Source organism: Heterodontus francisci, chromosome 39 (genome assembly GCF_036365525.1).
Source record: "Heterodontus francisci isolate sHetFra1 chromosome 39, sHetFra1.hap1, whole genome shotgun sequence".
In the NCBI taxonomy this organism is placed as follows: domain Eukaryota; kingdom Metazoa; phylum Chordata; class Chondrichthyes; order Heterodontiformes; family Heterodontidae; genus Heterodontus; species Heterodontus francisci.
This window is the reverse complement of record NC_090409.1, coordinates 19,429,678-19,573,856: the sequence shown is the minus strand read 5'-3', so window position 1 is coordinate 19,573,856 and position 144,179 is coordinate 19,429,678. Positions and strand designations below refer to the sequence as shown.

General features: G+C 43.2%; 6 protein-coding genes and 1 long non-coding RNA gene across 17 annotated transcripts in view; 5 read left to right on the top strand and 2 right to left on the bottom strand.

Annotated features, from left to right (window-relative positions):
- Positions 1–9,877, top strand: part of LOC137352850 (uncharacterized) — a 13,179-nt gene extending 3,302 nt beyond the window's left edge. Inside the window, 10 exon segments of the mRNA XM_068018704.1 lie at positions 1–22; positions 418–437; positions 610–697; positions 699–958; positions 3,207–3,518; positions 5,741–6,028; positions 7,784–7,877; positions 8,932–9,058; positions 9,363–9,602; positions 9,749–9,877. The exon segment at positions 1–22 is cut by the window's left edge and continues 146 nt beyond it. Coding sequence (XP_067874805.1) covers positions 1–22; positions 418–437; positions 610–697; positions 699–958; positions 3,207–3,518; positions 5,741–6,028; positions 7,784–7,877; positions 8,932–9,058; positions 9,363–9,602; positions 9,749–9,877 — 1,580 coding nt within the window.
- Positions 9,878–28,149: 18,272 nt separating this feature from the next.
- On the top strand, positions 28,150–48,064 carry LOC137352697 (myelin-associated glycoprotein-like). 2 transcript variants are annotated; one of them, XR_010969761.1, is made up of 8 exons: positions 28,150–28,381; positions 29,283–29,639; positions 31,883–32,206; positions 34,209–34,469; positions 35,510–35,770; positions 44,818–44,911; positions 45,700–45,745; positions 47,076–48,064. XR_010969761.1 is itself a non-coding variant. In XM_068018425.1 (6 exons), coding segments are annotated over exons 1-6 (1,254 nt in total). In that variant the 5' UTR covers positions 28,150–28,332; the 3' UTR covers positions 44,820–44,912. The 2 variants fall into 2 exon arrangements, 1 of the variants encoding a protein (XP_067874526.1); XM_068018425.1 differs by lacking the exons at positions 45,700–45,745; positions 47,076–48,064 and having other exon boundaries at positions 44,818–44,912.
- An 11,324-nt stretch (positions 48,065–59,388) lies between these two features.
- On the top strand, positions 59,389–69,239 carry LOC137352696 (myelin-associated glycoprotein-like). The gene is made up of 7 exons (XM_068018424.1): positions 59,389–59,645; positions 60,284–60,664; positions 61,354–61,611; positions 63,757–64,044; positions 64,856–64,949; positions 65,718–65,805; positions 68,874–69,239. Exons 1-7 carry the CDS (start codon positions 59,603–59,605, stop codon positions 68,988–68,990), a joined length of 1,269 nt encoding a protein of 422 aa, XP_067874525.1. The 5' UTR covers positions 59,389–59,602; the 3' UTR covers positions 68,991–69,239.
- Positions 69,240–75,739: 6,500 nt separating this feature from the next.
- Positions 75,740–91,099, top strand: LOC137352914 (uncharacterized). Of its 6 annotated transcripts, none has more exons than XM_068018764.1 (6): positions 75,740–75,824; positions 78,111–78,467; positions 79,650–79,958; positions 84,808–84,927; positions 87,245–87,261; positions 90,239–91,099. In XM_068018764.1, exons 1-6 carry the CDS (start codon positions 75,773–75,775, stop codon positions 90,284–90,286), a joined length of 903 nt encoding a protein of 300 aa, XP_067874865.1. In that variant the 5' UTR covers positions 75,740–75,772; the 3' UTR covers positions 90,287–91,099. The 6 variants fall into 6 exon arrangements, with proteins under 6 accessions (XP_067874865.1, XP_067874864.1, XP_067874863.1 ...); XM_068018763.1 differs by having other exon boundaries at positions 87,242–87,261; XM_068018762.1 differs by lacking the exon at positions 90,239–91,099 and adding an exon at positions 89,487–89,781.
- Positions 91,100–104,109: 13,010 nt separating this feature from the next.
- LOC137352694 (nectin-1-like) lies at positions 104,110–127,137 on the bottom strand. Of its 5 annotated transcripts, none has more exons than XM_068018420.1 (8): positions 126,986–127,137; positions 114,803–115,144; positions 113,083–113,376; positions 111,584–111,701; positions 110,174–110,325; positions 109,252–109,365; positions 106,432–106,472; positions 104,110–104,712 (listed from the first exon to the last, which is right to left on the bottom strand). In XM_068018420.1, the coding sequence occupies exons 2-8, from the start codon at positions 114,999–115,001 to the stop codon at positions 104,596–104,598; spliced, it is 1,035 nt and encodes a 344-aa protein (XP_067874521.1). In that variant the 5' UTR covers positions 115,002–115,144; positions 126,986–127,137; the 3' UTR covers positions 104,110–104,595. The 5 variants fall into 5 exon arrangements, with proteins under 5 accessions (XP_067874521.1, XP_067874520.1, XP_067874518.1 ...); XM_068018419.1 differs by lacking the exon at positions 126,986–127,137 and adding an exon at positions 122,019–122,276 and having other exon boundaries at positions 113,158–113,376; positions 114,803–115,216; XM_068018417.1 differs by lacking the exon at positions 126,986–127,137 and adding an exon at positions 122,019–122,274 and having other exon boundaries at positions 114,803–115,216.
- Positions 127,138–129,459: 2,322 nt separating this feature from the next.
- On the top strand, positions 129,460–134,705 carry LOC137352695 (uncharacterized). The gene is made up of 2 exons (XM_068018423.1): positions 129,460–130,126; positions 132,837–134,705. Exon 2 carries the CDS (start codon positions 133,664–133,666, stop codon positions 134,381–134,383), a length of 720 nt encoding a protein of 239 aa, XP_067874524.1. The 5' UTR covers positions 129,460–130,126; positions 132,837–133,663; the 3' UTR covers positions 134,384–134,705.
- Positions 134,706–137,237: 2,532 nt separating this feature from the next.
- On the bottom strand, positions 137,238–142,676 carry LOC137352913 (uncharacterized). Its single transcript, XR_010969792.1, has 3 exons — positions 142,472–142,676; positions 141,348–141,480; positions 137,238–138,474 (listed from the first exon to the last, which is right to left on the bottom strand). It is a non-coding gene; the product is annotated as an uncharacterized lncRNA (long non-coding RNA).
- Between the last annotated feature and the right edge of the window lie 1,503 nt (positions 142,677–144,179).

Sequence of the window (144,179 nt, the reverse complement as noted above, 5' to 3'; positions counted from 1 at the left end):
TCTCTCATGACCTTGACACAAGGTACATTTCTGATGTTTTCACAATTCTTACAGCAGGTCATTTATGTTTTATTGGAAAAGAATAGGAAGCACAGAATGTAAATGATTTCTGGTTATTGATTTTAAAACTAGTGGAATGGTAATTTCTTGAATGATTGATTTTTGCCTTTTCAAATAACATTGAAGTCCAGGGCTTTTCAATTGTATTAAATGAGTATTGTGGTGCTCAACTAAAAGCATTTTAGTTCATATTTATTGCGCAATTCAAAGCAATTTAATGCAGGTTGTGATCAATGCTTAAATGAATATTTAAGGAGCATTTTGGAGCATTCAATTCCTCGTTAGTGCACACATATTCGGTTTTAAGAAGAATATTGTATCTGCATATTATTAATTCATAAATCTCCTATCCAACAGGTATTTCATCCTGCAATTTAGTAGGTGTCGTGATTGGTGTTTTATAAGTATTTTGCCTTGATTTGAAAAATGCCGTAACTGATATTTAAATTGTTGTAGAGATTTGATCTGTCAATTAAGAAATATGTTAAAGTTTAAGATGTTGCAATCGATTTTGAATGGATGATTAAAGGGAGTCTATTTTTTTCTCAGTTATTTGTGTTGCTCAATGCTCTGTCGCGATGCCAAAAGTTGTCCCAGCGGTGTTGGGTTCATGTGCAGAGATCCAGACTAAACGGGATGTGGATGAAGTTGGGCACTGGTGCTGGTGAACAAAGCATATCCATTATCTATGATTCAAAACATTCACGCAGTCAGCATTCTAACTATGTTAGGAGAGCTGAGTTCAAGGGAAACCTTGCAACAAATCAATGCTCCCTCCTGATAAAGAATATTAAGAAAAGCGATCATGGCACATATCAGTTCATCCTGGAAATATCTTCCGGCTGGAATATTTTGCAATATCACGAGGAGCAGTCCCATGTCTTTCTTTCTGTTTCAGGTGAATGTTCTCTTTGTTCCTTTTGCACATTTTCTCTCCATTGGTTCAATATAAATTAAATGACGTGAAAAGTGGGCAGATATTGCAATGTCTGTGGTCAAACTCAGAAGGATCTTGAAACACAGGATGACTTTTCTGAATGGAGGGATGTGACTAGTGGTGTTCCGCAGGGATCAGTGCTGGGACCTTTGCTCTTTGTAGTATATATAAATGATTTGGAGGAAAATGTAGCTGGTCTGATCAATAAGTTTGCGGACGACACAAAGGTTCGTGGTGTTGTGGACAGTGATGAGGATTGTCAGAATATACAGCAGAATATAGATCGGTTGGAGACTTGGGCGGAGAAATGGCAGATGGAGTTTGATCTGGACAAATGTGAGGTAATGTATTTTGGAAGGTCTAATGCAGGTGGGAAGTATACAGTATATGGCAGAATCCTTAGCAGTATTGACAAGCAGGGAGATCTGGGCATACAGGTCCACAGGTCACTGAAAGTGGCAACGCAGGTGGATAAGGTAGTCAAGAAGGCATACGGCATGCTTGCCTTCATTGGTTGGGGAATAGAGTATAAAAAATGGCAAGTCATGCTGCAGCTGTAAAGAACTTTAGTTAGGGCACACTTAGAATATTGCGTGCAATTCTGGTCGCCACACTACCAGAAGGACGTGGAGGTTTTGGAGAGGGTACAGAAGAGGTTTACCAGGATGTTGCCTGGTCTGGATGGCATTAGCTATGAGGAGTGGTTGGATAAACTCGGATTGTTTTCACTGGAACGACGGAGGTGGAGGGGCGACATGATAAGGTTTACAAAGTTATGAGTGGCATAGACTGAGTGGATAGTCAGAAGCTTTTTCCCAGGGTGGAAGAGTCAGTTACTAGGGGACATAGGTTTAAGGTGAGAGGGGCAAAGTTTTGAGAGGATGTGCGAGGTAAGTTCTTTGCACAAAGGGTGGTGAGTGCGTGGAACTTGCTACCGAGGGAGGTGGTGGAAGCAGGTACGATAATGACGTTTAAGAGACATCTTGACAAATACATGAATAGGATGGGAATAGAGGGATACGGTCCCTGGAAGTTTAGGCAGGCATCAAGATCGGCGCAGGCTTAGAGGGCCGAATGGTCTGTTCCTCTGCTGTACTGTTCTTTGTTCTTTGTTCTTTGACTGGGTAGCGATAACAGGCGCAGTGCTCCATATCCTAAAGACATAAATATAGAGAAATGACAGCAGTAAAACTGACGTTTCCACTCAGCCAGTCCGTGTTGTTGTTTATCCTCCACATGAACAACATTCCTAATCGCATGTGCGTGCTCATTTCACATAGAAATTTCAATTCCCATTTAACTTTCTAACCTATTCCTAAATGTCCAATTGAGAATTTATTTGCAACGTGTTGACCGAACGTGAAACCCGGGTTGTAGGGCTAATGTACAAAACAAAAGTCAGCAGGTTATTATTGTCATTGAAATCGGGGATTGCGCGAATGGGCGGCTGATTGGGAATGCCAGTTTTCATTGGCAATTCAAATCCTACCACAGGCTGATTCTATTTCCGTTGACCCAGCTACTTCATAAGTTTAAGGACTTTTATTAAATTATCCCCAAATCTATTTTACTCTCACATCTGCCCCAGTTTTGGGGCTTTGTATGTATTTATACTCCCTCATACCAGCCAGACCCACACCAAACCGCCCTGTGGCCTTCCTTTCGAGTGGAGCGAGAAGGACCAGGTATAGATTTCTGGCACAAGACGATGTTTCCCGTCCTTTATCTGGTCTATTCATTTCTTCAGTATCATCTTTGTATAGTGATTGTTCTTTGCAACAGATTCTGGGGTTTGTCTGAATCTGCATTAGCAAGCATGAGACTGGTAAAAGCTGGTCAAAAAGTCAAAAGGAAGCACATGAGTAGATTAAATATTCGTGATATTAATGGAAATAATGCTGATTCAACCTGCAGTTTGCAAAGCTGTTCCACTTGTCTCCACCTATCAGCTCCACCACCTGAATAATGCAGGTGTTGAAACAAGCAATGATTCATTAAGTGGAGCTATGTATTCCTGGATGAGGCATTGACTAATTTATTACTCAAAGGAATAATTCAGAACAATGAACTCACTCGTAAGACATAACTGACAGAAAATAATGAAGTATGATTTTTAAAATATTGTTTTTCAGATTTACTTGGTGCAGATCACTTCCCAGTTTTAAGATTGAAATGAACCTGATATACACCTTCTCTCCTGCTCTTATAGAAACGCCAGGTATTTCAGGTTACGACGACCTGATTGCTGCACGAACTGCACGACTGACCTGTTCAATCACCGACAGCTGCCCGAATAGCAACCTGAAAGTGAAGTGGATTCATCACAGTGCGCCCCTTCCTCTTGCATGGGATACTAAAGAAGGTGCAGAAATAATCAACAATTGGTCATATTCTCGGAGAGTTTTATCCGTGCTCACCTTCACTCCATCATTTACTCATCACGGAAGCATTCTGGGATGCACACTTATAATTGATGTCTTCCAAACCTCTTCAACACAAAAGCTTAACTTGCAGATTAAATGTAAGTGTTTGTTACAAAATTCATAGACATAATTTGATGTCCAACCAGTTCAATATTTGTATTTCCATCACAATCATTGTGTTACGGATTTGGTAACATATTAAAGAATGAATCGAGGTACCATTCGCCCCTGTACTGTGAGAGTTTAATCTGATAATCAATGAAGAGGAATGGAGCTCAGTCGCACTCTGTGAGGAAGAGACAGACCCGTCGAACAATTCTGGAGCTTTAACAATTTGGATTATTAATTTATTAATTCTTAAACCAAGGCCTTTTTGTGTCATTCTGAGTTTAGTCAGTCAGAAAGTGACACAAATAAACGGCCATGCTGAGTCATGGCCTGAAGCTGGTCTCTGATTTGAAGCCCGATTTCAGCTCTCGTTGGCCATCAGAATTGGGGTGAATAAGGTACCAGTGTCACTGTATGTACAACGCCAAACAGACAAAACGGAGAGGAGAGGAGGAACTTCTCAGGAAAAAAAAAAGAAATTTTTATAACTTTAAACTGATTTATACTCGTCCTCTTACCCAGTAAAATGAAGAATGGTTGAGCAGGTTGAGTCGATACCCATTGGATTTTAGAAGAATGGGAGGTGATCTTATTGAAACACATGGATCCTGAGGGGACTTCACAGGGTGCATGCTGAGAAGATGATTCCCCTTGTGAGGGAGTCGAGATCTAGGGGATGCAGTTTAACTGTTAGGGGCCTCTCGTTTAAGACTAATAAAAGGAGAAATCCTTTCAGAGGATCGTTAGACTGTGGAATTCTTTTCCCCGGAGAGAGGTGGAGGCTGCCTCATTGAATATATTCAAGGCTGACTTAGTTAACTGCTTTATCCACAAGGGTTAGAGGGAGCAGGCAAGAAAGTGGAGTTGAGGCCACAATCAGATCAGCCATGATCTTATTGAATGGCGGAGCAGGCTCTCGGGGCCGAATGGCCTACTGCTGCTCCTAATTCGTGTGCGTTCTTGTAATATAACGATTTACATTCATGCCTGTTTCAGATGGACTGGAAAACCCAAAAGTCAATTCGTCTGCAGTAGCGGTGGAAGGTAACTCACTATTATTATATTGCATGGCAAGGTGGAAACCTCCGTTCAATTTAACGTGGGTGAAAAATGGTAAGGAGATCAGCAGATCTTCCATTGGTGAACTAAAACAGCTAATCCACAGCATCAGTTCTGAAGATGACGGTGAATATTGGTGCGTGGCTGAAAATGAACAATGCAGCGCGAACAGCTCCACACAGATTTCTGTACAATGTAAGTGTGTATGACTTCCTGAATTTCCATTTCATGAACGCTCAATTAAAACCCAACTTTTTGTCACCTGCTTGCTCGAAAGAACCGATGTGATGTGCGTTTGGTAAACATCCTCTCTTCTTTGCGCATTTATGTAAAAAATAAATCCATGGGAAATGCAGGAGAAAAAAATGACCCTCTGGGTTAGGATGGCAAGATTTGCCGATGGCATAGTGTGATATAAATGCAGCCTTTTGCACTATTCTAATTAGGAGAGAGGCAGATTTACTGGGTGTTTTTAGCTTTGGTCTCCTTGTCTCAGGAGACATTGGGTAAGTGCCTGGAGGTGGTCAGTGGTTTGTGAAGTGGTTTGTGTGCTTTACCCTGCATCTAATTGTTCAGAAGTATATTGTAGCCTGGATTAAACAGTTTACACCCTTTAGAACTGGCATTGCGCACTTTGATGTGCACTAATACTCCAAAATTAAAATCAAATGAAAAGTTGCTAACTCAGACTCTGTTCGTTGAACGAATGTTGAGCTAACAACGTCATATTTCAAGAAGTTTAAATAAAATGTTGTCATGTCAACTGAGCCTCTAGAGAAGAATAGTTCAAAGTTCCCAACAAAGGAAGAACATAGTAAAGAAAGTAGCAATAGAAATAAAATGGATTGACATTTAAAACACTGACACGTCAGACATATTTTGGATGCGTTATACACAATAACACCCAGATCCCCTCCATCTGAGGAAAAGCCCACAACATTTGTTTGTGAAAGCATTGTTGCACTGAACACTCACTGGATTCAACATGAAGCTGTAACTAACGTGCTACCCTGTTTTAAGTGTAAATGTCATAAGCTATCTTAACTTATTTCATGTTAAAATAGAAGCTGCTGGCACCATTATGGTCAGTTCAAAAACTGAATGTATTTGTCTTTGGAGACTATGGCTGTTAAGGTAATCATTTATTTTTCAGATAAACCCACAATAATAGCAGGCCCGACCTGCACTTGGTCTGAGAATGAGACAATTTGTAGCTGCCAGATCAGAGGCAATCCACCAGCTAATATTACATGGGACCTCAATGGGAAAATTATCACTGGGAACACGTCATATATGGAAGTGTTCTCCTGGGCGATGAATACTTACCACATGCAGAGCTCCCTGAGACTGATTCACTCAACTGGAACTGGAAACACGATTTCATGTGCTGCAGCAAACAGGCACGGTGATTGTGTCAGCACATACCAGCTCCACTCTGAGGGTAGGTGTTTAATTTCTCTGCAATTTGAACACTATACGGGAGCTGGTCATCACTGGTCAGTCATTAACTGAACGGTGTTAGAGTCAGCAGGTTAATACTGAATTTGTCTCTAATTAGTGTCAAGAGTTCATTTTATCACTGTTCAGTCTCCAACTGAATGGTCAAGCAGTAAACTGCATTCTAGCCTTTTGTATGTGCATGCTTATTATATCTTGTTCAGATTAATTTGAGTACATATAACAGATATTTGTTCATCTAAGCAAAATTCAATTATTTTCATATATTACAGACCTTTCATCTGTAACTGATAGTTTTGGCGGGTCTGCATTCCAATTAAAGTATGTCCATAGTTTTTCAAAAGTGTAAGTTTGCAGACCCTTAATTTGTCAGTTGTGATTGGTACATCATGAACATTTAATTATCTATTGTAAACCGGGATCAGAGGGGAGCTGGCAAGATGGATACAGAATTGGCTCGCCCATAGAAGACAGAGGGTAGCAGTGGAAGGGTGCATTTCTGAAAGGAGGGATGTGACTAGTGGTGTTCCGCAGGGATCAGTGCTGGGACCTTTGCTGTTTGTAGTATCTATGAATGATTTGAAGGAAAATGTAGCTGGTCTGATTAGTAAGTTTGCGAATGACACACAGGTTCCTGGTGTTGCGGACAGTGATGAGGATTGTCAGAATATACAGCAGGATATAGATTGGTTGGAGACTTGGGCAGAGAAATGGCAGATGGAGTGTAAACGGGACAAATGTGAGGTAATGTATTTTGGAAGGTCTAATGCAGGTGGGAAGTATACAGTAAATGGCAGAATCCTTAGGAGTATTGACAGGCAGAGAGATCTGGGCGTACAGGTCAACAGTTCACTGAAAGTGGCAACGCAGGTGGATAAGGTAGTCAAGGTGGCATACGGCATGCTTGCCTTCATTGGTCAGGGCATAGAGTATAAAAATTCGCAAGTCATGCTGCAGCTGTACAGAACTTTAGTTAGGCCACACTTAGAATATTGTGTGCAATTCTGGTTGCCACACTACCAGAAGGACGTGGAGGCTTTGGAGAGGGTACAGAGGAGGTTTACCAAGATTTTGCCTGGTCTGGAGGGCAGGAGCTATGAGGAGTGGTTGGATAAACTCGGATTGTTTTCACTGGAATGACGGAGGTGGAGGGGCGACATGATAGAGGTTTACAAAGTTACAAGTGGCATGGACAGAGTGGATAGTCAGAAGCTTTCTCCCAGGGTGGAAGAGTCAGTTACTAGTGGTCATAGGATTAAGGTGAGAGGGGCAACGTTTAGAGGGGATGTGCGAGGCAAGTTCTTTACACAGATGGTGGTGAGTGCCTGGAACCTGTTGCTGGGGGAGGTGGTGGAAGCAGGTACCATGGAGACGTTTAAGAGGTATCTTGACAAATACATGAATAGGATGGGAATAGAGCGATACTGACCCCGGAAGTGCAGAAGGTTTTAGTTTAGGCAGGAATCAAGATCGGCGCAGGCTTGGAGGTACGAATGGCCTGTTCCTGTGCTGTACTGTTCTTTGTTCTTTTTGTTATTTGATGACTGTGAGCAAGTTAGAAATATATAGTTTTTAAAGAAGAATCAGCAGACAGGGACAAATGGAGTACCTCAGTTTCCATTAGCTTTATGATCCAAATATAAAGGAAACTTCCTTCTTTGGACTCAAATATGTTTCCACAGTTGATATTTTGAACCCAATATGCGAATATACATCAACGTGTTTTCCAATATTTTAGGTCTAATCTCTTGGACAAACATCTGCATAACAGGAGGAGGGGCCTCTGGACTTGTTATTTTAACTGCAATCGTGCTCATGGTGAAGATGCAAATGTATGTGTGTTTCTAAATAGCATAAACTTGAGTTTTAAAGTGGATTTCCACATAGAGTCATAGAGTTATAAAGCACTGACACAGGCCTTTCGGTCCATCGTGTCTGTGCCGGCCATCAAGCTCCTATCTATTCTAATCCCATTTTCCAGCACTCAGCCTGTAGTATTGCATGCTATGGTGTTCTAGGTGAACATCTAAATACTTCTTAAATGTTGTGAGGGTTCCTGCCTCTACCTCCCCTTCAGGTAGTATGTTCCAGATTTCAAACTCCTACTGGGTGAAACATATCGTCAAATCCCCTGTAAACGTCCTGTCCCTTACCTTAAATCGATGCCCCATGGTTATTGATCCCGCCATTAAGGGAAAATGTTTATTCCTATCGATTCTATCAATGCCCCTCATAATTTAGTGCACAACAATCAGGTCCTCCCTCAGCCATCTCTGCTCTAAGGAAAACAACCTTCGCCTATCCAATCTCTCCTCATAGCTGAAATCCTCCAGCCCAGGCAACATTCTGATGACTCTCCTTTACACCCTCTCCAGTGCAATCACATCCTTCTTATAGTCTGGTGAACAGAACTGGACACAGTACTCCAGCTGTGGCCGAACTAGCGTTTTATCCAGCTCCATCATTACCTCCATGCTCTTATATACTATGGCTCAGCCAATAAAGGCCGTTTAAATAACAACCCCCTGATAAAAGTGACCATCTGTGGGAACTGGAGCAGTGTTGTGAAAGTAGAGGACGGTGGGCGGGAAGTGGAAGTGTGGCCATTGCACACTATCGATGTTCTCGCATCTCCCAGCATCGATTACAGTGTTCTGTTAGTAAATGCCAGGATCAGACTGTCTTTGCATTCTTCCTGAAGGAAAGCTTTCACTGGCAGCACATTGTAAACTGAGCAAACAGTAATTTCAGCCTGACCATTTCAAAGCAGGGAGTCTGTCTGGAGCTTTTAAGGAGAAGGGAGTTCGTCAAGCCAAATAGCTGAAATTGTCCTGTGTTTTTTTTAATACCTGTTTAAAGAGGCCATTTTTGAACTTGTGATGACAGCGACTTCTGTCCCGGCGAGTGTTGTCACCACCCCTGCATTCTACAGAAAATGTGTAGCATTCCCGAAGAACGAGCACAGAATGCTGTTCAGTTTGTTTCAGCTGCTGCTTTTCTCGGGCACCCCCGTGTAAGTCTCCTTGACATGTTAAGGTCTCAGCATAACAATATACTAGAATGACACTCAACCTCTAACGATCAAGCGATTCCATCAGACAGTGAAATAATAAGAAATTAGTAGAAGTAACGAGAGACAGATGTTTGCCGTAGTTGTTAAGTGTGTTTGACTCCAGGAGCAGAAGATTATATTTCAAAATTGGGTGCGACTGATATGCGAAAGTATGAGGAAACAATCAATTCTGTTGGGTTTGCTAACCTATTCTTAAAAGTGAATGAAACTATTTGGCCTGACTAGCTCTCTTTGAATACTCTAGGCAGACTCCCTGCTTTTACATTGCCACACTGAAAATGACCTTCAAAAAGGTGACTGGCTCCAAGTTTATTCAAATTACTCTGTTTGGTTTACAATGTGCTGCCAATCAAATGTATCCTTCGACAAACCACACTCAATGTTTGCTATTGAAATCAATGACGTGACTCCTCATGTCGGCAGTTTTGAGGTTGTGCAAAAACAGAGTGAACTGGTGGTGTTTGTGCACAGATCTTCTAATGTGGTAGGATAGGTTTACAAAGCCCTTAATGAAGAGGGATCCTGCCTGGGCTTTATAAATAGAGGCACAGAGTACAAAATCAAGGATGTTATGCTAAACCCAAGGAAAAACAGTGTCGACCCTAACTACAGTATTCTGACCAATTGTAGAAAACACACTTGCAGAAGTACGGGAATGTTTTGGACATGGTACTAAAACGATTTACTGGAATGGTTCCAGGGATGAGTGCTTCCCATGACAATGATAGTTTGGAAATACTCGGGTTCATGTCTTTATAGCAGAGAAGCTTGAGAAGAGATTTGATTTATTTGTTTCAAATCATTACAGGTTTTGTTACAATAAATAAAGATAAACTGTTTCCAATGATTGAAACGTCGTTCATGAGAGGGTGCAGATTTAAGGTGAGTGGGAAAGAGTCAGAGACAAGAAGAGGAAAGAATTGTAAGGTAACCGGTGCTTACAATTTGGAATGCAATGCCCGATAGGGTGGTGGATATAGATTCAGTAGTAGCCTTTGAAAAGGAGTGGGATAAATTCTTGAAAGAAAAAGGTGCAGGGATTCGGGTCAAGAGTTCCGAGTGGGATCAAGAGAGCTGGCTCATTACGCAGTGGGCCGAATGGCTTCCATCTCTGCTGCTTCTCGATGATTCTCTATGTGTATATTTCTTACTTAGAGCGGGGAATGTGTTTTCTCGCTGAAACATTTCCACCTGCTATTTAGCAAGATTTGCATTTATTTTATTATTGTATTTATTTGGAGATACATTACTGAAACAGGCCATTCGGCCCACCGAGTATGTGCCGACCAAGAACCACCAATTCTTCTAACCCTGCAGTCATCCCATATTCCTCCCATGTTCTCGACCACCCAGCTACACTAGGGGTAATTTACAATAGCCAATTTACCTATCACCTGCAAGTGTTTTGGTAGTGGGAGGAAACCGGAGCACCCGGTGAAAACCCACACAGTCACAGAGGGAGCAAGCTTCGCACAGGCAGTACCCAGAATTGAACCCGGGTCCCTGGAGCTGTGTGCCTACGGTGCTAACCACTGCGCCACTGTGCCACCCTGTGCGTCACTGTGACGATGTTAAATTATTGGATGAGCCTCCTATACCCGTTCGTTAGCACAATTTATTTCATCTGCAGCAGACAGCACCTCGCCTTTCGCGGGCTTCATTGGAAAAGTAGACAGATCGCTTTTGAAATCTGGGCAGGTATTCATTGAAAAGAATCCGGTATTGGAGCTGGTCGGTGCTAGTTAGGAAATGCAAAAGGCACAAGTCTGTCCTGATTTACTGATGTTCTTCTTCGTACAGTTACAGTATACATTAAATAAATATCCAAGTTAATAATAGGAAGCCCATCATTTTTATGTTTTATTATTTAGGAAGAAGCGTACTGATACTGCATGTGTCTCAGAAAGGGATAGTGATGCGGTGATTTACAGTACAGTGCAGATCGTGTTAAACGCTGGGGTAAGTGATGCAGAGCTGCAATGACAATTATGGGATATTTGGTCTCTTTTCAACCAGCAAGTGACACATGAAAGACAAAACACAACAGATGAATGGGAGTTTCAGAAACGTGGTCGCTGCTATTCTGAAGAGAAGAGTAGTCACTAAGTGTGAAGTATTTCTATGGCCTCTGTAGTTAGTGACCTGTTAAATTCAATTAACGAGTATTACTCACGTGGGCGATTCTACGCTAAACAAACTGGTTCAAACAGAATGTTAGCCCGCAACTCATTTTACTCCCTTCCCTTTGACAATATGCCTCAAGATTAAATGCTCAACGTGGTCTCAGAAGGTTTCAGATGTCCCAGAAGGGATGCACATTACTCTCAATTATATGCAATTTCCACTGGCATCTTCGTGTCTATATGGCTAAGTTATCCCTCAACTTCCAGTCTGCAGAATTTGCCTTCAAGCGTCGCTCCAGCTTTGAAACATAAAATCGAGGCTGAAAATTCAATGCAGCATTGAGTGAGTGCTGCATTGCTGGAGATCCCGTCCTTTGGATAAGCCTCAAAATGCTGCTCCTTTTGCTTCTTTCTGAGGAGCCAAGCATAAGAAAAAAACAAGAGAAGCAGGAGTAGACCGTTCGGCGCCTCGAAGCTGAACCACCATTCAAAATGTCATGGCTGACCTGACTGTGACCTTAACCCCACTTTTCTGCCTGCCCCATAACCTTAGATTTCCTTGTAAACCAAAAATCTGTCTAACTCAGCCTTGAATATATTCAATGACCCAGCCTCCAGTGCTCTCTGGGGAAGAGAATTCCAAAGATTAACAACCCTCTGAGAGAAGGAATTCCTCCTCATTTCCGTCATAAATGTAAGATACTTGAAACTGCACTCCCGAGTTCTCGATTCCCCCATGAAGGGAAATATCACCTCAGTATCTATCCTGTCACGCATGCTCAGAATCCTGTACGTTTTAATAAGATCACCTCTCATTCTTCTAAACTCCAATGAGTATAGGTCCAATCTGATCAATCTTTCCTCATAAGACAACATCTTATTTCTTGGAAACAGCCTCGTGAACCTTCCCTGAACAGCTTACTCATGAGGGAAGAAGACCAAATTTGTACGCAGTACTCTAGGTGCAGTCTCACCAATGCCTAAACAGTTGTAGCAAAACATTCCTACTTTTATACTCATCACCCTTGCAATAAATGCTAGTTAATTGCTATACCTGCATGCTAACATTTTGTGATTCAGGTACAAGGACACCCAGATCCCTCTGCACTGCAGCTTTCTATAATCTCTCTCCATGTAAATAATATTCCTTTTTTCTATTCTTGCCTTCAAAGTGGGCAACCTTACACTTTCCCACATTATCCTCCATCTGCCAAAGTTTTGCCCACTCAATTAACCGATCTATATCTATTTGCAGGCACTTTTTGTCTTCCTAACAACTGGCCATCCTACCTATCTTTGTATCATCCGCAAATTTGGCTGCAGTACACTCGGTCCCTTCATCCAAATCATTAATATAGATCAAAAATATTTGAGGGCCCTGCACAGATCGCTGTGACACCCCACTAGTTACAGTTGGCCAAACTGAAAATGCCCCATTTATCCCTACTCTTTGTTTCCTGTTACTTAGCCAATCCTCTATCCATGCGAATATATTACCCCCAAACTATGAGCTTCTTTCTTATGTTTTAACGTTTTATATGCCACTTCATCAAATTCTTGTTGGAAATCCAAATACACTACATCTACCAGCTTCCTGTTATCCACCCAACTTGTTCTCTCCTCAAAAACCGTTAATAATTTTTCAAGCAGAATTTTTCTTTCATAGACCCATGTTGACTCTTCCAGACTGCATTATGTTTTTCTAAATGTCCTTTTTTTATTCTTTCATGGGATGGGGATGTTGCTGGCATAGCCAGCATGTGTTGCCCGTCCCAAATTTCCCTTGACAATTGAATGGCTTGCTTGGCCATTTCAGAGTGCAGTTAAGAGTCAACCACATTGCTGTGGGAGTGCAGTCCCATGTAAGCCAGACCAGGTGAGGACGGCAGATTTCCTTCCCTAAAGGACATTAGTGAACCAGATGTGTTTTTCAACAATCGATGATAGATTCATGGCACCATTACTGAGACGAGCTTTCGATTCCAGATTGATTATTGAATTTAAATTCCAACAGCAGTCGCGGTGGGATTTGAACCCGTGTCCCCAGGGCATTAACCTGGGCCTCTGGCTTATTAGTGCAGTGCCTTTATCACCCTGCCACCGTCTCCCCTCCATTCTTAACACTGGCACCTGGCAGACAATACAGCCTTTGGGACTCACGATCATGGCTGCAGAGAACAGTTTCTATCCCCCGAAATAATTTTCCGCTACAACTGCTACATTCCTTTTTATTCACCTCACTTGAATGGCCTCCAGCACCACGATAAGGTGGTCAGTTTGCTCATCTTCCCTGCAGTCCCTGCTATAGTCCACGCAAGCTGCAAGAACCTCAACCCTGTTGGAAAAGTGCAAGGTCTGAGGCTACTCCATTGCTCCCTTCTGGATCCCATACCTACCTCACTCACAATCGCACCCTCCTGTGACTGGCCACGGACCGAATCTTAAGTAAGTAACCTAAGGGGTGTGACTGCCTCCTGGAACAAAGTGTCCAGGTAACTTTCGCCCTCCCTGATGCATCTCTGTATCCGAAGCACAACTCCAGTTCCACAACTCTGACCCAAAGTTCCTTGAGCGGGACACTTACTGCAGACGTGGCTGCTGCAGCTCACACTGGTGTCCACCAGCTCCCACGTGCTCCTGCCTTGCATGTTTATTCTGTTTTATTTAAATAGTTAGGTTTCAAGTTTAGAAACATCACTCAATATTAATTTGTAGCTAGATTAAGTAGTTTAACGAGTTAAGTTGTAAATTATAATATAATACTTATATCGTCCCGGCACCAGTTTAAACTACTGTCCCAGATTCCTGAGTTAAGCACTTCATCTCGCAGGAATCAGTGGAGCTGAACTTCGGGCTGCTTCCTTCTTGCATTGGCAAAACCTTTTGTACTTGCACTGGTTGGAATTCTAGCAACCTGAGTCAGCCCCTGCTGACTGGGGAACCAGTTCTCACTAGCTACCTAATTATCTAACTATGTGGCTGGCACTAACAGGCAGCTTCTTTATTACAGACTAAAACTGAAAGAACTACAATGTAACGTTTAAGTTAAGTTAAATTATAAATACAAACAGGACTATATTAGGGAAATAGATCAACCATTGAAATTCCCAAACTTACCATATTCCCGAGTTAAGCACTCTGTTTCGCAGAACTCAGTCAAGCTGGCCTTCTGGCTACTAACCTCATTGTTCAGTTCCGCAGAGAGAAGCAATTGCTGCCTCTGCCCTTGCAAACATTTCTCTCCCAATGAACACGATCTAAAACAGATGAACTCTCCATTCTTCAAATGTACTGCTTGCTGCATTTTTACAGAACGTTCGGTATACATTAATAGTTATCCATTGCATTGCAATGTTGAGTCTCTTTAAAACGAAAAATCATACATCACAGATGGAGGGAATTCAGTCTATCATGTCGGTGTTGGATCTTTGACAGAGCTATCCAATTGGCCCCAGTGTCCACAACTCTGTTTGCACAACCCAGTAAATGATCTCTATTTCAAATGTTCCCCTTATCTGTTTGCTCCAAGGACAACAATCGCTGCTTCTACCGTATCACCACTGAACTGAAGTCCTGTACCCCTGGTACCATTCGTGTTAATCTAATCAGCACCTCTCCGAGGTTTTGGCATCTTTATTTAACCGTGAGATCCTGCAACACTGCAACTGAGAGCTAATCACTGATTTATAAAGGTTTAGCAACATTTCTTTACTTTCGTATTCTCTTAAGTTACTCATAAAGCCAGCAATCCCATATGCTTTATAATAGCTTTATCTGCTTGTCCTGATATATCGTGGCATCAAAAGTCACCTCCCCCATCTCATGGATCAGTGATATTGGAAAACTGAGCTGAGATTAAATCGTTAGATTTCTTCTGGTGCAAACAACATACTCAAATCACGTTCAGCTCACTATCTGCAAAAACTAACAAAAACACCTTCCCTTGCAGAGTCAGGATCAATATACAGACGCGGGTTCAGGTGCCTCACACCCGAGAAAGACAGCTCAGAATAATGTGTCCGCAACTATCAATATTTCAGACTTCCATAAAAATCAACGACACATCAAAAATGAGGAGACCTGCGAATATGCTGCAATCTCTTATAAATGAAAGCCTACAGAAGTTGTACCATAAAGTCCGATGGTCTTGAAATTGGCAATACCTTAATACACCTGATGTTATGAAGTAAAACAGACATTGCAATGAGGCACATGAAAGTGAACTTCTTGCAAAAAATATATGGAATATACTTTGATTGACATTCACAAATTTAGTTATGCAATTAAAATGCAATTCTTTAACATTGTTCTTTATTCTGTGTTAATAACTGTTTTACAAACAAGTTCTAACATGACCTTGTCTGAAAACCTGCTGCAATGAAATGCCCACAATATGAACCCTCACAACTGGGGACTAGGTTGCAAATAAAAAAAAAACTTGCACTAAAGCACCAAAAAAACAATTGTATTTGCAGCTGCGCCTCAAAATGTCGTCCCAATTTATCGGAATTATGCACGGCGACAAATTACACTTCGAGAGTCAGACAAGTTACCAATTATTTGGGCGCAGTTGATTTGAACCCGATTGTGTGTGTGGGCCACAATTCGCAGGGCGTATTAGTCTTTTGCTGGCTGAGTCAGAAGAACATACAACTTTCTGCTTGTTTCTGTAAGTTATAACAGTGAAATCTGGGATGAATCGGCCGCACCAGAGCAAGCGATGCTAACATTTTAAAACACATTTAGCTACATCCAGAGTAATGCTCAAGTTTCCCGTGATCGTTTAAGCTTGTTCAAGATGTAATTCGGCCCAATAAGGCTTCATGCAGAAAACTGAACCTGTCCCCTCCGATATTGCATGATTGTGCTTGTTCTGGAGGCTGTTCCGTGTATGTATATTGTGTTCAGTGCACAGTAACTAGCAGACGCATTTTAAAAGTTTCCTCATATCAATCAATGTGTAACTTCTAAGAAGCAGACTATTGGTGCAACAATTACATTTGAGCCCTAACTGAAAGCCTAACCCAACCAGCGCAGCTGTCAAGTGCAAAGTTCCCTCTTTGGAGGGTATTCGGGAAATTGTGAATGAATACGCTTCATGTTGTATTGGTTATGTTAGCGATTTCTATATTTCAGTAATAAATTCATATTTCCGTCTTTTTGTGGAGCTACAGTGCGTCAACATCCGGGAGGGCGGAATTACATTTTGATCAGTTTGCACAGACAGTTTCCATTGGAAATCAAGGCACAGCAATTTATTGTGAGAATGATTGACTGGAATTGCATCAAATGCATGTTATACTATTTACTGATTCAACATTTATGTCACACCACGTGTGGTCAATCAAAGAGCATGACCGCTCTTACCTTCCTCAACACGCATCCGCTTTCCATTTTGCTCTGTCCATTCATTTTCCACTTCTCTCTCTCTCGTTCTCTGATCTTTTGTGCTTATCACCATTAAGTTTTCCACTTTCTTCTCGCCCCTGCTGATTTGCTATATTTTTGTTATTTTTCTTCTGCTGTTTCAATACGCTTTGTATTGCATGAGTTGATGTGGGAAAACAGTCACTAATCTCTTTATCTTGATTTGAAAATTGTAGGAAAATGTCTCCACAGCAGTTCTTGTCCCATCTGTTCCTCAACAGTTAAGCGACCTCAGTTCCCCAATCCAGTCTCATCGCCTATTTCTTCAACTTCCGAATGCCCTCTTCCTGTCCTATTAGGGCTGCACTGCCATAATGCTGCAATCTCTGCCACCTAACACGATCTTCTTAACCGTTGTACGCTTACCTTATTTTCTGCAGTATAATTCATCCAACCCTTAACCACCCCTTCAGCACCATACCATCTCATAATAGAGATGGTGAAAAATGATAATAATGGATTTTAAAAATTGAGCTGTCTGTATCCTGCAGCCTGTTTTCCAGAATGAGTTTTCCTCTCGGTTTCTATTCCCCTTTCCAACTTGTTGCTCTTAGAATCGTGAATGGTGGAGGACAATTAAACGGCTAACAGGAGAAGGTGGCTCCACAATTCTCCGCATCCACAATGATGAGGGAGCCTATCACAACAGTGCAACGTAAAGGCTGAAGCAATTGCAACCATCTTCAGCCAGAATTGGCAAGAGAATTATCCAGCTCGGCCTCCTCCAGAGGACCCCAGCATCACAGATGCCAGTCTTCAGCCAATTTGATTCACTCCATGTGATATCAAGAAATTGCTGAAGGCACTGGATACTGAAAAGGCGAAAGGCCCTCACAACATTATGCCAATAGTACTGAAGAAGTGTTCTCCAGAACTAGTCACAATCCTAAACCAAGTTGTTCCAACACTGGCATCTACCTTGCAAAGTGGAAAATTGCCCAGGTATGTACTGTGCACAAAAAGCGGGACAAATCCAACTCGGCCAATTACCGCCATATCAGTCTACTCTCAATCATCAGTAAAGTGATGGAAGAGGTCATCGACAGTGCTGTCAAGCGGAAATTGCTCAGCAATAACCTGCTCACTGACGCTCAATTTGGGTTCCGCCAGGGCCACTCAGTTCCTGACGTCATTACAGCCTTGGTCCAAATATGGGCAAACGAATTGAACTCGAGAGCTGAGGTGAGAGTGACTGTCCTTGACGTCAAGGCAGCATTTGGCCGAGTATGGCATCAAAGAGCTCAAGCAAAACTGGGGTCAATGGGAACCAGGGCGATAACTCTTCACTGGTTAGAGACATACCTCAAGCAAAGGAAGATGGTTGTGGTTGTTGAAGGTCCATCATCTCAGTCCCAGGACATTACTGCAGGAGTCTCTCAGGATAGTGTCCTCGGCCCAAATTTCTTCAGTTGCTTCATTAATGACCTTCCCTCGGTTATAAGTTCAGAAGTGGGAATGATTGCTGATGATTGCACAATGTTCATCACCATTCATGACTCCTCAGATACTGATACAGTCCGTGTCCAGATTCAGCAAGACCTGCACAGCATACGGACTTAAGCTGAGAAGTGGCAAGTAACGTTTGTACCACCAAAGTGTCAGGCGATGACCATTTCAAACAAGAGAGAATCTAACCATCTCCCCATGATATTCTACGGCATTACTATCGCTGAATCACCCGCTATCAACATCTTGGGGGTTACCATTAACCAGAAACTGAACTGGAATCGCAACGTAAATACTGTGGCAAAATCAGTCCAGAGGCTGGGAATTCCATGGCGAGTAACTCACCTCCTGACTTCCCAATACCTGTCCACCATCTGCAAGGCACAAGTCAGGATGTGATGGAATACTCTCCACTTGCCTGGATGGGTGCAGCTCCAACAACACTCGAGAAGCTTGACACCATCCAGGACAAAGCAACCCACTTGATCGGCACTCTACTCACAACTTTAAACATTCACTCTCTTTACCACAGATCATAGTGGCAGCAGTGTGTACCATCTACAAGATGCACTGCAGCAATGCAACAAGGCTTCTTAGAGACCACCTTCCCAACCCACGACCTCTATCACCTAGAAGGACAAGAGCAGCAGATACATGGAACACCACCACCTGCAAGTTCCCCTCCAAGCCACACACCGTCCTGACATGGAACTACATCGCTGTTCTTTCATTGTCGCTGGGTCAAAATCCTGGAACACCCTTCCTCACAGCAATGTTTGTGTACCTACACCAAATGGACTGCAGGCTCAAGACGACAGCACACCACCATCTTCTCGAGGACAATTAGGGATGAGAATGTCATGCTGGCCTAGCCAGCGACGCTCACAACCCACGAACGGAAAATACATTAAAAAAAATTAGGTGCATTGACACTTAATCTGTACTAATGCATTGTCTTTCAACACACCATTAACATATTGTTTGCTTTTGCTCCGTGACCTTTTGGTCAGCTATGTGGCCTGGTCCAATCTGGACCTCCTTTGTTATCTCTTGCCCCACCCCCACCTCACTTGCTTATAACCTGTGACTTTTCTTATATTTGTCAGTTCCGAAGAAGGGTCACTGACCCGAAACGTTAACTCTGCTTCTCTTTTCACAGATGCTGCCAGACCTGCTGAGCGGTTCCAGCATTTCTTGTTTTTATTTCAGATTTCCAGCATCTGCAGTATTTTGCTTTTATTTTAAAAAAGGATGTTGTTCTCTCGAGCTAGCTGACTGTTTGTCGGCAGATTGTTTTCGAGGTCAATGGCGAGCTCAGTTCCTTCCCTGTTGACTGGAACATTCTGACACAATTACGTTTCTAGCCTCTTGTTTGCACTGACTATCAGATTGCCATTTCATGCTGTGGAATAATGACAGACAGTGTCATTTCAAGGCCAGTTTAGCATTTGTATGTTATCGCGCAGTGTTATTCTAAGGTAAGCAAATTATTCATGCAATAGTGCCATTTCAAATCCAATCCTGTATTTGTAAACTGCTGTCATGCAATGCCTATCAAAGCTGGTATATTTTTTTATCATGCAAAAAAAAAACCTCAGTGAACCAAAGAGAAGAACTTTGTCTGGGTGACGGTAACGAAACTGCAAGCTCACCGATTCTAATTTTGGTGATACAGGAAATTCTGGACAGCTGCACGTTGGAAATGCGGAACCAGCAACAAACTATTCCAAAACTTGTGGCTTATTATTAACCCATTAATAAACTATTTTCAGGGAAAAGACTGAATGGAATCTACTATTGTGTCAGATGGGCACTGGAACTTCAAAATGAGATAACAGATGCCGGCCTCACCTGCATACACCAATTAGAAACTAATTCATTGTTATGCGCTGGAGCCTCGTCCTGTTCAAAGCTGTAAGATGTTGATATGGAGAGTCAGAACAGTGCATGCAGGTTAGTGTAGGCAGCGAGTGAAAATATCAGAATGGGGCATATTAAATACAACACTAACCTGACAGTACTTCGGAGAGAGATCAAAAAGGCGTGAAGCATTTCAAAGATCAACTATGTGCAGAAGAGCTATTGTACTTGGACTGTTGTAGGAGTAAATAAGACCAATGATGCCCTGAGTGCTGTGTGCATTGACAGCATCAATGAATATTGAGTATTATCTCTAATTTGTATTCCCAGTTAAATAGAAAATAGATTCCAGCAGATCACATATTAAATCAATTCGCTAATGCATCCAGTCCAGGAGTTTGCATTGTTTATGTGTGGAGAATTGATAGGTAAGTGTAGGTCATAGCTGAAATGTAAAGAAGAAGTAACTACTAACATAAACTCGATCAAGTAATTGCTCAAATAACGTAAATAACTTTAAAACTAAATACATGACCTTCAATTAACTAAATTAAGGCTTGACAGGGGTGGTAGTGCAGGATTGGAACTACAGCATATGGCAGTCTGCAGACTACATCTCAATCCCAAACAACCACACCTGCTGCATGTGTTGTTGAGCTGAAGTCTGAGGTGCAGGAATTTTTGGGGCATCAGGGAGGGGCAGAGTCCCCTGGACAAGGTGATCCAGAGGCTGTCACACAACTTATGAGACTTGGCATTTGCCTTAATGCAAGAGATACAAGATTATTGCTGCCTGTACGGACGAGTGTAAATGCTGCACGGTGAATAAACAAACTGATCACGGCACCACGGCCATTAAAGTGGCGGGTCTGAAAAGCATTGCGGTCGCGGTAGGGGACAGTATGGTCAGGAGATAGATACTGTTCTCTGTAACTCAGACCATGACTTCCAAAGATTTTGTTACCTTCTTGATGCCAGGGTGAAGTATACCTTCTTGCTATTGGAGAGGAACTTGGAGTATGGTGGGGTAGAGATGGGTGATGATGATGTGGTAAAGAATCCAGTTGTCTTGCTCCACCTATGAACCAACGCCGGGAAAACGAGGAATGACGTTCCGCTGAGAATGCTTTTTTGGAGTTTGGGGTCCATATGAAAATGCAAAACCTCACAGGTAATAATCTCTGGGTTACTATTTCCTGAAATTGCTTTCAGGCAACAAGATTAGAAGTCTACATGCATGGCAGAATGAGCGGTGTTGGTGGCAGGGGTTTTGATTCATGGAGCCCTGGCACCAGGTCGGGGAAGAGAGAGCTATTTTGTTGGAATTGGCATCACTTACACAGCCTGCTATCAGTATCCCAGTAAATCAAATAACTAGGGCTGTAGTTCGGTCATCAAATTAATGAAAGGAGTGGTTGGGCGATTCAGGAAACGGTCAATTCAAAAGCAGTAAGAGAAAGGTTATGGCTGTAGAGCAGGACGATCTTTCGGGTAAAAATAAACAGAGTGGTTGAGAAAGGAATAGAGAAGAAAATGGAAAAGGGTGGGCTGGAGTAAAGACTGTCCCGGTATAAAATTAAAACACGACCTGGGCCAGACCCCACAACAGCCAACCCGAATTCGACCCAGGCCCGAGTCCTTTAATTTCTTTCCATGCCCGACCTACCAGAAATATACTATTTAACAGGAAAAAAACATTGTAAATGAAAAAGAAAACAATACCAGCAGCTAATGGGAAGGGCAATTAGTATTGTAATTGGGAAATCTGCATCAACAGTGCTGTGTCACAGAGTCCCCAAACTCTCCTGGGGTTCCTAAGGTAGACAAGATAATTCAACAAACGTGAGGATGAGCCATGCACACTACTCTTGCAGACAGTTCAGGAACCCAGACATGTGCAATCAGAATGCATAACCAAAGTTTGTCTGTTTTAGATCCTCTGCTACTTACTTCTTCGTCTACAATATTGAGGAAGGAGGTACTTGAAGCAATTGTTGCATTCTGGTCCCTGTCCAATTTGACGAGACATAGAGGGAAATTTCTAGCTTACAAACTTACGTAAATGACACAGGAAGGCTGGCTGGTCCATCAAGACCACACCAAGATGGCTGGTCCATCGTGGCTAAAGACTTCTTCCCCCTCCCTAAATCGCATATAAATCTACTAGGAGTGGCAAAAAACATAAAAACCCTGGGTCAATGTAAATTTCTTCTCCAATGCCCTGCTGCCCGGGCAGTGGAACACCTGTCCAGGCGATGACATGGACCACATGTTACCTATGAAGAAACTTACCTTCTATACCTTTCTCTCTGAAATGTTACTTGTCTGCTACTGTGAAACAATCAGTTGGCAAGTAATGGGGCAAAAATTGCTTTTGAAAATCAATGATACTTCTGTAGCCATTGCTTGAAATTATTTATATTTGATGGGAAAATAATGCATTAATAATGCTACGCTGTTTAATGCCTTCAAAATGTTTTTGACATGAACCGACGTTTGTAGAAATACCCAAGCGGCACAGTGGCGCAGTGGTTCGCACCGCAGCCTCACAGCTCCAGCGACCCGGTTTCAATTCTGGGTGCTGCTTGTGTGGAGTTTGCAAGTTCTCCCTGTGTCTGCGTGGATTTTTTCCGGGTGCTCCGGTTTCCTCCCACAAGCCAAGACTTGTAGTTAGGTAGGTAAATTGGCCATTATAAATTGCCCCTAGTATAGGTAGGTGGTAGGGAAAATATAGGGACAGGTGGGGATGTGGTAGGAGTGTAGGATTAGTATCAATGGGTGGTTGATGGTCGGCACAGATTCGGTAGGCCGAAGGGCCTGTTTCAGTGCTGTATCTCTAAACTAAACCCAGTTCTCTATTGATCCTATGGAACAGAACACCAGCCCTTTGAGATCAGAGATATACTGGAACACAAGCTATTAAGTTGACTAATAGCACAGTGGTTAACACTGCAATAGCAGATTAATATGCTCATATGTTTTAATTCATTACTATGGAAGATTTAGAATTTATACTTGGATGGCTCGTGGTTATTATTCACCGCCTCCCCTCTCCACCACCCCCCCACGATCCACATATATGAAGATAAAAACAGTGTGCACAATGGCAATTAACGTCTAGACTAGATACAATAAATGTTGGTTCTTTGCATTTTCATTTTTAATGTTTGCATTTGAAACACTGCATTATCAAAACTAGGATAATCTGAGTATCAGTCAGAATCTCACACATTCAATAATGACAATTAACTAAGTTGGCTCCTGCGTTTTGGCTTATCTCATAAGTCCTAGTAGATCATGCGCACAAGATCCATTGATGTGGTCAATGGCACTCACTTTCAACCATAATTTTGGAGCTTTCATAATGTACATCTACAGCTACAGCTACAGCATGACTTTCTGCAAAAACAATCCCATCATGGAATTCCAGGGTAGATGTTTATTTCTCTTTCAATAACCGGGCAGATCTACTTCTTTTTTTTTTAAAGTTAAGACAAATCATCAACATGCTTACAACCAAGGTGGTTGGAGAAGGGCACTGCAGCTATTATTCCAAGTGTGCACTTGCAAAGTTGAAACAAACAAGTTCATAAATTATATTTTAAGCATGTGTTATGTATAAAATGAGACTTTAGTATTCCTTTACAGCTTAATTTTAATTCGCATAACTGTTACTCAAATCATAGAATTGGGTGGCACAGTAGCACAGTGGTTAACACTGCAACCTCATATATCCAGCGACCCGGCTTCAGTCCTCAGTACTGCGTGTGCGGAGTTTGCAAGTTCTCCCTGTGATGGCGTGGGCTTTTGACGGGTGCTCTGGTTTCCTCCCACAGCCAAAAACTTACAGGTTGATAAGTAAATTGGCCATTGTAAATTGCCCCTAATGTAGGTAACTGGTGGGGATGTGGCCGGGAATATGGGATTAATGTAGTATTAGTATAAATGGGTGGTTGTTGGTCAGCACAGACTCGGTGGGCCGAAGGGCCTATTTCAGTGCTGTATCTCTAAATAAATATACATTTCAAACCACTTTGGCAACCACCACAACTGAAATATGAATGGACTTTACCATCTACTCCTGGGTTTCCTTTGGGCAGAGAATTAAGTCTTTAATTTGTGTTATTGAATGTCATACTCTAAAGTCATTTTAAATACAATTGTCTGAGAAATGCAATTCACAAAGATTTCCAGACTTAAAACCAGTCTGGAAAAATATATATATAACTATAGTACCAGGGGTTTTAGAATGGTCATCGCGGATTAGAGGGCGACAAATGTTAACCCACTATTCAAAAAACGAGGGAGAGAGAAATCAGGGAACGATAATCCAGTTGGCCTGACATTAGCAGTAGGGAAATGCTAGAATCTATTATTAAGGATATAGTAACAGGGAACTCGGAAAATCATAACATGATTGGTTAGAGTCAACAGGGAGTTATCAAAGAGAAATTAGAATTAGAACATTACAGCGCAGTACAGGCCCTTCGGCCCTCGATGTTACGCTGACCTGTGAAACCATCTGACCTACACTATTCCATTTTCATCCATATGTCTATCCAATGACCACTTAAATGCCCTTAAATTTGGCGAGTCTACTACTGTTGCAGGCAGGGCGTTCCACGCCCCTACTACTCTCTGAGTAAAGAAACTACCTCTGACATCTGTCCTATATCTATCACCCCTCAACTTAAAGCTATGTTCCCTCGTGTTTGCCATCACCATCCGAGGAAAAAGACTCTCACTATCCACCCTATCTAACCCTCTGATTATCTTGTATGTCTCTATTAAGTCACCTCTCCTCCTCTTTCTCTCCAACGAAAACAACCTCAAGTCCCTCAGCCATTCCTCGTAAGACCTTCCCTCCATACCAGGTAACATCCTAGTAAATCACCTCTGCACCCTTTCCAAAGCTTCCACATCCTTCCTATAATGCGGTGACCAGAACTGCATGCAATACTCCAGGTGCAGTCTCACCAGAGATTTGTACAGCTGCAGGATGACCTCGTGACTCCGAAACTCGATCCCCCTACTATTAAAAGCTAGCACACCATATGCCTTCTTAACAGCCCTATTAACCTGGATAGCAACTTTCAGGGATTTATGTACCTGGACACCAAGATCTCTCTGTTCATCTACACTACCAAGAATGTTCCCATTAGCCCAGTACTCTGCATTCCTGTTATTCCTTCCAAAGTGAATCACCTCACACTTTTCCGCATTAAACTCCATTTGCCATCTCTCAGCCCAGCTCTGCTGATGTGTTGGACATATCAGTTCCGGTTTATTAAGTTCTGACAAGACGAACTGATAAGTGGGCTGTGGATATTGTTTAGTTCTATTTTCAAAAAGATTTCGATAACGTGAAACACAAAACCTTATAACACAAAATTAGGGCCCACGGAATTCGGAGCAAAATATTACTGTGGATTGAGAATTAGTTGACGTACAGAAAGTTAAGAGTAGAAATAAATAGGTCTTTTTGGGTTGCCAGGCCGTAACTAGTAGTGTACCGTAAAGATCATTGCTTGGTCCTCAGCTATTTTAAATCTATATCTTTGACATATGTGAGGGAACCATGAGTATGGTACCAATATTGCAGATGATACGAAGTTGGGAAAGTAAGCTATGAGAAAGAAGCAAAGAAGAAAATACTAATAACCAGATTATGTGAATGGGCAAGAACGTGACAGATGGAAAATAATGTGAAGTCATTCACTTCGGTTGAAACAATAGAAAAGGAGGTAATTTTAAGCCACTGCGACATTCTGCTATTGACAGGACGCAGGCTGTCCCTGTACACCAGGATTGTCCAGCATATGGCCCATGGGCCGGGATTCTGCGACACAAAGGTTTCCATCCGGCCCGTGGATGTATATCAGAGATGAGAGACTTCCAGACAGGCTTTTCAAGAGTAGGCTATTACAAAAACAAGTCAGAACCCATCGGAAAGCCCCGTAACTGTCGAAGTTGGGAAAGCACTGTTCCTGCTGTCAACTTATAAAAAGAACTGACCAAGCACAAACCCAGATAGTTTTTCCAGTTGCACTCTTAAGCTTCTGTGCTAAGCGCCCCCTCTCCCTGCAATTGTCAGAGAGAGAGAGAGAGAGATCGAGAGAGACAGGGGGAGAGAGAGAGGGGGCAAGAGAGAGGTAGAGAGGGTAGAGAAAGTGATGGGGGGAGAGAGCGGGTAAAGCGAGAGGGGAAATAGAGGGGGAGAAAGAGAAAGGTGGAGACAGAGGTGGTGGAGAGAGAATGGGAAGAGAGAGGAGGGAGAGAAAGAGGGCAGAGAGAGGGGGAGAGAAAGAGGTGGGAGGAGAGAGAGAGGGAGAGAGAGAGGTGGTGGAGAGGAGTGAGAGGGAACGCCCTGCCTGCAACAGTAGTAGACTCGCCAACTTTAAGGGCATTTAAGTGGTCATTGGATAGACATATGGATGAAAATGGAATAGTGTAGGTCAGATGGTCGGCGCAACATCGAGGGCCGAAGGGCCTGTACTGCGCTGTAATGTTCTAATGTTCTAATATACTCTGGAGTATATCCAGTATACTCTGCATCGCGACATCAAGCATGCAGACAAACATGGACTACTTGTGCAAGCAAAAAAATGTGCCAGGTGTCTCAGCAAATCAGTATCCAATATAGTGACGAGAAAGTAAATCTATGAATTAATATTCTCATTTAAAGCTTCTTCACAAAAGTACACATTTGTAGTTGCTTTGATTCTTAGTAAGATACGTTTTTAATGCCTTTATCTTACCGAAATTGTCGCACCAGCCCCCGATGTAAAACAAAAATTGTAATGTGCCCCACGAGTAAACCCAACCCCCATCCCAGCCAACATAGAAAGGTTGGAATCACAGAAAGTTACCATGTAGGTACAGCAAGCATTTAGGAAGGCCAATGACACCTTAGCCTTTATTACAAATGGATTGGAATATGAGAGTAAAGAAGTCTAACAGCAAGTGTAAAGAGCTTTAGTGAGAGTACACCAAGGGTACTGTATACAGCTCTGATTTTCTTAGCGAAGGCAAGATCAAGGTGGCTTTGAGGGAGTGGATCAGATGTTCACTATACTGATTCTTGTGATGAGTGGAGTGACCTGTTAGGAGAGAATAGAAGGCCTCTATTTAAAAGATTTCATTGTAACATAAAATGCTTAAGGGGCTTGCTAGTGTACATACTGGGAGGATGATTCTCCTGGCCAGTGAGTCTGGAACTTGGGGTTACAGTTTCAGAATAGGGGATCAGCCATTTCAGAGTGAGCTGAGGTGAGAATTACTTTTCAGTATGAGTTGTGAAACTTTGCAACTCTCTATCCCAGATTCTCAGTCGTTGAGTATATTCAAGGCAGGGATCGACATATTTTTGAATGCTAGAGATAAAAGGATATGGGGGTAGTGCAGAATGGTGCAGTTGAGGCAAACGATCAGCCGATCTCAGTGAATGACCGAGCAGATTCGAAGGACCAAATGGTCGAGGCCTTCTCCTATTTCTTATGATCTTAGTAACAGATACTGGAAGCCATCGACAGGCTAGGATCTACTCGAGGGTACAGGTGGATTATATACAGTGTGACAGATATCCCGGAGTGAATTACAGGCAGAAGTGTAATCTCAGAGTTGGAGTGGTTTATTTATAGAATAACGTATTTGCAGGAGTGAATTACAGGCCTAATACGCCGTTTCGGTGGTCATCTGTGGAATAACAAATACCCGGAAGTATGTTGTGAGATGGAATCTAATCGAACAGTTGGTGTGTGTCATGTCAGCAATATTGCTTGCACAGAGTTATTGCGAGACGCTGAGATGCAGCGGTTGGCAATTTGAATATTGGTGGTTTCACAACAAAGAGCACAACTAGAAATAGAGACTTGGCGTGCTTGTGAAAGCGAGTGTACCAGAGGGAAATGAAGCTGATTTGTTGCATGTTTTCTAAACTCGGCTTTCAGAATCCCTGACATATCTTTCATAAATCATTTTGAAGATTAATGTAGAAAGAGGATATTCCCTGAGATTTACACCGCGCATGTGGCACATGACTCAGTGAAAAAGGAAGTCAGAACTGCTTTCTCAGCACTTCGACTGCCAGAACAACAGTAGAAGGGGAATTGCAGGCACACTTCTGCATTTCAATCCCCCCTTGGCACATTTCCTCAATAGACGCTGTTGTATGTATGGGGGAGGTTTTGCGGCATTTAGAGGAGGCACCATCAGTTCACGGTCCATAGAGAGTGAACTGACATTGTACAAACTGGTTGACCGTCTGTCACCTCGGACACGTTGGTCATCTCCCCAGCCTGACCCCGTGATATCAAAATCAGGGGAAAGAGAACAAACTCTTGTCGGATTCTGAAATTCATGAACTTCTTGGGAATTGGTTTCTTCGCCGTCCTGCAGTTTGCTGAAGGTAAATTACTGATATTTTCTTCCGAAAAACCAACCGAGCAGAAGTAATGGCGGGGGTGAGGGTGGTGGGGGTGGGGGTTGCGGGGGCAGTGGTACTATATCAACAGTCCGGTTACAGTTTCATGGTTGGGGTCATTTATCAATTCCCCGCCGTTTATTCGGTGGATTATGGGATGAAAGCCGGTGAAAACTCTCTGGCCTTTGGGAGAAAGTTGCTAGAGACTCTCTGTGCCGGATAGGGCCTCGCTATTCTCCCTCTCCCAGGTGTGTGTTTCCAAGGTGGATTAAACAACCGCCTCGGACGAATTTCCCGTTACTTTGTCGATAATCTTTACCCGATTTGGCTGCTTGTTAGACCGCAGTGAATAGTGTTTAATGTGTGTCAGAGGTGGCAGAGCTTGTCGATAGGGTTTAGGTGGAGGTTTTATTGACAGTAGCAATTATTCTTGTCATGCTTTGTAGGATCACCAATATCTGTCTTTTCCAAAACTCACTTGGAGCAAGAGCAAGTTAAAAATAGAACCCCAGGTCTGCGATGTGGGATAAGTCGTTTTAGACTGCACAGTTCCTGTGTAAATTCAAGTTGTTGTTAAAACCGCCATATTTCTTGAAAAATTACTTCCGAACCTTTTTGCACGGTGATTGTCCACCTTTTACTAACATGCATCCAGGATTCTTTTAACAGTTACATTTAACATAAAGACAAGGGCGGTCAAATTTCAACTTGCACCTCGACATAAAAGTGGCACATTGGCCACCTGTGAAAGAAACCACAGGAATGGTATTTGTAATGGAAGTTAAAATCGGGCGAGTTGTACGCTCGATGCACAAGTCCAATTTTACACTGGAGTGACAAGTTTCTGTCCTTTAAAGCTTTTCATGGTTCAAATTTATTTCTTCAGCTGCTCTTGACAGAAAATGGTCTGTGCAGATGCCTCAAAGACTGTCGGTGTTGATTGGTTCCTGTGTGATAATTCCATGTAATTTTCATCATCCATTGGTTGGCAAGAATTGGATGTGGTTAAAGGGAGGGTCTAATCCCAATGATCCAGGTGTCACCATCATCTACAATGCAAAAGATATACTATCGGTTGACGTTGCTTATCAAACTCGCAGTGGAATGATGTCATCTGAAAATCCAAATGATTGCTCCTTGTGGATATCTGCCATCAGGAATGAAGATCAAGGTGAATATTACATCACAGCAACAGTTGATGGAAAAAGAAGTCCCACTGACCCAGTGTTTCTTTCCGTTGTTGGTGAGTGTTCATTTCTCACGTTTTATTCGGTGATGTTTTCCAATTGAGAAAGTGTAATTTTCAAGATTCGTGCGCCAGTAGCAGGGCCGCTATGTATTTCCCGTTTCTACCTATGCATTGATACTGGTAGGCTTTCTTCCACACTTGCTACAAGATATTGTTTTATGAATCTGAATTCTCTAAATTTCATTCTGAATTACTAATCCTATAACAAAGATACGACACTACCGCGTGCACTTATTTTCATTCGTTCAGGGAATGTGGGCGTCGCTGGCCAGGCCAGCATTTATTATCCATCCCTAAGTGCCCTTGAGAAGGTTGTGGTGAGCTGCCTTCTTGAACCGCTGCAGTCCGTGTGGTGTAGGTACATCCACAGTGCTGTTCGGAAGGGAGTTCCAGGATTTTGATACAGGGGCAGTGAAGGAACGGTGATATAGTTCCAAGTCAGGATGGTGTGTGGCTTGAAGGGGAACTTGCAGGTGGTGGTGTTCCCCTGCATCTGCTGCTCTTGTCCTTCCAGGTGGCAGAGGTCACGGGTATGGATGGTGCTGACTAAGAAGACTTGGCGAGTTGATTTAAGTGGCTTCTGCTCACCAAATCAAAGCTTGGTTAGATTGGACAGCAGCGAGAATAAAAAAGAGACTATAACTAATAAAGAAAATAGCAATTGATAGACGTTCAGTTCACATGATATAGCTATTGTAGTGCTGCTACACTTAACGCTCAGACTTTAGATATGCAAAATCGCAATTATACTGACTACGATATAACCACTCTCACCATTTAAGGTTTTCAATTCGAATCATTTCAAAGCTTGAGAATAAGGGTTTAATTGATTCTGTTGCCCCGAATTCCAACAACGTGGCAGTAAGCAGTTAGGAGGATTGGCCTTCTCATCTGATGGCGGATGTCTATGTTGTGCAAAGCAATACGTTCGATTTCAGTCACAAAGTGTTAACGAGAAATATTGCCGATCAGTTGTAGCAATGATGAGACACAGATTAGTTGGTTCTCTTCACCAACACAGCTATGTGTGCATCCAAGCTAAAATGCGAATCGCCTAAATTGAAATTAGATCGCCATTCCATTACTGTCACTGGGTTAAATACCTGTAACTCCCCCCGAACAGTACTGTAGGTGTATCTACACCACATGGACTGTAGCGGTTCAAGAAGGCAGCTCATAACCACTTTTGTAAGGGCAATTGGGGATGAACAACCAATGCTGGCCTAGCCAACGATACTCACATCACATGAGAATACAAAAAATGCAATAATTTCCCTCTGTCATCGCACCAACCGAGTGATCTTCACAATTTAGCTCAAGTTAAGGCAGCTTTGTGAGGTGAGTCCCTCCAATGTAAAAAGGACTCAAATAGCCTTCCTACATTTCACTTATAGCTGCGGAAGGATGGAGTCTTTCCCCCCCCCCCCCTGAGGTTCCGGGGGTTCGAATGGGCTTGAAGGGTGGACTGGCCTAATAACATTCTTATGTCTCTCTGTTAATCCTTACACTGAATTAATCATCATTTTGAATTCATTGCACTACGACCTCACCCAATCCCCAGGAATGAAGTCAACAAAATATTGGAGATGTGATATTCCAATGGCGGTATTGTGTGGGTGAGTTTAGAAAGAGAACAGTAAGAGTTGCTGCCACAGCCATGTTGTCACTAAGTTCAGAAACATTGCAGTAACATTACTTCTGATTATCGTGTGTCCATGACCTTCCAAGCAAAGCAGAAATAAAAACAGAAAGTGCTGGAAAATTCCAGCAGGTCTGGCAGCATCTGTGGAGAGAGAAGCAGAGTTAACGTTACAGGTCAGTGACCCTTCTTCAGCACTCAGAGTTCTCCCGCTGCAGATTCTGCCAGCCCTGCTCAGTTTTTCCAACCCTTTCTGTTTTGATTTCAGATTTCCAGAATCCGCAGTATTTTGCATTTCTTTATGCAAAGCAGAACGTTTTCCTCGAGTAACTGCGCCTAAGGTTGGCACAATATCTTGTTTAGGATTTTTGGTGGGAGTAGAAATCTGCAGCACGCGCCCCACCCCCACTCCAATACACTACCCCTCCCCCTCCCATCCCCATGCCCCATCCCCTCCTCCGACACACGCACACACAATCCTTGCTCATTGATAAAGTGGATCAAGGCGCTATTTCCCCACATGTCCTATTCATTATTATAGATTAGTACAATTCCATGAAAAGAAACGGTAACATGTATTTTACTTCTCATCTTTTAGAGAAGCCCAATATATCAGTATCAGAACAAATCACTGCTGGAAATTTAGTGACTGTAACATGCTCACTCGTTCAGAGCTGTCCTGATGCCAAAATTGATTTAAAGTGGATTAACGGCACCAATTTTGGCGCTGCACTTTCGGACAGTAAATCGAAAGACATCGACACGGGTTTTGATCATCCGGATTGGAAAGGATCACAGGAAGTTTCCGCTGTGCTGACATTCACAGCCTTGCGTCACCATGACGGGAAAATGCTTGGCTGTGAGATTCTGTTGAACGAACACTCACACGGGATTCGGCAAATGGTTACTTTGGACATTCAGTGTAAGTATTGGCTGTCTGCTTGGACGGTGAAAGGCATTTCAGCTTGGGAATGCAAGTACTTTAGCAGGACATTGAAATTCATCCGCTGCATCTGTAGGCAGGAGGAAATAAATAGGAACAAAATAATCTTATTATTGAAAATGCAGCTGCTTGCCCTTCCCTGTACTTTGTGTCATTTGGAGCTGTATTCAGGATTCTGCAACCTGACACTAATATATGTGGAGTGCCAATTGCAGTCAGCAGATAGCAATTGCATTACCAGCTGAGTTTTCCTGCCAAGTCCACTAAGAATAACGACAAAGGAGCTCTATGAGTAAGTATTCCGATGGATTAATTCAGATGATGATAAGTGCCTAGTGAGAGCAGGAAAAATATGCTTCTCCAACACTGGCTGCAGTCTACAACATAATGGAAGAGCTAGCAGTTTAGCGGCAAATAGTTTAGCACATTGCCTTCAAGGAAACTAACAAAGGCAACATAGCCATAGGCAGCCAAACATGAGTGTTGAAAACGGCAGCCATGGATGGAGCAGTTGCTTGCAAGCAGTAGTTGATGGTATCATCATGTTATTACCAGAACATTCGTTCCTGTTATTGCAATCAAACTGGCAGGTTCTACTACTCACTAGCACTGTTTGAGAATAGGCATACTTCCAGATTGTTAGGTGCCCTTACCCTGTTGCTAAATTTGAAACAGATAGAATCTAATATTCTATGGCTATATTGTATTCGATCTGCTAACTTTTTTTTAAGGATGCAACAGAGTTGCGGGAAGAAAGAAAGGAGAGAAGGAGGAAAGTAATAATGATGAACGCAAACTGAATAAACAGTTTGCATTTACATACCACTTTCTGAAGCTTTACAGGACAATATTGAAGTGCCGCACCTATAATGAGTTAAAATGGAAAGAAGATTTATTCTGTTTCTTAGCGCTGCGTAATATGCAATACAATCTTAGTTTGACATCCATTGCAGGTTAACTTGTAATTCAAGGTTCACAAACTATCAGAGTCCTTCAACTTTCAGACTAAAGATGCTTGAGTATTCTGATTTCAGAGTTTGAAAGCTCGCTTCTCTGACCTCTGCTCACATTTAGGAGAAAACTAAGGACATAAGAAAGAAGAGCCATATTGCCCTTCGAACCTACTCCGTCATTTAATCAAGTCATTGATGAACTTCTAAATCAAATCCACTTTCCCGCCTTATCTCAATAACCCTTGTGTCACATTGAGTCAAATCTCTATCGATTTCAGTCTTGAATATATTCAATGACTGAGCCTTCACAGCCCTTGAGGATAGAGAATTCTTAGGAGTCATAACCCTTTGAGTGAAGAAATCTCCCCTCATCTCATTCCTAAATGGCCGGTCCCTTATATTGATGCTATGCTGCCCAGTTCTAGACATTCCAGCCAGGCGAAACAACCTCTCAGCTTCTGCCGTGTCAAGTCATGTAAGAATTGTATACGTTTCACCAAGAACACTTCCTATTTTTCTTAACTCGAGAATATAGGCTCATTCTTAATTTACTCACTCTTTCATCACTGGACAGCCTCTCACCCCAGGAACCAATCCACTGAACCTTTGTTGCACCCCATCTAAGGCACATATATGCAGTACAGTAGATGCGACCTCACCAAAACCCTAGATCATTATCAGAAGACTTCATTGCTCTTATGCGGCCACCCCTTGCAATATAGACTAATGCAAAATTTTCCTTCCTAACTGTTTGTTGTACCTGCATTGTAATTTCCTGTGATTCGTGTACAAAGACACCAAATCACTTTGAATCCCAACAGTTCCTCGTCTCTCACCTATAAAAAAAAGATTTATTTTTCCATTCTTCCTACCAAAGTAGAAATTTTCTCACTACTTCATTTATTGCTGAATATCACGCGGCAGCTAATGACAGCTTTAAAAAATGTGTTCATCAAAGCAGTGCAAATGAACGTGCCCATAACCGTCCAAATATATGAACCTTGATCTGCTACACTCCTCTTTTGCAGATCCACCAACGGAGCCTGTACCCACTTCGACATCTGTGATATTGTTGGGTAGATCTGCATTCATTCGCTGTTCAACAAACAGTAACCCCGAGTCCTGGTTAGAATTGGTAAAGCACGGTATCATTCTTAGCAACTCGTCCTCAAACAATGTTTTGACGGCAGAATTTTCCAGCATTACTTTTGAGGATGAAGGGCAATATTTCTGTTATGCTGCAAATAAACACGGGACATCAGTGAACTCCATAAACATTACTGTAGAATGTGAGTATAGCATTCTATCAATACTTGGAAAGAAATATTGCGTTGGTTTTCATATTTTTTTTCAGAAGTGAATGAAAATATATATTGCGAATTACAATATTGCGTCTTATACCAAATGAATTATCAAACGCATGGGTGAAAAAAGAGCGCAGCAGACGCCCATTTTGCACCCGCCTGATTTTGGTTTCTGTTGACTATAATGGAAGGCATGTTCAGAGTGGTGTCCCCTTGCTGGAGTCCCGAAGTAGCTACCTCAAGTTTCACTTTCACCCCCTATAATTTTAATGAATCCTTATTTTCGACTGAGAAGAAAACTAGTAATGTATGCTAGTAGCAGCATGGCAACATAAGCGGCTGCAGCTTTTGGTGTGGTGGTACCTTTTAGTGTAGAGCTGGAACTTGCTCCTGATAGCTTCAGAGAGTTGTAACCGGAGGCCTGAATTCTGAGATGACAGACGGCATGATACTTCAGTTTTATGGAAGTGCGTGTACCCTCTGCACCATGGGGTTTGGGAGCCCAATTGACCCTTCAGCCCTTCATGGCTACTTGCCATATTTATTCACACACAGACATATAATTACCAGTCTTCACATTGCCTGTCAAATTGTTAAGTAGATAACAGGCTCCCTACAACAGAAAGGGCATGTAATGCCATGGGGAAGGTAGCGTTGAATATGTCTGAACAATAGAAATGTCTAAGACTGACAGGAATTAGGACATGATGTCATTCAGAGATCCTCGCTGGGGACACTGCGATTTATCACATGTACAAATAAGGAACTGGGGGAAAAGGGGGAAAATTGCACTTCACCTATGACACAGAGCAAGTAAAATTGAATGGGCGTTCCATTTCGCACTCTTGAATGGAACGGAAATCGAGCAGTTGTCAAATGGGGTCCAATTCACGATCACTCATTTTGCACTATCACAAAAGTTCCCGTATTTGCAGATGAAACCAAACTGTGATATATAATTTGAAGGAATACACCGAAATACCATAAGCATAGTTCTTCTTCAAGATTTTATTTCCCTTTGACAGATTCACCTTCAAAACCACAGATCAATTCCTCGTTGACAGTAAGAGAGGGCAGTTCCCTCCTGATATACTGCATCACGCAGAGTAAACCAGAATCTCGATTACAATGGATGAAAGATGGTGCGCCCATTAGCAACTCCTATTCAGGAAACGTTGTGACAAAGATGTTTGCTGACATCAAATATGCGGATGATGGAGATTACCAGTGCGAGGCAAGAAATAAACATGGTACTGTGAGCAGTTGGATGAACATCACTGTGGAATGTAAGTCTGAAACCCTATTTTTCTTCTTTGTAACCACGCACGATGACTAATAAGTATCTTTTCACGATATTCATCTCTGAATCCTTAAGTTCCAATTCATCCATTAAAATATCTGCTCAAAATATTCGTACTAACGATTCAAGCACTCGTGTACTATTAGAACAAACAGCAATTTCTTGGACATATTATCTTTACGAGTCATTGGATTTTCCTTGAAAGAGGAATTATTTCAATAATTACTTGCATTTCTGTTCAATTCCCAACAAAACTTTAGCATTCAGATCTACAAATTAATTTGTCGATTTAACTGACTGAAGGGGGAGAGGGTGAGAAATTAACTCGGTCCAGACATAGAATATTTGCTTCCAGAGAGAGTAGTTACAAGGAGATCATAACAATCTTTGGCAGCGATGTCGGACATCCTCTAGATTGCAACTGATTCAAGAAAGGATAGGAAAGACAGGCAAACAGGGAGGCAACTTATACAAATGCATGGACAATGCATGAGTAAGAATGAACTGTTACTTCAGATGTTTCCAACAGCACGGTGTGCTGAAAGGCATCACAGTGAGGCAGATGTGAATGCGATGTGGAACTCTGCTCCCTTGCACATGAACAGTAACTTTCCCTGCAACGCTTCACAGTGGGTACAGATCTGAATGTAGTGCCGTGGAACAAATCTTTCAACTGGAATACAATGCTCTGTAGGAGGTCATTGAACTATAAGCGCTATACGATACAGAAAACTGAATGACACGACTTTGATGCGGAAGAGTAATTATAAGTTTTTAAATATTCGTTCCTGGGATGTGGGCATCGCTGGCAAGGCCAGCATATATTGCCCATCCCTAATTGCCATTGAGAGAGTGGTGGTGAGCTGCCTTCTTGAATCGGTGTAGTCCATGTTGGCTAGGTACAGCTACAGTGCTGTTAGGAAGGGAGTTGCAGGATTTTGACCCAGCAACAGTGAACGAACGGAGATATAGTTCGAAATCAAGATGGTGTGTGGCTTGGAGGGGAAATTGCAGGTGGTGAAGTTCCCAGGCATCTGCTGCCCTTGTCCTTCTAGCTGGTAGAGGTCGCGGGTTTGGAAGGTGCTGTCGAAGGAGACTAGGTGCGTTGCTGCAGTACGTCTTGTAAATGGCACACGATGCTGCCACTGTGCGTCGGTGGTGGAGGGAGTGAATGTTTGTAAATGGAGTGCCAAACAAGTGGGCTCCTTTGTCCTGGATGGTGTCGAGCTTCGTGCGTGTTGTTGGAGCTGCACCCATCCAGACAAGTGGAAAGTATTCCATCACACCACTGACTAGTGCCTTGTAGATGGTGGACAGGCTTTGGGGAGTGAGGAGGTGAGTTACCCGCCGCCGTATTCCTTGCCTCTTACCTGCTCTTGTAAACACGGTATTTATATGGCTATTCCAGTTCAGTTTCTGGTCAATGGTAACCCCCAGGATGTTGATAGTGGGGATTCAGTGATCATAAAGTCATTGAATGTCAAGGGGATATATTTAGATTCTCTCTTGTTGGAGATGGTCATTGCTTGCCACTTGTGTGGCGTGAATGTTACGTTCCACTTATCAGCCCAAGCCTGGATATTGTCCAGGTTTTGTTGCATTTCTACATGGACTGCTTCAGTATATGAGGAATTGCGAATGGTGCTGAACACTATGCAATCATCTGTGACCATCCCCACTTCTGTCCTTATGATTGAAAGAAGGTCATGATGAAGCAGCTGAAGGTGGTTGGCCCTAGGACACTACCCTGTGAGATTCCTGCGGTGATAACCTGGGACTGAGATTATTGATCTCCAACAACCACAGCCATCTTCCTTATCGCTTGGTAAGACTCCAAGCAGCAGAGATTTTCCCCACAGATTCCCATTGACGTCAGTTTTGCTCGGGCTCCTTGATGTCATACTCGGTCAAATGCTGCCTTGATGTCAAGGGCAGTCACTCTCACCTCACGTCTTGAGTTCAGCTCTTTTGTCCATGTTTGAACCAAGGCTGTAAAGAGTACAGGAGCTGAGTGGCACTGGCTGAACACAATCTAAGCATCTCTGAGCAGGTTATTGTTGAGCAAGTGCCATTTGATAGCATTGTCGACACCTTCCATCACTTCACTGATAATTGAGAGTAGACTGATGGGCTGGCACTTGGATGGGTTGGACATGTCCTGTGTTTTGTGTACAGGATGTTGATCCTCAAACTAGGGTGTCAGCTGACCTGGCGGACAAAAGACACCTGCACGAGATACTTCGTAGAAACACTTTCATTGATACTTAAATCGCTTAGGTACTCGTTATTTCACTTGTGAAACTACCTGTTACTTGTTACAATAAATCACAAGACTCACGGCTTGGACTTAAATACTATCCATTGCGTGGCGAGGTGATCAGTCTCCCTTTGATGGGTTCTCTTCACTGACTCCTGACCTGGTTACCCTCCACGATGGTCCTGCAGTCTTCTTCTTTTCGGGGCTCCTAGCCTCCTCTTTTTATCCAGATGTTCCCAGCCCCGAGAATGTCCTTAGTCATGTACATCCATGACCTGGAGTTAGTGTTAGTTGCAAATCAAACCAAAATACATGTGCTCTCCTTATACTTGCTTTCTGTCCTCGTCCAGCAGTCTCATCTGCAGCACATCTTATCTCACACACAGCTTATTCAGCGGGGTTCGTTTCTCACAGTTCTCGTGCTTGTGCAAGGCTGGCTATTTTTCCCTTCATGCTCTGCAGATGCTTAGCTGTTAGCCATCCAGCTACAGTCCACCCTTTGATCCATTAAGCATTAGCGAATTGGATCATAAATGCGCCCAGATCATACCCCACCTCGCAACAGCAGATATTCAAGTCCAGGCCGTGTTACATTTACTCATATCTATCATTCGTTCACGTTTTCACACATGCCAGTCTATTTCAACTTCCCTTCCATTTCAACTTTCCAACGTTTCAACATTATCATATTATATATTTGATCCACCAACATCACAATCATACCAATAATTACCATGTAGGAAGCAATTCGTATCCATGGATGTATCTCTATGTTGGTATCCCAATTCAAAATATCGTCCCAACTGTTGGTTACTTTAATCATTTCAATCTTTTGCCCAGTTTCCTCGGCTTTCTGAATGTCTTTGACAAATGTCTGGTGGGTTTTAGCTAACTGTTTCTTGATCCGTTGCAAATCCTGAGGTAAAAGTCTACTGTTCGTTTTGCAATTTTCAAAATACCTTTCTAAACTCTGTTTAATTTCTTCCGTGACATTAATCATAGTTTCTTCCCTCTTACGTTTACCGACCAGCTCGATTTGGCCTATCCTGGCTGGTATTTGGCCTTTAAAGCAAAGGGTGGTGCAAGCAGGCAAGTCTGGATGCCATATTTGTATTCCTTTAATGAGGTGGTAACACAATACTCCCCTTTTCCCTTTTAAGTGACCACTTAAAATCAATCTTGTGGGCTCTGGCTTCCAGGGTACAATTCAGATCTCTGTCTGGTCTGAATCCACATAGGGCTTACTCACTGAGGTATATGAGGTAGGTGCAGACAACTATCTTGTCTATTTGGTGGCATTTGGTCAGTGTGGTACCCATCATTTTCCCTTCCTTTTCCACAGTGTAAGGCAGGACATCCTTGTAACTCATCCAGATTCCTAGTTTAATGATACCTATATTTTCCACCTGAGAGACGTTTAGCCCTATCCCACACGTAGCGACTATTGGGAGTCCTAGTACCATGCCCAAAGCCTTGCCCATGGTTCCTCCACAATTCGTATTGAGCCATACCCTGGTCAGATGTCGAAGCTGACAGCCTGATATCACTGAGTGCATTTCCCTAATGGTCAAGCTTTTTTTTAATTGCTTGTCACTTATCAAAGAGGGAACTGTCCCTTGGTTTGCCTACTCAAGGTTTTCCCATAGCTGTTCTAACATCCAACTGCCATAGATACTACACAGAGTTCTATATTGCTGTCTGGCATTGTCGTCCGATTTTCCCCTAAGAATTTGTTTAATAGCTTTAGCCTGCTTCTCCAATATTTTAACTATTTGGATTTCAGCCAGCTTTTCAGCCAACCCATCTTCAGCATCTCGGTTATCATTATCATTCAACTCACATGGGACTTGCTTAATTTTCTGGGTCAAGATTTTGAGTTTACTATCCAAACTTTCTAAATCGAGGATGTTAATAGTGGACATTCCATTCCCACAGGCTGCTGCAACATCATTGACTATACTCCTTTTCCTTCAGCTTTTGATTTCAGGTTCTGACGTCTTCTCATTCCATACCTCACATTCGGCTAATCTTTGGGTTAATTGGGTGCAAAAATTCTTAATCTGGGTTGGACACCATTCTGCCACTTGGGTCCATGTTATATTCACTCTGTCCACCAGATGGGGACACGTTTCAGGGTTTCTTGGTGTTTCTATGTTGATTGTATTCATCATTTGGAATATGGCCAGAATGGTAGTGGCAGCGGCTATGGTCGTCAGGGAGGCTGGTTCCAGTAACCATTCCGACTGGATTTTTGTTATTGTGCTTTCACACTTAGACTGTTGAGATGAGTTCAAGGTTTGATCCTGTTTCTTCTGATCTGACGTGGGGTCAGCACATCCGCATTTGGTAAACACTACCCCACCCCCCCCCCACCCCCTAGACGCATACAACTAGTTGAGGTGTTGGCAATTGACAAGGTATTATGGTTCCCAGGCTCATCCTGAATCTGGTCGCCCTGAGCCGACACTTCAATGAACATCAGACTGGGAAATGCTGAGAGATAGTTAATACACACTTGTCTGTTCAATGGGACACTAATGGCTAGTTCAAATTAAATGCCAACACACCTGTTGAATACTGAACCAGGTGCCTCACCATCCAGTTATGGCCCCAGGATTGGCCCATGATATGGATGCTCCTTACTTTCCAATGCATAATTTTCTATAGGGATCAAAGAATATGGGGCAGAAGCGGGAACAGGTTACTGAGTTGGATGATCAGCTATTATCATAATGAATGGCGAAGCAGACTCGAAGGGCCGAATGGCCTGCTCCTGCTTCTAATTTCTATGTTTCTATCACGAGTTGGTACCACTTTGTGTTCTCCGAATTTTACGACCTTTCCATATAGCTTTTCTCTGAAAGTGCGGGCCGTGTCAGACCTTGGTTCGTTGGTATTTAGCAGTCCACACATCACAAACACGATTAACAGCTTCATTTCGAATCACTTGTAATCTGTAAAACACAAAGTAATTTCAGCTCTTATTTACAGTTTCTTATTATAGCCAAATAACCTGGCTAATTTCAATTTCATCACCCAGGCGATTTAAACGCCTGTTCCCCCATAAGCGAGTCCAGGTCGGGGAGATCGGTATCTGGATAGGCCTTGTTCACCTGTGGACCCGATTCAGGGGTGGTTGTTGTTGTTGGGTCCCTTGAACGTTCCCTATAGCTTGCTCCACTTGCGGCACTTGTGGCAATGGCAGAGGGATAGGGACCGGAGATGATGCTTCGCAAGCGTCCAGCAATACATGTTGCTGGTGGTTATTCTGTTTGCTGACCAATTTTAATTGGTTTACACGATAACATCCGGTCTTCCCAGAGTTCATTAGGACTTTGTACAGCGAGGGACTTGCTTTGCCCACGATGGAGTGGGGGCCGAAATACTTAGGGGACAGAAATGTGCCCGGCTGGTGGACCTGGAGCATAACTTTCTCTCCTATTTCATATTCGACAGGCTTCACCTTGCCGTCGAAATATGCCTCAGTACATTTCTTCTTCCATCCCATTTTGACCGTGGTGGCCGTTTGTGCAGCCTAGACATTGTCCAATAACTGTTGCATGGCTTTCTCATGACTGAGAGCTGTTAGTACAGGATGGGACAGGTCGAGTCCCAGGAGGGTTTCAATTCCTCTCATGGGACGGCCTACCATCAGAACATGGGGGAAAAGCTGTTGAGCTTGATCTCAGCATTACGGCAAAGGGTAGGACCACATTCCATGTTGAATTTTTCTGTTGGACGGTCTTCTGGATCATGCCTTTCAAGGTTCTATTTATCTTTTCTACTATACCACTAGATTGCAGATGTTAAGCTATGTGGAATTTCTCATTTATGCCCAAAAGGGCCATTACATTTTGCATGACCTGGGCGGTAAAATGGGTACCCTGGTCGGACTCAACACTGCGCGGGAGTCCCCTTCTGGTAAATACTTGCTGCACCAGTATGTCGGCCGTTATTTTAGCCGCATTAGTTCTAGTGGGGAAGGCTTTGACCCACTTACTGAAAGTGTCAATGATGGCCAGGATGTACTTATATCCCCCCTTGCGTGGTGGCATAGGGCCTATATAATCTATTTGTAAGTTTGCCCAAGATCCATTTACTGTTCTCGTGTGTCGAAGATTTCCCTTGTTGGCATAATGATCAGGATTATTTTGGGCACACACCGAACAATTGTCCACATAGTGATTTACATCCCTGTCAATGTTAGGCCACCAACGCAAGCTTTTAATTCGCTCCATTGTAGTTTCTACTCCTTGGTGCCCCTGGATATCATGGCATTGGTATATTACCTGATTGCGGTCTTGGGTTGGCACCATGTACCGCCCGTCCATAAGGACCAGTATGTCCTAAATGTGTATCTTAGCTCTCCATTTGTTACATAATGCAGGGAATGATCCATCTCGGATTTGTTTTCAATCATTATCCATACCTTGGGCCTGTAAAAGGTCCTCAGCCCTAGTCTGATTGACAGTGACTGTGTTTACTTGCTCATCCACTGGGAGTTGGCTCCCCGTCTCGGGCGCCTTGCTTTACCAATTCGTCTGCTCGTATGTTCCCAGTTGGGGAAGATTTATGGTGTGCTTTCACTTTTATTATACCATATTCTTGTCCTTGGGCTGAATGTATAATGTGTTTTAAGAGGGGCGCAGATGGTAGAGATTTGCCGTCCGCTGATACAAATCCTCTTGCTTCCCACAAGGGCAGGAAATTAGTCAAACTGTTGCATTCATGCATGCTGTCCGAATATAAATCTACTGGTGGGGGAAATCTGCCGTGGTGGCTGACCACATACACTGCCGCTGCTAACTCGGCAGTCTGAGCTCACATTTTAGCTGGCTGTTTTAAAACTATCTCTGCTAGCGGTGTACCTTGATACTCTTCTGAATAGATGCCACATCCTGTTTTGCTCTGTCCATCCTCTACTATGGAGGACCCATAAAGAATTTAGTTTAGCGCCTGATTGCCAGGTTCACATCCCACTCTTTTTTATTTGGCAAATATGGTCCCTTGGGATCATGCACTGTCAATACCTGTTATTCATTTGGCTTACCGCTATAACTGAGATTGTCAGTGAGAAAAGTGGGTGCTTTGATCCGCTTGACGACAATATGCCGACCCTGCAACATCAGAGTCCGTCGGGCTATACCATTTTGTCTAATGTTACCGTCCATGATCTGTCCATCCAGCAACAGCTGAATGGGTGTCTGCTGTGTGAGGACCATTAAGGGGTCTGTCCAATTATGTACCCAAAATACTGTACCGCCCAGAAAACCGCCAGAAGATGTCACTCACAGGCATAAAACCCTTGCTCTACAGAGGTTTGAAGTCAGGATGCATACGCGACTGGTCTGAGTCTCCCTGGCACTCCTGCAAGAGGACCGCTGAGATGGTAGAATCCGTTTTGGCAACCTCCAGAGCACAGGGGCTGGCTGGATTTGACACTTTCAAGGCCAGAGCCTTGGTTCGGGCTTGCTTCAGTTCCAGAATAGCCTGAGTGCGTTGTTCATTCCACAGTCATGGGGCATCTTTCTTTCGGAGCTCTGACAGTGGGGAGGCTTTGGTGGCAAAGCCATCGATATGGTTCCACCAATATCTGACAAGTCCTAAAAAAGATCTGAGGGATTTCACGTTCCTGGGCAGGGGTAATTGCAATATTGCCTCAATACGTTTAGTCTCAATTTCCCGCTTACCATAGTTTACGTAGTTCTTAAGTATGCAACTTGGGATTTCATAATCTGGGCCTTTTAGGGTTAACCTTGAGTACCAAGGAAGTAAGGAGGGCTAACAATTCACTGAGGAGCTGGGGATGTTCCCCTTTAGTGTCTGTTTGGAGGAGGAGATCATCAACCTATTGAATTAAACATTCAGCTCGAGAAAAACTGATGAGTCCCTGCGCTGAGCAAGGAGCTGGGACTTGACCACAATGTATCTTGTTATGGAGCAAACAAACACGGTGTCACTTTCTCCAGCTTGCAACTCGATTTACCAGGTAACTACTGCTTGTATTTCAGTGAGTAAACTTACAAAGGGATAGATGACATACCGTCTTTTTCACTGATAATCGTCTGCTTTTTGCCTTAAAAATGAAACAACCAAGGCAATAATAATAACTTTGACCAACAGTGTAAAATGCACAAGTCGACGTAGCCAGCCTTTAAAAAGCTCCCTAGAATTTCCTCCTGGAATTTCACACTGTGTGCATGTGACAGGCCAAGCTCCACGGCAGTAACGTGTGTTCAGAAAATATGTCCAGAGATGGCATAAGTGATCCCCAAAAGGAGAGTCAGGTTTATATTTTCATTTAAACTATGGAGCTGAGCGTCACAGGAAAGACCGGCATTTATTGTTCAGCCCTACTTGCCCTTGAGAAGGTGATGCTGGGCCTTCTTCTAGAATGGCTGTAGTTCAGTGTGCTGAAGGTGCTCCCATCGTGCTGTTCGATCAAGAATGAAGGAGCGGAGCGATGTGCCCAATCAGGGTGGTGAACAGAAACTTGGAGGTGATGTTCACATGCAGCTGGAAAACCTTGTCCTTCGCGGTGGCTGGAGGTTGGGGTTTTGGCAGGTCCTGTCGTTATATATGGTATTTAGAAATATTATAGGACATAATACTAAAGCAACAGAATGCTATATATAATCTTACATGATTGTATACAGTTTACAAACTTTAGAGATATTTTTAAATATAGTAAAGTTGCTCTCAAAATGGGAATTACTACTTATTATTGCCAGCTGCAGTTCGATGTTTTCTGTCTAACATCATGTTCTGATATTTAGGAAGACCAGACTATAAATTGATTGTAGGAATCGGAGCAGCAGGTCTGATCACTATTGTTTTGGTTGTCATCTGTGTGGCCATGAAGTTCAGAAAGTAAGTGACGTTTCTCAATTGTAGTTGTTGTTGTAACTTACCTGCAATCAATTAATTCAATGCCTGTTAGTGGGATTCAATTGGGGAAATGCTATGTTAAATTGTCAATAATTAACAGATGATCGATATTTTTCGACCTCCTGCACGCTACAGAGAGGGATGTACCTTTGAGGCAGAATGTAACACAGAACGGATAAAACCTCTTTGTTTTATCTATTACCTGTGCCCTTGCTCAACTGTTTGGTCAGCTGTACAGATGAGAATTGACCTTTGCCCACAGGCCTTTTTAAGTCATTGGTCCAAAGGGAAACAGTGTGAATATTCGCTCACAAATGCTTAACACATTGGTGTGAAATTTTCATTCTGGGCTGGTAGTCATGTTGATTTCACTCAAGTTGCACGTTGCTTCCAATGGTAGAAAAGTCGCTATAAAGCGATTTCGAGTGGTAGCACAAAACGGGCGATAGCCAATAGGCAGCTTTAAATGAAAAAAGAAAGTCGAGTGCAACACGAACTAGTGATTGGCTATCGCCCACTTGAAACTACCGCACAGACACTTTGTACCCCAGTGGAAAGTTAGAAGTTTTCTGCTCGTTTTCGTTTCCAGCGAAATTGTTACTGGGCCAATAGAGCAGATTCAGTTTTCAATGCAAACAATGAAAGAGGAAATCAATCTTCTCTTTGTGCTTTTAACAAAAATGCTATCATTAAGTTTACAGGGAGTGTTAATCAGCAACCAACTCAATGAATACATGCAATTTAAATTTATTTCACTCTGTCTTTATCAGGAGAAAACGCTGTAACGATGTGCTACGATACTCGAGAACAGAGAAGGTAATTAATGAATGGAGCTTCAGTGAAACAGGTCTCACTGATGTGTCCGTGTGAAATTAGTACATTTATGTAGCGCCTTTCGCATCAGCAAGACTTCTCAAAGTGATGTGCAACAAATGGATTGACTAGGACTTTTAAAATTCCTGCTCTGTTTTTTTCAGAGAGAACTCCTTGTGGTCTGAGCTTACACCTGGTCTAAGAGGCTCAATCACAGGTCTTTGCCAAACTAGCAGTGGCTGCTCTATGAATAGCATCGAGACTAAATTGAATAAAACTGCCAGTGCTCCGGTGCCTAATCCCTGTCGAGTGATCCCTTCCCAACTGTTCAACATCCTCGTTTCAGGCACACTTTGAGCATGTAGCCCACTGGCACCCAGTGTGCATGCATTAGCAATATCCACTGGATTCCAGGGAACAATTGAAAACAGTTGGGCGGCATAGTGGTGCAGTGGTTAGCACCGCAGCCTCACAGCTCCAGGGACCCGGGTTCAATTCTGGGTACTGCCTGTGCGGAGTTTGCAAGTTCTCCCTGTGTCTGCGTGGGTTTTCGCCGGGTGCTCCGGTTTCCTCTCACATCCAAAGACTTGCAGGTGATAGGTAAATTGGCCGTTGAAAATTGCCCCTAGTGTAGGGAGGTGATAGGAAATATGGGATTACTGTAGTGTTAGCATAAATGGGTGGTTGTTGGTTGGCACAGACTCGGTGGGCCGAAGGGCCTGTTTCAATGCTGTATCTCTAAATAAATAAATAAAACCCGAGAGCAGAACTGAGGCGGTCGTGTAAAACTGGTCATATCGCATTGCAATGGAATTGAATATGAAGAGGGGTGATGAAGAATATGAACAATCTATCCATTCCTGATAGATTTCTACTCCAATATGTTCTGAACTCTAAGGCTACATTGAAGACCAGTCAGTTTAGTGATGCATCGCAATAGATCTCCTGTGTGAGGATTGTTTGATCGCGTCAAGTCCAGTGGAGCCGCCGTGCCACCTACTGGCAGTAGCCAGAAAATATACCTGCATCTGCACTCGCCAGGATAACGATAATGACATGTAGCTAACACAAAGTGTGCAGACGTAAGGAAGACTTTCCCTCTGTGAATTTTATGTTTCGCAACACTGGTTCTATTCCAATAGAGGCGGAAATTCATCTTGCTCTCTCAGTACTGCGTGTTCTTTATGCATCGCACTACGTGTCATTCAGGCATTTGTGCAACGTGCCCTGTGTATCGACATCAAGTTCAAGTTGTGTAGCTCTAGTATGTGTTCCTTGTGAATGTGTACCGCCTTTTCTGGTGCATCTGTCCCATTTGTTCTTTCTGTTGCAGGCGGAACACGTTGAGAATGAGCCAGACAATGAGGGCAGAGAAGTGATATCCAACTCGACTGAGCAGAACGAAGAAATTCATTACGCCAGTGTGAACTTTGCAGCTATTCATTCAGGGGATGGATATGTGCGTTGCAAGGACATGAGTGAATATGCAAATCTTAAATTTAGCTCAAAAGGACCAGAACATACAGAGACAGCCTTTTCTGAATCGTAATGCTTCGGTTTCTTTCTCGAAAAGAAGGAACTATTAAAAGCAGGAATAACTTGAATCCTTAACTGAGGACGGGTTCCTCCACTGCTTGTCTGGATCTTCAACTTTGTCGATGCGAATCTTCATCGTGAGGTTAAGCACGAGGCCAGTTTGCCCCTAACCTGGTCCTCTCCGCTTTGGATGTTCACATGGCCGCTTTCAGGGAGTAGTGAATAGTGATAAGAAACGATTGATACTTTGGATCAAACCCTGTTCATCACATGGCTCCGTATCTGATCAAACCATCTCATTGACCCAATTCTGTATGGGGCAATTTGAATTATTGCTGATCTCACTTAAAGCTGTGGTAGGATTGTTATACTTGACGCTGCAGGGCAGGGAAAAGCCAAGAGCCCCATTCTGTTATGTATCCAGTGGCAACATTGGTTTAGATGAAAACAACTAACTCATCACAACCTTCTATTGACTGTGAATATTGATTGTCAAAGCTCAAAGCAGAAGGCGTGAAAAATGATCCAACACGTTTCAGCGTCTTCTGAAGAGAAAGAGAGTAAATAAATCTGGGTAAAGGCGGAAAGCATTCACGCTCTATGGGTGGGTTGTGGGTCAGTGCATCCGTCCTTCTTCCATTGGAAAACAGTTTCCTTCTTGGTAATCTCCGAAGTAAAGGTTGAAGATAAGACTATAAAACAAGGATCTGATACAATGTTAGTCTTTGAACACCCATTAACATATTCCATGGTATATCTAAATAAACTGGCGAAATGTTCACTAAACCTCTTTAAATTCCTTTAAAAATTCAAACAAAGCCTGTTAAAGAACAGTAAATATAAAACCAGCCTTTTAACATAGATCAGGAAATAAAATATACACTTCACGAATGTACAAAGAACTAAACGTGTACATTTTCTGGAACTGATTGCCTCGTTTTTTGGCAGAAGATCGAAATCGCTCTTAACAGAAATTGTTGGTGAATATTTCAACTCCTGCTAAATATCATATGGAAATAAGTGTAGTCCATTACATGCTGGGAGGCTTTTCACAGCGTCAAAGCGACAAACAAAATCCCTGATGTATCACCTTTCTGGTTTATACTGTTGGGCGATATACTGGATTTTGGAGCTCATTAAATCAGGATATGGGGATGTTGCTGTCCATTTGTGCAGGAAGTGCCTCCAATTCCTCGTTCGAGCTCAGGCTATCCCACCTTGAAGAGTGGCTGGAGTAATTGCAAGACATATGGGAGTTTTAGAATTGTTTTGAGCAGATGGGCCAGTCTGTAGTCATCCTGCATTTGCAGACAGCTAGGGAAAACAGTAAGTCTGTGGCTATCAGTAAGGGTAATAAGAATCAACGCTACAGGAACCTTGAAGGAATGAGGCCCTCTCAAACCGGTTTTCAGGACTGAATGGTGGTGAGGGTGACAAAACCTTGGATAAATTCTGTCTAAAGTATGTCCATAGCGCTGTGGGGCAAATAACGTACTGGGGTGGGGGGGGGGGGGGTGGAGGGTACACACAAAAGTGCAGAAATGCTGTTTGGGTTGGGGGGGTCAGATTCCTGGGTCATTGGGACCGGTCCTGCGGCAGGAGGGACATTTTCAAGGTGGACGAGTTGTACCTCAAAGGAGCTGGTACCGATGACCTGGCGGGAAATTAACCAGGACTATGGAAGAGGGTATGAACTCATTTAGATAGGAGAAACAAGGTACACAGACAGAGAATTGGAAGTGACACATAGCACGAGAATAAAGAATAGTTCAGAAATAGGACGCACCAGACAGGAGGCGGGAATGAAGCAGTCGGCAATGGGTTCAGGGTGCACATACGAAATTGTGTGTAGTGGGGTCAATAGAATTGGTGAGCTGCAAGCATCAGTTAAGGGGAGGCGGTGGCGTAGTGGTATTGTCAATGGACCAGTAACCCAAAGATCCAGGGTATGGCTCAGGAGACGTGGGTTCAAATCCCACCACAGCAAAAGGTGGTATTTGAATTCAATTAATAAATATCGAATTAGAAAGCTAGTCTAATGATCGCCATCAAACCACTGTTGATTGTTGTAAAAACCCATCTGGATCACTAATGTCCTTTAGGGAAGGAAATCTGCTGTCCTTACCTGGTCTTACCTTACCTGGTGTGACTCCAGACCCACGCCAATGTGGTTGACTCTTACATGCACTCTGAAATGGCCTCGCAAGCCACTCAGTTGTATCTAACCACTACAAAGTCAATAAAAAGGAATGAAACCGAACGTACCACCCGGTATCGGCCTAGGCACTGTCGCTGGGTCAAAATCCTAGAACTCCCTTCTCAACAACACTGTGGGTGTACACACCCCACATGGACTGCAGTGGTTCAAGAAGGCAGCTTGCCATCTCAAGGGCAATTAGATATGGGCAATAAATGCGGATCTGGCCAGCGACGCCCACATCACATGAATGCATTAAAAAAAAATCGCCACATGGGATTCTGATATCGTGGCGGTAACAGAAAATTGGCTGAAAGAGATGGAGGCATAAAACAGAATATTTCCGACTGCAATGCTTTCAGGAAAGATAGAGAATGATGAAAGGAGGTTGGGGTGCCAGTACTGATCAAAGAAACTATGATCGAACTGGAGAGAGATCAAGCACTTCAGTGACCAAAAATGGTCGATTCGGTTAGAACTCAGGAAAAATAGAGGTGTTCTGACGCCACTGGGTGTGTACCATAGTCCACCAACAATTGGGAAGGTGATAGAGAAGTGGATGTGCAGAATTACAGAACAATGCAGGAAATACAGAATAATGTTCATGGGGAACTTCAATATCCCCATTATAAGCTGGGTTAGTAGCAGTGGAAAGGGCAAAGTGGGACATCAATTTCTGAAATGTGTACAAGAGAAAATCCTTGACCATTACATTTCCAATGCGACGAGTACGTGGTCAGTGCTGTATCTTTCTGGGGCATGAGTAGGGGTCGGGGAACATCTTGCAGTGGGAGCCCCTTGGGGAAACATTACTCATAACATTAGAAAATTCATAATAGTTGTGGGAAAGTGAAGTCAACAATAAGAACACTTAACAAGAGGAGGGTTCATTTAATTAATGAAAAATGGATCTGACCCAGCTGGACTGGAATCAAAAAATCAATAGGCAATTCAGTATTTAAACAATGTAATTCCTCCAAAGAGGAGATGGTACCGATGAAAAGTAGGCACATTCACACGAGAGGGAGAGTAAGGGTATTAGATCTGGATCTCCCTGGACGGCTAAAGATATCGAGGTTTAAGTGAGATGGAAAGGTGAGGCATATGACAATATTAATTTTAATAATACAGTGCAGAATCATGCTGAATATAGAAAGTACAGGAGATGTCGAAGCACAGAATAAGAGAGACAAAGATACAGTAGGAGAATAGATTAACATCTCGCATAAAATGAAACCCAAACGTCCTTTATATCACATAAAGAAGACAAGGGTAGTCAAAAGAAGGGTGGGCCAATAGGGATCAGAAAAGAGATGGTGTGGAGGCTGAGAGCATGGCTGGGGTATTAATTGGTACCATGCATCTGTCGTCATTGGGGAAGAGGATGCTACGAATGTCACAGTAAAGGAGGAGACATCAGCAATATCGGACAGGATGAAAAAGATAAAGAGGACGTTGTGAGAGGTTGTCGGTCTATAAAGTAGATGCATCCCAGGTTTCTAAGGGAAGTAAGGGTGGAAATTGCAGAGGCTCCCGTCACAATTTTACCAAACTTCCTTGGATATGGGGCTGATGTCGGAGGACTTGAGGACTGCAAATGTTACATAACTGTTTAAAGAGGGGCGCGAGATAAACTCAACAACTACAGGCCAGTCAGCCTAACATCAGTGGTGGGGGGACTTTTAAAGACAATAATCTGGCAAAGTTAATTTACATTTGGCAGAGTGTTATTTTGTAAATGAAAGTCAACACGGAATTGTTAAAACCAAATCCTATTTGTTTAACTTGGCAGAGCTCTTTGATGAAGTAAAGGACAGAGATGATGACGGCAGTGTGGTTAATATTATGAATATGGACTACACAATGTTTTTTTATTCGTTTTGTGGGATCTAGGCATCCCTGGCTAGGCCAGCATTTGTAGCCCATCCCTGATTACCCTTGAACTGACTGGCTGGCTAGATAATATTAGAGTCAACTACATTACCGTGGCTTTGGAGTCACATGTAGCCCAGACCAGATATGAACAGCAGATTTCCTTCCCTAGAGGACATTGGAGAACCAGATAGGTTTTGAGCAGCAGTTGACAATGGTTACCACTATACTAGCTTTTAATTCCAGATTTATTAATTGAATTCAAATTTCACCATCTGCCGTGGTGGGATTCGAACCAATGTTACATGGGAGACTGGGTTACGGAATACTAGTTCAATGACATTATTACTACGCCAGTGCGTTTGAAAAAGTACCTACATAATATACATGCTAGCAAAATTAAAGACCATGGGGTTAAAGTGTAAGTGATATTATGGATGCAAAATTGCCAAAGGGACAGAAAAAACGGTGTTAGCGAACTGAAAACTATACAAGGCATATTTTAAGAAGTTTGACGGTGATACGAAACTCTTACATGCAGTAAACAATGAGAAGGCTGGTAACAGATTTCATGAGGATCTAGAGAGACTGGTAAAATGAGCAGACATGATGACATTTAACACAGGGAAATGTGTAGTGGTCCATTTTGCAAGGAAGAATAAGCAGATGTAAATGGAACAAATTGAAAGGGAGTGCAGGAACAGAGCGACTGGGGGTGGGGGACGAAAGAACGCACATTCTTGAAGGTTGCATGACACGTTGAGAATGCTGTTACAATGGGTCTGGGATTCTTGGATTTATTAATAGGGTAATACATTATGAAAGCAAGGACGTTTACCAAACTTTTATAAATCACCAGTTTGGCCTCAGCTGCAGTCTTGTGCTCAATTTTCACCACACACTATATTAAGGACCTCAAAACATTGGAGGGTTACAGCAGAAATTTACCATCATTATCGCACTGATCAGGAACTTCAGTTATGTGGAAAGACTCGAGATGTTCAGATTATTCTCCTTGGAGCAGGGAAGTTTAAGAATGGTTTTGATACAGTAACCAAGGAAAAGTATTTTCACTGACAGAAGGGACAGTAGCTAGAGGACTTGGTTTTAAATTGATTGGCAAAAGAGCTGGAGGTGACATAAGGAACCATTTTGTACACAGCAAGTTGTTATAATCTAGAATGCACTACCAGAAAGGGTGGTGGACGCGGATTTATTGTTAACATTCAAAACTGAATTGGATGAATACTTGAAGGCGAGATAAAATTACAGGACTGTGGGAAAGGAACAAGAAAGTGGGATTAATTCGAGATCTACTGAAGCCTGGCACAGGCGAGAAGGATCGAATGGCCCCCTTCTGTGCTTCATCATTCAACGATTTAATGGACCGTGATAGTTCATACAGTTTTCGGCATTCCTCAGCTGTCAATGACCAATCTGGGATAGTTCAAATATGACAATGTACATCAGTGTGTGGCCCACAGTTAAAGGCTAACAATTATGACTAAACACGCCCGACCAGCGATATGGGCAGTCCCCTTCACTATTTATATAGTTGCAGGACAGGCGCTGGCATTTTAAATTGCAATCTCTAAAAATAAACTTCTACATCAATTTTAGACACCTCCACTCAAAACTCCCACATATGTAGCTATTTATCAACAATTAAACTATGAATGTTTGTGCTGTACAGCTGTGGTTAGTTCAGTAGCCTCTGTCTGCAGACATGTGGGTTTATCACCTTCAGTAAGGAGGGGCACAACACGTATCTGAAATGTCAAAGATAAAAAAAGAATTTGTCAGTTAACATTTTCACAGGGCTGATCCTCCGTTTTCAGAAATTACTTTAACTGGTTATATTGAAGCTCCAGCGATATGAGATCTGCTGAAATTAACTCAGTTATAACTGAGTTGCTGTAATCACCCGTTTCTGATTTTTTTCTGATTGCATTGCTGGATCTGGGAGTCGTGAACGTATCTTTGGGTTTTAGATCAGAGTGCCAGGAAACAATATGGATATTTTTACCTGCAATAGCAAATCCCCTCAAATTGATCAGTGTACACAAATCCGGGATCCATCCAGACTCTCAGTCGTCATTGTCCACCTTCAATTAGACACATTTACGACGATATTAAGTTCAGACCAGTTGGAAGAATAGCAGCCAATGTCACTTCTACCATTGAGCCAAGGTCGATCAATCGATACCTTAATTTATAGATCATATTAAAGCGTTACCTTACATTATTCGCCAGAGTGAAGGACCACAAATGAGCCCCTTCCGCTTTGTAGAACTCAATCCCCCTTTTTCTGTTTCACAAATCTACACCTGACCTCCGTTCCACTTTCATGAGGAAATCTATGGTAATGTCCAGATGTAATAGCCTCACATTACCTTCTTTTGGACATTCTATTCATACTTGTGCTTTTCAACGAAGCAAAAAGAATTCATTGTCCCAGTTAACTCCATACGAACATGGAGAGGGGTATGGTGGCTATGCGAGAGAGATGAAGAGCTTGGACATCCCCGGTATCGAAACCCGTGTTGAAAACCAAAGAGTGCTGCAAAGACAGTACAGCTCAGTTTCTTTCTTTGAGGAAAATATATTCAAATATATTAGTGAATATTTTGGCTAAATAGGTCATCAGAATTGAAAACGAACGATAAGCAAACAAGAAAAAGGCTTGACGGGACTACAAAGCTGCACATTACCGAATGGGGATCAATCCCTTATGAACTGCTTCCCAGAAGACTATTAGAAAATATGATATCAACCGGAGCCCTATTGTCTTTTAGTCAGAAGGTTGTGAGTGCAAGTCCCACCAGAAAGACACAAGTGCAAAATCTGGTCGGACACACCCAATGTCGTACTTAGGGAGTGCTGCACTGTTGGAGGTGCCGTTTAGAAATGAAAGATTAAACCGAAACCCTGCCTCATTTCTCAGGTGGGCCCAAACTATCTCTTGGCTGCTATTTTGGAGAAGAACAGAGGTTCTCTCTCGAGTGGCCTGGTCAATGTTTGCATCTCCAGCAACATCACTAAAAATCTGGATATTATCACATTGCTGTTTGTGGGAGCATGCTGTGCGTATGGTGGCTGCCATATTTTCTACATTACAACAGCCATTCCATTTGAGTAAGTACGTGTATGGCTGTGGAGCGCCCAAAAGTCTCGAAAAGAGCTAAATAAATGCAAGTTCTTACTTTATTTCTTCGGGTTCTCCACATAGATGTTGCTGTTTGCGAGGATATTAACAAACCTTTATCATTTTATCCCAAATGTTCCCTCTCTCCTTTTTAAAACATGGTATAAATATATTGAAATAAATGGATCACAAACTCTCTGTTTACTTTCAAATGCTGACCGACTGGTGGTGCATTTCATTTTATGTAGCATTTTCACACAATGGGTGTGTGTATGTGTGTTTTATATATATATATATATGTATATATAAACATATATTTCGAAAAGGATTGCCTATGTTGGGTTGTATTAGTTATTTTCAAACATATCAAAACACATTTGGTTCTTTTTACAGACTCTATGCATTGGGAAAAGGTCTATTCCCACACATAACATATTCCAGCAGTCAACTGCAGCCCAAACCACAATGAGATCAGATATTCTAGTGTGCAATGGACTGGGCCTACAGTATAACCGCTAATGCAGGGTATTTCTGAATGATTCAGAATATGTTGCAGAAACGGGCAGTTGAGCCACCTTAGTTAGTAAATGATTCTTTTACAGGTCTCTCTCACTCCCTATATCCTCATTACGTTCAATTCAACATTTTTCATATAATCTCCCGCTCTAGTTCGATCTTTGCACATGATCTCAAACCAGTGAAGCCCTTCCATACTGCCTTCCCTCAATTCCCTTCCTCTTCTACTCTACAGATATTCAAAGCCCTAGTCTGTCCTCACCTAACGGCTTGATTTGTCTTAGCTTCATCCCTATGCATCCCTTCTTCGCTGAGTTTCTCTATGAAATAATAAAACTTCTGCTTACCTACCCTCATGACAGGCTTTGTTTTCGCAAGTTAATTTATTATTACCTTTTCTTTATCCACTTGCATTTTACCACTTGCTGTTCACTGTAACTTCTCTTTACTCTCTCTCGTTGCCTTCTCCCATTCTCTCTCTCTCTCTCCTTATCTCACTCAATTTACAAATGATGTTTACACAAGGCCGCAATCGGCAAAACACACCCAGCTTGTGTTGGACACTGGGTCAGTATTGAAGAGTTGAAGGTATGTTCAGCTTTCAGCGCAAGCCTTTCAAAGGCGCGAACGTAAATTAGTGCGACTGAGCTGCCTAATGGATCAGAATCGATTTGTAAGTGGAACAGAGGCATATCCGCAGTATCCCAAAAAGGGGTAGTTTTCCAAGGAAATGGGACATTCCTTCTCTTCTGATTGGTCAGTAAGGGTGATGCGTCACCACTCACATTCACATCGAAACATAGGAACATAGAAAATAGAAGCAGAAGTAGGCCATTCGGCCCCTCGAGCCTGTTTCGCCAGTTAACTGCACCATGACTGAGCGTCTACCTCAAAGCTGTTTTCCCGCACTATCCCCATATCCTTTGATACCTTTAATTTGTGGAAATCTAATGATCTCTATCTTGAAAAGACTCAATGACTGAGTCTCCACAGCCCTCTGTGCTGGATAATTCTAAAGATTCACAACCCTCTGAGTGAAGAAATTCATCCTGTTCTCAGTCCTAAATGGCCTACTCTTTATTCTGGGACTGTGTCTCCTGGTTCTAGACTCCCCAGCCAGGGGAAACGTCATTTCTCCATCAACCCTGCTGAACCCTGTAAGAATTTTGTATGTTTCAACGAGATCATCTCTCGTTCTTCCACACTTTAGAGAATACAAGCCCAATCTCTGCAATGTCTCCTCGTAGGACAATCCCGCCATCCCAGTCTGGTGAAGAAATTTGTTACTTTTTTTTGAAAGGTGCATGCACAATCAATCACAAGTTGCAGTAAAGAAAAAAAAATGTTGCTCAATGATAACCTTATTGGCCGGGTTGACTGTGTGTTCCAGTCCTTTTAGTGCCCACTGGTGTTGGAAAGCCTCAATATACCTGTAGATGCCACACGTTCCACCTCTCTGGGCACTCGGGTGTTGATATGGGCGCAGCGAAGGGGCATATAGACCAACTGAGTGGTGCCCTTGACGGCTAGTTGTCTGGACTTGTTAATGAACATCTTGGCAAGGCCCAGGAGCAGACCCCTGAGGAGTTCCTTGACTTTCCGCCTCCATACTACAGCAGGCGGCCATGAAGTGTAGCCAGAAATTGTGGAGCTGTTCCTTCAAATAATGGAAGAAGGGTTGCCAGTATTCTCACTCCAGAAAGCTGTGAAACACAGATTCTTCCAGAGCAGCGTGGCAAACCACGAAACTGTTTAAAACTCTGTTCCACATGATTATTCCGTGCAACCCTCTCCACATCTAGTGAGACCTCACCGGGCGACACTTACCTCCGTCGCACTGCAGTATAAACCACTCTTTATATGATTTGAATTGAAAGTTTTGATCTCCACGTGGAACCTGAGACCTGCGACCAGTAGTTAATAGAAGGTGGACACTGTTTCAAATGAATAAAATGAGATGATGTGGAATTTAAAGTATTTACAGCAGCCAAGAGAGAGGCACAACAACGTCAGGTGTCATTGTTTAGCTGGTCGTTGTAGACATTGATGAATAAGGTTGGAATTCTGTGACAACGAGGTGACGGTGCGCCCCCGGATTCTGGGCTCAATATGATGTACACATCGAGATGGACGCATTCTGCTGAAGCATGGAATTGTGACCTGCAGGCAGGGCCAATTATGTGAGCGGGGGCTCCTTTGGTCGAATGGCGAATGGAGAGGAGGTGAGGGGTATGAGGAGCAGGTAGAGTAGGATGGAAAAGGGGAAGGTTACTGGGATATTTGGACGTGGGGAAGCCCACATACAGAATATTTGTCCTATAAGGTGATCCGATGCAAAACAGGTACTGATTTAATTCCAGAAATTGTTCTAGCATAAAAGACACAAGAGCCCCAACTTGTCCAGTATTACCTCAGACCTATAACCTTTCAAATCCGCACAGTTGGGTTTATATCCGTGCTTAAATAATTCAGAATGGGGCTGGGGGGGGGGGAAGAGAAAGTTGGGAGGAGTGGGTAGCAAGCGAAGGAGATGGGGAGGGGACTGGATGTGCTAGGAAATGGAAGAATGGAGCGAGGGAAGAAGGGAAGGGTAGGTGAGGAAGTGGAGCAGAGGAAGGGAGGAAAAAATGAGATGGTGCTGAGGGGCGTGGGCTGGAAAAGGAAAAAGATTTAATAAAGATGGAATAGGCTGTGACTGATCAGGTGGAGAGCACGAGCAGATCACATGACAGAAGTGTAATAGCGTAAAGCAAAAGTAGAAATGATGAGACCACTGGGAATATTCACAACAAATATTCCCTGTGTCAACTTCTTTCCCCAGAGAGTTGTGACAATGTGAAACTCGTTGGCACAAATAGTACTTGAGGCGTAGCGTATCGATGCATTTAAAGGGAAGCTACGTAAGTAAATGGTAGAGAAAGGAATCTAAGGTTATGCTGATCTGCTGAAATGAAAAGGAGCAGGAAGAGGCTCATGGGGAGAATAAACACCGGTAAAGGCCAGTTGATCAGAATGGCCAGTTTCAGTGTCACAAATTCAATGTAATTGTACATCGTCACTAACACAAAGAGGGAACCTTCCCACTATAGTATACAGACATCCTGCATTCAGTATGGACTGCAATAGTTGCCAATGACCTTGCTGGTTTGGTCCAGATGAGAACAGCGGGTCTGGTATCACACCAGGATGCAGGTCACGAGGTAGATTTCATTCATTACGCACTGGATTTATCCATTCAATTGAAATGGAAGTGACAAACCAATGCAACCGGGTCTGAGGAGCTTCTGGTTTGAGAACTGAGGCATTTCGACTCCTGACAACGTACAAGATGTCAATGTTTCATTCAGTCAATTTCTTTATAAAATGCAAATAGAATACAAGTTCTCCATGACACGGATGATTTCTGTTCTTGCCCTTGCTAGCTTCAAAATTGAAATATAGTTCATTGGGGTTTTTGAAATCTCTCCCCACGGGCTATTGCAGCTTGCATACCTAGTTCTGTCTCAACATCAGTTGTATTTGATATTTCTGTCCTTTTCACCATTAATAACTGGAGATCACATTTGAAATGACACTGATATTCTTTCTAATGAAATCGCACATGTTTTCCATTTTGGACATTCAAATAACCTTTAGTGCAAAAGATGACGACCAACGGGCCAAATGGAATTTGTGTAGAATGTACCTTTTCTCATTGGTCTTTGGTTTCTACTCCACGAGAAAAGGAATGCAATGACTATTTGTTCTGAGACTGATATATGGTGTGGAATGTGCACAATTCAGCACAAAAGGGATAGGAGACAGCCTGTCCAAACTTTCCTCAGAAGACAACCCGCCCATTCCAGGTATTAGCCCAGTAAACCATTTTGTACATGCCTGACCTCAAACCGAGACTTGAAAGAGAAGCCCTGTAACAAATAGAGTAAAATTTCGGTTAATTTCGCAAAATTTGGTGAGCTCAATTGTGAATATACTGAGTTATATTAATGAGAAAACAGGCCGTTTACCACAATGAATACTGTTAATGTCAAACATCTCCTATCTCTGACGTCATAAATGGGTACCAGAGCACAAATTAACCAAGGTCTCGAAACCACACGGCTACCAACTGCACAAAATTAACTGTGGTCACAAGTCTACAACTTTCATCTAGGATTAGCTGCCAGAAAGCTAAAAGTGAGCAAAATGGGAGTTAGAGCTGTCTGCAAGCGTGGGCGGTGCCCTACTAATGCAGATTCCAATTTGCAATGTTCGTATATAACGGCACATTTTGAATGTTTGTGTTTGACATAGACAGATATATGCTATTTCTGTATTAAATATTATTTTGCAACTGTTAGATAAAGCGTGCCATCACATTCAATAAGAGTCGGTGACAGACGTTGCATGTGTAAAATATGCTGCAGTCCACCTCACCAGCCAGACAAGCTGCATGGGTAAGCACAGTACTGAATCCCTGACTTCTCCCAGACTCTGATGATGACTAACAAAGGAATACACGAAGTGACTGGAAAGGAGAATGCGGAAATTGAATGAACTTCATTACAAAACTGGTTCGTCATTTTGACAGGGAAATCGACAATTGTTTCCAGCCATGTGGATTTGCGTGTTTGTTTCCCTCATGACACTAGCAGAAGGTAACTTTCTTATGGTTGTAGTAATTTCCACAACACTTTATTTATATCTTTTGGTAAGTGAACAGGACAGTGCATAATAGAATTGATTTGTGGTAACTGATTTAAAACTGGTGAGCAGGAATTACATGAGTGATTAACGCATGATTTACACATGTTTTATTGCCGTTTGTTACCTATTCAAACAATATTTGAATATTGATCTTTTAAATTAAATTTAATTAGTATTGCAGTGCACATTTATAAAATGCCAATACATATTTATTGAGTAATTCAAGTGAGCAGCAATGGATATTGAACGTTCATTTTAATTAACTGTAATTTTAATGTATATATAAGAAGGATTTGAATTGGACATTCACGTGCTTTTCAGTGAACATGAATTCAGTTTCTAGATGAGAATTAGATTTGCATATGATTAGCCCATAAAGAGTGATCGAATAGGTCTTCCAATAAACATTTCTATAGGTGCGGTTGGTATTTAATTAGTATTTAACTTGATGTGAAAATGCATTGAATGAGACATGAATTACAATTGCGATGGGTGATTATTTCTCAATTAAAAAATGTTTTTATAGCTATTAAAGATGTTGCAGAGGATTTTGAATGCATTTTTAAAAGTTGTGTATTTTTGTTCTCAGTTATTTGCAGGGTTCAGTTCTCTGTGGTGATGCCAGAAGTTGTGTCGGCAGCGTTGGGTTCAGATGCAGAGATCCCGTGTACATTTAATAATATAGACTATATCACCAACCTGCACGGCAGGTGGTTAAAGAAGGGCCCTGGTCCTGATAATCCCCGTGGCATCACCATCTATGATTCGAAAAACTCATCCAGGCAGCACTCTAACTATCGTGGGCGAGCTGAGCTCAAGGGCAACCTTGCAAAAGGGCAATGCTCCCTCCAGATAAAGGATATTAGGAAGAGTGATGTGGGTACCTATCAATTCATCGTGGAAATTTTCTCCAGCTGGATTTATTCTACGTATCGCACTCACTGTTATGAAGTCCGTCTTTCTGTTTTAAGTGAGTTTTGATTTTGTTTCTTTGGTACATTGTCTTCCCAATGCTTCAATCTGAATGAACCAAGCATAAAGTGGACAAATGTTGTTATTTCCTCGGCTGAACTTTTAAGGGCAGTTGAAACTGAGGGTAGCGAGTTTCTGATGACAAACGCAATGGGTCATATTCTAAACACAGAGATATATCGGAATTCCAGCAGTAAAACAGGTCATTCGGCCCAACCACTCCGTGATGCTGTTTATCCTCCATATGAGCAAGACTCCGAATCTCACTGGCTGTCCTGTTCCCACGTCAGTGCTGCCGAGTCCAGGAGATTGGTTTGTGTGATTGTTATTTTCATTCTAAGAACGTGCAGCAACGCTTTGAGTTTAGTTGGTAATCAATGGTTATAGCAAATGATATGGCGAAATATGATCTAAAGCTAGTCACTTCGATAACATCAGATCTCATCTCTGGTTGGGCTTCAGAACTGGCCTGAATTTGTGACTAGTATTAATGTACCGATCCCAATAAGCAGAAAAACAGGGGCAAATGCCCAAACAAACTACGTTTTAATTGTACATTTAAACTCTGAGACAGTAAACAATTGAAGATTGTAATTCAGACACGACCTGCTACCCAATATAATGACTACATTAGGAGTTAAATCATGCTGAATCGTCATTCATATTTTACCTTTATGCCTGTTTTAGGTGGACTGGAAAAACCAAGCGTTAATTCCTCTATAGTAGTGGTGGAAGGCAGCTCCTCATTATTATACTGCACGGCCAGGGCAAAACCACCGCTCAGTTTAAGATGGGTGAAAAATGGTGAAGAGTTGAGCAGATCTTCCACTGGCGAACTAAAGCAGTTTATCCACAACATCAGTTCTGAAGATGATGGTGAATATTGGTGTGTGGCTAAAAATAACCAGGGCACAGTAAACAGCTCCACACAGATTTCTGTGCAGTGTAAGTCTGCATGCATTTCTGAATTGGATATTTGCCTTACATTTCATGAGTTCTGCTTTAATTTACAGCTTCCATGTGCACACTTGCTGGAAGGCTCCAATGAGAATAAGGCGAGGACAGTGAAAATTTCGGGACCCTTCCTGCAGACAGAGCGCAAACCAACCTGTATGGCTTCAATAATGGAAATTGACCTGGCCATCTCAGTGAGAAAGCTAGGAGTGGAACATAGCTCAATATCTAATACATTCACCGGGCAGTACCTTTATGAGGTTGGGACAGAAGCATATTTACTCCGCATTGAATAGTTCACAAGTAATGCTGGTGGTCTGAAGTAAACAATCATCCATTCCTCAGAATTTACCTCCTGCATTTTGATGAGCATAAATTTTCCGAATACTATCTGATGAAGTGGTGAAAACCCAACCTCTGGTATATGTCATTGAGTTATTAGAGCACGAAGGGAGGAAATTCGGCCCATCGAGTCCATGCCGGCTCTTTGTAGAGCAATCTTGTCAGCCCCATTCCTCTAATCTATCCCTGTAGCTCTGCAAGTTTATTTCTTTCAAGTGTCTATCCAATTTTGAATCCATTCATCTTCTCCTCTTCCCTCACCCTGTAGGCAGCGAGTTCCAGGTCATTACCACTCGCTACGTAAATCGTTCTTCCTCACCCCCATGCACCTCGCCCAAAATTTTAAATATGCTTCCTCTAGTCCTTGTACCATCAACTAATGGGCACAGCTTTAGTTTGTCTACTGTATCTAAACCTCTCACCATCTTGTACACATCTATTAAATCTCCTCTCAATCACCTTTGCTCCAAGGAGAACAACCCCAGCTTCTCCAAACTAACATTGTACCTAAAATCCCCCATCCCTGGAGCCATTCCAGTAAATCTCCTCTGCAGACTCCGAAGGATCCTCACATCCTTCCTAAAGTGTACTGACCAGAAGTGGATGCAAACTCTAGTCCTGGGCTAATCTGAGCTTTATAAAGGTTTGGCATAATTTCCCTACTTTTGTACTCAATACCAGAGTTTAGAAAGCCCAAGATCCTTTATGCTCTGTTAAATACTCTCTCAATATGTTCTGCCACTTTTAAAGATCGATGCACATGAATCCCCAGGTCACGCGATCGCTGTACACAATTGAGAACTGTTCCATTTCGTCCATATCGCCACTCCCTATCCCTTCTGCCAAAGTGCACTGCCTCACACTTCTCTGTGTTAAATTCCATCTGCCACTTGTCTATCCATTCTGCTCGCCTATCTGCGTCCTATTGCAGATGACTGGTATCATCCTCACTGTCTGCCATACCTTCCAATTTGGTATCATTGGCAAATTTTGAAATTTCACTCTATATTACAATATCAAAGTCATATGTATATAGAATAAAGCGGTTGTCCGCGCATTGAACCTGGGGATCATCACTGTCTACCATCCTCCAGTCTGAAAAACAACCATTTACCACGACTCGCTGTTTTCTGTGCTTCAGCTCTTTTTTTTAAATCCAGGCTGACACTGGCCCTCCTATTCCATGAGCCTCAATTTTGTTAACCAGCCTTTTATGTGGCACTTTGTTGAACACTTTCTTGATATCCAAAAAGACAACATCTGTTGCTTACCCCTCAACAATCTTGTCTGCTCCCTTTACAAATCCGTGCTGGCTGTTCTTTATGAACTCAAAACATCCACAAGATATGTGTCAATGTTGAGTTAGTCATGTAATATTCAGAGTGTCGACTTTTTGAACTGGAGTCTGTTAGCTGACAAAGGAATATGCTTAAAAGACCAAACCTAGGGAAGCTATAAAATTAATTGACCTTTTAAAACACTGGCAGGTAAGACACATTGGTGGGCATATTATAGATAATTAGCATTCTGCAATTCGCCCATCTGATGAATCTGATAACATCTGTCAAGAGAAGGGTGGGACGAACATTCATTGCATTCGATATGAAATGGTGTCTAAGTGCTAGCCTCTTAGAAGTGAAAATATAATAAGCCATTACTGTTGCAGTATCGGCTGTTTCCTATTTAAAAGAAAAATCTACCAGGACCATTATGGATAGTTCAACAACTAAGTTAATTGTACTTAGACACTGCAACTGTTAGATGTAATCATTTCTTCTTGCTTTTTTTTTACAGATAAACCCATAATTATAGCCGGTCCAAACTGCACCAGCTCTGCATATTGGACTAATTGTACCTGCAGGATCAGAGCTAATCCACCTGCAAACATTACGTGGGGCCTCAACGGGAGAATCATCACTAAAATGAGATCAGATGTGGAAATCAGCTCCTGGGTCATGAACAGGTACCTGCTACAGAGCTCCCTGAGACTGGATCAACCAACTGAAACTGGAAACCTCATTTCATGTGTTGCAACCAACAAGCACGGAGATTGTGTCAGCAAATACCAGCTCCACTCTGAGGGTACATGTTTAATTCTATTGAATACTATGAAGCCGTTGTCAATTACTATGCAGTCACTAACTCAACAGTATGCGTGTCAGAAAAAAAAACAGCTCTATTCAAGGGGTCAATTCTGAATCTATCTCTAATTAATACAAGATGCATTTTTCACCAATGGACAATGACCAACTGAATGGAGTGATCAGCATTACCCATGTTAAATTTCAGTCTTCTGAAAGGTGCTGAATTTATATTTGTCAAGTAAGATGAAGTTATCTGGACACAAGACATAACCAATCATCTATATATATATATATATATATATATATATATATAGAATGAAAATAAACCCTTTCAAAGGTCTGATTTCTTTTCGCAATCTGATACCGCATTGTGTACAAACTACATGCTCACTTCCACCTTGTTCAGGCCCATCTGACTATGTAAAACTCGTTTCTATTAATCTAAATAAATTGACTTATCTGCATAGATTATAGCTTTTTCGGGTGCATCTGTTATGTTCGCTGGCATGTATTCTGATGTGATAATACTCGCTCATTTGCCAAATATACAACGTCAGTGTGCACTCAATTTTCCTGATGTGAATTGTACACCAGGACTTATATTGAATCTTCTATTCTTTAATTCATATTTGCCCCAAGGCACAACACAGAATACATTCACTCAATGCAAGATTCGGCACTGAGGTTTGAAAGGAGCTCGGTGGTTCCAAGATCAAGGAAATTTGCTTTCCATGCTCAGGAATGTTATTACAAGATGAATGTTTTAACTCCAATGTCCTAAAATGCAACAATATTTCCCAACATTTTAGGAAAGAAGTCCTGGACACCTGTATTCGTAACAGGGGGAGCAGCCGCTGGGCTTATTGTTCTAATCGCAGTCGTGGTGAAGGTGATGAGACAAAGGTATGTGAGTTTCCTGACTGCATACAATGGTGCTTTAAAGATGACCCTACATCAGAAAGGCTGTAAATCAAAAACTAATGTAACTAACCATCCATGTGAACAGCGAGCATCTGCCTGAACTAGTGAGGAATGCAGAAGGGACAGCTGCCCCCTGACCAGTGACTTCTATCCTTCAGCAACAATCACAGAATAATATTATTTGGTGATTAAATGGACTGATTGTACATTCTTCCTCTTCCGTTATTGGGGTTTGTTTCCCTGTGTACAAAGTGGATATTTTAAGTCTCATGTAGCACGAGACGACAGAAGAAGCAAATTACAGGATAAATAATATTATAATACATCTTTCAGAGATACAAAATAAGGGATTTATTCCGCATTTCAAATCCAATGGATTGAAGGCATCTACGTAGTAATAGGGAGGAATGTATTTGCACGGTGAAACTCGGCCATCTGCTATTTAAAAAGGTATTCGGATATTATTGAACCTCCCATGTCCTTTCGTTAGCATAATCAAATTTCACCTAGACCAAACAGCACCACACCATGAGCAAGTGCCATTGATATAGCAGCAAGGTCCATTTGAACTGTTAGCAGTTGAAATTGTAAATATTTGCTTTCGAATCTGGTCTTTGCTAATAATGAGAAGTAAGAAGCACAAGAATTTCGTGACCTCCTGTTGCCCTTCATCTAACAGGCATGTTATGCATGAAGCAAACATGCCATCTAATTATGAGCAACATGTCATTTGTATTTGCTATTCTCCAGGAAGAAAGTCAGAGAGGCGACATCTGTCATGGACTGGTCCGGTGATGCGGTGATTTACAGTACGGTGCTGAATGCATTAAACACTGAGGTAAGTGATGCCGAGAAGCAGTGACAATTGCAGAATAATTGACATGTTTTCAAGCAGCAACTGAAATATCAGGCAAAACCCAGCAGATAAATTATAGTTTCAGAATTTTGGTGGCCTTTCTAAGCAGGAGTAGCCTCAAGTTGATCGTCTGACTGTGGATGTATGGTAATACAGTGGTTATGTTATTAGCTTGATAATCCGTAAGCCTCAACTAATGAATCATCTGTAAGGGTTCAAATCCCACTACTTAGGAACTTTCAATGCCATTCATTTAATAAATCTCCAGTAAAAAGCTAACATCAGTAACGCTGACCACAAAACGATCAGAATGTCGTAAAAACTCATCTGGCTCATGAATGGCCTGAAGGGAAGGAAATCCTTAGCCAGTCTGACCTATAACTGAATCCAGATCTACTGCAATGCAGCTGATTGCTCTCTGAAATGTTAAAGCAATCCATTAAGTTATATTGAAGTCGGCCGCTCAGCGCTATCTCCGCCAGGGCAAATGCCAATTGGCAATAAACAGTTGCTTGTCTTGCCAATGACGCCCACCTGTTATGAAAATGTAAAAAAACAGTTGACAGATTCTGCATGTAGTGGGCTGGGGAATGGTCTTCGGAAGTAGTTTCCAGTTCACGTTCCTTCTGAAACCATACTTATTCAATAAGAGCAAAAGCAAAATCCGGCGAGTGCTTGAAATCTGAAATGAAAGCGGGGAATATTCAGCAGGTCACACAGCGTCTGAGGAGAGAGGGACAAAGTTAATGGTTCATGTCGATCACCTTTCGTCAGAACTGAAAACAGTGGGAGACATAACAGGTTTTAAGCAAGTATAGTGGAATTGGAGGACGGAACAGAAAGGAAGCAGTGTAATAGGGTGGAAGACAGCAGAGATTACCGGACAAAATGGATGATGCTGCAATGGGACAATTAAAAAAAGCAAACGATCAGTTTGAGGACGTGTAAATGGCAATAGCAGAATCCTCACCAACTGCAGCTGTCCGAAAAGAAAATTATCAGATCACACTCACTGCTCCCATTTTTTCAGGCACCAGCTGTTGGTAATGTTTCTGCTTATTGTCATTTCCAAATCCTCTCGAGCCATCTTTTGTTGTTGTCCCATTACCATTCGCTTTTACCTTGCACCATCATCCTTTTTGCCATTTAACCTGCCCTTCCTTCCACACTATCACAAACCTTCCCTTTTGTTCTTTCCTACGCTCTGTCCCGTTCCCTGCCTCTGTACTGACTTTATATTGTTCCATTTCGTTCCCACATGCTCAGTTTCCGTTTCACCTTGGCTACTTGCTCTTTTCAGGTATTAGCACAGCCCCAGCCCCTCCGAACCATAGTCCCAGCACCTTCAGGCAGTCTGACCTGACGGTAAAGGGGACAAAGGATCGGTCAGCCCAGTTCCCAAAGAACATGGCCTCGCTCTTGCCGTGGCTAACTTTGGTTCCCGAGGCCAGTTCGATATGGCCACAGATGCTCATCAATCTGCGAACAGACAGCGGATCCAAGCACAAAGCGGTGACATTGTCCATGTGCAGGGAGGCTTTGACCTGAATACCTCTGTTGCATGGGATTGTTGTCCCTCTTATGCCCGCATCCTTCCTGATGGACTCAGCAAAATGTTTGATGCAGCAAACAAATAACACGAGGCAGAGAGGACAGAGAGGATCGTTCCCTCCGCGACACCCTGGTCCACTCCTCCATTACCCCCACCACCTCGTCCCCGTCCCAGGGCACCTTCCCTTGCAATCGCAGGAGGTGTAATACCTGCCCATTTACCTCCTCTCTCCTCACTATCCCAGGCCCCAAACACTCCTTTCAGGTGAAGCAGCGATTTACTTGTACTTCTTTCAATGTAGTATACTGTATTCGCTGCTCACAGTGTGGTCTCCTCTACATTGGGGAGATCAAGCGCAGACTGGGTGACCGCTTTGCGGAACATCTCCGCTCAGTCCACAAGCAGGACCCTGAGCTTCCGGTTGCTTGCCATTTCAACACTCCCCCCTGCTCTCATGCTCACATCTCTGTCCTGGGATTGCTGCAGTGTTCCAGTGAACATCAACGCAAGCTCGAGGGACAGCATCTCATCTACCGATTAGGCACACTACAGCCTGCCGGACTGAACATTGAGTTCAATAATTTCAGAGCATGACAGCCCCCCACTTTACTTTCATTTTTAGTCATTTTTAGTTATTTTTTCTTCTTTTTTTTTCTTCCTTTTTTTTTGCATTCCTTTTTCCATTTTTTACAATGTTTTTTTTGCATTTATTTCATTTCATCTTAGTTTGTTCAGTTTGCTTACCCAATGTTTTTTTCAGGTTGTTTTTCTTCAGGTTTGCACTTGCTGATGTTCAATATTCAGTATATTCACACCTAATCTGTACTAATGCTTTGTCTTTCAACACACCATTAACATATTGTTTGCCTTTGCTCCGTGACCTTTTGGTCAGCTATGTGGCCTGGTCCAATCTGCACCTTCTCCTTCGTTATCTCTTGCCCAACCCCCACCTCACTTGTTTATAATCTGTGACTTTTCTAATATTTGTCAGTTCCGAAGAAGGGTCACTGACCCGAAACGTTAACTCTGCTTCTCTTTCCACAGATGCTGCCAGACCTGCTGAGTGAATCCAGCATTTCTTGTTTTTGTTGCAGAGAGGACAGCCCTGTCTGACTTCAGCTTCGATCGGGAAACTTTCCGATTCTCATCCAATAATTGAGATGACACTATATATGTTTGTGTAGAGCAGTTTGATCCAATTGCGGATTCCATCCCCAAACCCTATATTGGAAAGCACGTCCAGCATGTAGGTGTACGATATCCTGTCAAAGCCCTTCTCCTCGTCCAAGCCGATGATGCAGGTGTCCACCTACCGCATTGCACCAACCCCCCCCCCCCCCCGCACCACACCCCATTTCGTGCACAGGCGATCGTATCCCTGAGAATTTAACACAGAGTAAATTCTTACTTTTGCTATGGTGTAGCGAGCATAATCACATGGCGTTTAGCTCCATGTCTGCAAAAGTTCCACATCTAACACAAGTTCCTTTCATTGCAGAGTGACGAACAGTACACAGACGCTCGTCTTGTCACCCCACAATCGGTAAAACCAGCTCAAAGTGAAGAGATAGTGTACACAACTGTCACTATCTCAAACTTGCGCAAGCATAAATGATATGTTCAAAATGAGGAATTGTGTGAACATACAGCAGATAAACCTGCAAATGCTAACAGAAGTAATACTTTCAGCATGGATGGTCTTGACACTGACAAAACCTGAGGACACCTGATAATATGAAGTAAAACAGACGCCATTGCACTGTATTTTGGACTATGAACATTTATATTCCAAAAATATGCTCTATTCATAATTGTTTTCAACAATTACGGAACAGTTTGTACAAATACATTAAAAAAAATTCAAATTGGCCATTTCATAAAGTGCAATAAAGATCAGTTTCTTTCAATACGGTACATGAGGTGCCTCACTACTCTTGCCATTCCAGGTTATATTTACAATGTACATATGCAGAAATCCTGATGCCAAAACTAATTTCAAATCTGTAACCAACACATGATTTTCAGTACTTATGAACCACACATACATCTGTACCTTCATTGTGATCAGAATCCAAATCATAAGCACCAACGCTGTTACTACTGAGAGTACAATTGTCCAGGAAAATGCCCCTAAAATATTCAAAAAGATCTTGCTGTTCATTATTGTTCTAAGATTACAACATGGGGGTAATATCAATCTTATCCGTGCGTATAGGCACCTTTCCTACCTTTTGACATCATAAAAGTAGGAGTCTGAATTGCTCCATCTGTTCTTCAAACCTCGGGTCTCTGACCCACGTGCAGCACCTTATCAAATGTGTTTTGGAAGTATATAGAGATAACGCTTATAGACATTCCCTGACCTTTTTGTCAGTCACAGTTTCAAAATAAAATCTTAGTCAGACATGGGCAGCACTTCCATCCATACTGACTCTCATTATCAGCCTGTACTTGTTCAGATGCTCATCCACTCTGTCCCTGATGATAAATTCCAGTAACTTCCCTCCAATTGAAATTAACCTGACAGATCAGGAGTTTTCTGGCATCTTCGTTCTTGCTGTCTTCAAAATGGAATTACATGTGAAATTATCCAGGGGGTATGGGGCCGAATTCGCGAACCTTAAATCCCTGCTGGTGTCCCTGTCTCGCTCAGTTACTGCCCCTCTCACCATCTGCACCTGCTGGTGTCCCTGTCTCACTGCAGTTCTTGCCCCTCTCACCATCTCCATCTGCTCATGTCCTGGTCTCAGTGTACTCAGTTACTGTCCCTCTCGCCATCTCCATCTGTTGGTGTCCCTGTCTCACTGCAGTTTCTGCCGCGATCACCATCTGCACCTGCTGGTGTCCCTGTCTCACTGCAGTTATGCCCATCTCACCATCTCCATCTGCTCGTGTCCCTGTCTCACTGAAACCAGGGAAGTGTCATCTCAGCATGTTAATCAGGAGGACTTGGTGAACTGGCTATGCATTTGTTGTGGTCTCTGATGCCTCGGTCGATGCCAGGCGCTCCTCCTGGCTTTATTCGTTGAGGGTGTTTTTTTTCTGCAGTGGCTTCATACGACTGAGTGGTTTTCTAGGCCATTAGGTCGACAATGTTCTGGAGGATACCTTGCATAAGGGCCGCAGGAGGAGATATTAATGAACAAGACGGAATTGTAATGAGACTCCAGCAGCTTTATGGTCAACATTACTGGTATTAATTTATATAAATATTTAATTCATTTAGTTAAACTCCTCAACTGCCACGGTGGGGTTCGAACTGAATCTTTGGATCAGTAGTGTAGGCCTCCAGCTAATTAATACAGCAACATAATCACTCGGCTGCCATAGACCTGCCTATCGTTCAAGGCAATTCTCTAGTTTGTCTACTTTAGTCTCATTCTCAGTTCTTTGTCACATTCGTTCTTCTCAGTCCTTTCACCCTATCCAGTAATATGCAAGGAGAGATGAAGACAGAATTTGAATTAATGAAGGGCTTTTCATGTCTTCCGCACTTTTCAGTCAATGAAAGAACTTGTGATGTGCAGTCACTGTTGTGAGTGAGGGAGTTGGCCCGAAAGGGTCATGTTGAGAGAAAGTGATTTTCACCTGTGTTGAAGTGCAAGGGAACTGAATAAAATGGACTCTTTTCACACCTATCATACAACATTAAACGCGGGATCGGTCCATATTTCCCTTGCCCTTAGTGTAAAGATGCTCTCTCAGATTTCCCAAGTTGTGTGCTCTGTTTAGTAAATGGCAGCCTTGTATCTTCCTGATATATCAGCTCTGAGGAACTATAAAGTGGTCTGATAACTGTCGTTTCCTAATTCGTGGATGATGTCGCAATTGCATGCAGGCAGCATTCCAAAAAAAACGGAAGATTACTTGCATGTACTGGAAGGAATTGACATCTTGAGTCATTGTATTTTTCCAAGCACATTTACCGCAATGCTTCTCTTATAAATAACATACTTTAACTGAATCTCAGGATAATAGTAATTTTAAGCTTCAGAATGAAGTTTACACGGTAGCATAATAAAAGGCTTTCTTAAATCCCAACTCCAGACAATGACCTTCATTGAGGTCACCAACCTATATTCAGTGTAATAGTGTTAAACAGCCAGTGTTAAAACTGTCTAGTATTGAGCTGTACAACAATTAGACAAGGTCTCCCGAGTGTTAGGCCGGAGTTACGGCCCCACAGGGCTGCTCCTGTTGGTGACTCTCTGCCCATCTCTGCAATAACTCATCACGGCAATTTTCTTGAGTCGTGGCCATCGTAATGTAGAGAATTGGACACATACTCCAATTTCCTCCACTGACTGCTGTGTGGTATTTGTGATAGAGCATAAAACATAGGCGATCAACACTTGGCTTTGGCCGGCATCCAGCCAGATAGGTGGCAAAAATGGAGGCAGACCTCTGGTTCAGACTCATGCTAGACATATACCAGTGGAGCCCTATCTAATTTACCCTGGGTGACCATATTTCAGAAGCAATGACTGATATCCTTCTACTAACATGGGCCATGTTCTGGAACTTGTCAAGTAATTGTTTTCAAAATTGCCCTGAGTATATGTGACATGAATCCTTGTTTATGCTACAAGGTCTCTCTGTTTTCCAGTCAAAATAGTTTCCATTGGTTGATTAATGAAATGTATAATCAAGCCCGGATTTGCATACCTGACAAAGAAATAAATCATTTGTATTTACTTAGCGTGCTTCACGTTCACCTGATGTCCTGTGTCGGAACGGCTGGCGTCGTGATAATATTACTGGGCTAGCAATTCAGAGGCCCCAAATAATGCTCGGTGGACCCGAGTTCTAAGCCCACGAAGCAGCTAGAATCATAGAGTCGTACAGCATAGAAACAGGCCCTTCGGCCCACCACGTCCATGCCGACCATAATGCCTATCTAAACTAATCCCACCTGCCTGCATTAATTCCATATCCCTCTATGCCTTGCTCATTCAAGTACCTGTCCAGATGCCTCTTAAATGTTGCTACTATTCCTGCCTCCACCATCTCCTCAGGCAGCTCATTCCAGATACCCACGACTCTTTGTCTGAAAAATGTACCCATTTGATCCCCTTGAAACATTCTCCCTCTCACCTTAAATCTATGCTCTCTAGTTTTAGTCACCCCTACCATGGGAAACAGACTCTGGCTATCTACTCTATCTATCCCTCTCATAATTTTATACACCTCTATCATGTCCCCTCTCAGCCTCCTTCGCTCCAGGGAAAACAGACCCAGCCTACCCATTCTCTCTTTATAACTCAAGCCATCCAAACCAGGCAACATCCTTGTGATTTGGGTGAATTTAATTAAATTAATCAATAAATATGTTGATTGTGAAACTCCGAATTGTTGCAACAACGCATGTCGTTCACTAATGCCCTTTAGGGAAGGAAATCCACTGATCTGGCCAACATGTGACTTCAGACCCACAGCAATGTGTTTGCCTCTCAGCTGCCCTGTGACATGGCCTAGGAGCCCATTCGGTTATAGATAACTGCGACATAAACGTTGTAAAAGAATAAAACCGGATGGAACACACGACATTGACCTGGGCACCGAAACGATAACTACATACCCCACACACGACCCTGCAAAGCCCTGCAAAGGGACTTGTGCCAAAATTGGGAGAGCTGTCTAGTCAAACAACAGCCTGCAATAGTTATACTTACAAACTCAGAGCCAACAGCTACAGCACTGACATCCAACCTACAATGTGGAAAATTGCTCAGGTGAGTCCAGTCCATAAAAAGCTGGATAAATTCATTGAGGTCAATTACTGTCCCACCAGTTTACAAAGTGTTGGAAGCTGTTGTCGACAGTGCTATCAAGCGACACTTACTCAGCAATAAACTGCTCACTGATGCTCACTTTGGATTCCGCAAGTGTCACTCCGCTTTTGGTCTCAGTACAATTTCGGACAAAAATCATCAAAAGAGGCGAGGTAAGAGTGACTGCCCTTGACATCAAGGCAGCACCTTCAACATTCACTCTCTCCACCACCGGCACACAGTTGCAGCAGTGTGCACCATCTACAAGATACACTGCAGCAACTCGCCAACGCTCTGTCAGCAGCATCTTACAAATCCACGATCTCTATCACCTAGAAGGACAAGGGCAACAGTTGCATGGGAACACCACTACCAGGAAGTTCCCCTCCAAGCCAAACATCATCCTGATGTGGAACTCTATTGTCGTTCCTTCACCATTGCTGGGTCAACACACGGAACTCCCTCCTGAACAGCACGGTGAGTTGAACTACGCCACATGGACTGCAGCTTTTCAACATGGACTGCAGCTCACTACTGCCTTCTCAAAGGCAGTTATGGATGGGTAACAAATGTTGGCATTGCCAGCGATGCCCACATCCCTCGAAAGTTTTAAAAAATCGCTTTTGGAAGTGCAGTTGCTGTTGTAATGCAGGAAACACGGCAGCCAATTTATGCACAGCAAGCGCCCACAAACAGCATGTGATAATGTCTAAATAATCTGTTTTAGTGACGTTCAGTGACAGATAAAATAAAATGTTGATCTAGAAGAACTCGTCTGTTCTTCTTCGAAATCATGCCATGGGATATTTTATGTCAATCTGTGAGCACAGATGGGGCCTCAGTTTAAAGTTTCATCTGTAAGATAGCTCTTCGACATTGCAGCACATCCTCAATCTTAAACTCAGGTTGTTCTTTCCTTAACTGAAGTCTCTGGACTGAGACTTGAATCCACCAACTTCTGGCACAGAGATAAGAGTGTTACTCATTGCTCCATGGGTGACATTACCCTGTGACCTTTGAACATCTTTGTGGAAGAGGTTGGGTCGCTAGAAGATGATGCCAAGAAAGTTGGGTGAGTTTCTCCATTCCATGAATTACGTAGTTCATATTTCAACCACGGTGCTTAGGTGGTAACATATTGGCATGGTTAGATAATTAGTTAGTTAACAGAAAACAGCGAGTAGGGATAAATGTGTCATTTTATGGTTGGCCAGTTTTTAGTTGTGGAGTTCCACAATGATCAGTGCTGTGGCCTCAACTGTTTAAAATCTATATCAATGACTTGGATGAAAGAACCGAATGTACGGTAGCTAAAGTTGCTGATGACGCAAAGGTAGGTAGGAAAGTAAGCTGTCAAAGGGGCATAAAGAGTCGACAAAGGGATTTGGATAAGTGAGTGCAAAGTTTGTCAGGTGGAGTACAATGTGGGAACATGTGAACTTGTCCACTTTGGCAGGAACAATAGAAAAGCAGCATATGACTTGAATGGAGGGAGACTGCAGAACTGTACGTTACAGAGGGATCCTCATATATGAATTACAAAATATTAGTATGCAGGTACAGAAAGTGATTCGGAAGGCAAATGGAATGTGAGCAATTATTCCAAGGGGATGGAGTATAAAAGTGGGGAAGTGTTGCTGCAGCTGTACAGGGCATTGGTTAGACTGCAGCTGGAGTACTGTGTACCATTTTAGTCTCCTTACTTAAGAAAGGATATCACTGCATTAGAAGCAGTTCAGAGACGGTTCAGTCGACTGATTCCTGGGATGAAGCGGTGATCTTATGAAGAAAGGCTAAGCAGCTTGGTCCTTTACCCATTGTAATTTAGAAGAATGAGTGGTGATCTTATTGAAACATATGAGTTCCTGAGGGACGTGACAGAGTGGATGTGAGAGGATGTTTCCCCTTGTGGGGGAGTCTATAACTAGGGGATGCAGTTTAAAATTAGGGGTCTTCCATTCAAGACTTAAATGAGGATTTTTGTTTTTTAGGGTCGTTAATCTTTGCAATTCTCTTCCCCAGAGAGCAGTGAAGGCTGACTCATTGAATACATTCAAGGCTGAATTAGATAGAGTTTTAATCGGAAAGGGAGTCAAGGGTCCTGGGGAGCAGACAGGAAAGTGGATTTCAGGCCGCAACCAGATCAGCCATTACCTTATTCAATGGTGGAGCAGGCTCGAGTGGCCGAATGACCTACTCCTGTTCTTAATTCTTGTGTTCTTATGGTAGAGAACAAAGGCTCCAGCCGCAGGTTCTCGGATAAAACGGCCTTTTTGAGTTTATTCTTCTTATTCCTGTTGAAGATTGTCATAGCCGAGGAATTATTCGGTGTGAATTTTTCCCACACCATGTGATGCCAAAGCTAAGTGTTGGGAAGTAAATATCGGCTCAGGTGGGAATGCAAAATGCGTGACATCGCACCGGGTACCCCAGTTAAATTTCAGCCTTTGGATGTGGAAATTACTGCCTCTGGATTTTACCTAGTCACTGAGGAAATTCTAACCAATAATCACATGGTCAAGTCTGTTTAATTTCCCAGAAACGGAAACGAGAACAGCTTCTTGTTTTGCTAACTGATACACTTGGCTATTTTTCTGCGTTTAGTCCACACTCAACAGCCAACAGTATGAAGAGTCTTATTCTTGGCCTTTCCGTTTTTCTCCACGTTCTAAATTCAGGTAACCTTTACAACTAATTTGACATTTATTTTTATTTTTGTTGTGGCACCCAATGGGGGCGAAATTCGATTTGAGCGACTAATTTCTATTGAAATCAGAGGGTGCAATACTGGACAGGAGAACGGGTGCCGAATACAATACCGCCCGTTTTGCCTCACCGCCTCTGTCAAATTTCATCCCCATCATGTTCGGTATTAACCAACATGTAATACAATGGATGGAATTCCTCTCTTTGCGACTTCAAACTCAAGTAAGAGTGAAAATGTGAGTTTGATAATACTGTGGGGCTATGTAGATGGTGTCCTTTAATACACCGAGAGGCAAATACCTTTCAACACCCCACACTCACCTAGACCCCTTGATTACTAGTTTTATTTCATTAAGTATATTATCAACGGCTGCTAACTAATATGTGGATGCATTGAATCAAAGGGAACTGGATAAATATTTGAAGAGAATAAATTTGCAGCGCTAAAGGGAAAAGGCAGGAAAGTGAAACTAGATCAGTCGCTCTTGTACAGAGCTGGCATAGACACAACGGGTTGAATGGCCTCCTTCTGTGCTGAAATCATTCTATGATTCTATTCCCCCTAGTCATGGCCATCCGTTCCCATCATGGATTTCACAAGCAGCACACTGGGCTAAGTGACTCAAGTCCGGGAGGCTCTGCAATATTTACTGAAAAAGAAACTGATTGTGTCAAGGAAGTGGAAGGTCTGGGAGTTGCTTTAATTTCATTGTAAGTTTTAGGTCAATCAGAATTACACTTTAAGTTGGGAAATCAGATCTAAATGGGACTTACCGTTCAGATGAGCTACAAACCGACACGGCTCCGAGGGTGCTTTCACAGGCTTCACAGGCTTTATTGCGTTTTCCACAATAAGCACAAAATCGTGATACTTAACAAAGGGCAGTTGTCAGCATTTGTATTCACGATGGAATACCGGTCCTCAACCTTTGGCTAACTTTGGCGCCTTGCCTTTTGATTGAAGTCTACCTTCTGTCTTATTCTGGATGATGCTGCACACTTTTGGGGTCTTACAATTTCTAAATTTATGTACCTTTCCCCGCTTAGTTCTGTGCCATATTTGGTGAAACCTGTTTCTGTTCATCTGATTAGTCAGTCATTACCTAAATTCCCTTCCATGATGGTTCTTTAAGCCATGTTTAGGTCATTGTCATTGTCATTCAAGGGCTGCAACTTGGTGTGTCCTTGCTGTGTATTCATCCACAGTGACCACTCCATGAGATTGATATGTGCTTGCCCTGCTTCACAGCTATTTCGCTGGACATGTTTACAGTCTTTTCTGATTAAAACGCTAACAGGATCCCTGGGGTAATCCACAGTCTAACGACGTTTAAATAAACGGTCTTTGCATGGTCTGGATTAACACTTCCCATTGCTTCTCCGCATGTCATGAATTGTACGGAACTTTAGCTCACATCATGCTTTGTCGTAATGTTACATATGAAATACAATTTTAACTGTTATACTTAAGGATAAGACAACAAGGTCTAACAGTGCTATAATAAAATCAACTCAATCCTACAGCAGTTTTACGGAAGTGACATTTTCAGCCAATGTCAAATTTGCTCTGGGAATTTGGATCTTTCCACAAAAAGGGCAGCACTTTGCAGGCGGGCCGGCGCATTGATCCAAATATGTGAGAACAAAAAAAAAATCAAAGGCCTCTCCCTGGAAGGCAGAGTCGGTGTCAGGCCTACTGTGAAAAATTTGAAAGCTGGGAATTATTGTGTCAAGTTTAACCAGTCACGTTTACTCCTGTTTGTTCGACATTAATTCACTCACTATTTTAACTAAACGTTCAACTGTTTTCTAAGTTTTTAATAGTTTAATGATTCAGTTTAGTTGTTGGACAGAGTAATGCCATATCAATGGGCTTAGCGCAGCTGCTACAACATAGATTGCTGTAAAAAAAAATGAGAGTTGCAGGCAGGCCAGGGGAGCATTGGAATTGTCCAGTATGGAGAGAACAGATGCATGGTTGAGTTTTTTAGTAGCTGTTAAGCTAAGGCTGGAGCAGGGTCAGGCGATGTTGCTGTGGTGGACGTTATGGTAGACTTGTTGATGGTGATGATATTGACTCGGAAGCTCGGCTTGGAGTTAAGTAGGGCGCCATGATTGTGAATGTTCTGATTCAGCCTTTGACGGTGGCGGGGGACAGAGATAGAGCCGTTCGTTTGGGAATGGATTTAAGGAGTAAAGCTGAATACTTATCCAGACGTGTCCCGTCCTGTTTAGTAACATATTTTGTTCCGACATAGGTACCACTGAGGATGGACGTGGTGTAGATAGTACAGAACTGGCTCTTTCCAACGGATCAAGCCTGGTTTTACTGCCTTGTTCCTCCTCGCTTCCCCATGGAGTTAAAGAGATCCAGTGGATATTTGAACCTGCCTCGGGAAACCATGGGACTAGACTTTGCACAATCGATAAGAAGAAGCATCAGTGTAACTCCACGACATACTCGAATATAAAACTGGCAGAGCCAAAGGATTTCACCATGGGGAATTATTCTCTTTACTTTAACGCGACAATGGAATATACTGGAAATTATTACTGTTTCTTGTATCCAGAAGACCTAATTCAGAGGATGGAAATTCGTCTGATAGTGATTAATGGTAAGTTACTGAAACCATGTCATTGTCCAGTTATATCTCTGACACAAACTGCTCCATCATTTTTCCTATTTGTACCAATGTTCTGTTAGACTCTAATTTATTAAATACCAGATGTTTGTTCATTAGTTTCGTGGAAAAGAGTAGCATTAAAACAGTGCCACTGGCCAGAGTTATTGCACACATCTAAAACCCTTTCTAAACCCTAAATGTAAACACTAAATTTTGTGGAAATATATTTACAAAGCTTTGGTTAGTCGCCAACTGGAGTATTGTGTCCAGTTCTGTTCATTACACTTCAAGAAGGATGTGTGGGCTCTTGAGAGGGTGAAGAGGAGATTTATCAGAATGATTCCAGCGATGAGGGATTTTCTGCAAGGTTAAGTTGAAAAAGTTGAGTTTGTTCTCCTTAGAACAAAGCAGATTGAAGGGAGATTTAATAGAACTGTATACGATGATGACAGGCTTAGATATGCTCGATGAGAAAAAAACTGCCCCCATTAACTCATGGTACAAGGACTAGGGGACACAGATTGAATGTTTTGGGCAAGAGATGCAGGGCGAATATGAGAAAGCACTTTATTACACAACATGTGGTAATGACCTGGAACTGACTGCCCACAAGGGTGGTGGAAGTAGGGACAATCAATGATTTCAATAGGATGTTGGATGGTCACCTGAGAGAAATAGTCTTGCAGGGCTACTGGGATCCAAACGGGGAATAGGACTAACAGCAGAGATTCGTGGAGAGACTGCATGGACTGTATGGGCGAATGACCTCCTTCCGTTCTCGAAATGACTCTGTGCTCCCATGGGAAATCAGTTGCATTTCTGGAACCTTCCCCTCAGCACTTCTGCTCGAAACTCACTGGGGTAGAAATTGACTTCGAGGGGATTGACTCTTGGCTGGCGAGCATGTGAGCAGGCCACAAAACACATCCCATTGAAGAGATGCAAATGCTCTTTAAGGTCGTCAGTGATTTGGTTTCTCTCTCCAACTAAAAACACAGGCAATACCGCTGAACAGTGCATGCACGTGAATCATTCGAATGAGGTTGGGCTTTGGACCATAAGGTGTGGCAGGCCCAGCAGCTGCACTGGCCCACTGTGCGTGACCGAATTTCCAGGCCACAGTATAATCCATGGCGCATTCTATCAGTTTAACTGGTTCTCCTCTTCCCACAGTGTCTGTGACTCCGGCCCGTGCGATTCCCCTGGAGAGCTCCGTGTTCCTGACCTGTGAGATTTCTGACCTGTCTTATTTTAACAGCATTGATTGGAGCACTGACAGCAACGTAATAACTGGGAAAGAGATTGAAATTCAGTGGAAGTTGAACAACGAGCTGATTCATCAAGACCAGCGGCGGAAGTTTGATTTCAGGAGTTTGAATATCAGCAATGTTCAACGAGGTGATGCCGGACGTTACACGTATACTGTCAGATACAAGAATGGAAAGTCATTTTGCTCTTATAACTCTCTCTTGGAGATATCAGGTTAGCCAGAATCTTAAACTTCCATTTGCGTGTGATGTTTGACATCAATTTGGTCCCAAAATCAAAGAATCATAGAAATGTTATATATAGCACAGGAGACCATTGGGCACATCGTGTGTGTGCCAGCTCTCAGCAAGATCAACTCAATTCGACCCATTTCCCCACTTTTTTTTGTTCCTATCCTCCTGCGTTTTCTAGTCTCCTTTCATAGGATGGAGGCTTCGTTGGCTAGGCCAGCATTTATTGCCCATCCATATTTGCCCTTGAGAATGTGGTGATGAGCTGCCTTACTGAACCACTGCAGTCCATGTAGTGTAGGTACACCCACAGTTCTATAAGGAAGAGAGATCCAGGATATTGACACAGTAATGGAGAAGGAAGGCCGTTAGAGTTCCAAGGCAGGATGGTGTGTGGCTTGTAACGGAACTTGCAAGTGGTGGTGTTCGCACTAAAGGCCTGGTAAGGTCAGGAAAGAAAGACGACTGAACCGGACTCGTCCCGTCTCCTACCATTTTTATCCCGCGCCTGATCCAACCTAACCCGACTCGATCATTTGAATGTTCACTTTACCTACCTTTCGATTTTCACTTTTTCAGTTTGTGCAGATAAGCAACAAAATCTGTAACTGGACTTGAAAGGTTGTTTAAAAAGATGAAGATTGGAGCCACAAAGTCAGTGATTGTTTGGTCACTAGTTAAACAGAAACTCTTGGAGTTGTGCCCAGACAGGTTGTGCCACACAGTACCAGTATTGCTTACAATAAACACAATTGCCCGAAGGCTCAGTACTGTATGTGTGTCGACTAGAGTCCTGACAGTGATCATTGTATTTTTTTTCATATGAATGTGTTATATGCTATAATCATTATTCACTCTGGACCTTCCTGGTCTATGCATCTCAGCTGCTCACTGGATAAACTCGCAGTAAGTATTTCAACCTGTAAAGCAGGAGTCTAGGTAATGTATAATTATATATTCTGAGCCTTCGGGCAATTGCTGTGTTTATTTTAAGCAATACTGGGTACAGTGTGACACAACCTGTCTGGGCACAACTCCATGAGTTTCTGTTTCAGACGTGATCAAACAATCACTGACTTCGTGGCTCCGATCTTCATCTTTTTTAAACAGCCTTTTAAGTCCAAATGCAGGTTTTGTTGCTTTTCTGCACAAACTGAAAACGTGAAAAAAAGAAAGTAGGGCAAAGTGAACATTCTGGTTTTCGGGTCGGGCACGGAAAGAAAAGTGAAAAAACTCGGGCCGGGTCAGGCTTGGGTCAGGTCGGGTTCAGGTTAAAAATGAATTGACTTGGGCCGGGTCGGGTTTCAGTCGGATGTAGTTCTGTCGGGGTCGGGTCGGGTTTCCTTTGCAGACCCGAGCAAGCCTTTACTGCAAGTGCAGATCTGCAGTACTGTTTGTTTAAAGACTTCTGCTGGTTGACCAGCATACACACCACCAGCAGCTCGCACGCATCTGCTTCCCTCCTCCTTCTAGGTGATGGAGGTCACAAGTTCAGAAGGTGCTGCCGAAGCTGGCTTGGTGAGTAGCTGCAGTGCATCTTGTAGATGGTACACACTGCTGCAATTGTGTGTCAGTGGTTGTAGAGGGAGTGAATGTTAAAGGTGGTAGGTGGGGTGTCGATCAATTATCTCTTCAGATAATGATCCAATATCCTTTTGAAAGCAGGATGGAATCTGCCTCCAGCGGACTCTGGTTCAGTGCATTCCATATCCTAACCAGTCATTGCATAAAACAGCCGATTGTTGCCATTTTTTTCTGTCATTGGACTTAAATCTGTGTCCTCTGATTGTTGACCATTCTGCCAATGGGAACAGTTCCTCCTGATCGACTCTGTCCAGACTCCTCATAAGTCTAATCACTTCTTTCGGGCGGCACAGTGGGGGCAGTGGTTAGCACGGAAGCTTCACAGCTCCAATGACCCGAGTTCGGTTCTGTGTACTGCCTGTGTGAAGTTTGCCAGTTCTCCCTGTGACCTCGTGGGTTTCTACCAGGTGTTTTGATTTCCTCCCACAGCCTGAAACTTGCAGGTTGATAGGTAAAGTGGCCATTATAAAATCCCCTTAATGCAGGGAGGAGAATTGCATGGATGTGATAGGGAATATGGGATTAATGCAGTTAAAATGGGTGGTTGATGGTAAGCGCAGACACTTTGGGCTGAAGGGCCTGTTTCAGTGCTCTCTGACTTGTATCAAATCTGCTCTCAACTTTCTTTGTTCAGAATAGCCTCCAGTTCTCTGTAAAATCTTCTCGGTTTGTATGACTAACCACCCCGATGGAAGTTTGTAAAAAGACAAATATAATAATTTGTGACTCCCAAATTTCCATGGGGCTGCCCTTTTTAGGTAACATCTGACACAGGTCAGTCTAGTAAAGCGGTCGGCAAAATTGATGGAAACCTTGGAGATAAGTTTCAAGGACAACTACAAAAAATTATTCTCTATTGTCACCCGCAAAAATCATTTTGAGAAACCTGCTCTTGCTGGTCCAGGCGTGGTAAACCCGAGGAAGTGCATTTGCAGTGAACAATTTGATCTTACTGTGGTCAATAAATGGATTTGGGAGGAGGGATAGAGTTATGCCCCGCTTTGTACAACTACATGGTCAAAGCTTTGAAATCAACCTGTTTATCACAAAACGCCAAGGCGATTATAGATGAGAAAAAATCATTCTGATTTAAACTATTAAAAATTCTACAAAGCCCCACTCACGTCCCATTCAGCTTATTTAAATGAATCTCAATTTTAAAAAGTTTGCACTGTCTTTCTGTTGTGACCATAGACTTCATAGCACCAGCCTAGTTCTGCTTCCAGGTAAATGTGATCCACGAGTTGTGAGTTGTCGGAAGGATTAGGATAAATGGGTGGTTGATGGTCAGCACAGACCCTTTGCGCCGAACGGCCTCATTGCCGAATGGCAATGATGTCGCCAATTAAAGATCAAGGGTAGATGGATGGTCTTCTTGGAGTATATGATGTAAACGCTATGTTGCATTTGTCTGATCAAGTCCTGATGTTGTTCAGACTGTTGCAGGCAGACATGGATTGTTTCATTATTGGAACTAAATACTGTAAAATCGACAGTGAAAACGCCCACTCCTGACTTCATTACAGAGTGAAAATAATTAATGAAGTGGCTGAAAATAGACCACGGAGGTTGCTTTGAGAAATCCCCGCACTGATATCCCGGGCTGTGATGATTGACCTTTGACAGATTCCATCAACCTGCTGTGTGTCTGGTGGAATTCCAACAACTGGACCAATTCCTTTTGATTCCCATTGGGATTCTTTTTGCAGGATACTTTTGTGCCATTCTCGGTCCAATGTTGCCTGTTCTAAAAGGCAGGTCATGTCACCAGTTTCAGCGTGCTCACCATAACCAGTCTGTAGGTAACATTGGTAACATCAGATCTTCTGTCCCACAGCTGTGAAATCCGTTTCCTGGGAGACATTGAAAACACCAACAGGAAGATAAATTGATATAAATTGCAACCCACAATGACCACAGCAGATTGCAGTTTCTCATCCCATCAGACCCCACAATTGTCCACCTTTCTGTGGTACGGCCTGTCTTGGAACCAGATAGTGAGATTCGGGTTCACCCTTTCAAAGCAAAATGGAGCAATAGCAAATAGATTCATCTTTCGATTCTTCAGATGTAGAATGCACAATTACCGCCTATCCACAGTCATCCAGAGAGTAATAATAGACAGCCACGTACTTTAGCACTGGAAGCTAATCTGGGCAAAGTCCTCCCTGAATGACACGCTTCAACCATGTTGCCGGTTATGCCACACAGATAGCTTCAATCAGTATAGTGCCAATTTTCATCACGGGTGTCTATTTCCTTGAAATTCCTTTCCTCCTCTTAATGTTTCCTGCAGAACTTACACCGACGTCCATCATTACAGGGAATTCACCAACTGGAACATTAGGTGAAATCCTCGTTTTCTCTTTGCTTTATGTTGCCTTTTGCTAATTGTACCTGGCAGTGAAAATCCTGACGGTCTTTGAGGTGGGGGACATTACCCGTGATAAATGATGCAGAACGAACAATATTGAATTCACTTCTATTTTGCAACCAGCCAGGTGTCCCCTTTTATTGACTTTAATGGTAAAGAAAATCAAGAGTTGTGTGCAATGGGCAGCTAATTCCATGTAGACCGTTTTACACCCTATCCCACACGGAAAGCTATCTCCAACATGCCTTGAATAATTATATGACTGAGGCCCAATTCAAACTGACAGCAGGCCGCTCTCTTTGTGTATGTGCCACTCATCCAGAGCTAGATCTGGGCCCAGAAATGGCGGAGACTAAACTGTACCCCAGTGACTTCTCATTTAACCGGTCACAAAGACATCTTCAATCTTCAATTTGAACGTAAAAAGCAGAACCAAAACCCTGACAAAACAATAAAGTTAACAGTTATGAAATGTGCTTACATACCTGCAAAAATTAACTAGTACACGCATTATATCCATTTAACGACTGCCTGTGTGGAGTTTGCAAGTTCTCCCTGTGTCTGCGTGGGTTTTCTCCGGGTGCTCCGGTTTCCTCCCACAAGCCAAAAGCCTTGCAGGTTGATAGGTAAATTGGCCATTAAAAATTGTCACTAGTATAGGTAGGTGGTAGGGAAATATAAGGACAGGTGGGGATGTTTGGTAGGCATATGGGATAAGTGTAGGATTAATATGAATGGGAGGTTGATGTTCAGCACAGACTCGGTGGGTCGAAGGGCCTGTTTCAGTGCTGTATCTCTAATCTAATAAACATTAGATAGGAACAGTTAGTTGAAACTTCTGCTTTACTTTATCACTGAGTGTGTATTTTCGCAGTTCCACCTGAGAATATGAAGAGGAACATAGCCATCACAGGTGCGGCAGTTGGAGTTACAGTGTTTGTTCTTGCCATGGTTCTAATAGGTTTGCTGATCAAGAATAAATGCAAATCAACAGGTAAATGTTGCAAAACACACATACAGATACAATAGCTGCATAACTTTAAAGGTATTGCAACTCAGTGCTGGAACTCAAGCTTCTGGCTGTTCACACTTCTGGACTTCCCGTTCACTTGGATCAATCATTTCCTATAAGGTGAAAAGCTTTCTCTTTCCTGTCAACCATTTGCGTTGTCACTCATCCCAGCTCTCCGCGGAGCTCAGAAAATCCAGCTGCTAAATAAGTGTCTCAATTCAGAGGAGCGTCTTCTGTTAGTTAAGTGGGTGTCCTGGACATTATGTCAGTTTCTATCAACCCGAAGGAAAGTTTGTTCTGTGTCAATCTTTTGAAATGGTCTGGTAGAGTATCGGCAGACACTTTCACAGTCCGACTATTTTCTTTTACCTGTCACTTCAATTCTGTAAGGGGCTTGCACCCTGCACCCTCTCCAAGGCCTTAACATCCTTACTATAGTTGTGGTCCCCGATATTGGACACAGTTCTCCAGCTGTGGCTTAACCAGTGTTTTTTTTTTAAATAAAGGTTTATCAGAACGTGCTTCATTTGTCAGTCTAGTCTTCTATGCATAAAGGCAAGACTGCATCTGCTTTTTAAACATTTTTTCTCAGCTTGACCTGCCATTTAAAAGAATTGTGTACATATACTCCCAGGTCTCCCTGTGCATGCACCTCCTTTATAATTTTGCACATCTTGGCTGTCCTCATTCTTCCTACCAAAAGGCATCTCTCACATGTCTCGACCCTAAATTTCATCTGCCATCTGACTGCCCATTTTATCTCCTCTCTCTTCCATATTTCAAACTTACTGTTAGTTTTTGCCAGATTCCGGAGCGTTTATGGTGGGGTTCTGTAAAATAAAGAAATTGGGTTTAGTTTAGTTTTGACAAGCACAAAAAAGACCAAATCAAGTAAACACATCATACATTGAATTTGAGATGAGTTAGCATGATGTTTATTCACATTGAGGATTCTGTTTCCTCTTTTTCCTGCTTCTAAGTTGAATGTTACGATGAGCAACATCGCGGGCGGTCAGTTTGATTTGGATGATACCATTTTCGCCGCCCATTTGATGATCTGCATAGTTCGATATCACCATTTCAGACTACCACCCAACGTTAAAATTACTCACTTTTCCAGATCTCTGCACATCCTGTTGATCAAGAGGGAGACGAGACAATAACCACTATGATGTCTCAGCCCCTATGTTTCACCCCTTTGGTTGAAGTGATTCAATGCTTTCCCCCGTTGACACGGATGAGAACATGAACTCACACATTGATTACATCAACCGCTGCGCTTGACTGTGATCTTACTTGCACCATCACGTAATCGGGCTCTTCCTTTCTGAAACACAAAGAGATCTTTTTCATTGTATCTGCTGTCAATGTGGATGATGCTTCTCTCTCTTTCAATCCTCAAACATTTGGATTGCAACCAAGAAGAAACAGGGTTGTACTTGGCATTATAAAACAGGAACAGCAATGTTTCTAGATTTATGTGACAGTCAGTCTCTTGGTGCAGTTATTTTATGTAAAACATTATAATATTATTCCAATACCTAAACAAATGGAATTGGACTGAAAGTTTTCAGAATATTGATAGTATTACATAGAATGTGCAACCCTAAAACAGGCCATTTGGACAAATGATCTATTCCACCCTACTACCTCTCTCTCAATAGCATATCGCAATATAACTTTATGCTTCGTGTGCATATCTAGATTCCCCTTAAATATATCTATACCATTCACCTCACTACTCCATGTGCTCAGGAGTTCCACATGCTCAGCAGCCTTTTGGTAAAGAAATTTCTCCTGCGTGCCCCATTGAATTTGTTGTTGACAACTTCATGTAGATGGCCTGCAGTTGGAAATTCCCCCACAGATGAAGCATCTTCTTTACATCTGTCGGATGAAATTATGTCATAATATTGAAGAGATCAATTGGGTCACTTCTCAGCCTTCACTATCCGAAGAAAAATATTCAAGGCCATTCTATTTTTCCTGATAGGTACATGCTCTCGGTTCTGGTATTATCATTTTCAATCTTTTTCTACACTCTCCATTGCCTCCATATCTTTGATTTCTAAATGGAGACAAGAACCGTGCACATTACGATCGAACCAAGCTCCTAAACAAATTTTACTTAGCCTTTCTGCTTTTCAATTCTATTTCCCCAAAAATAAACCCAATACCTTCTATGCAGAATATTGGTTTAGAGTTAGACAAGGTGAAATATCTAAATCTGTTCTGGTTCTGTATCTTGTTACAGTATATTGCCAATACTTATTTCTTTCTTTTCCTTTTGCGACAGCAGATCAAAATTCGGCTCAGGTAAGTTTTATGTTTTTATGACCGATCTATCAATCATGCAAGTGGGGGTGAAGCGAGAATGAAAGGAAAAGAAAATAATTGATCTTGGAAATAAGGCATATCGGGGAATGTTGTGTCGATCTAACCACCCATCCACCTCCTAAAACAAGAATTAACTCCACCAAAAATGCAAGACAGGTCAAAATGGTTATGATTGTTAACTAAAGAACTCATGATTATATCCCAGCAATCGCCCGCCACTCAGAACACATAAAATTTGCAATATAAATTCTCAACCTGAATATTTTATACCAGCACAGCACATCGGTGCAAAAGATAAGGGTGGAGTGTTTGCAATAACCTTCAGACAGAGGTGCCAAGTCAATGATTTATCTTGGTCTCTTCCTGGATATCACTATGTTTCCCTTCGGCCAATTCAATTCACTCCAAGGGATATCAGGAAACCTCTGAGTGCACTGGATACTGCAAATGCTAAGCACCGAGATAATATTCCAGCTGCAGTGTTGGAGACTTGTGTTCCACAACAAACTATGTCTCTGGTCAAGCTGTCCCAATACTGCTACTACACTGTCATCTACCTCACAATGGGGAAAACTGTCCACAAATATCAGGACAAATCCAATCCAGCCAATTACAGTCCCAGTATTCTTCTCTTGATCACCAGTCTCGTGCTAACAACAGTGCTATCGAGTGACACTTCCTCAGCAATAAGATGCTCACAGATGCCCACTTTGGGTTCCAACAAAACCACTTGGGTCCAGACCTCATTACTTAATTTCAAACGTGAGCTGTAAGTGCCGGCCCTTAACAACAAGGCAGCTTTTGAGCCAGTGTGGCATCAAGGAACTCGAGTAAAATGGAATTTTATGAGAATTGGGTGGGAAACTCTCCATTGGCTGATGTCACACTTTGCACCAAGGATGATAGTTCTGGTTGTTGACAACCAATCATCTAAGCACAGGGCATCGTTGCAAGAGTTTCTCGGCAGTGTCCGACCATCTTCAGCTGTTCTATCAATTATCTTTCCTCCATCATATGGTTCAGAGTGAGATGTTCACTGCTGACCACACAGTGCTCAGTTCCATTCACAACTCCTCTGTTAATGAAGTAGTCAGTGCCCACATACAGCAAGACGTGAACAACATTCAATCTTGGGCTGAGAAGTGGCAAGTAACATTTGTACCGCACAAGTTCCAGGCAATTACCAACTCCAATAGGAGAGAACTTAAACATCTCCTCTGGACATTCAGCAGCATTACCTCAGCATTGCTGAGACACCACTATCAAAATCCTGGGGTTACCATCGACCAGAAACTTAACTGGGTCGGCCACATAAATGCTGTGGCTATAAGAGCTGGTCAGAGGGTGGGATTTCTGCTGCAAGTGACTCACATCCTGACTCTTCAAAGCCTGTCCACCGTCTAAAAGACACAAGTCAGGATTATGATGGAATACTCTCCCCTTGCCTGGGTGAATGCAGCTCCAACAACACCCGAGAAGCTCAATGCCATCCAGGACAAAGAGACCCACTTGATTGTCACCTCTTCCACCACATTAAGCATTCACTCCCTCCACCCCTGTGCACAGAGCAGCAGTAGGTAACATCTACAAGATGCACTGCAGCAACTCATCAAGGCTCCTTAGTCAGCACCTTCATAACCACAATTTCTTATAACTATAAGGTCAGCAGCTACATGGAACACCACCAACTACACGCTCCCGTCAAGTCGCCCACCATCTTGACTTGGAAATTTTGCACTGTTTCTTCACTATTGATCAAAATCCTGGAACTCTGTCCCAGCAGTACTGTGCATGTACCTAAACCACATGGCAGCAGTTCAAAAAGGTAGCTCACCAACAGCTGCTAAAGGGCAAAGAGGTGACGCTACATCCCATGCATGAATAAACATTCACCCTTTGGAAAGAGAATTGGATAAATATTTGAAGGCAAATTTGCAGCTGATACAGACACATTTAGACGAATGACATCCGACTATTCTGTATTCCTCCATGATTCAATGATATTAAGTTGCTGTTTGGCTTCCAGAAAGATATGTCAGTACATCAGTGTCCTCGACATACTTTGATTGACTTGTTGATTTTCCATTTGCAATATGTTAATAATTTTGCTAAAAAGTTGAAACAAATAAATAAATCCTCGTAAACGAGAAAGTGTTTCCTGAATTAATGAATATTTAATTCAATGTCCTGTTCCTTCGGTGCAGATTAATGAGAAAAATTATGCAGCAATTAATCTGTATGCACTGGGAAAAGCCAGGAAAAGTGTTAAGCGATCAGAAGAAGCCATCCTCTACGCCGAGATTAAAACAAATTAGCCGAATGTTGCACTGGATTACTGTCTGACATTGCTTGCGCGCCTTTGGATCGGACATCTCTCAGAGTTGTGGCCAATTAGAATTAACTCTATTTCATTGTAAAATAGGCGGAGTCATTGCTGATTGGGCGCTGAATTTTGCAAAGTGGGAACTTGTCTCTAAAGAAGCCTTTGCGATTTTGCTGCTGTCAGGGAGAAATCTCCATCTGCTTCCTCCGCTTTGTGTTGTTTATACTGTACAATAAACAGAAGGCTTCCTATGATCATGATTTGTAGTGAAATTTTAAATATGTCCTGAAACCAATATATTTGAAGTCTTCTACAATTATTCCTCTTCCCTGCAGATTTTGCAAACGTAGGGAATCTAGCAATTTAATTCAGTTTCACTTTCCTCACTTGAATTCTAATCGGAGTCCTATCCTGGTCGCTTTTCCTTCCACCTGTCGGTTGCTGCACAGACTATTGTATCAGGGCAGTCATCGCAATAACGAGGCGAAGGACAGTGTCGAAATAGCAAACGCTGTTTTCTATCTCAACTGGCGTCACCTGGTAGCCTAAAATGCAGACAGGATAATTAATGTTCTGTTTCTACTGGTTTTCTGGTGCCCACCGTGACCTTTAGATTTATTTTATTTCATTTAGAGATACAGCGCTGATGCAGACCCTAGACGTTTACCCATTGTCTCTTGAGACAAGGAGGCCAAAGAGAGAATAAAATGAATACAGCATTTTTTGGAAATGAGTTAAATATTAACGGAGGTTGGGTGATTAAATCGATCTTGTGGACATCTCCCCTGATATCATCCACCAGGAAGTTTGCAGAAATGACAGAATTTCCGATGAAGGTTTTAAATGTAACAGTAGAAAGATTTTTGAAAAAATGTGTGAAATTGAGAAATGTTGCTCGAGAGTACACATTCAGTGGAACCGTTTCGTCGTAAATTCAAACAAGTCACACAGATGCAAAGATTATGCAGCAGTCCACTGCTTAAATCCAGGCAAAATTACAGTAGCTTATGATCAAATTTGTTTGTGTGCCCATTCGCTGAAAATTCAAGAAGACCGAATATTCCTCATTCATGTCAAAATCTCAGATTTAGGGAAGCAATTTTCACCATGCTTATAGCCCAAGCATATTGCATTTTTAACGGCCGAGTGCAGCCTCGTGTGACACAATTAGGGAATGAACAGGGATATTAGTTATAGTTATTTGAACAAACCATGATAGGTGTTGTCATATTTTATTCAGTAATGTAACCTGATATGTATATTAAAGTCAATATTAGCATTTAACTATCCACATATCCAACCATTGAAGCTGAGATTTATGTTACAAATTCGTAGACACTCGATTGGAAAAGTCGTAAATATGACTTTAATTGCAGCATGATCGTGTAGTGCAATTGTAATTTTACATTAACTTGGTTGCAAAGGGTAAAATATCCCTAAGGATCATTTTCTGACAATTAATTGCAGAGATAGTTAAATACATGTAGAATAGAGTTTGGAGAAATAAAATATTGCAGCGTATATTATGTTCTTTTCAATAAATTCTGAGCATGAAAAATCCTGCTTCTTTAAATTTATTTGCAGCATTGAGTGTGAAACAGCTGTTGCAGTGGAAGAATGCACCCAAATGCCTGTTGAAAGTTTTCAAAATCAAGACCTTTTTCTTTCACTTCTACCAAGTCACAAAAATGTAAGACCGCATCTGTGATCTACCTGAATATTTGCTCATCTGAATTGTCGAAATGACTGTGCTTTGAGTGGGGACATCATTGGATTTGGTACTGGGTAATGAACCAGGCCAGGTGTTAGATTTAGATGTAGGTGAGCACTTTGGTGATAGTGATCACAATTCGGTTAGATTTACCTTAGCGATGGGCAGGGACAGGTATATACCGCAGGGCTAGAATTATAGCTGGGGGAAAGGAAATTATGATGCGATTAGGCAAGATGTGGGAGGCGTAGGATGGGGAAGGAAACTTCAGGGGATGGGCACAATCAAAATGTGAAGCTTATTCAAGGAGCAGCGACTGCGTGACTTGATAAGTATGTACCTGTGAGGCAGGGAGGAGGTTGTGGAGCGAGGGAGCCGTGGTTTACGAAAGAAGTTGAAGCGCTTGTCAAGAGGAAGAAGAAGGCTTATGTTAGGATGAGACGAGAAGGCTCAGTTAGGGCGCTTGAGAGTTACAAACTAGCCAGGAAGGATCTAAAGGGAGAGCTAAGAAGAGCAAGGAGAGGACACGAGAAGTCATTGGCGGATAGGATCAAGGAAAACCCTAAGGCTTTCTATAGGTATATCAGGAATAAAAGAATGACTAGAGTTAGATTAGGGCCAATCAAGGATAGTAGTGGGATGTTGTGTGTGGAATCGGAGGAGATAGAGGAAGCGTTGAATGAATATTTTTCGTCATTATTTACAGTAGAGAAAGAAAATGTTGTCGAGGAGAATACTGAGATTCAGACTACTAGGCTAGATGGGATTGAGGTTCACAAGGAGGAGGTGTTAGCAATTTTGGAAAGTGTGAAAATAGATAAGTCCCCTGGGCCAGATGGGATTTATCATAGGATTCTCTGGGAAGCCAGGGAGGAGATTGCAGAGCCTTTGTCCTTGATCTTTATGTCGTCATTGTCGACAGGAATAGTGCCGGAAGACTGGAGGATAGCAAATGTTGTCCCCTTGTTCAAGAAGGGGAGTAGAGACAGCCCTGGTAATTATAGACCTGTGAGCCTTACTTCGGTTGTGGGTAAAATGTTGGAAAAGGTTATAAGAGACAGGATTTATAATCATCTTGAAAAGAATAAGTTCATTAGCGATAGTCAGCACGGTTTTGTGAAGGATAGGTCGTGCCTCACAAACCTTATTGAGTTTTTCGAGAAGGTGACCAAACAGGTGGATGAGGGTAAAGCAGTGGATGTGGTGTATATGGATTTCAGTAAGGCGTTTGATAAGGTTCCCCACGGTAGGCTATTGCAGAAAATACGGAAGTATGGGGTTGAAGGTGATTTAGACCTTTGGATCAGAAATTGGCTAGCTGGTTGATGGCAAATGTTCATCCTGGAGTTTAGTTACTAGTGGTGTACCGCAAGGATCTGTTTTGGGGCCACTGCTGTTTGTCATTTTTATAAATGACCTGGAAGAGGGTGTAGAAGGGTGGGTTAGTAAATTTGCGGATGACACGAAGGTCGGTGGAGTTGTGGATAGTGCCGAAGGATGTTGTAGGGTACAGAGGGACATAGATAGGCTGCAGAGCTGGGATGAGAGATGGCAAATGGAGTTTAATGCGGAAAAGTGTGAGGTGATTCACTTTGGAAGGAGTAACAGGAATGCAGAGTACTGGGCTGACGGGAAGATTCTTGGTAGTGTAGATGAACAGAGAGATCTTGATGTCCAGGTACATAAATCCCTGAAAGTTGCTACCCAGGTTAATAGGGCTGTTAAGAAGGCATATGGTGTGTTAGCTTTTATTAATAGGGGGATCGAGTTTCGGAGCCACGAGGTCATGCTGCAGCTGTACAAAACTCTGGTGAGACCGCACCTGGAGTATTGCGTGCAGTTCTGGTCATCGAATTATAGGAAGGATGTGGAAGCTTTGGAAAGGGTGCAGAGGAGATTTACTAGGATGTTGCCTGGTATGGAGGGAAGGTCTTACCAGGAAAGGCTGAGGCACTTGAGGTTGTTTTCGTTGGAGAGAAGGAGGAGGAGAGGTGACTTAATAGAGACATATAAGATAATCAGAGGGTTAGATAGGGTGGATAGTGAGAGTCTTTTTCCTCGGATGGTGATGGCAAACACGAGGGGACATAGCTTTAAGTTGAGGGGTGATCGATATAGGACAGATGTTGGAGGTAGTTTCTTTACTCAGAGAGTAGTAGGGGCGTGGAATGCCCTGCCTGCAACAGTAGTAGACTCGCCAACTTTAAGGGCATTTAAGTGGTCATTGGATAGACATATGGATGAAAATGGAATAGTGTAGGTCATTTGGTTTCACAGGTCGGCGCAACATCGAGGGCCGAAGGGCTTGTACTGCACTGTAATGTTCTGAAAAAAAATTCGAATCATGTTGTATTGGAATTTTTCTAAGTTTGAGGATTGCTTGCTTTCTGCTGTATATTTATTTGCTTTCGACAGGCATCTCAGCAATATCATCAAATGAGACAGTATTGTGATAAGTTGGAGCAGGGAGCACAGCATCTCAAAATTCCAACATGAATCTATTCCTTGTCCTTAAAACTTCATTGGCAAATTGCAAGTTGGAAATCTTTGATGGAGGAGCATTATACCTGATTCAAGCCACTGCAACAACTGACTTGTGAGTGCCAGAATTTCATAACGGAAAAGACAAAAAGATACCTAGTGTCTGGTATTCGTCATCTTAACGATCTCAGCAAGAACAACGGCAAGAATATAGCGGTTTTAACGTAATAAGACCTCCCAAGGCACTTCACAGTGGTTTTGTAAACGAAAGGTCACACGGTCATCTTGGGAAATAATATAGCAAATGATCAAAAGCTTGGTCAAAGAGGTAGGGTTTAAGCCGTGGCTTCAGGTACAAACGCGAGGTAGAGAGGAAGAGAGATTTAAGGAGGATGTTCCAGGCTTAGGGTCTAGTAATTCTGAGGTACAGCCACCAATGGTAGCCTGAATTAGATGAATGCAGGTCTCTCAGAGGGTTTCAGGGCTGGAAGCAATTACAAAGATTGGAGCGATATAAAACGAGGACAACAATTTAAAAATTGAGGCATTGTTTTTCTGGGAGCCTGTGCCACTTAGCCAGAACTGGAATGATGGGTGAACAGCATTTGGAGCGAATTCGGACATAGGCAGCAAAGTTTTGGATGATCTCAATTTCACAGAGGGGAGAATGTGGGAGGCCGGCCAGGAATGCATTAGACAAGTCAAAACTGAAGGTTATAAAGGCTTGGATGAAGGTTTCAACAGTAGAAGGGTCGAGACAGGGGCAGAACCAGGCGAAGTTGTGGAAGTTGGAATAGGTGATCTTAGTGACAGCACGGATATGTGGTTGAAAGGCCATCGTGGGGTCAAAAATGATACCAAAGCTGTGACCAGTCTGGTTCAGCCTTAAACAATTGACAGGGATAGGGATGGAATTGGTAGTGAGCGATCCAGGTTTGTGGTGAGAAACCCTTCACAACATCCAATTGGAGGAAATTCTGCTCATTAGTACTGGATGTTGGATAAGCAGTCTGATAATTAAAGAGCCGTGGAAGGGCCGAGTGAGGTGGTCACGAGGTAGAGCCTGGTGTTCCTAGTGTACATATGGAAATTGACATTGTATTTTCTGATGATGTCACTCAGTCCCAGATTGTACATCAGAAATAGGAGGATTCCAGGGATTGATTCTTGGGGGTCGCCAGAGGCTACTGTGCGAGAATGTGAAGAGAAACCACTGATGGCGATTCTGTGGCTCGGATTAGATAGATAAAAATAAAACTATCGAGCCAGATGACAGTGGAGAGACGTTGGAGGAAGATGGTGTGATCAACTGTGACAGAGACTGCAGACAATTCGGGAAGGTCAAGGAAGGAATAGATTACTTTTGATATAGTCACACATGGTTTAATCTGTGACTTTAATAAGGACCATTTCTTTATTGTGGAAGTGGCAGCAATCTGATTGCAGGGATTCAAACCTGGAGTTCTGGACAAGATGGGCACTAATTTGGGAGGTAACAAAACTTTCAAGTAATTTGGAGAGGAAATAAGGTTGGGTATAGTGTGGAAGCTTGCGAGGATGGGTGAAGGGTTATTCTTTTTTGAGGAGAGGGGATATGATGGCTGATTTAAAGGAGGAAGATACAGAGCTCGAGGAGATAGTCCCATTAACAATGTGAGCTAACATGGGAGCCAGGAAGGGAAATTACGCAGTCATTTGTTTAGCGAGAATAGGATCAGAGAGCAGGAAGTGAGCCTTATGGTCAAGATGAGCTCGCAGATGGCATGAGGGGATATATGAGGGAAACTAGAGAAGGAAACAAATTCAGGGCGATGGCTGTGCAAGCCTGAGATGAAGTGCGCCCAGATTGGCTGTGAGCAGGGAGGGAAGTGATCGAGGCAACTGAACAGTGAGTCTCACTCTTGGCGAGAAAGTAATCCACGAGCTCCTCGCACTTGTTGTTGGAGGTGAGAGTGGAGGAGAGTGGGAGCAGACTTTTAAAATGTCGGGTTGCAGTGGAGCAAAAAAAGCCGGGATTATCTTTGCCAGGATAAATCGTGAACTGTTTCCACAGATAAATCAGGGCCAAATAGAGTTTGGTGCGGTTCAGTCACATCTGTCGATGAATAGCTCAACCACTTGTCCACGAGACTATTCAAGTCTGTGTCCCTCATATATCAGGAATCGGTCATGAAGGCTAGAACAAAGGGAACGGCCAGAGTGAATGAGAGCAATGGTTGTCTTAGGGGAGTACTGCACCGAAGCTGGAGGTGACGGTGTAATTGAGCAGGTCAATAGCTGCAGAAATGCCATAGTGAAAGGAGGGTCAACGGATAGACAATTGGAAATTTCAGAGTGCACTTCTAAGTGAATACAGGGAGAGATTGTTCTAGGGGAAAATGCAGATGGAAGCAGGGTTTGAAGGGGGAAGTGGGATGTAGGTGGAGAGAAAGGCAAGGAAGGGATCATAGATGCCTTTATCCATGAATGATAGTGTGGGGAAGCAAGGCCACGTGACATGAGAAGGTCAGGCTGGTGGCGATGAATGTTTGGATGACGTTAAGGGAGGATAGAAGGGCCGTGATCTGAACGGAGAGAGTACCTTATGGATTGTGATAGAAGTTAAAATCGCCGAGGATGAGAAGCTGCTGCGGGAGAAGAGTTTTTTGAGAAATTTGGCATGGGATTTGGGCAGGCAGTAAAGAACACAATTTTAAATTAGAGGCAAAGGGGCAGAACAAGAAAGAGTACTCAAAGGAGGGGAAAAGAGCCAGAGGAGTAAGGAGATGGATAAAGATGAGATTTGGTTATAACAGCCACATCACGACTTTGACGGTCTGCGTGAGGAAAGTGGTGAAAGGTATAGACAGACAGAGGGGCCTCAGTTAGGGGGAAGGTGTTATTACATTTCAGCCAGGATTCCATTAAGACCATGATTCTGATGTAATCATTCCGATTTAAGGTCATGAATTCCAAACGCTTTGTTTCTGAGTGAAACAGCCTTCTGGAGCAAAATAAAGAGAGGGGCTGTGATCATTGGACCACTGGCGGAGTCCACAGGTTCAGCACTGGGAATTGTGAGCTAAATAGGGAGGAACGGGCAAGATCAGCACCAAGCATGCATACTGAGTGGGAATGTCAGTGAGTGAATAGGGTAGGCAATTTGATAATGCTGCTTGTGCGGAGGGATTTCAGTGTGCATCAATGTGTCCTTCAGAGAATGGCAAGAGAGTCACAGAGGGAAGCTGCAGGCTTATCTCAGAGCGAGGCAACCCTGAGAAGCCTGCTGACGAGTAGGAATGTCCAAGAATACTGAAGGGGTGGGTTTAGGATTTGAGAATGCAGAGTACCAGAGAGGAAAGAAACTGATGGAGGGTAGAAAATAATAAAGTGGAAATGGAAGTGATGGGCTCTGGTCCGGAGCTGAAGCTAAAGTTGACAAGCAAATAGACATGGGGAGTACATACGCTTCATAGCCTGAACAGAAAATGGTCTGGCCATTATTCATGCCAATGTCAGGAGATGGTTAAAATGGAGCATATGTGTGGTCCATTGTCAATAAGAAATAAACTGCTTTGAAGTGAATATTTTTAGGTACAATGCTGTATTCTGTGGCCAACCTATAATGGGAAAATCAACATTATAAGTTATATTTTTGTAAAGAACGTGTAACTACTTAAGGAACAGTGTTCTTCTTGTTGGAGCACTGCCGACCAATTACACTGCGGAGGTAACAAAGTTGACATATATCCAGGGATGTACAGATAGCATATGTTGATGGAAAATTTTATCCGGATGTCTTTGCAGCAGAAGTGTACAGAGTGTCAAATCTAGAAGCCGTTAAATTGCCAAAGCATTTCATGACTGTCCTGTTTTGAAGTGCCTGATGTGTTCTTTATGCATGGAAGGATGCAGAGAATATTCAACGGAAAGACAGAGCTTGGTAGTAGAAAATCGCCTTGATCTTTAGCACATCAGGCAGTGTAGCAACAGGCATCCATGAGGTTCCGGTGAGGTCCCGGAGGACTGGAGAATTGCTAATGTGGTCCCCTTGTTTAAGAAGGGTAGCAGGGATAATCCAGGTAATTATAGACCGGTGAGCCTGACGTCAGTGGTAGGGAAGCTGCTGGAGAAAATACTGAGGGATAGGATCTATTCCCATTTGGAAGAAAATGGGCTTATCAGTGATAGGCAACATGGTTTTCTGCAGGGAAGGTTATGTCTTACCAACTTAATAGAATTCTTTGAGGAAGTGACAAAGTTGATTGATGAGGGAAGGGCTGTCGATGTCATATACATGGACTTCAGTAAGGCGTTTGATAAGGTTCCCCATGGCAAGCTGATGGAGAACGTGAAGGCGCTTGGGGTCCAAGGTGTACTAGCTAGATGGATAAAGAACTGGCTGGGCAACAGGAGACAGAGAGTAGCAGTAGATGGGAGTTTCTCAAAATGGAGACGTGTGACCAGTGGTGTTCCACAGGGATCCGTGCTGGGACCACTGTTGTTTGTGATATACATTAATGATTTGGAGGAAAGTATAGGTGGACTGATTAGCAAGTTTGCAGACGACACTAAGATTGGTGGAGTAGCAGATAGTGAAGGGGACTGTCAGAGAATACAGCAGAATATAGATAGATTGGAGAGTTGGGCAGAGAAATGGCAGATGGAGTTCAATCAGGGCAAATGCGAGGTGATGCATTTTGGAAGATCCAATTCAAGAGTGATCTATACAGTAAATGGAAAAGTCCTGGGGAAAATTGATGTCCAGAGAGATTTGGGTGTTCAGGTCCACTGTTCCCTGAAGGTGGCAACGCAGGTAAATAGAGTGGTCAAGAAGGCATACGGCATGCTTTCCTTCATCGGACGGGGTACTGAGTACAAGAGTTGGCAGGTCATGTTACAGTTGCATAGGACTTTGGTTCGGCCACATTTGGAATACTGCGTACAGTTCTGGTCGCCACATTATCAAAAGGATGTGGATGCTTTGGAGAGGGTGCAGAGGAGGTTCACCAGGATGTTGCCTGGTATGGAGGGCGCTAGCTATGAAGAGAGGTTGAGTAGATTAGGATTATTTTCATTAGAAAGACGGAGGTTGAGGGGGGACCTGATTGAGGTGTACAAAATCATGAGAGGTATAGACAGGGTGGATAGCAAGAGGCTTTTTCCCAGAGTGGGGGATTCAATTACTAGAGGACACAAGTTCAAAGTGAAAGGGGAAAAGTTTAGGGGGGATATGCGTGGAAAGTTCTTTACGCAGAGGGTGGTGGGTGCCTGGAACGCGTTGCCAGCGGAGGTGGTAGATGCGGGCACGATGGAGTCTATTAAGATGTGTCTGGACAGATACATGAATGGGCAGGAAGAAAAGAGATAGGGAGTGTAGGGAGAGGAATGCAGAGTGGAATGGGGAGGGAGAAAGCGAGAGGGGGAAATGGGAGGGGGAGAGGAGTAGGTAATAGGGATGGGAGAATGGGGAAGGGGCAATGGGAGAGGGGTTAATTGGTAGGGGAGGGGAGGGTAAATGTCTCTCGTGCTCCAAGCGGGTGCATGGATGGCCGGCACGTGTGCTTCTCTTTTTGACTCAGTGCCTGGTTCCTGCGGGGTGTGCCAGTGGAGGAGGTTCCTGCAAGCGAAGGGGGGTGGGGGGGGGCGGTGCCGGCATTGACCAGACAGGCTGAATGTCCATACCTGGAGTGCTGTGTGTCCCTTTGGGTGACGGACCACACCAAAGCATTGGATATCCAGAGGAATACTCACGCACGTATCAGTACGATACAGAAGCAGGCTACTCGGCCCATCCACACTGTGACGGCATTTAACCTTCCCACACGAGCAACTTGTTCCACTCACACTTACCCTCACTGCCCGCTTATCATTTTAGTCCCTGTTACTTCATTCACTCATCCAATTTACATTGATCACTGGAAGCAGATTCAATAGGAACTTTCAAAAGGCAATTGGACATGTATTTGAAGAGGACTCATTTACAGGGTCAAGGGAAAAAAGCTGGGCTGAGCGGGACTAAACTGGGCATGTCACAATGCTGCCTGAGTGTGTCAGCTGTGGCTTAGTTGGCAGCACTCCCGCCGTTGAGCTCGAGTTCAAATCCCACTCCAGGGCTGGTGCACAAAAATCCAGGCTAACGCTCCAGTGCAGAAGTGAGGGAGTGCTGCACTGTCGGAGGGTCAGTACTGAGGTAGTGCTGCACTGTCCGAGACTCACTACTGATGCAGCACTGCACTGCTGGAGGTTCAGTACTGAGGAGGCGCTGCAGTGTCGGCGGGGTAGTACTGAGGGAGGTCTGCACTGTCGGAGGGCCAGTGCCAAAGGAGTGCTGCACTGTCGGAGGGTCAGTACTGAATGAGTGCTGCATTGGCAGAGGGTCAGTACTGAGGGAGTGCTGCACTGTCAGAGGCACCGTCTTTCAGATGGGACGCTACATTGCGGCCACATCTACTTGCTCGGTTGGATGTAAAATATCCCTTGTTACCATTTTGAAAAAGAGCAAAGAGTTCTCCCTGGAGTCCTGAAATAGATGTCCCTCAGTCGACATCACAAAAACAGGTTTTCTGGTCAACATCACAATGCCCTTTGTGGGATCTTGCTTTGCATGTACTGGCTGCTGTGTTTCCTACAACAATAACTACACTTCCAAAAGTACTTCATGGGTTCTAAAGCACTTTTTAGACGTCCATTGGTTGTGAAAGCTGCCATATAAATTCAAATATGTCTTGCTTTTTGAATGTACTAAAGGAAATGAAGTCACGATAAGGAACTTGATCTTAGGTATAAACGGAATTCACTGTGATAGGACGACTGAAGCAGTTTCACGCTTGGAATGGTGGGGGAGAATTTCCTGGCTGCCAGCTTTCGGAAGCAGATCATTACTGTGTATGCAGTGCGCTAATCACTTGCCAAATTGGTCCCTGTGCCGATTTGATTGTGTTCACTCATGGGATGTGAGTGTCCCTGGCAATGCCAGAATTTATTATCCATCCCTAAAATTAGCATGCTAGCTCTCCTTGTCAATTCATTGGTAACTCACCCTTTAAGGGTGTTAATATTGGGGGCCCCTGCTGGGCACTGACATAAACCGTGAGCCTGTTAAGGGAATGTTGCTGGGCACAGGCAATGGCTGCAGAGCCCTGAACAATGCCAGGAGTCGCTGCTGCTGATCCAGCCCTCAACCCATCAGACACTGATCTGTTTTTCCTGCCGGAAATGTCCCACAGGATGAGTGAGGTGCCTTCCACCCCCCACCCCGCAGGTGGGGCGTAAAACTGACGTGAACCACACCAGTTTAACTGTGGAGCCGTTAAAGCTTCACGTACGTTTCCGGGCCGGTGCCTCAAGCAGGTGTTCATCCCTTTATTGTAGAAATCTGCTTGATAAACCCCAAAAATGAAAATGGAAGACAGAAACTTAGTGGGTGAGTCTGGCAGACAGAGGGAACAAAGGTTAGAAAATAAAGAGTTTGGCAGAGCTCAACGGTATCTACTTCAATGCAAGGAGGACAGCAAACAAAGCAGATCACCTGAGAGAACAGAGAGACACGTGGCAGCATGATATCACAGCTATTACAGAAACGTGGCTTAACGAGGGACAGGAATGGCAGCTTAACGTTCCTGGTTACAGGGCTTTCATTCGTGATAGGAAAGAAGGGGCAGTGACAATTTTGGTCAAAGAATCACTGACAGATATAAGGAGGGTGATGTGTCAGACAAAGAAGAGCAGATACGTAGGCAAATCTCCGAGAAGTGCATAAACAATTGGTCAGTAATGGTAAGGGTTTTTACTCCCTCAGTATTAACTGGGATAGTTTCAATGTGAAAGGGATTGAGGGAGCAAAATTCTTCAGGTGCATTCAGGAGAACATTTTTTTGCCCAGAATGTAGCAAGTCCAACAAAAGAGGGTGCAATTTTAGCTTTAGTTTTAGGAAATGAAGTTGGGCAGGTGGAAGGAGTGGTAGTAGGATAGCATTTTGGTGGTTGTGATCATTATTCAGATCGTTTTAACATAATTATGGAAAAGGACAGAGATAGAACAGGAGTTAGAGTCCTGAATTGGGGCAAAGCCAAGTTTACTAAGCAGAGGAGTGATTTAGCGAAAGCGACAGCGACAGCTACATGAAGGTACTAGAGTATCTGAGCAGTGGGAGGCATTCAAATGGGAGATTCAAGGTGTTCTGAGAAAAAGGGTGAGACGGCCAACTCGAGAGCCATATTGATGTCAAGGGGCTCACAGGGTAAGATCAGGCAGAAAAGGAAAGCTTTTGTCTGACACCATGAACTCAATACTACAGGATGCCGAGAGAAATATAAAAAGTGGAGAGGTGGAATCAAAAATGAAATTAGTACAGCAAAGAGGGAGCATGAAAGAATATTAGCAACCAAAATCAAGGTGAACCCAAAGGTGTTTTTTCAATACATTCGGAGTAAGAAGAAAACTAAGCAAGGGGTAGGGTTCATAAATGACCAAAGAGGTAACATTTGTGCTGGGGCAGAAGATGTTGGCAATGCTCTTGATGAATACTTTGGTCTGTCTTCATTAAAGAGGAAGAGGATGCAGATATTGTAGCCAAGGAAGAGGGCTGTGAAGTATTGGTTGTGATAAGCATAGGGGGAGAGGAAATATCAATTGAATTAGAATCCTTGAAAGTGGGTAAATCGCCAGAGACGCATGAAATGTATTGCAGGCTGTCAAAAGAAGCCAGAGAGAAAAAAGCAGAAGGTCAGTCCATCATTTGCCACATCTCATTGGATGCAGGTTTGGTTTCGGAGGATTGGAGAACTGCTAACGTTGTACCTTTGTTCAAAAATGGAGCGAAGGATACACCGAATAATTACAGGTTGAACTGTCACTTAGAAGAACACAGATTGATCAAGGATAGTCAGGACGGATTTGTTAAGGGAAGAACTTGTCTGACTAACTTGATTGAATTTTTGAAGAAGTAACAAAGAAGACTGACGAGGGTAGTGCAGTTGATGCGGTCTACATGGATTTTAGCAAGGTCGATAATTTGGTTAAGAAATAATATGGAATCCTTTCCTTTCTTAGCTAAGGTATAGAATGTCAGAGCAGGGAGGTTATTATGGAACTGCCTAAGTCATTGGTTAGGCCACAAATTAAGTGCTGTGAGTAGTTCTGGTTACCTCATTACAGAAATGATGTTGTTGGGACTGGAAGACGCAGCTTTGAGGAAAGATTGGATGGGCTGGGGCTGTTCTTCTTGGAACTCAGAAGGCCGAGGGGCGATTTGATTGTAATGTACAAAATAGTGAGGGACCTGGATAGAGTGGATGTGAAGGACCTATTTACCTTAGCAGAGAGGTCAGTGACTAGGTGGCACAGAGTAAAAGTGATTGGTGGAAAGATGAGAGGGGAGATGAGGAAATATCCATTCACATGGGAGTCTGGAACTCATTGCCTGAAAGGGTAGTTGAGGCAGAAACACGCAACTTATTTAAAAGGTGTCTAGACACGCACCTCAAGTGTGATAACCTGCAGGACTACGGACCAAATGCTGGAAGATGGGATGAGGCTGGGTGGCTCGTTTTACAGCTGGCACAGACATGATGGGCCAGATGGCCTCTTTCTGTACCGTAAATGTTCTATGATTCTATGATCCTATGATCTCCATCTTCTGCTGTCCCTGTCTCACTGCAATTACACAAAACTAAATCGCAATGACAACATTGATCCTGGGAATCATACATTCGGAATTTGATACTGGTTGCTGAAAATATTAATGCAGGTTCCAGATGCCAGCATCACTATTATATTCACAAAATAAAACGGGCTTCTTGAAATCGAACAACCGCATTCAGCAAAAGTATAGGCCACCTATCAAAGCTGGACCATGTAATATTGCTTGCTCCTTTGGTTTAACAGCCAAAGCAAGCATTGTTTTTTCAGCTTAACTGGAACATATATAATATATGTACACTTATATATACAGACAGTTACTGTACCAGCCAATCTAAACATATCTCACTCTGTCGGTTGACACCCACAACTCCTTGGTCATGTGTGGTCAAGCTCCGGGGACCTTCATTTACAGCTTTTTAATGTGGTCTGCTCTTAAGTTCATCCCACAACAGACCAATGCAAAAACGTTCTTTTATTTTCAATAAGCGTCTTTTGGATAAAAAAGATATTTAGTTGAAATTCCTCTTGCGCTGTAGCCAATTCAACAGGAAATAGTAATGGCCAGAGTGTTGACTTGCTGTGCCTTCACTAGCAACTGTTTTAGGAGACCTCTTCCCCCCCGCCCCCCGCCCCCCCCCCCACCTCCCCACACCTTGGCAATGTGAGAATCTAAAGAGCGCTCGAGAATTTGCGAAAATCCATCATTTATTTTACATTCTGTTCAGCAGCTTCATATAGCAAGCAGCAAAACCAGTGCCTGAGGTTCAGATTACAAGATGGCAGCGGATGCAAGGCACAGCTTTTATTTATTGAGATCACATTAACCCACATGTAGTGGGCATTTTCTTGCTCATGTGCTTGTCCCTGGGACTATATTCTTGTGACCTGACAATAGCTGGAGTTGAGGACAAACACCAAGTGAATTCGGACTGATTTCGTGTCCGTGGTTTGCGAGGTCATGAGGCGATTCGCTCAGACTCGTCCGATTTCCCTGCATTTTTCGCAGGCGATCCAATAGCCAGAGGCACAGGAGTCGGAATGAACAAGGCGAGTTGATACTGGAATTATCGCATGCTCAAGCATTAACATGAAAACACATGGTACCTTTGACCTTACTGCGCAAGTGTTGCACAGCATTTTCAAGTCTATTCTATTTGAGGAAATGAAGCGAAATTAATTCTGGCTGTACTTGACACCTGCGTAAACCGTACTCTCCTCTTCCCTTTGGGCAGAAACGTGCTTCGCCTGTACACTAAAATCGAGCACCGCATAAACAATCCTTTGTTCTGCCTGTGGGGGGAGAAAGTATGATTTCAAACTTCCATTTCAGACTAGTAAGGGCAGACGTCAGTTGAAATAATAGGAGAAAAATGTCAGAAACCCACAGGACATCGGTCAACTGCTTGAAATTGACAAATAACCGGCTAGAATTTCATCTTGGCGCCAGTTCAAAACGGGCGCAATCTCCCAGGAGCGCCCGATATTCCGTTCATTGGACAGATGCACAGTCCATGTAATTGGTTTGTTATGGACTGAATTTTCTGAAAGTCGCGTGTCTTGTCAGAAAACCGCTGTCAGTGACTTTCAATCCATTGACATAAATGGACTCAGTTTTCCAACAAGCCTTTCACTGGGAAAATCTCGACCTTTGGTTTCCGACTGGAGGGGCAGAATTTTAATAACTCACCGACCTGCTCGGCGGCCAACGTCAAAATGTGCACGGCAAATGCGGGACAGGTGCGCTGTGGAGCCGCCGCGATATTTCCCCAGAGGCTCATTAACATGGAGCGGGAGGAGCACCCGCCCTCGATGACGCCCAGGGAGCGGGCGCACCAACCCCGGCAAGGCCTCCGACGCCACGACGCAAGAGCCAGCGCTATTTTAAATGGCTTCAAGCTCTTCAGTTGCTTTTTAGTTTTTAAAATGACATGTTTACAAATAAATAAAAATAAAATTTTATGCACACTTCCAAACCCCTCCCCCACAAACAATAATCCGTTCATTATTTGTTCCTATCACCCCCCAGAAAATAAATTTTCACTCACCACCTTCCCGCACTCCAGTCCCGAAAATTTATTCCGTTAGCTATCAACCCCTTCCCAGTAGCCCCTCAAAGAACTGTGGTCGTTTTTGTCTCACCCCACCCACTTCGCCTTGAAACATTAACTCCTCCCCCCTCCCCATCATAGTCACGCCTCGGAGCTCCCAGTGGAGATCCGAAAGTGAGGGACTTCGGGCCACCAACCGGAATATCGGCGTGGTACGACCATCGGGTCAAGGAAGGTGATAATTCATTGATTTAAATTCATTTAAATATCTGAATGAAGCTCGGCCACTGAGTAGCTGGGGCGGCGGGAAAGGGGGTTGGGGGGCTGCCTCGAGGCCTCGCCACAGCCGGTAAAATGGGACGGGACATTCCCGGCATCGAGGCCCCAAGTGGGCCTCTCGCGGAAGTATTTTCCGCCCGCCCCCCCTCCCCGCCCCCCACTCCCTGCCAGACCGCCGACGTCGGAGAGTTGGCAAAATTCAGCCCGAGATCTAACTGTAGGAACCCAGGGGCGAACAAGAGAAATGGGAAATCATACTACCTTTCCTATCAGAATCCCTTAGCACAAAGCTTGAGCAACATAATAAATCATTTCTCATCCCTTATAATTAAAAAAGTCACGTTCTAACCCGAGAAGGTGCATCCGTATGAAATGTTATGCTACAACGGGGTATATTTTGGACGTTTTCACTTGTGTGTGAAGTATTAACTGTATTAACACACAGAGGATAAAACTGTTTGGGCCCATTATAAGTCTGTAACAGAACCTTTTGCTATTCCTTCCATTGAATGTAGGCTAAAGAAAATCCCACAGATTTTGCATCTGGTTTTCCTTTCTGCCCTCCTTCCAGTGGATGCTAAATATCCGGGAGTTCTGATAACAATCTACAACAAAAAGTGTCAATCAAATGGAACAATGGCTGAGAATTTAACTGGCAACAGACACGTTGCATTTAACTTACCTGAGTTTCGGAGCTGTTGCCATCTTGGTGAACACCTATTTCTGTGAAATTGGAAGAACAGCATGCCTTAAAGTGATTAATCTATAAATTTCCAACTGATACAGTCAAAATATTCGCATTTCATACTGTTGTGCTTTGTGTCGAATCTCTCTTTTATCCCCATTCCTTCTTTGATAATTGAGGTTTACTTAACAACTGTTGGTTTTTTGTGAATGAATACCGTTCATTCCCTGTCAAAGTCACCAAGATTTCACAAACCTGCAGATATACAGGGTAAACATTCATCTCAGGCAAGCTTCAAGCTAGGGGTATCGGATTGACCAGTCACTACACACCCTGCCTGATAATTAATTCCATTGAAACAAAGCGAACACTTGCATTTATGTAGCGCCTTTCACGGCCACCGAACATCTCAAAGTGCTATAATGTACTTTTTTTATGTGTAGCCACTGTTATAAAGCCGAACAGGCGGCAGCCAGCGTGAACACAGCAAGAACATAAGAACTAGGAGCAAGAGTAGGCAATTCAGCCCCCAGAGCCTGCTCCGCCATTCAATACGATCATGGCTGATCTCATCTCGACCTCAACTCCACTTTCCTGCCCGTTCTCCATAACCCTTCAACCCATTTCTAATTAAAAATCGGTCTATCTCCTCCTTAAATTTACCCAATGTCCCGGCATCCACCGCACTGTGGGTGAGTGAATTGCACAGATTCAAGACCCTTTGAGAGAACTAATTTCACCTCATCTGTTTCAAATCTGCTTCCCCTTATCCTAAAAATATGAACTCTCGTTCTAGATTGCTCCACAAGAGGAAACATACTCTCTGTGTCTACTTTGTCAATCCCGTCAATCATCTTATATACCTCAATTAGATCTCCTCTCATTCTTCTAAACTTCAGAGAGTAAAGGCCTAACCTGCTCAATCTCTCTGCAATCAATGTAGTGAACCTCCTCTGAACTGCCTCCAATGCAATTAAATCCTTTCTCAAGTAGGGGGACCAAAACTTTATGCAATACTCCAGGTGCTGTCTCACTAATGCCTTGTACAGTTGCTGCAACACTTCCCTACTTTTATACTCTATTCCTTTCGCAATAAATTCCAAAATTCCATTTGCCTTCCTTATCACCTGCTGTACCTGCAAACTAGTTTTCTGTGATTCATGCACGAGGGCATCCAGATCCCTCTGCCCCGAAGCACTCTGAAGTTTGTCTCCATTTAAATATTAATTTGCCTTTCTATTCTTCCGACCAAAAATGGATAACCTCACATTTATCTACGTTAAAATCCATCTGCCAAATTTTGGCCCATTTATCTAATCTATCCATTTCCATTTGTAGATTTCTTATTTCTTTGTTGCAACTTACTGTCCCACCTATTTTAGTGTCATCTGCAAATTTGGCTATAATACTTTCTATCCCTGCATCCAAGTCATTTATATAGATTGTAAATAGATGAGGCTTGAAGACCGAACCCTGTGACAATCCACCATTTACATCTTCCCAACTGGAAAAAGAACCAATTATCCCGACTCTCTGTTTTCTGTTGGTTAGCCAGTCCTCTATCCAAGCCAATAAATTGCCCCTAACCCCATGTGAACTGACCTTGTGTATTAACCTTATGTGCAGCACCTTATCAAATGCCTTCTGAAAGTCCATATAAATTACATCTATAGGATCTCCATTATCCACTTTGCTTGTTACAGCTTCGAAGAACTCTAGCAAATTAGTCAAACACGATTAACCCTTCATAAAACCATACTGACTCTGATGGATTGCGTTTTGACTTTCTAAATGTCCTGCTATTACTTCCTCAATAATGGGTTCCAACAATTTCCCAACGACAGATGTTAAACTAATTGGTCTATAATTTGCTACCTTCTGCCTGCCTCCCTTTTCCCCCAATCTACTGGAACCTTTCCTGTATCCAGAGAATTTTGGAATATTATAACCAAGCTCCCACAAACAGAAATGTGTTAATGACAAGATAAACTGCTTTTTTGTGAAGCGGGTTCAGGGACAAATATTGACCAGGACACCAGAGAAAGCTCCACTTTTCTTCGAAATAGTGCCTTGGGATCTTTTACATCCACCCAAACAGGCAGAGTTTATTGACTCATCAGGAAGACAGCACCTCCGACAGTGCAGTGCTCCCTCAGTCCTGGTGTATACAGCCTCGATTGCTGTGCTCAAGCCCCTGGAGTGGGAGATGAACCTGGAATCTGGTGACTCAGAGGTGAAAGTGCTACTAACTGAACCGCAGTTGGCACAGCCTGGCTCCAAGGCCTATCAAAGTCGGCTTGTAACAAGCGGCCAATGCAAAACGCCAGTTAAAAACTGGGTTCGAGCTACTTGTCTTCCCATGCAGCAAATAAACTTAGTTTCTGTACTGTTTCATTTCAATGAAGGAAAGGCTGAGGGACTTGGGGTTGTTTTCGTTAGAGAGAAGGAGGAGGAGAGGTGACTTAATAGAGACATATAAGATAATCAGAGGGTTTGATAGGGTGGATAGTGAGAGTCTTTTTCCTCGGATGGTGATGGCAAACACGAGGGGATATAGCTTTAAGTTGAGGGGTGAAAGATATAGGACAGATGTGAGAGGTAGTTTCTTTACTCAGAGAGTAGTAGGGGCGTGGAGCGCCCTGCCTGCAACAGCAGTAGACTCGCCAACTTTAAGGGCATTTCAGTGGTCATTGGATAGATATATGGATGGAAATGGAATAGTGTCGGTCAGATGGTTTCACAGGTCGGCGCAACATCGAGGGCCGAAGGGCCTGTACTGCGCTGTAATGTTCTAATTCTAAATCTAAAAAAAAATACCTTGAGTTCGTCTCTTCCACCATGTTAACGTCAGGGCCAATACGATTACAACAACACACACAATAACAGCGATTATTATGGTGATATGGATCGTGTTTAAATCTTCAGGGTCATCTGGGGAAATACATTTGAAAGGATTACGTAATACGCAATTCAAAACATGAATCGAAGCAGAGGGACATGTTATGTAGTCAGTTCATCGAATTTAGCGTGGGCAAAACATATTGTATCACTGCGTCTCTCTTCTGGTCGATTGTCATTCTTGGTGGGAGATGTAATTTGCTTCGAACAAGGGAACAACAATTAGGAAGGAATTAATGTGGAAGTACAACAGAAATATAATTAATTCAAGATTCAGCTCCTAATTCATTAGTTTCACACTGGCCCTGATAATTAGGCCAGCTAGATCAGCATGATATAATTCATGTGATTCGATTGCCTTGTCTGAAGGGATGCAGGCAAATCCTTACAGTGTGCTTTCAAAATGGCCCAGTGACCGTGTACTCGCTAGGCCCAAGCAACTCTGTAATGTAAGATATGCGAGCAGAAAAATCTGCCTTTTACTCCCATTTGGCAAAATATCGGGCCTTCGGAAAAAGGCCTTCATATTGTTACATACTTAATTATTCAGGCTGACCAAGAATTACAGCAACAAATGAAGCAACCACACCCAGACCGATTGAAGTGTAAATATGGAGAAATAGTAGATGAAGGAAATGAAGGTAGCCTCCCGTTCCAGTGTGTGACTCGTTCACCATTGGAATTTATATGGCACCTTTCGTGATCTCCAGACGTTCCAAAGTGAATGCATTAGCCAAATGAACCATTTTTGACTAATCTTTTATCAAATGCCGTTACATGTGCTTTAATTCACAAAATGGAATGAATCTGGCGCTTTTCACTGCACTTCATTAACATGTACCTGCATTGCTGCCTTCTTTTATTATTATCTCCACTTCACCCTTTCCTATCCCAACGGAATTGGTCGCTTCACAGGTCCAGTTTCCATTCATGAGACTGTTCACTTTCTTTATGTATATTTTTGCATTTTCAGTCTGTAGTCCTTCTGCTAATCTTGGAAACAGGTAGTTGCATAGGAAGATAATATTAGTAAATCCACATTTTGAAAATGTCCCAGTGACTATCTACAGGAGGGTAGTTTTAATTTTGGCCTTTATAGAGTTAGCCATCCATGATAGGCTCCTGCGGATTGCACCTTCCACTGACTGCATTGGTAAGGAATATCAGGCGTGCTGTATAATGGGGAACCAGTTCTATATTGATCGTTTCAAACCATCACCCCATACCACCCCACCTACTCCCCATCGCCACCCACGCCCCCCCCGCCCCCGCCCCCCGCCCCACCACCCCAAATAAGTGTTAAAATTATCCTGGCTGTTTGGTCCAAACTCTGTGCGCTACATGGAAGGAAATGCTAGAGCAATTTGAACCTAATCATAGGGCGGGAAACTGGCGGGCTCAGATCCCACTCTATTTTACTCTCCATAGTTTTGAACAGTGGTCACTCAGACAGGGTATAAAACCTGTGTTCAGCCCAAACACATTAGTTCCCTGGCGAGCCAGATAAATTAAAATTACACCCAATGTGTCGTTCAAAATAAAAGTGCATGCATGATTATCTTACACACACGAAATCTCCCTTTCTTCATTCGTGCTATGTTGACAAGCAGTGAAGATTCGTCATAACACAGTTTCCCTTGTCTTGAAAGGCTCGCTTTGCTTAAGATGTCCATAATTGGCAACGGTCAAGGAAAATCTCACCCCAACATACAGCTGGTTATTTAGGTTTAGTTGTATTTTGTCGACAACACATTTCGCTGCGGTGAAAATGATTTCAGGTTTATTGCCAATTCTTTTTTTTTCAGAAATCCAAACAGTGGGCTATAACAATGGAAGGATGATTGTTTGATGTTAATTCAATTGACTTTGCTGTATATTAATGCGCCAATGTATTTCGATATTAATTTAACAAATGAACTCTCTCTGATCTGTCAATCTATATATCCATCAGTATATTTGTTCACATGTCACAGTTTCTCAATGTGGGTTTCCGAAAGATCATTGGAATATGCATCCAGTGCCAGTCAGTGAGGATTCATCTCACTTTCGCTGTGTTTCCAGGACATATTCGCAAACATTTCCCTTAACAACACTGATATATAAACAATAACAGTTTTGATAGCTCTTTTTTCAGTTAAACAATCATATCACAAAGGGGATGAAATTATACAATTATCTGAGCCATCCATTATCTGTACCCTTTTTGGAAATGTATACAATGAAATCCTTAATAAATCCAACACTTATTTACCCTTGCCAAGAGTACATTGTTGCTGGTGGATTGGCATTCGCGACGCATTCGAGGGAAACATCACTTGTATTTTCACTCCAATTCCCATCATACCCTTTTATAGTCACTTCCGGTGGATCTATGGAGGAAATGGTTGGGCTCATGTAGTCAGTGCATCCAACGTATCAGATAATCCAGTTTAAATTAACTTAAATTTAAAGCAAATAACCACAATGGCAGTAAGCAGATACCAACTATGGGCCACCTACATACAGAAAACATCGTTTATGTTTAACGTTGGATGGGCCTTGCGTGTGTACATCAAAGAAAATAACAAAGAAATATGCGACATTTCTACTTGTACCAAGGAATCTGCTCGATATTCTGTGAAATGAAGTCAGAAATGGGGTCATGTAACTTCTATGAGCATTATTAACAATCACAAAGTGAATGGAGAACCATTCACGAAAGTCCTGAGATATTTATTTAACTATGTTAACGGCTTTAATATTTTTTACTTCATATCAGTAGCCCTGGGTGGCTGTAATAGAGTGCCCATTGGGTAATTAAGCCATGGGAACCAGGAAAATGCCAGTTGGTTCCTGGTCTGCATACACTGAGTCTTTTTTTAACGATCTCAGCACTATAGGAACATTACAATTGACATTAACTCTCCCAGATAACGGACAGTCACGTCTACCATCAGGTTGCTGTTCCTGATCACTATCCGGTCACCCTCCATGTGGAATGAGAACAGGATCCTGTTTTCCTGTTTTGCTGCCTCTTTCTTAAAAACACTCAGTGGAAGGCTTAAAGGAGCAGTAACACATTATTTGCATGACGTTAACGTCTCTGTTCAAATAGTGTGAAAAGTAATATCGAGATAAGAGGTTTTCCTGAACTACAATTGTGCAGATTTCACCCTATCACTGTCAAGCCACACACATGCCTATTGAGGTGGTGCCTCAACAAACACCACATGGTGACAAAACGTGCATCGGGCGGTCATACAAACTGGGGAAATTGTCAGCTTATTGTTACCCGCTGCGCAATTTGCCATATCCAGTGACTTCACTCGAAAGCAACATTGGACAGGACGCACAATGGGCAGCTCATGCGTCCATATTGCAAGTTAACAATAGCTAGCATTTAAATAGCAACTTTTACATCCCAAGCAGAGTTATCCTTCAAAGTGAAAATGTCCCAGTGTTATGATACACAAGTCAATTGATCGTCACATTCTAAAGATAATGCAAGCTTCATTGAATCTGGACCCCTGAAGAATATATTGATTTCGGGATAATTACATGTATTCAGTTGGAGTTTACAAACAGAGGGCTGGCAATGAAAAACAGTCACAGTAAATCGCCCAGAAATAATGTAATCATAGATATCTAGAACATGTCAACTCACTCAATGAGCTAATGTCAATGCTTGTCCTGTTTGGCTACCTTGTTGTTCAACTATATTATGCTTAGAATTGGATCACATTCTTATTTGTGTTTGTCCTCTGCACTTACAGAGGATTGATAATTGTACAGTGATATTCTCTGTGGTGCTTAATGCCGAGTGGGATATAACACACGCCAGCTTACGACCATTATCGGAGCTACTCGGTGCCATTTTGTATTGGCTGGTAACAGTGATTGTTCCGTTGTCGTTTTCCATCTGGACTGATGTATAGTTGCCAGGCAGATTAGAAATCCATGTGATGTTGGCTGCTGGATTCCCATTAGCTGAGGTACAAATAGCCACTGGCATCACCAAAGCACCAGCTTTTGTCAGAATGGGTATCGCTCTGTTTGTGGGAATTGCTTGGGAGGAAGACAAATAATTAAAAAATCAATCACTTTTTCAACTATGTCAACGGCGTTTAATTAAACTAAAACATTAATCCATTGGTCCAACCGCACAATGGATAACATTATAGAAAGACAGCGAGGATGGAAGTAAGAAATAATGCGGAAAAGAAAGGAAAATGGGATGAAGGCAATAGGGAAGCAAGGAATGAGCAGGAATAATATGAAAAAGTGATTTGTTTTCAAATCAGAAGCTTTTTGCTTTTAGTAAGATGCACCTCGAACTTATGCACTGCAGGTAGTGCAAGAAGTCAAATCTCTTCACAAGATGGGCGTGACGATGGGCTTCAAGGGAAAGGACCAAACATCGGAGAATTCGGTTCGGAGCAGTTTGTAACGGTGATTAGAAATGTAGCAGCGAATTGAAAGCTGAGTTAGCTGAAGATTCTGCCACCTGAGATGGACTTTGTGGAGATATTCAGCAATAATAAACGAAAGACCAATTATGTTATACAGCTGTGACTGAGAAATCCCATAATTGAAACTGGCTGCTTTGATTACCCGTTTAGCAAGAGCCATGAGGAGCGCTACCGTTAGTGTTGGACTGAGCCACTTAGTAGGAGGTGTAACCTCGGCCGAGTGTTTGGCTGAAGAAGGAGATTTGGGCCTTACTGGAGGTGAGAGATGACACTTTTGGCCAGGAAGGGAAAGTCAATGTATTTGATCTGCAGGTTATACTCGGGCACAGCGGAGTGAAGCTGTGAAAAGTTGGTGCCACGAAGGCGAGCGATTGAGGACAGATGGTGGATGGGGAATAAAGTGACCAAGTGTACCCAAGAGCTATAATAGGCTGAATAATACAAGTAGGAATACCGCATCTGTGACAGAGTATATGAGTAATTTGAGACACAGCATGGGATAAGTGTACCATGATCGGGATGAACAGCTGGTTTTGGACATATGGTTCCGTACATCGCTACAACACTGAGGGGTTTCCTCACCTTATGCTGGGTCAGATGCAGACCAATTGATAGCGATTGATTGCTATGATTAGTCAACAACGCGATGAACATTGTAACATCTGACACAATAGAGGACCAGCACACCATACCAATACAGGGGAACCTAATGATGATGGAGGGTTTATATGATACACCTTAGTTCCAATGAATATATGTTTATCTTGAAACCGCAAAGCAAATAATAATGGATAATCCAAATAATAACTATCTGCTGTGTGTTTCAAATAAAAGTTAGGATGTGCCTACAATAAATAATTGAAAATATGCATCAGTTGTTTTTGATGACAAATGCCAATTACAGGGGAAATGATTTCGTACCCGGGTGCACAATACCAAGATTCATCACAACTCCCTCTGCACTTAGATACTGCATTGCAGAGAAATCTTCACATGAGCTCTGCTCCATGGATAATACATACCTAGAATCCTTAAATGAACTCTTTTAGCGATTATTCCCTGAGGGAATAATGTGAGACGGCATGAGTAATTTCCCTCATCCTGTATATCCAAAGCCTTTATTATGATTGATGCATCCTGCAGAGAATGGTTTCTGAAAACTATTCGTCTGGAATAGTTTTCATTTGTGAAATTTATCCCAAACCGAGGGTTATATACCATCAAGGGCGTCTCCTCAGTAGATTTTTCCCAGGACAGTTGCACCAACTTTGTGTTGTTGTTTGGTATCTGACACGGAAGCAGCACCTCATTCCCAACAATAGCAGTGAGGGACTCATTAACTGCGACACTTCTACTGGCCGGAACTGCAAGAACAACAAGAGTTGTGGACGTAAAAAACAAGAAATGCTGGAAATAATCAGCAGGTCTGGCAGCATCTGTGGAGAGAGAAGCAGAGTTAACGTTTCAGGTCATGGACCCTTCTTCAGATGATTAGGCCACAAAAAGGAAGTTGAAATATTTCCAATCCAAATCAAAGGCACCTATTATTAATAGCACATAAAGTCCTGAGCAGACACATTTAACTACCATGGAAGTGCAGATGCACTTTCGCGATTACCTGCCCATTGTGCACAAGGCACTGCCCTGGGTAAAAGCTGGCCACTGGCTTAAATAGCGCAGTACTGTATTGGGCGCCCATTATTCTCTCTGCCCGTTACTCTGCTCCATTGACGTCAATAGAACGGAATACCAGGTGGAGCACATATGAAATTGTCGACGCAATAGCGCAGACTTAGCCCGAGGGACTGAGATGGCGTTGCACTCATGTATGCCAGCACCCTGGATAATTCTAGTTTTGTAACCAATGGAAATCGATACACTTTGGTTGAGTCAGGGGATAAAGGTGGGTTGATGGAGATAAACTACAGATCAACTATGATCTAATTGAATGTCGGAAGAGGCAAGAAGGGATGAATTGCCTCCTCCTATTCCTGTCTTCCTCCGTTGCCAAAGAAAGAACCCACTTTTCGTTGGGTGAATTGTTTTCAATTTTTTTTTGTGAAATAAGTGCTACTGTTTCAAAATGCTTATCTGTCTTTGTAGGATAAACATTCTAATTTTACTTTACTCGAGTTTCTCTTAGCTGGCTCCGATGACTTTCTGTCACGGCTCTTTCGTATCTCTTAGATTTCAGGTTGCATTTTATTTCTATTAAGTTGTAACCAAAGTAACGCTCTATTTCTCATTATCTTTGGTCTGTACCAAAGAACAAGCTGAAACAAAAGGCTTACACAAATGCCAACAAGTGAAATTCAGCAGTAGGGACCAACTGTAAATCAAACAACAAAATGATGCAAATAAAGAGGACTCTGGAGAGACGATGAGCAAATAGTTGAAAGGGGAACCAACACTAACAGTACTCGTTTTAATAAATATATGAAGAAACTAATGGGGGGAAACAGAACCATTAAAAACATTGACAGGATAAACTCTATTGGACAATACAGAAATGTCAGACTTGTTAAGTGCCTACTTTGTATCCTTTTTTCACAATAGAGGAAGAACACTCCATACTTCTTCAGGAGAACCTAAAATCTCAGTTCAGGGGACAAACGAAGAACTGGAATGGACTTGCTGGGCCAAATTTCCTCCTTCTGCATGGTAACAATTCTGTGATTCTGTGCTGTATATGACTGTGTGACTCTAACTTCGTGGGCTTAATATACCTTTAAAATGGTACAGGGGCAAATAAAGGGTCGTCAGGTAGGGAAACCTTGAGGGCTGAAAGGACCAACCATTAGATATTTATTAAAAGAGGCGGGGAAATTGAAAATATGCTTGTAATCATTTTATGAAGTCCTTCAATTTTTGCCCGGCACCCCCTGGATAATTTCACATGTAATTCCATTTTAAAGACAGCAAGAAGCAAGATGTCAGGTAACTGCAGATCTGTCAGGTTAATTTCAATTGTAGGAAAGTTACCGGAATTTATCATTAAGGACAGAGTGGATGAGCATCTGAACAAGTACAGGCTGACAATGAGAGTCGGTATGGATGGATGTGATGCCCATGCCTGACTAAGGTTTTATTTTGAAACGGTCACAAACAAAAAGGTCAGGGGAATGTCTGTAAACGTTATCTCTATCTACTTCCAAAGCAGATTAAATAAGGTTCTGCACAAGAGTGTATGCGATATATGGCAAGAATGAGAGCTCATTGAATTGGAGATAACCTTAGGACGTGGGTTCATAATTGGTTGGGATATACTAAACAGACAGTAGGGATAAAGGGGAAGTACTCTGATTGGGTGATATGACAAGTGGCGTTCCCGGGGATCCGGACTGGGGTCTCAGCTTTTCAGCATATACAACAATGATATGAATGAAGGAATAGAGAGAGTTGTCGCTCCCCGTTTGCAGGCGACAATAAGTCAGGAGGATCATCAGAACGTGGAGATTGAAGCAGAAAGTTCCAATGCGGTAAAGCCAGTTTCAGGAAGCTGCCAAAACAGAGACAGACGGAGTGCTTTGTGGGGAAGTGTGAGATAATCCACACTGGATTCAAGAGAAACAAAAATAGCGAGAGACTGGAAACCGTGGAGGAGCTGAGGGATTTGCGTCTCCAACTCCATAAATCACTAAAAACTGATGCGAATGTTTAAAATGCAATCAAAAAGGCTTTTATCTGAAGAACGATGGAATGCCAAAGGGGAGAAAGATATGCTTTAGTCAGACTGCAGAATTCCATTTTATTCTGGACACCACACGTCACGAAGGAAACACTGGCCTTGTAGGGGGTGGGGGGAGGTGTAAGCATAGATTTATTGAAGTGCCACCGGTGGTTCAAGGGTTGAATTACGAGGGCATGATGCGTAAATCTGCCTTGTACTCCACTGAATGCAAAAGGCGAACCAGTGATCCAACGGAGATGTTTCAGGCCATATTGGAATTCGGTGGTCTAGATGCAGGCAAAGCTATTTTCTGTGCTGAGGGAATCTGCACTATCAGGGCACTATCTTAAAATTAGAACTTGGCCGTTCAGGATTGATATCCCGAATCGCCTTTTCAGACAAAGGATGTTGTGTTAGTCCCTAACTGAAAAGGAAACCAGCAACTTCAGGGTTCAGGGGACACAGAACTGGATAGAACCAGATAAATCAGACTCAGAGCTGTCCAAGCTCAGATAACAAGATTGCAGTGTGCATGCGGAGTGAAGGTAGTGGAAGCTGAATCCAAGAGCTAGTCATATACGAGTGTCTGCAGCTGTTTCAGTTACTACAGGTAACTCTGGTGGATCCATGCCATCAAGACTGTCCTGAGCAGAGCTGAGGAGGTTCTGGAGTAGGGCGCTGTTTTTGGTGAAGACCATACCCGAGGAGTGTGAGTTGAAGGGGAACTGCTGTTGGATGAGAATCAGTGGCTGAATCTTGAAAGGCAGAAGTTGCAGATCGACTTGAGGAAGCTCAGAGCTTTGGAGAACGTTGTGGCTGTAACTGGTGCAAAAATGCAGAGTGGACTACCCACTAAATCCATGAGATCGACCTTTGTTGTGTCGAATAGTTAGGTGTAATTTGTAATTATATATATAGACTGTTAATTCCTCCTTGATATTTTTTTATTTTTGTTTGTTTGTTAATATAAACATTTAGTTTAGAGATACAGCACTGAAACAGGCCCTTCGGCCCACCGAGTCTGTGCCGACCATCAACCACCCATTTATACTAATCCCAGACGAATCCCATATTCCAATAACATCCCCACCAGTCCCTTTATATTTCTTTACCACCTACCTATACTAGGGGCAATTTATAATGGCCAATTAACCTATCAACCTGCAAGTCTTTGGCATGTGGGAGGAAACCGGAGCACCCGGAGGAAACCCACGCAGACACAGGGAGAACTTGCAAACTCCGCACAGGCAGTACCCAGAATCGAACCCGGGTCCCTGGAGCTGTGAGGCTGCGGTGCTAACCACTGCGCCACTGTCGCTTGTTTTTTTTTCTATTGATAGCTCCGATGAATTCTGTTCTTTTGTGCTGTTAATCTCCACGGGATCATAACAATATGCATAGATAGATTGAGTGATAGATCGGGAAATGGCACACGTACAAACACATGAGATAGACTGAAAAACAACATTGTGAAGTGCGCTCCTTAAGCAAAGTAGATTAATTAGTGCTGAAAGCATTTCTAGTGGTTTTCGTGGATTGAATAGCTGCCAATCACATTTCTGAGGTGATTCAACACTTTAGCTGCTGATCAAATACCACCCCCTCATTCGCAACATCTATCAGTCGCAAGTAAGCCTTGACAGCATGGAAAGATGTTGGGAATTGCCATCTATTTAAAGTAAATATTTTCCAATTGCATATTCACAGCGTGTTCTGAGGGACTGACTCTGGATTGTTCAAGATCAGAGATGCCCCTTAAACTGACGTACAGGAAGAAAGGAAGCAGGGACATTTGCATGAAGCACCTCAAATACAATGGGGTATTTGGAACATGGGACGATATTGGTTCAGAAGCCGAATGCAGACAGCGGTGGTGAACCATAGCTTTTCAGTGTGGCGGGAATTGTACAAAGGGGTCGCCCAGGTGTTCATTAGGATCACTGCTCCTTTTGAAATATGTTAATGACATAGACGTACATGCAGAGACATAGTTTCAAAGTTTGCAGCTGATGCAAAACTCTGACAAGGAGTAAATAATGATCAGGATAGCAGCAGACTTCAAGTTGAAATTGGCACGTGGGTGAAATGGGCAGAAACATGGCCGGTACAATTGAGTGCAGAGAGGTGTTCGATGTTTAATTGTCAAAGGCAGAAGGAGGAGAGGAGATACAAACAAAATGGTACAATTTTGAATGACCCGGAGGTTCTCATAAACAGACCTTGTAAGTTGGCTCGAAAAGTTGAGAAGGCTGACTTAAAAACATACGGGATCATTTGCTTTACGAGTGGAAATATACGGTGTACAAAAGCCAACAACTTGCACTGCAATTTCGTAATTCACTGGTTCAGACTGGGCACCAAATTTTGGGAAGGATGCTGAGCAGATTTACGAGGGTAATACAAGGGTTAGGTAACTTCAGTTCATGTGGAAAGACCAGAGAAGCTGGTGTTGTTCTACTTCCAGCAGAGAAAGTTAAGTGGAAACTGAATAGCAGTGTTCAAAAGCTGAAGGATTTTATCAGAGTAGATCGGGAGAAACTGTTTGCAGTGGAGGGATGTTCGATAATGAAAGGAGACAGATTTAACCCATAATTGGCAAAAGAACCAGTAAGTGAGGTGTGGAGAATTCCTTTCATACAGTGACTTGTTAAGGTCGGTAATGCACTACCTGAAGGGTGGCGAAAGTAGCCTCAATCTGAACTACATGGATATATCCTTGAAAAGGAAAACATGACTTGGCCAGGGTGAAAGGGAATTGAAAATTTTGTCAAAGAGCTAGTGCAGGCACAATGCGCTGAATGGCCTACTAATGTGCTTCATGATGCTCAGATTTTATGACAGATAGAGGGAGAGAGAGAGAGGAATAGATCGACAGATAGACAGATAGACAGATAGATAGTTAGTTAGTTGAATGAACGGGCTGTGCTATTAAATAATTATCTTAAGTAAGGAAGATTAATTCGGGCTGAAAACATTTCGGGTTGCTTCAAATTATGACCACGCTTCTCGACTTGGGATTGGGCACTGTGCTGCCGGTCAATACCTCTGCCTCGTTACTGGCAACATCTATCACTCACCGTGGACAGGACGGAATGATGCTGAGAACTGCCATCCATCGAAAGCATGTATATTCACATTATTTTGTAAGGGACCCGAATCTGAACTGCTCAGTATATGAGATGCCCCTTACAGTGACAAAAATGAAATAAGGAACGCTTTTTTAGAGGTGGTTTGATTCCTAAAATAACTGATCAGTTGTAAAGAATTGATTATCAGAGTGGAGGGTCGTATATAATGGTCTCAGTGAGGCACTGGCATTAGCACCACTGCTCGTTTTGGTATATATTAATTACCCGGACATGGGCACAGGGCATTATTATCAGGTTTGCAGTTAACACAGAGCTCGGATATGCAGTAAACAGTGAACAGGATGGTACCAGACTCAGGATGACACTAGTCAAATGGGCAGACATATGACAAACTAATTTAAATGCAGGGAAGCATGAGATGTTGAATTTGGAAGGAAGAATGAGGTGAGTCAATAATAATCAAAATGGTATAATTTTAAAGCATATACAGAAAGAGAGCTGGAGGTGTACACAGACAAGTCCTTGATGGTGACAGGTCAAGTTGATTAAGCTGTTAATAAGCATAGGGATGCCGAGCTTTATAAAGACGGACATCTCGTACAAAAACAAACACTTTATTCTGAAACTTTATAAATCACTGGTTCGGTCTGCAATATTGTATCCATGTTTGGGACCAGACTTTAGGATGACTATCACAAACCTGGAGCTGGTGTCGTGCTAATTTACTTGTTAGCACCAGGGCCGGGCGGATTTCTATTATGTGGGGAGATTGGAGAAATTGTTATAGTTATCGTTCGAAAACAATGAAGTTTAAGGGGAGATTTAAGCCAGAAGTTCAAGATTATGAAGGATTTGGTAAGTAAGGATACATTGTTTCTAGTGGCATGAGGGTCAGTAACCAGAGGGCACATATTTAAGACAATTGGCAATGGATCCAGGGGGGAGATGATGGGAATGTCATTTGCACAGTGACTTGTTGTGATCTGGAATGTGCTGCTTGAAGGGGGATTGAAAGCAAATTTAACAGAAACTTGCAAAAGGGAATTGGATAACTTCTTGGAAAGTTGAACTTCTAAGGCGAAAGCGCAGGACCCTGGGACGAAGAGCCGATGGACTGAATGGCCTCCTTCTGTGCTGGATGATGTATGATTTTATCATTTGCAGCTGTTTGAAATGGTGAAATACCTGCCAATCACATTTCTCTGTTTGAAGCAAGGACATTTTCGCTGCCAGTCAACATTTCTGCCTCGCTATTGGGGACATATTAAGTCAGAAATGAGTATTGACAGTACAGAAAGTTGCAAGGTGCCGCCACCTATTTAATATATTTTGATACCATAATCCTAGCGGTTTGGGGGAACCGGGGACTCTGGAATGTTGAACACAGGAGACGCACCTTTCATTTTTAAGCTTGAAGTAAGAAGTTAGAAATATCTTCTAAAATAAATGCATCACACAGAAAATCATGTGCAAACTTACCAGAGAGAAGAGCAATGCATGCAGAAGAAATCCATGCCACTGGAGTCATGTTAAAAATGAGAAAACTGGTATTCGATTCTCCAATGGAAGAGGTGCAAATGACACTTCAGAGAGAATAGTTCCTTGCAAAGTTAATTCAATTCTGCTCCATTACACGAACGTTATCAGCCCCGTTGCACATTTTAGAAAGGAAGCAGAGGAACATGTGTTCTTTTGGGCCTCCTTATCTCGAGAGACAATGGATACGCGCCTGGAGGTGGTCAGTGGTTTGTGAAGCAGCGCCTGGAGTGGCTATAAAGGCCAATTCTGGAGTGACAGGCTCTTCCACAGGTGCTGCAGAGAAATTTGTTTGTTGGGGCTGTTGCACAGTTGGCTCTCCCCTTGCGCCTCTGTCTTTTTTTCCTGCCAACTACTAAGTCTCTTCGACTCGCCACAATTTAGCCCTGTCTTTATGGCTGCCCGCCAGCTCTGGCGAATGCTGGCAACTGACTCCCACGACTTGTGATCAATGTCACACGATTTCATGTCGCGTTTGCAGACGTCTTTATAACGGAGACATGGACGGCCGGTGGGTCTGATACCAGTGGCGAGCTCGCTGTACAATGTGTCTTTGGGGATCCTGCCATCTTCCATGCGGCTCACATGGCCAAGCCATCTCAAGCGCCGCTGACTCAGTAGTGTGTATAAGCTGGGGATGTTGGCCGCTTCAAGGACTTCTGTGTTGGAGATATAGTCCTGCCACCTGATGCCAAGTATTCTCCGAAGGCAGCGAAGATGGAATGAATTGAGATGTCGCTCTTGGCTGGCATACGTTGTCCAGGCCTCGCTGCCGTAGAGCAAGGTACTGAGGACACAGGCCTGATACACTCGGACTTTTGTGTTCCGTGTCAGTGCGCCATTTTCCCACACTCTCTTGGCCAGTCTGAACATAGCAGTGGAAGCCTTACCCATGCGCTTGTTGATTTCTGCATCTAGAGACAGGTTACTGGTGATAGTTGAGCCTAGGTAGGTGAACTCTTGAACCACTTCCAGAGCGTGGTCGCCAATATTGATGGATGGAGCATTTCTGACATCCTGCCCCATGATGTTCGTTTTCTTGAGGCTGATGGTTAGGCCAAATTCATTGCAGGCAGACGCAAACCTGTACTGCAACACATTTTAAGTATTTTTTTTCCCTAACAGCCCTGCGGTTTTATTTCTACTCAGAGAGCGGTTTCACACCAGAGCTGAGATACTGACATTGACAGTAAGACTGCTGCACTCATCTAAACTGGTGGGCCATGCACAACAAAGGTCATCTCGCCGAAGAACTTAGACATCTGCCCAAATACTGGTGGCTCCAGTGAGCACACTACAGGGCTGCAGGCCCCAGCAACGACAGCATGAGCCGATCCTTCAACACGCAATGCTAAAGGTGTTAAGATATTGGCTGCCGCACTGCTTATTATGGTCAGTTTACAGGGCCGGGTCCATCTAAAAAGCGCCAATTCCAAAATCCACTGAAGATTGGGCCAACCACAATATGCCAACATCTCAACACAGCTGATACTTGCCCCCAGGCATTGGATGCCCTTGAACTGCTTCTGGGAGTGAACAACTTGTATTTGAATAAAATGGCAGAATTATTTTCTGGTGCTTCATCTTATAGCTGACCTATCGAACTTCCTCATTTCTGTCCGGTAAAGCTGTTATTTATCTTGAGTTGCTTGTGTCAGCAAGATCTGTCCTTGTTATTGCAACAGAACATCTGCTTCCTTTTTAACCACGAACTGTAACTGGACCAACAGTGGCTTTGATGATTATAAATCCTATCTCTTATAACCTTTTCCAACATTTTACCCACAATCGAAGTAAGGTTCACAGGTCTATAATTACCAGGGCTGTCTCTACTCCCCTTCTTGAACAAGGGGACAACATTTGCTCTCCTCCAGTCTTCCGGCACTACTCCTGTCGACAATGACGACATAAAGATCAACAACAACGGCTCTGCAATCTCTTCCCTGGCTTCCCAGAGAATCATAGGATAAATCCCATCTGGCCCAGGGGACCTATCTATTTTCACACTTTCCAAAATTGCTAACACCTCCTCCTTGTGAATCTCAATCCCATCTAGCCTAGTAGGCTGTATCTCTGTAATCTCCTCGACAACATTTTCTTTCTCTACTGTAAATACTGACGAAAAATATTCATTTAACGCTTCCCCCATCTCCTCTGATTCCACGCACAACTTCCCACTACTATCCTTGATTGGCCCTGTTCTAACTCTAGTCATTCTTTTATTCATGATATACCTAGAGAAAGCCTTAGAGTTTTCTTTGATCCTATCCGCCAATGACTTCTCGTGTCCTCTCCTTGCTCTTCTTAGCCCTCCCTTTAGATCCGTCCTGGCTAGCTTGTAACTCGCAAGCGCCCTAACTGAGCCTTCACGTCTCATAATAACATAAGCCACCTTCTTCCTCTTGACAAGCGCCTCAACTTCTTTAGTAAACCATGGCTCCCCCGCTCGACAACTTCCTCCCTGCCTGACAGCTACATACTTATCAAGGACACGCATTAGCTGCTCCTTGAATAAGCTCCACATTTCGTTTGTGCCCATCCCCTGCAGTTTCCTTCCCCATCCTACACATCCTAAATCTTGCCTAATCGCGTCATAATTTCCTTTCCCCCAGCTATAATTCTTGCCCTGCGGTATATACCTGTCCCTGCCCATCGCTAAGGTAAACCTAACCGAATTGTGATCGCTATCGCCAAAGTGCTCACCTACATCTAAATCTAACACCTGGCCGGGTTCATTACCCAGTACCAAATCCAATGTGGCATCGCCCCTGGTTGGCCTGTCCACATACTGTGTCAGAAAACCCTCCTGCACACACTGGACAAAAACAGACCCATCTAAAGTACTCGAACTATTGTATTTCCAGTCAATATTTGGAAAGTTAAAGTCCCCCATAACCACTACCCTGTTACTCACGCTCCTGTCGAGAATCATCTTCGCTATCCTTTCCGCTACATCTCTGGAACTATTCGGAGGTCTAAAGAAAACTCCCAACAGGGTGACCTCTCCTCTCCTGTTTCTAACCTCGGCCCATACTACCTCCGTAGACGAGTCCTCAAACGTCCTTTCTGCCGCTGTAATTCTTTCCTTGATTAACAATGCCACCCCCCCCCGCCTCTTTTACCCTCTTCTCTGTTCTTTCTGAAACATCTAAATCCCGGAACCTGCAACATCCATTCCTGCCCCTGCTCTACCCATGTCTCCGAAATGGCCACAACATCAGGATCCCAGGTACCAACCCATGCTGCAAGCCCACCCACCTTATTCTGGATGCTGCTGGCGTTGAAGTAGACACACTTTAAACCAAGTTCTTGCGTGCCAGTGCCCTCTTGCGTCCCTGTAACCTTATCCCCTACCTCACTGCTCTCAACAGCCTGTACACTGGAACTACAATTTAGGTTCCCATTCCCCTGCTGATTTAGTTTAAACCCCCCCCCCCGAAGATAACTAACAAATCTCCCCCCCAGGATATTGGTACCCCTCTGTTTCAGGTGAAGACCATCCTGTTTGTAGAGGTCCCACCTACCCCAGAAAGAGCCCCAATTATCCAGGAAACCAAAAACCTCCCTCCTACACCATCCCTGCAGCCACGTGTTCAACTCCTCTCTCTCCCTATTTCTCTCTTCGCTAGCACGTGGCACGGGCAACAACCCAGAGATAACAACTCTGGTTGTTCTCGCTCTAAGCTTCCACCCTAGCTCCCTGAATTTCTGCCTTAAATCCCCATCTCTCTTCCCACCTATGTCGTTGGTTCCTATGTGGACCACGACTTGGGGGTGCACCCCCTCCCCCTTAAGGATCCCAAAAACACGATCAGAGACATCACGTACCCTGGCACCTGGGAGGCAACACACCAACCGTGAGTCTCTCTCGTTCCCACAGAACCTCCTATCTGTTCCCCTAACTATGGAGTCCCCAATGACTAATGCTCTGCTCCTCTTCCCCTTTCCCTTCTGAGCAACAGGGACAGACTCTGTGCCAGAGACCTGCACCCCATTGCTTACCCCTGGTAAGTCGTCCCCCGCAACAGTATCCAAAACGGTATACCTGTTGTTGAGGGAAACGGCCACAGGGGATCCCTGCACTGCCTGCTGGTTCCCTCTCCTTCCCCTGACGGTAACCCATCTACCTACTTCTTTTACCTGAGGTGTGACTGCCTCCCTATAACTCCTGTCAATAATCCCCTCCGCCTCCCGAATGATCCGAAGTTCATCCAGCTCCAGCTCCAGTTCCCTAACGCGGTCTGCAAGGAGCTGGAGTTGGGTGCACTTCCCGCAGATGCAGTCAGCAGGGACACTCTTGGGGACCCCTCCCTCCCACATTCTGCAGGAGGAACTTACAACTGCCTTTACCGCCATTCCCACTATTCTAGATTCCCAACAAATCTACTGAAAAACCAAACAAAAAAAAAAAGTCAAAACTTGTTCGCTTAGCAATCCGACGGACTGAACATTTTAAATAAAAAGCTTACCTTATCAACACACCAGAGTCATTTTTTTTGGTTAGAGGAGGAGGGTGGGTGGGAGACACTACACGTGTAGTGTCTCGGGTACTGCCACTGCCCAAATAAATAGTTTTCCCTGACCCAGCAGTCCCCTGGTCCTCCGAAACAAAAGGGGATTAACTTGTAACTTACACGGAAATTGACCGCTCAGCTGTAAGTTTGCTCCGCACCTCGTTCAGTCAAAGCTGCTCCTCGCAAAAAGAAAATGATTTTAAAACTGCCCAAATAAATAGTTTTCCCTTACCCAGCAGTCCCCTGGTCCTCCGAAAGAAAAGGGGATTAACTTGTAACTTACACTGAAATTGACTGCTCAGCTGTAAGTTCACTCCACACCTCGTTCTGTCAAAGCTGCTCCTCGCAAAAAAGAAAATGATTTTAAAACTGCCCAAATAAATAGTTTTCCCTTACCCAGCAGTACCCTGGTCCTCCGAAACAAAAGGCTGCAGCTGTTTCAGTTACTTCAGGTAACATTGGTGGATCCACGCCATCAAAACTGTCCTGAGCAGAGCTGAGGAGGTTCTGGAATAATGCGCTGTTTTTGGTGAAGACCAGTACCCGTGGAGCTTGGGTTGATGGGGAACTGCTGTTGGATGAGAAGCAGTGGCTGAATCTTGAAAGACAGAAGCTGCAGATCCACCTGAGGAAGCGCAGAGCTTTACAGAACTTTGTGGATGTAGCTGGTTCCAAAATGCTCAGTGGACTGCCCAGTAAATCCATGAAATTTACCTTTGTTGTGTCGAATATATAAGGTCTAATTTGTGATTATACATATGGACGGTTATTTGTCTGTTAATTCATGTTTAATTTATTTTGACTTTGGTTTGTTTGTTAAAGTTATTGAGTTTAATTTTGTCGGCTTGTTTTTTTCTATTACGTTTATTCAATACATTCTGTTCTTTTATGATGTTACACGGACAGACAGACAGACAGATTTAAAAACATTGTAAACTGTGCTACTTAAACAAAGAAGATTAATTCGTGCTGAAAGAAATTCTCGTGTTCTATTTTATGGACTAAATAGCTGTCAATCACAGTTCTGTGGTTATTCAGCTACTATTAACTGTTAATAGCTGCTAATCAAGACCCGCCTCGCTATTCGCGACATATATCTATCACAAGTAAGTCTTGACAGCATGGAATGATGTTGGAATCCGCCAAATATTTAAAATAAATATTTTCCTATTTTATATTCGCAGCGTTTTGCGAGGGACTGACTCTGGGTTGCTCAAGATCGGAGATGCCCCTTAAATTGACAAACAGGAAGTAAGGAATCAGAGAAATTTCCATAACGCGCCTGAAATACAGTTGGATATTTGGAGCATGGGGGCGATATTAGTTAAGAAGCCGAAGACAGAGAGTGGGGGTGAACCATTTCCTTCTAGAGTGGCGGGACATGAGCAGTGGTGTCTCCCAGGCGTTCATTATGATCACTGCTCCTTTTGATATATGCTAATGACCTAGACTTGCATAAAGATGCATATTTTCAAAGTTTGCTGCAGAGACAAAATTCGGGCAAATAGTAAACAATGATGAGGATTGCATCAGGCTTCAATTTGAAGTTGCCACCCGGGTGAAGTGGACAGACACATGGCAGATACAATTTAGTGCAGAGAGGTGTGCGATGTTGAATTGTCAAAGGCAGAAGGAGGAGAGGAGATACAAGCTAAATCGCACAATTTTGAAGGGATGGCAGGAACAGGGGGACCAGGACGCTCCCATACAGATCTTCTAAGGTGGCAGGAGAAGTTGAGAAGGTTCATTTCAAAGCATAGGACATCCTATGCGTTCTCAGTGGAAATATACGCTGCACAATAGCCAACAAGCTGCGGTACAATTTCATAATTCATTGGTTGAGCCTGGATTTAGTATTCTGTTCAGTTCTGGGCACAACATTTTGAAAAGGATGTCAAGGCCTTGGAGAGGGTGTGGAAGAGATTTACTGGGGTAATACCAGGGATTAGCAACTTAGTTAATGTGGAGAGACCAGAGAAGCTGGGGTTCTTCGCCTTCCAGAAGACAAGGTTAAGGGAAAATTGAATAGCAGTGTGAAAATGCTGAAGGCTTTTAACATTGTAGATTGGGAAGCGTTGTTTTCAGTGGCAGGATGCTTGGGAATGAGAGGAGAGAGGTTTAAGAGAATTGGCAATAGAATCAGTCGGGGAGATGTGGAGAATTCCTTTCATATAGTAACATGTTAAGGTCGGCAATGCACCACCTGGAGGGTGGTGAAAGTAGAGACTGAATCCGAAATAAATGGATATGTACTTGAAATTGAAAACACTACTTGGCCAGGGTGAAAGAGAATTGAAAGCTCTATCAATGAGCTAGTACAGGTACAATGCGTGGAATGACCTACAATTGTGCTATTTGATTCCAAGAAGTTATGATAGGTGTATAGATTGTTAGATAGATAGATAGATAGATAGATAGATAGATAGATAGATAGATAGATAGATAGATAGATAGATAGATAGATAGATAGATAGATAGATAGATAGATAGATAGATAGATAGATGGATAGATCGATCCAGAGAAAGACGAACAGACAGGCTGTGCTATTAAACGAAGTACCTTCAGCAAGGCAGATTAATTCTGGCTGAAAACATTTCTGGTTGTTTCAAATGATGAGCTGTCTGTCAACTGCACTTCTCTACTTGGTTATTGGCCACTTTAGCCACCAGTCAATATTTGTGCCTCCTTATAGTAACATCTATAAGTCACCGTGGACAGGACAGAATGATGCTGAGAACTGCCATCTGCCTAAAACATGTATATTCACATCATTTTGTAAGGGACCCGAATCTGAACTGCTCAGTATATGAGATGCCCCTTACATTGACAAACAGGAAATAAGGAACTTTTTTTTCAGAGGTGGTGTGGTTCCTAAAATACCTGATAAGTTAAAAAGGGTTGTTTTTGAGAGCGGAGGGAACTATATAGTGGTGTCTGTGAGGCGCTGGTATTAGCACCACTTCTGTTTCTGGCATATATTAGTGACCTGGACTTGGGCACAGGGGGTTATTTCAACGTTTACAGTTAACACAGCTCTCGAATATGCAGTAAACAGTGAACAGGATGGTACCAGACCCAGGATAGCACAATAAAATGAGAAGACACATGACACATTAATTTAAAGGCAGGGAAGCATGAGATGTTGAATTTCGGAAGGAGGAATGAGGTTAGTCGATAATAATCTAAATGGTATAATTTTAAAGCGTGTACAGGAAGAGAGAGAGCTGGAGGTGTACACAGACAAATCCTTGATGGTGACAGATCAAGTAGATCAAGCTGTTCATAAGCCTGGGGATCCCGAGCTTGATAAAGACAGACATCTTGTACAAAAACAAACACTTTATTCTGAACCTAACCACGGTTTAGGTCTCAGCTGCAATATTGCATCCATGCTTGTAACCGGACTTTAGGATGACTGTCATGACCTTGGAAAGGGTGTCGTGCAGATTTACTAGTCGGTACCAGGGCCGGAGGGATTTCCATTACGTTGGGAGACTGGAGAACCTGTAATAGTTTTCGTTAGAAAACAATGAAGGGTAAGGGAGATTCAATAGAAGTGTTTAAGATTATGAAGGATTTTTCAAATAAAGAGAAACTGTTTCCAGTCACAGGAGGGTCATTAACCAGAGGGTACGTCTTTAAGATAATTGGTCAAATAACCAGAGGGGGAGATGAAGGGAATGTTATTTACACTGTGAGTTGTTGTGATTTGCAATGTGCTGCCTGAAAGGGGATTGGAATCAGATTCTGCAGAAACTTTCAAAAGGGAATTGGATAAATAAGTGTAAAGTTGAATTTCTGAGGGGAAAGAGCTGAGCCCTGGGGCTAAGAGCCGATGGACCGAATGGCCTCCTTCAATGTAGGATGAAGTACGATTTTATCATTTCTAGCTGTTTGAATTGGTGAAATACCTGCCAATCACATTTCTCTATTTGGTGCTTGGACATTTTCGCTGCCAGTCAACGTTTGTGCCTCGTAATTTGGGATATTAAGTCAGAAATGAGCCCTGACAGTGCAGAAAGATGCAGGGGCGGTTACCTATTTGATATATTTAATTGCCATAATCCTAGCGTTTTGGGAGGACCCGGGCCTCTGGACTGCTGAAGACAGGAGACGCCCCTTAAATTTTCAAGTTTGAAGTAAGACGATAGAAGTATCTTCGAAAATAAACACATCACCCAGAAAATCATGTGCAAACTTACCAGAGAGAAGAGCAATGCATGCAGAGGAAATCCACGACAAAAAAGTCAGATGAAAAATGAGGAAACTGGTCTGCAATTTTCCAATGGAACGGGCGCAAGTGACACTTCAGAGAGAATACCTCATTGTAAATTTGATTACATTTTGCTCTATTCCACAAGTGCTACCAGTACCGTTGCAAATTTCATAGAGGAAGCAGAGAAAAATGTGCCACAATCCACCAAAGAGCAATGTTTGTTTGTTTTTTTAAGAGCCCTGCCGTTTTATTTCTACTCAGAATGCGGTTTAACACCAGAGCTGAGGCAGTGACATTTACAGTCAAACTGCTGCACTAATCTAAACTGGTGGGTCATGCACATTAAAGGTCATCTCGCCGAAGAACGTAGACAACAGCTCTCAGATTGGGGACCACAGGGCGGCAGGCCCTAGCAACGACAGCATGAGCCGAGCCGACAACACACAATGTCAGAGGTGTTAATATATTGTTTTCCGCCTTGCTCATTATGGTCAGGTTACAGGGCCGGGTTATCTAAGAAGCACCATTTCTGAACACTGCTGAAGATTGGACCAGCCACCATATGCAAACATCTCAACATAGTTTATACTTTGCCCCAGGCGCTGATAGTCATTGAGCTGCTTTTGGGAGTGATCAGCCTATATCTTAATAAAATAACTGAATTATTTTCCCGTGCTTCATCTTGTGGCTGATCTATTGACCTTCCTCATTTCAGTCCGGTAAAGCTGTCATTTATCTTGAATTGCTTGTGTCAGCAACGTCTTTCCTTGTTATTTCAGCAGACCATCTGCTTCCTCTTTTGACCACGAACTGTAACTAGATCAACACTGGCTTTCAACTGATATTCCATCCAGCAAGAAGAAAATAGTCCCCAGTTTGCTGAAAGCAAAGAGCTGTGTTATTTCAGTAGCTAGTAGCTACTTTATTCCTTTTATTTTTACATGGGCTCACCTCCATTTTTTGGCAGACAGTGAGTCATTTTATAGAGGAGGGACATTACAGCGAGTCTAACTCACCTCTGTGACAATACAATTCAACAAGCAGGCATACATGTTTTCTCGTGTAGATGCAAACACATTTTTAAACTGAGGAGCAGTAAATTCGGAAGAATAGCAGGATTTTCTCACCTTTTATTAGAAGGGTGGGAGCAGTTTGCGATTTTGCAAATAGTAACTTGCAAAATCTTCGTGGTTGAAATTTTTTACGAACATTAAATTAATTATAATTTATTATCTGCTTGTTCTTTCTTATGTTCTCACGCTTTAGGATGTGGGGGCCCCTCCTTGTCCTTCCAACCACATCGGCATCAGGGCAGGCGGTGGCGTAGTGCTGTGTTTCACTGGATCAGAAACCCAGAAACCCAGGGTATTGCTCTGGGGACATGGGTTCCAGTACCACCACAGCAGAAGGTGGAATTTGACTTCAGTTAATAAATTTGGAATTAAAAGCGAGTCCAATGATGGCCATGTAACCAGTGTCGATAGTTCTGAAAACCCATCTGGTTCACGAATGTCCTTCAGGGAAGGAAATCTTACCTCGTCTGGCCGACATGTGACTCCAGACGCAGAGCAATGTTGTTGACTTTTAAATGCCCTCTGAAATGGCCGAACAAGCCATTCTGTTGCATCTAACCGCTACGAAGTCAATTAAAAAGGAATGAAACTGTACAGACCACCCGGCATCGACCAAGGCAAGGGAAATGACAATGGCAAATGCAGCCCTGTCGAACCAGCAAAGTCCTCCTTGCTAATATCTGGGGGAGTGTGCCAAGGTTGGGAGAGCTGACCCAGAGACTAGTCAAGCAACAGCCTGACATACTCATACATGGCAGACAACGTCCCAAGCGCCACCATGACCAGCCCCATTATCTCTTGCCCCACCCCCACCTCACTTGTTTATAATCTGTCACTTTTCTAATATTTGTCAGTTCCGAAGAAGGGTCACTGACCCGAAACGTTAACTCTGCTTCTCATTCCAGAGATGCTGCCAGACCTGCTGAGTGATTCCAACATTTCTTGTTTTTGTTTCAGATTTCCAGCATCCGCGGTATTTAGCTTTTATGTTGTGTATGACCAGCCCCATGTCTGTCCTGTCCCAACGGCAGCACAGACCTAGCAGAGGTGGCAGCACAGTGGTATACGGGAGGGACCTGCCCTGGGAGGCCTCAACACCTCAGGGGCCCATGAAGTCACCTCGCGTCAGGTCAAACATGGGCAATGAAACCTCCTGCTAATCATCACCTACCGCCCTCCCTCAGGTGATGAGTCCGTACTCCTCCATGTTGAACATCACTTGGAGGAAGCACTGAGGGTGGCAAGGGCGCAGAACGTAATCTGGGTGGGGGAATTCAATGTCCATCACCGAGAATGGCTCGGTAGCACCACTGCTGGCCGAATCCTGAAGGACATAGCTGCCAGATTGGGTCTGCAGGTGGTAATGGAACCAACAAGAAGGAAAAACATACTTGACCTCGTCCTCACCAATCTGCCTGCCGCTGATGCATGACAGTATTGGTAGGAGTGACCACCGCACAGTCCTTGTGGAGCCGAAGCCCCGCCTTCACATTGAGGATACCATCCATCGGGTTGTGTTGCACTATAACCGTGCCAAATGGGATAGATTTCGAAAAGGTATAGCAATACAAAACTGGGCACCCATGAGGCACTGTGGGCCATCAGCAGCAGCAGAATTGTACTCAGCCACAATCTATAACCTCATGGCCTGGCATATCCCGCACTCTACCATTCCCATCAAGCCAGGAGACCAAACATGGTTCACGAGGAGGGCATGCCAGGAGCAGCATCAGGCATACCTCAAAATGAGGTGCCAACCTGGAGATGCTGCAACAGAGGATTAAATGCGTGCCAAACGGCATAAGCAGCATGCAAAATACAGAGCCAAGGGATCCCATAACCAACGGATCAGATCTAAGTTCTGCAGTCTTGCCACATCCAGCCATGAATGGTGCTGGAGAATTAAACAACTAACCGGAGGAGGTGGCTCCACAAATATCCCCATACTCAATGATGGGGCAGCCCAGCACATCAGTGTGAAAGATAAGGCTGAAGCATTTGCAACAATCTTCAGCCAGAAGTGCCGAGTTGATGCTCCATCTTGGACTCCTCCTGAAGTCCCCAGCATCACAGATGCCAGACTTCAGCCAATTCGGTTCACTCCACGTGATATCAAGAAACGACTGAAGGCACTGGATACTGCAAAGGCTTTGGGCCCTGACAATATTCCGGCAATAGTACCGAAGACCTGTGCTCCAGAACATGCCTCGTCCCTATCCAAGCTGTTCCAGTGCAGTGACAACACTGGAATCTCCCCAGCAATGTGGAAAATTGACCAGGTATGTCCTCTACACAAAACGCAGGAAAAGTCCAACCCAGCCAATTACCACCCATCAGCCTACTCTCAATCATCAGTAAAGCGATGGAAGGTATCATCAACTGTGCCTTCAAGCAGCATTTGCTTCGCAATAACCTGCTCAGTTACGCTAAGTTTGGGTTCCACCAGGGCTACTCAGCTTCTGACCTCATTACAGCCTTGGTTCAAGCATGGACAAAAGAGCTGAACTCTGGAGATGAGGTGAGAGTGACTGCCCTTGAAATCAATCACAGAATCACAGATTAATACAGTGCAGAAGAGGCCCTTCGGTCCATCAAGTCTGCACTGATGCATTAAAAACACTTGACCTGTCTACCTCATCCCATTTGCCAGCCCTTGGCCCATAGCCTTGAATGTTATGACGTGCCAAGTGCTCATCCAGGCACATTTTAAAGGATGTGAGGCAACCCGCCTCTACCACACTCCCAGGCAGTGCATTCTAGACTGTCACCACCCTCTGGGTAAAAAAAGTTCTTCTTCAAATTCCCCTTATCCCCTTACAGCTACTTCAACGAAATAAGAGGAATAAAAAAAACTTAGACTGCCTTTAACTGGAAGGAAGTCCTTTGGTTTGCCGAGGTGTCTCAAAGTCTAATAGTTGGATGCAGCTCTGAGTATTTACAGGTGAAGTTGATGATGAGTTTGTTTTTGGATAGGTGTTCAAAGAAATTCAACTCCAGGGGCTTCAGATAGGTCTCCCATCAGAATGCAGCAACAGAGGTGTCAGTTCTCACACACATTCGATGCAAAAGTCCTTTTTTTAAAAGGTGCAAGGTTTCTGCAAGCATTCAGGATATATTCAAAATTACAGGAGGCAAAGTGCCACTTCATACCAGCATTTGCTTTTCCAGAGCAGGTATTCTTCAAAGACGCAGGTAACAGTTGTCTGGTCATTCTTCTGATCTCCTGCCAGGTCCAGATGAAGATTCTAACTGTCTGCTTTTAGTCCAAAAACAGCATTTGTTAACAGTTCAAAGTGAAACTAGTTTTCCAAGCAGATCTCAAGCAGGTCATAAATTCTCTGTTGTCACAACAAAGGGTAGCTCTTAGTTCAAATCCACACTGTGGTTTCTTGAAATCACCAGGTTTCCAGTATTTGTTTACTGGTCAAAACCTGGAGCCCCTTTTTGGCCTGGCCTTTTTCTTCAAAAGCATCCATAAAGTTCAGCTATCTCCAAATGTTTCAATAGCCATGAAAACGAATTTCATTTTTAAAATAAATATTGATTCGAAGTTTTAACAAAATATGGAATCTTGTAACACGACTAAGGGGTTATTTCAACCTGACATCTATTTCCCACATCCCACTGGTCTGCAAATCGCAGCATCAATAAATTTGGGAACAGGAATAGGCCTCAAGCCTGTTCAATGTTGCAAATGTCATTGTGTAAACCAGCTTGTGAAATGCCACTCCATGTGGAAATTGACCACACACTGTGGCTGTTTTGGGTGACTTGCCTTTTTCTCTCTGAAAATTGAAACGGAAGAGAAAGTGCTCGTCACAGGAGAAGAATTTGATCTGCTTCGAAAGGAACCATTTTCTCCAAAGTGCCACATTCTTCCACTTCATTAAGGAATGAGGACCGTCATTCCTACTTCAAAATGACTATAATGATTTGGATTTCAATTCCATGCATTGCTATTCTCTCGCAATTAATCCCTCGCAATTAATTCCCCCCTCACAATTAATCCCCCCCTCGTAATTAATCCCCCCTCGCAATTAATGACCCCCTCGCAATTAATCCGCCCACGCAATTAATTCCCCGCTCGCAATTAATCTCCCCTCGCGATTAATCACGCCCCTCGCAATTTATCCCCCCTCGCAATTTATCCCCCCCCCGCGCAATTTATTCCTCCCCTGCGCAATTTATCTCCCCCCGCAATTTATCCCGCCCCCGGAATATATTCTCCAAATCCCCCCTGCAATTGATCCTGCCACCACCCGCACCCCACCGCCCCCACACCCGGCTGCAAATTTCCCCGGGCTATTTTTCCAACCTGCATATATCCTGCCCATGAATAGACCCCACCCCCACCCCCACCATCTAAATACCACTGGTCTACAGACCCCTATTTGATATCCCCCTGTTAACTGATCCTCATCTAATACCCCTCCTGTGACCAGACTCCCATCTCAAGACTCCCATTTAAATACCCCTCCTGTGAACAGATTCCCATCTAAATACCCCTCCTGTGAACAGACCCTCATCTAAATACCCCATCTGTGAACAGTCCCTCATCTAAATACCCCCAGGGACAGACTCCCAACTAATACCCTTCCTGTGAACAATACCCCATGTAAATAGCCCCATCCTCCCTGTGAAATCTCACATCTAACCCCCATTAACGGACTGGAGAATCCCCACAACCCCCTCCCATTTTAAACCTGGAGAGTCCCCACTGCCCCCTCCGATTTTAAACTTGGAGAATCGTCCCCCCTCTCATTTTTAACGTAACTCATTTCCTTTGTGAATATTGCCCTCTAATTCTCCCCCTGCCTCCCCACTGTAAACTCCCCCCATTCTAAATACCCTCACTGTGCTGTAAAAGCCCCCCCATACTAATTCCCACCCTGTATCAACTCCCTCATAGCAGACCACCGCCCCCCCCCCCCGCCGCCCCCGTGTAATTCCCACCTGCATCACTTTCCTGGGTTTGGCTCAGTCTCCCGAAAGTCTTTCATTCACTTTAATTCCTGATCTGGATAAGCCACTGGAATTCCATCAACTGGCTCCCAAACCCCCCGGCACCTTTAACTTATGTCTGAACAAACACAGGGCCGGGCGTAGCGCAAGGGCCCCCAGAGACTAACTGGCATTCTGAGATTTTAACACACAGGAAGATACCAGCCTCAGACACTCCCCTAGCTGCAGAAAGGTGTTTCACCTGTTCTCCCCATCGGCTTCAGGGAATCAAACAGAGGGAGACACACACACACTGACTGGCACAGGGATGGAAGGAGGCTATTCAGCCCTTTGAGCCTGTCCCACCAATGTTAGATCATGGCTGATCTGTCCCTCTCCCCATTGAGCCACAAGGAGACAGGCAGAGACAGTCAGGGAGCGGATACACAGAGGCAAAGAAACACTGGGCTTGACATGGACTAGGTGCCAATGGTGCAAACCAGGGTTGTTCGGGTGGTTGTGAATCGGCTGTCCGTTCAGCATCTATCCGTTGTTTTAACCTCAATGGGAGCAAAACTGGGCAGAGATGGAAAGCAGGATCCCGCTTCACAATCGTCCTGTACAACACCAAGGCAGCGAGTTCAAATCCACCCCCAGACAGAGGGACAGAAACACAGAAAAGAGATCCCGGGATTAGGACAGAACAAAGAGAGGGAAATAAATGGAAAGGGAGATGGAGAATGACATGCAGGGAGTCCGGAACCAGTGAGAGAGAAACTGAGAACAGAGGGCAGAAATACCATGAAGGGCAGAGAGAGAGAAATGGAGACATACACAGAGAGAGAGAGCTGGAGGTGTACAGAGAGAATGCAGCAGTGATGTAGATATTGAGAAAGATCCCAGACAAAGAGAAAGATGCAGAGACAGAAAGATTTGGAGGTGCACAGATACAAAGTAAGATGTGTTTGCAGAATAGAGGGGTGTCCCAGGACAGGGGGGAGGGAAATGCAGATATAATCTTGCAGGAAAGCAGGATCAGAGATGGAAAGATTCAGGGATTTGGAAGTGACTGAGAGAAGAAATGCACAGAGAGAGAGAGACAGATAAAGATGCAAAGAGTCGCAAAAAGAGTGACAATGGAAACCTGCGAGACTCTAGAGAGAGGCAGAGATAGAAATGATGTTGAGAGATACAGAGATAGGGATTTAAAGATGTGAAGAAACAGAGCTCGGAACAAGGAGGAAGGTGCAGGGAACAAGTTGCAGCAAGAGATGGAGAGAGGGAGATCTACGGGATTGCATTGACTGTTCTGGAGCAGCGCTTCCCAAACAATTTCCTTCGGAGAGCCCTCCAGCCCCCTCCCTTGTGGTAAAAAAAAATCCACAGACCCCGGAAAACACAAAATCAAAATAGTGCGGATGTTGGAAATCTGAAATAAAAACTGTGTCGGAAATATTGAGCATTTCCAGCACTTTGTTTTTCTATCAGCCCCGAAATCACACAGTCCTTTCTGTATCTAGAAATGAATTTGACAATGACACATATATATTTATTATTATTTTCCTCTCTGGTTAAAGCTCTTGTCTGAGAATTCCATGTAGCCAAAAGATTCTCCCTCGGCATCATCACAACTGCAGCTTCCGAAAAGATTCTCCTTGGGAAAAAGAGAAATAAAATTGATTCAAACAAAGCAAAGCATTTATGAGCAGAAATAAAACACGGCAAGAGCCCAGGGCTCTTTCTCTGACTCTCTGACAGAAAACAATCTCTCAGTGAATCCCCGTCTTGCAAATACATCCCCCGACATAGACAGAGACTGGGAAGTGTGGATGTGTTTACCCTGTCATTTCCTTCTGTCTCTCTCTCTCTCTCTCTCTCTCTCTCGCGATTTCTCTGTGTCTCTCGACATCTGTTTCTGCCTCATTGTAAAAACACACAAAGACTGGTGACCCACATCCTCTCTCCTGCAGCAGGATAAAGAGAGAAATACACATTCCCATCCTAGAAAATTTGAATTCAAATGCTCCCCAGGTGTTTCATTTCACTGTCAAATTCAGTCCACAGCCTGAAACACCAGCATTATTTGCGAATGAGAACAAGCCATTACAAACCTTCCCATTTCAGCCATTTCATTGCTGATTCACAGAAGTATTTGACACTCAATGAATTTATTGTAAAGTGGTCATCAACGTTGCAATGTTGGAAATGCTGCGGGGCATTGATGCACATTTCATTTCACCCTTAAATTCACGGCACTGCCCAAAACACCAGCAATATTCGGGAATTATACTGGCTTCAAGCTCAGGACTTCAATTCCAGGCCTTCAGGAGAGCTTTACGCGCAATGAATTCACTTCTAAAATTCAGTCAATGTTACAATGCAGGGAATTCTGCAGGCAAGCTGTGCACAGCAAGATCCCAGCAATGGTGACACTGCAACATTCAGTTTACCACATTTTGAGTGGAGTTCTCTCTTTCCCTCGCTCTGTCTGTATCCATCTTTCTCTTGCCTTCCCTCTCTCACTCACACTCCACCTATCTCTCTCTCTCTCTCTCTCTGCATTTAACCTGCAACCTCCAGCTGTCTCTCACTCTCCCACTTCTCCTCTCCACCTGTTTCTGCCTCAGTATTGCAATGTTGGAATTCATGCAGGGAATGTATGCACAGCAGGATCCCACAATGTGATCATAGCCAGATATCCCATCACAGTCCTTAGAAAATGCTAAACTCCATCTTTAAACTTTTCACAAGCCTTTATACAGCTTCACGTTCAGCTCTTGTAATTATTGGCCCTCGGGAGCAGTTGACAATCAATGAATTAATTTTGAAAGTGGTCCTCACTGTTGCAAGCAGGAAACCTGCAGGCAATTTGTACACAGCAAGATCCCACAGACAGCAATATGATAACATGCAGATAATCTGTTTTTAGTGCTGTACGTTTAGAGATCCCAGAGAGAGGAACATTCCTGCAGTTTGAAAATCACAAACACCCCTCTCCCTGTCTTTCTCCTGCTCCCTCCCCCACATCCCATCCACATCTGTTTCTTTTTCTCTCGATCTGGGATTTAATCTGGATTGAAACGTCCTCTGAAGTCTTTCTGTCACCGTTTAAAATAACCACACGTCACATTGTGACTCCTATTGATTAATGGTTAAAATAGAGAAAGTGCGGGGGGAGAGAAAAGCAGAGGAAGAGGGAGAGAAAACCGGGAAATCCACACTCAGACCCTCAGGAAGCTGAATTTTAAAGTGTCCTCATTGTTGTCATGTAGGAAATGCTGCAGGGCACTAAATGCACAGCAAGATCCCACAAGCAGCAGTGTGATAACAGCCAGATTTCAGTCCCCAGAAAGGGGGAAACGAGCTCTTTAAACTGGGAACAAGCCATTGGTGCACAGCAAGATCCCACAAGCAGCAGTGTGATAACAGCGTGCTACCCCTCTCTCCCCCTCTGATTCCCTCCATGTTTCCCGCACTCTCCTGCCTCTCTCTCACTCCTGTTACTCTCATTCAGAGAGACAGCAAAATCCCAGTTTGCCAAGGTTTTGAGTGGATTTCTCTCTCTCTCTCTTTCTCCCTGTCTTTCTCCAACTTTCTTTGCCTTCCCTCCCTCACTCACCCTCCCCCTATCTCTCTCTCTCTCTCTCTCTCTCTGTACTTAACCTGCCACCTCCAGCTGTTTCTCTCTCGCCCTCCTTTTCTCTCCATCTGTTTCTGCCTCAGTGTTGTAATGTAGGAATTGATGCAGGGAATGTATGCACAGCAGGATCCCACAATGTGATCATAGCCAGATATCCCATCACAGTCCTCAGAAAATGCTAAACTCCTTCTTTAAACTTCTAACAAGCCTTTATACAGCTTCACATTCAGCTCTTGTAATTGTTGTAAAATTCTTGTACAAGCACAGAGAAATCCATACTCAGACCCTCGGGAAGCTGAATTTCAAAGTGTCCTCACTGCTGTCATGTAGGAAATGCTGCAGGGCGCGAGATGCACAGCAAGATCCCACAAGCAGCAATGTGACAATAGCCAGATTTCAGTCCCCAGAAAAGGCGAAACTCCCTCTTTAAACTGGGAACGAGCTGCTGATTCTGTCTCACCATTTCAAATAATGACAAATCACATTGCTGTGTGTGGTATGTTTTTTATTTATTAAAGGTTCAAATGGAGAAGGCGAGTGTGAAATGGAGACAGAGAAGAGAAAGCATGGGGGGAGATAGAGACACAGGGAAAGAATGTGGAGACAGAGAGAAAGCTAACCTCAGAACTACAGTAAAATGAATGAAAATGGGCACCGTGCATCTTAGTTAACTGTTAGCTTCATAGCATTGCCCAAAACAGCAGCAAATCTCACAGACAGGGCTGGAAGGAGCAAGTGGCAAATGGGACTCCCTCCTGGGGCTGCTCCTTTAACCCCAGGCTTTCAACCTGTTTAAAACTCCAGGGCCCCAATCCGACAGAAACTAGTTTAACCCAGGGCCCCAGAGAGGAAATTAAACCTCGGGCTAATAAACAGACACAACTCACGTGGGCCCTTTGGGTGCAGCCTGTGGACAAGGCCTCAGTCCGTCCCCTCTGCAGGAAGCTCCTGTCCAAAGATCCCTCTTTCCAAACTTCCCCTCTTTTCATCCTCACGATGCAGTTTCCAGAATGAAAATTCCTGAAGGCAAGAGGGAGAGAGAGAGATAATTGATTAAAATACATGGTTAAACAAAATTGCATAGCAAGAGCCCAGGAATTGCCCTCAGTTACACAGATAATCTCTCAGAAACATCCAAATACAAAAATCACAGTTAATAAAGCAGAGGCTAAAAGTGTTCAGACAGTTCCCTCCACCAGTGCGTATCTGTGTGTCTGTGTCTCTTTATCTCTCTCTGTATCTCTCTCTCTCTCTGTTCATATCTCAGTCGCCCCTGTATCCATCTCTCTTGCGCTCTCTCTCTCTGTCCATATCGGGTTTTTTCTCTCTATTTCATATCTAATCTTTATTGAAATAAGCTATGAAATATTTCTGTCTCACCATTTAAAACAACAACAAATCATATTGCAGTGTGTGGTGTGTTTTTAACTATTAAAGGTTGAGATAGACAGAGGGAAAGAAAGCTGGAGAGAGACAGAGAGAGAAATCCAAACTCAGAACATCAGTAAAATGAATTGAAATGGACTCCGTCCATCTTATTAAACAGTAAAGCTTCAGAACATTGCCCAAAGCACAGATTATTCTAGAATTATAACAAGCCTTTACAAACTCTCTCATTTATGACTTAATTCCTCGCTTTTGAAGCTCAATGAGTTAATTTTTCAAGTGGTCATCACTGTTGCAATGTTCGAAAAGCTGCAGGCCATTGGTGCACAGCAAGATCCAACAAGCAGCAGTGTGATAACTGCCGGCTCCCCCTCCTCACCCCCTCTGATTCCCTCCATGTTTCCCTCACTCTTCTGCATCTCTCTCTCTCCTGTTACTCTCATTCAGAGAGACAGATGGAGAGAAAGAGAGAGAGAAATTCCCGACACTGCCCAAAACACCAACATTATTCGGGAATTATAACAAGCCTTTAGACAGCTTCACCTTTCAGATGTTTAATTTAGTCTTGCGAGCTGGGCCCCAGAGAGGAAATGAAACCTCGGGCGAATAAACAGACACAACTCACGTGGGCCCTTTGGGTGCAGCCTGTGGACAAGGCCTCAGTCCGTCCCCTCTGCAGGAAGCTCCTGTCCAAGGATTCCTCGTCCCAGTCTTTCCCTCTTTTCACCTTCACGATGCAGTTTTCAGAATGAAAATTCCTGAGGGGAAAGAAGGAGAAAAAATAGGATTAAAATACAAAGCAAGGACATTTTTAAACAAAATAGCACAGCAAGAGCCCAGGGTTTCCTCTCTCAGTTACACAGACAATCAACAATATTCAAATACAATCAAATCACAGTTATAAACCAGATTGAGACAGAGAGAGCACACACACAGATACACACAGAGACACACACACTGAACCAGACTGGGGAATGTGTCCACACTCTCCAGAGAGAGAGTGAAAGTTGGGTTTTGTCATTCGAACTGGGAGTTTCCTACCCAGTTATATCCTGAGTGAGCTGTTTACAAACTCCACCCCTTGAGCCTCTGACATGTCGGGCTGTCTCTCAATCTCCTGCCTCTAGGGCCTGTCCATTGATATGTTAATCCCAGGACAGGACCTTCCTGACTCTTCCAGTCCATTGATATGTTAATCCCAGGACAGGACCTTCCTGACTCTTCCAGTCCATTGATATGTTAATCCCAGGACAGCAATGCTTTAACCATTTCTTGGTTAATTTTAAACCTTTATTTCTTTCCCAGCAGTTTGAAAATATTAAACACTGATCCAACACTCCCCCCTAAAACCCTCACACTAAACCTGCAATACAGGAGTGGGCAGATAATGGGGATTATTACTGAGGTTGTGTTTGGGGATTTTTACTTACATCAGTGTGGAATGTAAAATCTGTGTGTGTCCCCGTCTCTCTGTGTCCCTGTGTCTGGGTGTCTCTGTGTGTGTGTCTCTGTGTGTGTGTGTGTCTCTCTCTGTCTCTCTCTCTCTCTGTGTCTCTCTGTGTGTCTCTCTCTGTGTGTCTCTCTCTGTGTCTCTCTGTGTCTCTCTCTCTCTGTGTCTCTGTGTGTGATGTGTGTGTCTGCATGTTTTTGTGTGTGTGAGAGAGAGAGTATCAGGGTCACCTTTCTCCATCTCTATCTCTCCTTCTCTCTCTGTTTCTCCATCTCTCTCTGTCTCTCCCTTTATCTCAGTCAGCCTCTCTCACAGAAAGATAGAAAATAGGAGCAGGAGTAGGCCATTCGGCCCCTCGGGCCTGCTCCGCCCTTCAAAAAAGATCATGGCCAATGGTCTAATTCAGTACCCTGTTCCCGCTTTCTCCCCCTCGCCCTTGATCCCTTTGACACTGTGCGGGCGGCACAGTGGCGCAGTGGTTAGCACCGCAGCCTCACCACTCCAGCGACCCGGGTTCAATTCTGGGTACTGCCTGTGTGGAGTTTACAAATTCTCCCTGTGACTGCGTGGGTTTCCTCCCACATGCCAAAGACTTGCAGGTTGATAGGTCAATTGGCCATTATAAATTGTCCCTAGTACAGGTAGGTGGTCGGGAAATATAGGGACAGGTGGGGATGTGGTAGGAGTAATGATGTTTAAGAGGCATCTTGACAAATACATAAATAGGATGAGAATAGAGGGATAGGGTCCCCGGAAGTGCAGAAGGTTTTAGTTTAGACAGGCATCAAGATCAGCGCAGGCTTGGAGGGCCGAATGGCCTGTTCCTGTGCTGTACTGTTCTTTGTTCTTTGTTCTCGCCTTCTATCTCTGTCTCTCTCTATTT

Coding starts and splice junctions, on each gene's coding strand:
- LOC137352697 (XM_068018425.1), top strand. CDS start 28,333: ATGAACTTCTTGGGAATTGGTTTCTTCGCCGTCCTGCAGTTTGCTGAA. Junction 28,382..29,282: donor CGTCCTGCAGTTTGCTGAAG/GTAAATTACTGA, acceptor TTATTTCTTCAG/CTGCTCTTGACAGAAAATGG. Junction 29,640..31,882: donor AGTGTTTCTTTCCGTTGTTG/GTGAGTGTTCAT, acceptor CTCATCTTTTAG/AGAAGCCCAATATATCAGTA.
- LOC137352696 (XM_068018424.1), top strand. CDS start 59,603: ATGTGGATTTGCGTGTTTGTTTCCCTCATGACACTAGCAGAAG. Junction 61,612..63,756: donor CACACAGATTTCTGTGCAGT/GTAAGTCTGCAT, acceptor TTTTTTTTACAG/ATAAACCCATAATTATAGCC. Junction 64,045..64,855: donor ATACCAGCTCCACTCTGAGG/GTACATGTTTAA, acceptor CCAACATTTTAG/GAAAGAAGTCCTGGACACCT.
- LOC137352914 (XM_068018761.1), top strand. CDS start 75,773: ATGAAGAGTCTTATTCTTGGCCTTTCCGTTTTTCTCCACGTTCTAAAT. Junction 75,825..78,110: donor TCTCCACGTTCTAAATTCAG/GTAACCTTTACA, acceptor GTTCCGACATAG/GTACCACTGAGGATGGACGT. Junction 84,928..87,241: donor GAATAAATGCAAATCAACAG/GTAAATGTTGCA, acceptor CTTTTGCGACAG/CAGATCAAAATTCGGCTCAG.
- LOC137352694 (XM_068018417.1), bottom strand. CDS start 122,067: ATGACTCCAGTGGCATGGATTTCTTCTGCATGCATTGCTCTTCTCTCT. Junction 115,217..122,018: donor ATGCATTGCTCTTCTCTCTG/GTAAGTTTGCAC, acceptor CTCTCTCCACAG/ATGCTGCCAGACCTGCTGAT. Junction 109,366..110,173: donor AAAAGAAGGCAGCAATGCAG/GTACATGTTAAT, acceptor GTATTTCCCCAG/ATGACCCTGAAGATTTAAAC.
- LOC137352695 (XM_068018423.1), top strand. CDS start 133,664: ATGCGTGCCAAACGGCATAAGCAGCATGCAAAATACAGAGCCAAGGGA.